This window comes from Hyla sarda, chromosome 1 (assembly GCF_029499605.1).
Source record: "Hyla sarda isolate aHylSar1 chromosome 1, aHylSar1.hap1, whole genome shotgun sequence".
In the NCBI taxonomy this organism is placed as follows: Eukaryota; Metazoa; Chordata; class Amphibia; order Anura; family Hylidae; genus Hyla; species Hyla sarda.
The window spans coordinates 593,385,389-593,529,567 of record NC_079189.1 but is presented as its reverse complement, the minus strand read 5'-3'; the positions used below and the strand labels follow the sequence as shown (position 1 = coordinate 593,529,567).

Below are 144,179 nucleotides of genomic sequence, written 5' to 3'. Positions count from 1 at the left end.
CTAGCCCATCTTCTTGCTGACAATTTCTTTGGCCTCTTTGATTCTTCCCTGTTGGGCAGAGACCCATTCCAGGAAGGCTTGCGGAGAGTTGTTGAACGAGGCTTGGAGCCCAAAAGTTCGGTCTTTAGGCAGCTGTCCATGGCGCCCCATTATCAAGTAGAAAGGGGTGTACCCCGTAGAACAGTGGACTGTGTTATTATAGATCTCCAATAGTTCGGGCAGCAGTCAGGGCCACTCATCTTGACAGAGAGGCGGCTTGCAACATGTGGATAAAGACTTGGTTTATGCGCTCACAGAGCCTGTTCCCCAGGGGGTGATAAGTAGTAGTCCGGAGTTTCTTGCAGGCATGGAATTTACACAGCTCTTGGAAGAGTTGGACCTCGAAGGCCATTCCAAGATCCGTTAGGACAGACTCCGGACACCCAAGGGTTTGCACCCAATTGGAGAAGAACATCTGGGCCGCTGTCTTGGCTGTAAGATCTTTGACGGGGACAACGACAACCCATTTAGAGTAGTGATCCACCATGGTGGGAGCATAAGTGTACCTGGACCGGGTAGGAGACAACTTGATGTGGTCTAGTGCAACCAACTGGTTAGGCCTTTCACTCTGGATGGAATGGAGGGGTGCTCTTGCGTCCTTGCACACGTTCTTGGTGACATTACAGACAGCACATTCACTGCACTATTTCTCACTGTCGCTCCGCATTCCGATCCAATAGAATCTTCGCCTGACAGTAGCTTCGGTCGTGGACTCCAAAGTGTCCCGACTGATCATGGTATGCGTTGAGGACCATCGCCGCGTCTCTTCGGGGAACCAGTATCTGATGAAGTTGATCACCAGAAACCGTATCTAAAGAATTTCGGCACAACAGCCCTTTGTGCACAAACAGTCGCTTCCTCTGTCGCCACAGACGTTTCAGCTCATAATCACACTGTGCCCGGCGTAGACGGGTTGGCACCTTTTTCGCCAGAAGGTAGTCCAACAGATCCCCATGACTCGACTTTCCTTTTGAAGAGTATTCCAGGTGTACAGGTCTTCTTTAATCTTTTCGGACCTGGGTTCACCGTCCATCAGGGCGATCACAACATTCTGGTTCACAAACCGTTATTAAAATGGGGGCATCGCCACGTCCTCCCACACATCTTCGACAGGTGGTTTTTCGCCGTGGGTCATCTGAGACAGTACATCGGCATTGACATTCGACTTGCCGCTTCTGTACTTGATGTTGAAACTGTAATTGGGTTATCTTGAAGCCCAACGCTGTTCGATGGCACCCAACTTGGCAGTGTTCAGGTGGGCCAACGGATTATTATCCGTGTAGACAGTAAATGGAGTGGCAGCCAAGTAGCCTTTGAACTTTTTCGTCACGGCCCATGCCAGGGCAAGAAGTTCTAACTTGAATGAGCTGTAGTTTGCATCGTTCTTCTCTTTTCCTCGCAGATTACAACTGGCATGGGCATCTACTCGCTCTCGCCCTTCCTGCACTTGGGACAGGATAGCTCCCAGACCTTCGAAACTGGCATTGGTATATTACCAGAATGGCTGACTGTAGTCTGGGTACGCCAGGATGGGTGGTTCTGTCAGCAGACATTTAAGAGCTCGGAACGCTGCCCATACAACATGTAGTTTCCCATTGTAGTTCTCCTTTGCCGTACCCCGTAAGAGAGCTGTGAGGGGTTCTGCAATCTGAGGGAAGTAGGGAATGAAGTGGTGGTAGTAGCCAGCAAATCCCAAGAAGCTCCTGACATCTATCACCGTGCGCGGGGTAAGCCAGTTCTTGACAACTTCCACCTTTTCAGGATTGGGCTGGACTCCCTCGGCGCTGACAACATGACCCAGGTAGTGTACCTGAAGTTTGAGCAAGTGACACTTTGACGGCTTGATCTTCAGCCCATGCTTGATCAGGACTTGGAAGACGTCTGACAAATAACTGAGGTGTTCCTGGTAGGATTTGGAATACACAATCACATCGTCCAGGTGCAATAGGACACTTTGAAAATTTAGATGGCCCAGGCACCTTTCCATCAAACGCAGAAACGTAGCAGGGGCATTACATAGCCCAAATGGCATACTTTTAAACTCGAACAGTCCCATGGGTGTCACGAAGGTGGTCTTCTCCTGGTCTTCCACCGCCATGGGCACTTGCCAATATCCGCTGCTTAAGTCCAGGGTGGAGAAGTAAGCAGCAGACCCGAGGGTTGTGAGTGACGCCTTGATCCTTGGCAGAGGATAAGCATCTTTATGTGTGGCATTGTTCAGTTTCTTGTAGTCGACACAGAAGCGGATGGTTCCGTCTTTTTTCTTGACCAGGACAAGTGGCGCCGCCCAGGGACTCTGAATTGCTTGGATGATGTCTTCCTCTTTCATGTTGGCCAGCATCTTCTTGACAGTCTGATACATGCCTGGCGCGACGGAGCGGTGTCTTTCCTTGATAGGTGGGCTGTCGCCTGTGAGGATTCGGTGATGGATCAGAGACGTATGCCCGGAATCTGTGGGGTGTTTGCTAAAAGCTTCATGGTACCTTTTGGCAACATTGATGACTCCCTTGACTGGGTCCCTTGGGGTTGTGTCATCTCCAACTTGGAGTTGTGCCCACCAGGGCTCGGGAGGACTCGTACTGGATCTTTCAGCCACTTGGGCTGCACGCTGTCGGGCCACCATACGTTCTGTTAAGATGTCCTTTGACTCTATAAGATACAATTGGGCAACTGGGGTGCATCAGACAGGTTGACTAACCGGACTGGAACTCTCCCATTGGTAATGGTGACAAGGCTTCTCACAGCTCGAACAAGAGGGTGGTCTTCTAGTTGCAGAGGCTCCAGCAGGGCTTGATAGTCTCTAGTCTTGACTCTGGGACATTCACAACACCAGATGATAGTCTCTGTGTTGAGTTGCAAGTTCACTGACCAGATGTCTTGGACGCGAACTTTGCAGATTTCACCTTGCTTGTTGGCAAATTTCTGCTCCACTTGTAGAACTTTCAGGTGGTTCTGCACAGCCCGCTGGTCTGAAGGGGACATATGGGGAAGAGAGGCATGCAAGGCATCTACTATTTCAACAAAACAGCTTTTCATAATGTTCATCCCTAGTATAAATTCAGAGGACCCCTTATCTGTCACATTAGTTACAATCACTCCCTGCTCGCTAAGTACATGCTCTCCCAACTGAATGGTTGGCTCCCAGTATCCATGTCTGGGGACTGGTTGCCCATTACCTGCAACTACTCTGAAATTAACATCCTCTGGTTCACACAATAAACTAGCATCCCAATGCCGATAGAAAACATTTTTAGGTATAGTAGACACTTGTGACTCTGTGTCTATCAACACCTCCAACAGTACACCTTCTGCAATAATTTTTACATAGGGGCAGTAGGCGACATAAATTGAGAGTCCTGACTGAGGCCATTCGGGGGATTGGACCTGATGACTATTTTCCTGAGGGCCAGACTCAGGGGAAATCCAGGGCCTCAGGGGAAATCCGTTAAAATCCCAACACTGCATATTCCAATGTCCTGGTTTATTACAATAGGTACAAAAGGGTCTTTGAGTCTTTGAGGGTCTATTAGACGGAGGGTTGCGAGGGTTGAAACTGTGGGAAGCAGGAGCAGGGGCAGGTTTTCTGGGTGGGCGGCTCACAGACAGGTGGGGTGGACCGGATGGCAAGCTCCTTCACAGCCTTAGTCAGTTGTTCAATGTCCTTCCTAACACTCTGTAAATCTGAAGCTACAGTGACTGACAAAGCAGGTGACACTGGGGCGGGGGCTGGTGATAGTGGTGGTATAGGTCTGGCTACCACCCCAAATGGCTCTTGGACAGGTGTACGCTTCCTCTAACTCAGTCCCAGACTCAATCACTTGAATAGCCAGTCTCTTGAAAGCAGGAAATGACAAGTTGGGGTTTTGGACCGCTAACATTCGCAGCTGGGCTTTGTACCACTTATTATGAGCCCCATCAATAAATCTGTCCATTAACACCTTGTTGCCCTGCTCGGGAGTTATACCATCTAATTTTTGAACAGTCTCTAGGGCATTCTGTAGGGCTATGGCATATGCTCTCAAGGTCTCACCTGGCTTCTGTCACCCTTTCATACAGCCAGAGATGTACCTCTGATGGAGAATGTGACTCAAATACCTTGTACAGTCCTTCAAAGATCTGCTCTACAGTTGCCTTTTTGGAGGCTCAGGTCCTTGTAGTTGTCCTGTGAGCAATTGCACCTGTTGATTAGGAGGGAAAGAATAAAAGACGAACAAACTCTGGATCTTTTCCTTGAAATCCCTCAGGGTGAACGGGTCTCCATTGTAGGTAGGGAGGACAGGGTTCCCCATGAATACCGGTGCAGACGCTGGAACACCAGGGTTGTTGATATGGACCGCAGGCAGGACTGGCAACTTTCTGGCCGCTGGGGCAGGTGATGATCCCGCTGCTGGAGATGGAGGGGCACTGTCCCCTGGTTGATCTGGAGAGCTGGGTTCTGACATCTTGTTGAATTTTGAGTGCGCTGTCGCTTTAGGAGAAATAAGGTGCTTTCCCCTTTAAGATTATTGCTGAAGTGCTGCAGTGGCTTAGACTCAGCTAGTGGGAGTACTATAATGAATGCTCCCCCTCTATTATGCAGGTACCCAGTAGTAATTTGTCTTGCGACCAGACTTAGGCTGGGTCCACACTACGTTTTGTCCCATACGGGAGAGCATACGGCAGGGGGGAGCTAAAACCTCGCGCTCCCGTATGTGACCGTATGCGCTCCCGTATGCCATTCACTTCAATGAGCCGACCGGAGTGAAACGTTCAGTCTGGTCGGCTCATTTTTGCGCCGTATGCGCTTTTACAACCGGACCTAAAACCGTGGTTGACCCATACTGGGACATCACAACAGCTTTTATTTAAAATTAACATATCAAACCAGCCATAAGGCACACAAATTCTCTGTCAAAATCCATGCGGTACTGCCCCACCGACTACGATGTGCAGATCACCCACCAGACTGACCACATCTTTGCCTTCTCTAAGTGCCCGCTGTGACTTCAGAATCCATACACCAACAACTGTAAATAAAAGAAAACACATAAAACAACAGGGAGGGAGGGCGGGGCTACCTTCGGGACCCATGAGGGGAGACTGCAGACAAAAAGGCGCCAGGGCTGCTATAAGCTCACAGGGGGGGGATTGGACAGGTTCCCCTAATAACCCACCCCCTCCCAGGGAAAAACCAACAGAAAAGGGGGAGTGGTAGGAGAAAAACATGGGAGAGGGGCCTAACTTAAGGGGAACCCTCTCTTCCAGCTCATCAGTCAGGGGACAGGCTAGTTAACCACAGTCTGCCCCTCCAGGTCGCTGGTCACTTGAGCGCCCAGTAGGCACAAGCGCTCACATAACCATGAATATTCAAAGTCAGCTGGCGGGCCCGCCTCCAGCGCGCAATTCAAAAAAGATAGAAGCTGATCTTCAGAGGGACCTGGTGCTGGACTGAAGGTAGGTATTTTAGTCAGAGACCCTGCATCGGTCTCCTGTTCACCCACACTATAACCCGATGTACTGGGTTTAGTGTGGTTCAACAGGATGACCGTTTTCCTTTAACCCCGTACGTAAATGTACGTCCTGGTTTGGCGGTACTTCGCGCACCAGGGCGTACATTTACGTCCTGTGTATGACCGCGAGCATTGGAGCGGTGCTCGCATTATACACGGCAGGTTCTGGCTGCAGTCGGGGACCCGCCTGTAATGGCCGACATCCGCGATTGTGCGGATGTCCGTCATTAACCCCTCAGATGCCGTGATCAATACAGATCACGGCATCTGCGGCAGTGCGGTACTTTAAATGGATGATCGGATCGCCCGCAGTGCTGCGGCGGTGATATGATCATCCAGCATGGCGGCCGGAGGTCCCCTCACCTGGCTCCAGCCATCTCCCGGGGTCTTCTGCTCTGATCTGAGATCGAGCAGACCAGAGCAGAAGATCACAGATAATGCGGAACAGTGCTGTGTCCTATACATAGCACTGAACAGTATTAGCAATCAAAGGATTGCTATAGATAGTCCCCCTTATTAAAAGTGGAAAAATGTAAAAATCCCCTCCCCCAATAAAAATGAAAATTGTCCGTTTTTTCCATTTTACCCCCAAAAAGCGTAATTTTTTAAATAAACATATTTGGTATCCCCGCGTAAATGTCCAATCTATCAAAATATAATGTTAATTATCCCGTACGGCAAACGGTGTAAATATAAAAAAAAACAAATGCTGCTTTTTTGTCACATTTTATTCACCAAAAAATTAATAAAAATTATCTAAAAGTTTTATATATGCAAATGTGGTATCAATAAAAAGTACAGATGACGGCACAAAAAATGAGCCCTCATACCGCCCTATATACGGAAAAATGAAAAAGTTATAGGTGGTCAAAATAGGGCAATATTTAATTACTGATTTTGTACAAAAAGTTTTAGATTTTTTTTAAGCGGTACAAAAATATAAAAGTATCTATCCATGGGTATCATTTTAGTCGTATTGACCCACAGAATAAAGAACACATGTCATTTTTACAGTAAAAAGTACAGTGTGAAAACAAAACCCTCCAAAATGTGCAAAATTGTGGTTTTCATTTAAATTTCCTCCCTAAAAAAACATTTTATTGGGGTTCGCCGTACATTTTATGGTAAAATGAGAGGATTCATTACAAAGTACAATTGGTCCCGCAAAAAACAAGCCCTTATATGGGTCTGTAGATGGAAATATAATAGAGTTATGGATTTTAGAAGACAAGGAGGAAAAAACAAAAACGCAAAAATAATATTGGCCTGGTCCTTAAGGTGAAAATGGGCTTGGTCCGTAAGAGGCTAAGCTAAGGACTATAGTGAAATGATGACCGGGTATGATCCAGACGTCTCTATCACCGTCCCTTCTGAGTTGCGATGTGTTTCAAACAAACAACTTATTCATAGAAAAGCTTTCCCTCCCTGCTAACACAGGGCCAGAGTGGTCTTTCACTATATACCCTGCCATACTGTGGAGATGGGGTTGCCACCTGGCCGGTATTTTGGCCACCCTGCTAGTATTTTATAATAAAAATACCGGCAATGCAATGTCCGGTATTTATCCAAACAATCCTCCAACTCCCGGAATGTTGCACCATATACTATACTAGTGTTTCCCAACCAGAGCGCCTCCAGCTGTTGCAAAACTACAACTCCCAGCATGCTAGCAGGACTAGGTATGTACAATGTATCAGTCTGGAGTCCAGGCTGTTTAGCTCACAGAGCATTGTCTCCACTTCTCAGCTGAGAGCAGGACTAGCTATGTACAATGTATCAGTCTGGAGTCCAGGATGTTTAGCTCACAGAGCATTGTCTAGACTGGATACAATTGTCTCCACTTCTCAGCTGAGAGCAGGACTAGCTATGTGCAATGTATCAGTCTGGAGTCCAGGATGTTTAGCTCACAGAGCATTGTCTAGACTGTATACAATTGTCTCCACTTCTCAGCTGAGAGCAGGACTAGCTATGTACAATGTATCAGTCTGGAGTCCAGGCTGTTTAGCTCACAGAGCATTGTCTAGACTGGATACAATTGTCTCCACTTCTCAGCTGAGAGCAGGACTAGCTATGTACAATGTATCAGTCTGGAGTCCAGGATGTTTAGCTCACAGAGCATTGTCTAGACTGGATACAATTGTCTCCACTTCTCAGCTGAGAGCAGGACAAGATATGTACAATGTATCAGTCTGGAGTCCAGGCTGTTTAGCTCACAGAGCATTGTCTAGACTGGATACAATTGTCTCCACTTCTCAGCTGAGAGCAGGACTAGTTATGTGCAATGTATCAGTCTGGAGTCCAGGATGTTTAGCTCACAGAGCATTGTCTAGACTGGATACAATTGTCTCCACTTCTCAGCTGAGAGCAGGACTAGCTATGTACAATGTATCAGTCTGGAGTCCAGGATGTTTAGCTCACAGAGCATTGTCTAGACTGGATACAATTGTCTCCACTTCTCAGCTGAGAGCAGGACTAGCTATGTACAATGTATCAGTCTGGAGTCCAGGCTGTTTAGCTCACAGAGCATTGTCTAGACTGGATACAATTGTCTCCACTTCTCAGCTGAGAGCAGGACTAGCTATGTACAATGTATCAGTCTGGAGTCCAGGATGTTTAGCTCACAGAGCATTGTCTAGACTGGATGCAATTGTATCACTTCTCAGCTGAGAGCAGGACTAGCTATGTACAATGTATCAGTCTGGAGACCAGGATGTTTAGCTCACAGAGCATTGTCTAGACTGGATACAATTGTATCCACTTCTCAGCTGAGAGCAGGACTAGCTATGTACAATGTATCAGTCTGGGGTCCAGGATGTTTAGCTCACAGAGCATTGTCTAGACTGGATACAATTGTATCACTTCTCAGCTGAGAGCAGGACTAGCTATGTACATTGTATCAGTCTGGAGTCCAGGATGTTTAGCTCACAGAGCATTGTCTAGACTGGATACAATTGTTTCACTTTTCAGCCGAGAGCAGGACTAGCTAAGTACAATGTATCAGTCTGGAGTCCAGGATGTTTAGCTCACAGAGCATTGTCTAGACTGGATACAATTGTTTCACTTTTCAGCCGAGAACAGGACTAGCTATGTACAATGTCTGGATTCCAGGATGTTTAGCTCACAGAGTATTGTCTACACTGGATACTTCTCAAAGCAGGATTGTGTACAGGTTTACCATCATTCCAGCTTTTGCTTACACAAAATGAAGGTGCTGTGCAATAGCTCAGTCATCCTGCTAAACATCACAACAGTATGACAACTCTGCCTGTCAGCAGTTCTTCAGCCCCCAGTTGAATTACTTAAAGGGGCCCAATTACACCACTATGTCCAGTTCCCTATTTACGTGACTTGTGCTGTTTCATAACAGACGATGATGTAATATGGGAAGCACCAGATATTCTCACACAACACGAGTAAATGGAGGATTTAATAGAACCGTTCCAGCAGATTATACACCATGTTATGTAACACCGCAATTAAGTGTGTTTCCTGCGGGGATATGATGTGTTGTTATACCAGATCTGCCACTTCTGAGCACGTGTCACGGCTAGGATGCATTCAGTCTATTACTACGGTACAGTAAAAAAATAAAGGAAAAGACACACATGGTATTATTTGAGCACTGTATGCCCGTAAAGCTCCATTAACTAATAAGGGCAATGCTTCCGTTCTGCGCAGGGCGGAAGACAGGAGGGAAGCCAAATAATGGGGATAATTTTAATACATTTGCTGGAATTTTAATAAATTTGCCACCCCAACACAGCCCCTCTAGTGGTCCCTGCCATTACTGCAGCAATGATGTTACAGGCATCACTTACGTGGTGATGCTTGCATCAGGAGACCGCCTCTTACACCAGTGTTTCCAACCAACTGACTGGGTGTGAAAACCAGCCCTGGAAAAAATTACATACCAGCCCTTTAATGTTGCGTCATTATACCAGCACGTCGTCATTTTCGTGTCCATTAAAGGTAAAATCATGCATTTTAAAGCATATTAGTTTCCCCCACATTAGGTGCAGTATAGTTCCCCCCATATTAGGTGCAGTATAGTTCCCCCCACATTAGGTGCAGTATAGTTCCCCCGCCATTAGGTGCAGTATAGTTCCCCCCACATTAGGTGCAGTATATAGTTACATAGTTACATAGTTAGTATGGTTGAAAAAAGACATACGTCCATCAAGTCCAACCAGGGGATTGAAGGGAAGGATGTAAGGGGATAAGGGAAAGGGATGTAGTTTTATAATTCTGCATAAGCATTAATGTTATTTTGTTCCAGGAATGTATCTAACCCTGCTTTAAAGCTGTTAATTGTTCCAGCTGTGACCAGTTCCTGAGGTAGACCGTTCCATAAATTCACAGTCCTCACGGTAAAGAAGGCGTGCCGCCCCTTTAGACTAAACCTTTTCTTCTCCAGACGGAGGGAGTGCCCCCTCGTCCTTTGGGGGGGTTTAACCTGGAACAGTTTTTCTCCATATTTTTTGTATGGGCCATTTATATACTTATATACGTTTATCATATCCCCCCTTAAACGTCTCTTCTCAAGACTAAACAATTGTAACTCCTTTAATCGCTCCTCATAGCTAAGATATTCCATGCCCCATATTAGTTTAGTCGCGCGTCTCTGCACCCTTTCCAACTCCGCAGTGTCCCTTTTATGAACAGGCGACCAAAACTGAACAGCATATTCCAGGTGAGGCCGTACCAATGCTTTATAAAGGGGGAGTATTATGTCCCTGCCCCTCGAGTCCATGCCTCTTTTTATACATGACAATATCCTGCCGGCTTTGGAAGCAGCAGCCTGACATTGCATGCTATTCTGTAGTCCGTGATCTACAAGTACACCCAGATCCTTCTCTACCAGTGACTCTGCCAGTTTAATCCCCCCTAAGACATACGATGCATGCAGGTTATTAGTACCCAGATGCATAACTTTACATTTATCCACATTGAACCTCATTTGCCAAGTGGATGCCCAGACACTTAGTCTATCCAAGTCATCTTGTAACTTATGCACATCCTCTATAGACTGTACCGTGCTACAAAGCTTGGTGTCATCTGCAAAGATAGAAACAGAGCTGTTAATACCATCCTCTATATCATTGATAAATAAATTAAACAGCAGCGGGCCCAGTACTGAACCTTGGGGTACACCACTAATTACCGGGGACCAATCAGAGTACGAATCATTGACCACCACTCTCTGGGTACAATCCATGAGCCAGTGTTCAATCCAGTTACAAACTAAAATTTCCAAACCCAAAGACCTTAACTTACCTGTCAGACGTCTATGAGGGACAGTATCAAACGCTTTGGCAAAATCCAGAAACACTATATCCACAGCCATTCCTCTGTCAAGGCTTCTACTCACCTCTTCATAAAAGCAAATTAGATTGGTTTGACAACTTCTATCCTTAGTAAACCCATGCTGGCTATCACTTATAATACTATTATCCCCTATGTATTCCTGTATGTAATCCCTTATAAGTCCTTCAAACAATTTACCCACAATGCACGTTAGACTTACCGGTCTATAATTGCCTGGCGAAGACCTAGAGCCCTTCTTGAAGATTGGTACCACATTAGTCTTGCGCCAGTCCCTTGGCACAATACCAGACACCAGAGAATCTCTAAATATCATGAACAAGGGTACAGATATTACTGAACTTACCTCTCTAAGAACTCTTGGGTGTAGTCCATCCTGCCCTGGAGATTTGCTTACATTTACTTTACTTAACTTACCTTGTACCATCTCTACATTAAGCCAGTTCAATACATTATATGATGTGTTACCAGCACTGACCTGACCAATGTCAGCTCCTTCTTCCATAGTATATACAGAACTAAAGAACCCATTCAGTAGCTCCGCCTTCTCTTGATCGCCCGTGACAACCTCCCCATAGTATAGTTCCCCCGCCATTAGGTGCAGTATAGTTCCCCCACATTAGGTGCAGTACAGTTCCCCCACATTAGGTGCAGTATAGTTCCCCCGCCATTAGGTGCAGTATAGTTCCCCCCACATTAGGTGCAGTATAGTTCCCCCCACATTAGGTGCAGTATAGTTCCCCCACATTAGGTGCAGTATAGTTCCCCCACATTAGGTGAAGTATAGTTCCCCCACATTAGGTGCAGTATAGCTCCCCACATTAGGTGCAGTATAGCTCCCCACATTAGGTGCAGGTAAAATCATGCATTTTAAAGCATATTAGTTTCCCCCACATTAGGTGCAGTATAGTTCCCCCCACATTAGGTGCAGTATAGTTCCCCCCACATTAGGTGCAGTATAGTTCCCCCGCCATTAGGTGCAGTATAGTTCCCCCCACATTAGGTGCAGTATAGTTCCCCCGCCATTAGGTGCAGTATAGTTCCCCCACATTAGGTGCAGTACAGTTCCCCCACATTAGGTGCAGTCACTGAGGACAAGCAGTGCTCTGTACACTGAGGACAAGCAGGGCTCTGTACACTGAGGACAAGCAAGGCTCTGTACACTGAGGACAAGCAGGGCTCTGTACACTGAGGACAAGCTGGGCTCTGTACACTGAGGACAAGCAGGGCTCTGTACACTGAGGACAAGCAGGGCTCTGTACACTGAGGACAAGCAGGGCTCTGTACACTGAGGACAAGCAGGGCCCTGTACACTGAGGACAAGCAGGGCCCTGTACACTGAGGACAAGCAGGGCAGTGTACACTGAGGACAAGCAGGGCTCTGTACACTGAGGACAAGCAGGGCTCTGTACACTGAGGACAAGCAGGGCTCTGTACACTGAGGACAAGCAGTGCTCTGTACACTGAGGACAAGCAGTGCTCTGTACACTGAGGACAAGCAGTGCTCTGTACACTGAGGACAAACAGTGCTCTGTACACTGAGGACAAGCAAGGCTCTGTACACTGAGGACAAGCAGGGCTCTGTACACTGAGGACAAGCAAGGCTCTGTACACTGAGGACAAGCAGGGCTCTGTACACTGAGGACAAGCAGGGCTCTGTACACTGAGAACAAGCAGGGCTCTGTACACTGAGGACAAGCAGGGCTCTGTACACTGAGGACAAGCAGGGCTCTGTACACTGAGGACAAGCAGGGCTCTGTACACTGAGGACAAGCAGGGCTCTGTACACTGAGGACAAGCTGGGCTCTGTACACTGAGGACAAGCAGGGCTCTGTACACTGAGGACAAGCAGGGCTCTGTACACTGAGGACAAGCAGGGCTCTGTACACTGAGGACAAGCTGGGCTCTGTACACTGAGGACAAGCAGGGCTCTGTACACTGAGGACAAGCAGGGCTCTGTACACTGAGGACAAGCAGGGCTCTGTATACTGAGGACAAGCAGGGCCCTGTACACTGAGGACAAGCAGGGCCCTGTACACTGAGGACAAGCAGGGCAGTGTACACTGAGGACAAGCAGGGCTGTGTACACTGAGGACAAGCAGTGCTCTGTACACTGAGGACAAGCAGGGCTCTGTACACTGAGGACAAGCAGTGCTCTGTACACTGAGGACAAGCAGTGCTCTGTACACTGAGGACAAGCAGTGCTCTGTACACTGAGGACAAGCAGGGCTCTGTACACTGAGGACAAGCAGGGCTCTGTACACTGTGGACAAGCAGGGCTCTGTACACTGAGGACAAGCAGTGCTCTGTACACTGAGGACAAGCAGTGCTCTGTACACTGAGGACAAGCAGTGCTCTGTACACTGAGGACAAGCAGGGCTCTGTACACTGAGGACAAGCAGGGCTCTGTACACTGAGGACAAGCAAGGCTCTGTACACTGAGGACAAGCAGGGCTCTGTACACTGAGAACAAGCAGGGCTCTGTACACTGAGGACAAGCAGGGCTCTGTACACTGAGGACAAGCAGGGCTCTGTACACTGAGGACAAGCAGGGCTCTGTACACTGAGGACAAGGAAGGCTCTGTACACTGAGGACAAGCGGGGCCGTGTACACTGAAGACAAGCGGGGCCGTGTACACTGAGGACAAGCAGGGCCGTGTACACTGAGGACAAGCAGGGCCGTGTACACTGAGGACAAGCAGGGCCGTGTACACTGAGGACAAGCAGGGCTGTGTACACTGAGGACAAGCAGGGCTCTGTACACTGAGGACAAGCAGGGCTCTGTACACTGAGGACAAGCAGTGCTCTGTACACTGAGGACAAGCAGGGCCGTGTACACTGAGCACAAGCAGGGCTGTGTACACTGAGGACAAGCAGGGCTCTGTACACTGAGGACAAGCAGGGCTCTGTACACTGAGGACAAGCAGTGCTCTGTACACTGAGGACAAGCAGTGCTCTGTACACTGAGGACAAGCAGTGCTCTGTACACTGAGGACAAGCAGGGCTCTGTACACTGAGGACAAGCAGGGCTCTGTACACTGAGGACAAGCAAGGCTCTGTACACTGAGGACAAGCAGGGCTCTGTACACTGAGGACAAGCAGGGCTCTGTACACTGAGGACAAGCAGGGCTCTGTACACTGAGGACAAGCAGGGCTCTGTACACTGAGGACAAGCAGGGCTCTGTACACTGAGGACAAGCAGGGCTCTGTACACTGAGGACAAGCAGGGCTCTGCACACTGAGGACAAGCAGGGCTCTGTACACTGAGGACAAGCAGGGCTCTGTACACTGAGGACAAGCAGGGCTCTGTACACTGAGGACAAACAGGTCCCTGTACACTGAGGATAAGCAGGGCTCTGTACACAGCCCCCCCCCCCCCAATCCTCAAGTAGAAAAACAAAGCCACCACCCCCCCCGCCCGCATCTCCCACCTGCCAGCTAGCTGTTGGAAGACTAAACTCCCAGCATGCCCTTACAGTGAGGACATGCTAAGAGTTGTAGTTCTACCAGCTAGCCAGTGGGAGGTAGATGCGGGCAGATGGCCGAGGAGCGGAGCTTCACAAAAAGTTGTACAAAAAGTCGCAGTTTGCGACTTTTTGTGCACCTTTTTTTAAAATGCTACAGCACGTCTTGTAAGCCAGGTCTGACCTGGCTTAAATTTACGACTTTTTTATAAGGGGGTTTGGACTGGGACCAAAAATACATGCTGGGACCTCCACCAATCACCTCGCTTTAAGTTGCTCTCCAGCTGTTGCAAAGCTACAACTCCCATCATGTCTGGAGCCTCAGGCATTATGGGATGCAGTTTTGTAACAGCTGTAGGCCACAGATTGGAGTACAGTGTCCCCATCATCACTGCAGAACTTACAAATTACAGCAGTGATGGGACAGTCAGGAGAATACACAATGATATCACTGGCCTGAGTGATGTCTTCTCTGTTGTCATTCCTTTTCCTCTGGTCCAGACGCCAGGTCTTCTTCCAGCTCCATCTTCTCTGCAGAGTCTGAGGCCCAAACTTCATTGTCTCCTCACTATGTCAGCAGATCCTCATCCTCTGTATGACGACAATAATCATTATAATACTGCCAGATACTGTGCCCTAAATGAAATACTGCCACACACTGCACCCACTGAATGTAATACTGCCACACACTGTACCCACTGAATGTAATACAGCCACACACTGTACCCACTGAATATAATACAGCCATACACTGAGCCCTGAATAGAATTCTGCCATACACTGAGCCCTGAATATAATACTGCCATACACTGAGCCCTGAATATAATCCTGCCATACACTGAACCCTGAATATAATACTGCCATACACTGAGCCCTGAATATAATACTGCCATACACTGAACCCTGAATATAATACAGCCATACACTGAGCCCTGAATATAATACTGCCATACACTGCACCCCAAATATAATACTGCCACACACTGCACCCACTGAATGTAATACTGGCATACACTGCGCCCTGACTATAATAATGCCATGCACTGTGCCCTGAATACAATACTGCCATACACTGCAGCCTGAATATAATACTGCCTTACACTGCACCCTGAATATAATACTGCCATACACTGAGCCCTGAATATAATACTGCCATACACTGTGCCCTGACTATAATACTGCCATACACTGCGCCCTGAATATAATACTGCCTTACACTGCACCCTGAATATAATACTGCCATACACTGAGCCCTGAATATAATACTGCCATACACTGCGCCCCGAATATAATACTGCCATACACTGAGCCCCGAATATAATACTGCCATACACTGCGCCCCGAATATAGTACTGCCATAAACTGCGCCCTGAATATAATACTGCCATACACTGCGCCCTGAATATAATACAGCCATACACTGCGCACTGAATATAATACTGCCATACACTGCGCACTGAATATAATACTGCCATACACTGTGCCCCAAATATAATACTGCCATACACTGCACCCCGAATATAATACTGCCATACACTGCGCCCTGAATATAATACTGCCATACACTGCGCCCTGATTATAATACTGCCATACACTGCGCCCTGAATATAATACTGCCATACACTGCGCCCTGAATATAATACTGCCATACACTGCGCCCTGAATATAATACTGCCATACACTGCGCCCTGAATATAATATTACCATGCACTGCGCCATGAATATAATACTGCCATACACTGCGCCCTGAATATAATACTGCCATACACTGCGCCCTGAATATAATACTGCCATACACTGCGCCCTGAATATAATACAGCCACACACTGTGCCCTGAATATAATACTGCCATACACTGCGCCCTGAATATAATACTACCATGCACTGCGCCCTGAATATAATACTACCATACACTGCACCCTGAATATAATACTGCAATACACTGCACCCTGAATATAATACTGCCATACACTGCACCCTGAATATAATACTACCATGCACTGCGCCCTAAACATAATACTGCCCTTAGTCTTTGGATTAGCCTTTGGATAGGGGATAAGTTATAGTTTGCATTGAGACCCCCCACGATCTCCTACACGGGGGCCCAGTCATTATGCCAGAAGCCGACGTCTGACCCAACAGGAAGCTGTGGTCGGCACGCTCCCTCCATGTATCTCTATGGAGTATACGGAGTGGTGTGTCGGCCGGCACTTCGTGAGGGGTCGGCATACCTCTTTTCCAGCTGACTGCCAAGGCCCGTACTGGAGATCGCGGGGGTCCCATCGCTTGGACCCCCCCACAATCTATAACTTATCCCATATTCTTTGGATCCCGCATCTATCAATCATGCATATACACCTCCCCCCTTATCCTTGGTTTCCTCAGCCTCACACCTCCCCAAACCCCCCCCCATCCTTGTTATCCTCACCAACACCCCCCAGCCTCCCCCCTTCAATCATAAATATATACCCCTCCCTTCATCCTTGGTCCTAACCCCTCAGCCTCACCCCCATTAATCATAAATATACACCCCCCCCCCTCATCCTTGGTCCTAACCCCCCAGCCTCCCATCAATCATAAATATACACCCTCCCCTCATCCTTGGTCCTAACCTCCCAGCCTCCCCCTCATTAATCATAAATATACACCCCCCCCCCCTCATCCTTGGTCCTAACCCCCAGCCTCCCATCAATCATAAATATACACCCCCCCCCCTCATCCTTGGTCCTAACCCCCCAGCCTCCCCCCCATCAATCATAAATATACACCCCCCCCCTCATCCTTGGTCCTAACCCCCCAGCCTCCCATAAATCATAAATATACACCCTCCCCTCATCCTTGGTCCTAAACCCCCAGCCTCCCCCCCATTAATCATAAATATACACCCCCCCTCATCCTTGGTCCTAACCCCCAGCCTCCCCCCCATCAATCATAAATATACACCCCCCCGCCTCATCCTTGGTCCTAACCCCCCAGCCTCCCCCCAATCAATCATAAATATACACACCCCCTCATCCTTGGTCCTAACCCCCCCAGCCTCCCCCCATCAATCATAAATATACACCCCCCCTCATCCTTGGTCCTAACCCCCCCAGCCTCCCCCATCAATCATAAATATACACCCCCCCCCCTCATCCTTGGTCCTAACCCCCAGCCTCCCCCCATCAATCATAATTATACACCCCCCTCCTCATCCTTGGTCCTAACCCCCCAACCCCCCCCCCATCAATCATAAATATACACCCCCCTCCTCATCCTTGGTCCTAACCCCCCAGCCTCCCCCCATCAATCATAATTATACACCCCTTCCTCCTTGTTCGTCACCCCCAGCCTCCCCCCCCCATCAATAATACATATACAACACCCCCCTCTCCTCAGTCTTACCTTAATCACACGCAGATCCGTCCCGCGCTCGGCAGCAGTTCCGGGCTCCCAGCTTAACGGCGTGAAGACGCAGGGGGGAATGACGTCGCACGTGACGTCGCACGTGACTCCCCTGCGCTCCCAGGGCTGGACAGGGTGGCAGACAGAGCGGGCGGACACAGACCGGAGCAGGCAGCAAATTTTCAGCCCCCCTCACCCCGGACTGCGGACCTGGCCGCCCCTAAGCGGGCGCTTGGTCCGCCTAGTTATAGAGCCGGGCCTGCAGGCGGCCTATGCGGCCGCCTGTGCAGCCCATTGGTCCTATTTTCATGTAGAGGCCTGGAGCCCCTACGTTAATCCAGCCCCAAAGCGGCCCCAGGCCCAACGGCCCACCAGGATAGATCCCGGTAGGCCAGTACGGGCCTGTTTCCAACCAGACTGCTTCCAGCTGAGGCAAAACTACAACTCCCAGCATGCCCGGACAGCCGTTGGCTGTCCGGGCATTTTGGGAGTTGTTTTGCAACAGCTAAAGACATCCTGGTTGGGAAACAATGGTTTAAGAGATAATAAGGGACGGCTCTGCCTATAGGCAAAATAGGCAGCTGCCTAGAGAGCCCTCTTGATGGGGAGCGGGGAGCGCCGCTCTGCCTGCCGCAAGAAAGTTAGACAACCAGCATTCGAACCACTCTCTCAGCCAGCATGGGGCGTGTCAATTTTGGCCAATAGGCGGAGTCAATAGGACGGCAAAATTAGCTTTTGCCTAGGTTGGCAAAAATCCTTGCACCAGTCCTGGAGGTGGTCTCCTGATTCTTGGAACTAAACAAAGCATCACCACATGAATGATATATGTAACATCATCGCTGCAGTACTGGCAGGGACCACTAGAGGGGCGGTGCTGGGGTGACAATCCTTTTAATTTCCCAGACAACACCTTATTATAAATGTGCATTTTAAATAGGAACCTCTTTATAATTTCTCCCAAAAGAATTAAAGGAAAACTCCAGCCAAAATTAACTTATCCCTTGACTTATCGCCACAGAATAGGGGATAAATAGCAGATCACAGGGGGTTGACCACTGGGACCCCTGGGATCTCCTAAACAGGACCCTGGCTCTCTTACTGAGGAGCATGTGTAGTCTACCAGTAAACAGCACACGCCTCATTCATTTCTATAGGAGGCCCAATGAGGCCCATACTCTGGTCTCTACTGAGAGACGGGGTCCTGTTATGAAGATCGCGAAGGGTCCCAGCGGTTGGACCCCTCACGATCAGCTACTTATCCCCTATCCTGTGAACAGAGGAGTGCTATCAGACAGGAGAGAGCATAGAAGAGTCCTCTCAGACAGGAGAGAGCACAGAGGAGTGCTATCAGACAGGAGAGAGCACAGAGGAGTGCTATCAGACAGGAGAGAGCACAGAGGAGTACTATCAGACAGGAGAGAGCATAGAGGAGTCCTATCAGACAGGAGAGAGCACAGAGGAGTGCTATCAGACAGGAGAGAGCACAGAGGAGTGCTATCAGACAGGAGAGACCACAGGGGAGTGCTATCAGACAGGAGAGAGCACAGAGGAGTCCTATCAGACAGGAGAGAGCACAGAGGAGTGCTATCAGACAGGAGAGAGCACAGAAGAGTGCTATCAGACAGGAGAGAGCACAGAGGAGTGCTGTCAGACAGGAGAGAGCACAGAGGAGTACTATCAGACAGGAGAGAGCACAGAGGAGTGCTATCAGACAGGAGAGAGCACAGAAGAGTGCTATCAGACAGGAGAGAGCACAGAGGAGTGCTGTCAGACAGGAGAGAGCACAGAGGAGTGCTATGAGACAGGAAAGAGCACAGAGGAGTACTATCAGACAGGAGAGAGCACAGAGGAGTACTAACAGACAGGAGAGAGCACAGAAGAGTGCTGTCAGACAGGAGAGAGCACAGAGGAGTACTATCAGACAGGAGAGAGCACAGAGGAGTCCTATCAGACAGGAGAGAGCACAGAGGAGTGCTATCAGACAGGAGAGAGCACAGAAGAGTGCCATCAGACAGGAGAAAGCACAGAGGAGTGCTATCAGACCGGAGAGAGCACAGAGGAGTGCTATCAGACCGGAGAGAGCACAGAGGAGTGCTATCAGACAGGAGAGAGCACAGAGGAGGGCTATCAGACAGGAGAGAGCACAGAGGAGTCCTATCAGACAGGAGAGAGCACAGAGGAGTCCTATCAGACAGGAGAGAGCACAGAGGAGTGCTATCAGACAGGAGAGAGCACAGAGGAGTGCTATCAGACCGGAGAGAGCACAGAGGAGTGCTATCAGACAGGAGAGAGCACAGAGGAGTGCTAACAGACAGGAGAGAGCACAGAGGAGTACTATCAGACAGGAGAGAGCACAGAGGAGTGCTAACAGACAGGAGAGAGCACAGAAGAGTGCTATAAGACAGGAGAGAGCACAGAGGAGTACTATCATACAGGAGAGAGCACAGAAGAGTGCTGTCAGACAGGAGAGAGCACAGAGGAGTACTATCAGACAGGAGAGAGCACAGAGGAGTGCTATCAGACAGGAGAGAGCACAGAAGAGTTCTAGCCCATCCTCCCTTACTGTACTTTGTCCATGCCTGTGCTTCAGCTTGGACAAAGCCATGATTTTATACACCATTTTTTCTATAAAAAGGAAATAACATTTTCTCATGAAGTTGTGGGGTCTGGGGTGTTGCGGTGATGTAAGTGCAGGGTCTGGTGGTATCAACCCTTAGATGTCGTGACACCAGGGTGCAGTTTCCTTAGTGTTAATGGTCCTACCACCAACCGTCCCAGAGACGGTAGGGAAAATAACAGAATGTCCACAGCAGACTTTATGAATAAACTGAAGAACTTTACTTAAAGATTTTATGCAACAGTCTTCATACATAACAGTCTCTTAAGAGGTAACCGGAATGCAGGTTCCTCACAGGTTTTGCTGGGACTTTGAAGCAATGAGCTTTGATGCAGGCCACTGTGCTACTAATTATAATATTTTAGCTGATAGTAGTCACACAGGATTTGGTAGATTGAGCTTTGTAACTCACGTTTTAGTGGCTGCAGGTTCTTAGGCTTTGGGCCTAGATGAATTGAGATTTCTGCTGAGATATTTGTGCTTCTCTGATAATCCGGAACTAAGAGAGAGAGAATTTAGTGGCTACAGCCCTTTATATAATAAGGGGCTGGACTAAGCTCATTGGTCAGCAAAGCTGTAAGTCCTGAACCCAGTGAACTCTGGGTACATCACATGATCGGAAGGTCCTTGAACAATAGTACATTACATCTGTACATCATGTGACCTGGGAAAGGTCCTATACATATATTTCCTATACATTAATATTATCTTTATATATATATATTTAACAATATACAGTTTGTATGAGGCGACCAGGGGTAAGCCCTGCAGGAGAGCCCTATGGGAATGAAGGGACTCTGGCTGAGGGGACTTTAGACAGGGACAGGACCAAGTCCTGTACCGGGACACCACAGAAGAATATAAGAAAGGTTAATGTTTTGCCAAGATGTACAACATGTGGAACCACCGATGGTGTAGAGAAATACCTTATCACTTCGTGACACCAGGGCACCATTAGTCTATACACAGTCCAAGGTTGGAGACAGCTTCTCCTGGGTCCGACACAGGGAGTAAAGGAACACTCCGAGGTCAGGTTACGGATAACTGTCATTACTGAGCTGGGTTTAGATGGTATTACACACACAGTATGGTACAGAGTGGAGAAGATGCAGTGTAACCCCTTGGGAGCCCTGTTGCCTTGCTGGGACTTGTGGTGCTTTCACCCAACAAATCGATACTGACTTGAGAGAATTGAAGATTGATCCAGGTAGCTAGGGTTCTGTAAAGGTCCTGTAGCTTTCTCCACCAGGGCATGAACTTCCACCGTGCAGGGGATCCTTGCAAAATGACAGACTAAGGCTAGGCTAGGGCATAAAAACGCCAGAAAAAATGCCAGAAAAACTGCCACAGTTTTCCCCTGCGTTTTTTCTGGAGTTTTTACCTTTGTGTGTAATTTGCCTTTTTTGGCCCCTTTTGCGTTTTTTTTACAAAATAGTTGGGTACCAAAAAAAAAATAAAGGATGCAATAGGGATGTAAAAATTTATTTCAATAAATGTTTATTTTTTATAACAAAATTTTAATACATTTTTTTGTAAAGTGTTTGTTTGTTTAACTTTTTTCTTCTCTTTTTCTTCACATTTTTTATGTAGTACTACTACTCCCAGCATGGAGCACACTGTTCCATGCTGGGAGTAGTAGTACCTGTACTATAGACATATCGCCCCTGGTGTCAGTCAGATACCCGATGCGATCGTCCATAATATACCAGTGATGTGGCTGTATACAGCGCTCACATCTCTGCTCTATTCACATCACTCATTCATATTTTCCGCCCAGAGCTGTGATTGGCTGGATGGTTGCAGCCAATCACAGCTCTGAGGAAAAGATGAATGAATGAGTGGCCGGCCCAGAACATAGTGAAGAGCAGGGATGTGAGTGATGTATACAGCAACTCCATCTCTGCTATAGACAGGACGGTCACAGTGGGTGTCAGTAGTGACACCCGCTGTGATGTGTCCTTTAGCAGGCACTACTACTCCCAACATGGATCACACTCTGCTCCATGCTGGGAGCTGTACTACCTGCATTAGTAGACAGATCGCAGCGAGTGTAACTTCTGACACCCGTTGCGATCTGTCTATTAATGCAGGTACTACAGCTTTCAGCATGGAGCAGAGTGTACTCAATGTTGGGAGTAGTAGTACTTGTAGTTAAGGAAACATCACTGCGGATATCACTCTGACACCCGCTGTGATCCTCTTGTATAATGTATAGATGCAGCGGCCGCTCTTCTATGGTCCCCTGCACTGACGTATATATACACATATTCCTAGAGCTGTGATTGGCTGGAACCATCTGGCCAATCACAGATCTCTGCGGGAAATATGAATATGTGTATATATATACGTCAGTGCAGGGGACCATAGAAGAGCGGCCGCATCTATACATTATACAAGAGGATCGCAACGAACCTTGGCGATCTGTCAAAAAGTACAGGTAACTACTACTCCCATCATGGAACAGTGTATTCCATGCTGGGAGTAATAGTACTACCTAAAAAATGTTTTAAAAAAAGTGAAAAACACACACGCACACACTACATTTTTATTATTGTCGGCTAAATTTTTAGTGCTTTACCCGCCCACATAAATTGATCCCTGTTTAAAAATTAATAAACATTTCATAATAAAAAAGATAAATTTCATTAGATACAATTTTTTCCATCACTACTGTATCTTTAAAAAAAAATTTTTATGGTACCCTACGAAATTTTAATAAAAAAGGTATCTCCATAATTTTTTTGGATCGCTAAAGCCCAAAAAAGAATAAAAACTGCCTGCAAAAACGCAAAATTTTAAACCAACATGGCGTTTTTCTTGGCGTTTTTGCTCTCCCATAGACTTCTATGGGAGAAAAACGCCACGATTTCAGGGCAAAAAATGCCAAACTAGGTTTTGTCGGACGTTTTGAAAATCCAGCCTCTGAGCCCAAAATTGCTGAAAAACGCCAAAAGGATTAAAAAAAACGCCAAACTGAAAAACGCCAAGTGAATCTGGCATTTTGCAGTTTACTATTGACTTGCAGCTAACATCTGGACGCGGCGTTTTTTCACTGAAAAAACGCTGTGCGGGAAAATTGGCGTTTTTTCTGGCATTTTTGCAAAAAAAACATCAGTGGAGTTCCAGCCTAAGATAGATTTGTTCTGGGCCTTCCCTTAGAGCTTCTCCACACACCTCACACCTTTACCACACTTGTGCTCAGCTTGAGCTCACACAGGAACTGGGGTAGCTCCTCCCCAACTACACAATATGGCCAAGAATTTAGGGGTTCCAATTGGCAGGCAGGGTCACATGGGGTCCACTGCTCCTCTCTTAAAGTTACAACAACACATATAAGTAACATATATAGAAATAACATAACATGATAATTATACTGCTAAGACTTAATAGGAATAATAATCAGTCTCTCAGTGGGCCCAACACCTGTGCTGCAGGTCTGCCTGAGGAAGACGAAAGCCACAGGACAGCCTTTGGTGCTGGGACACCACACAACATATAAAAGGTTTTTGTATCTGTCAGCGCCCATTTAAAGGAGAACTGTGTGTGTTGTAATGGGCCTTGGAACCAGGAAGGAGGTCGGGCCTGCACCCTATACATACCACTGCAGCTCAGCCGATCATGGTCGAGGTGGAACATCGCTGTGATTAGCTGATTAGCAGTGTTACGTGTCGGGCACAAAAAGCTAGAAGAGGAACAGGGTCGAAGTACAGGATGGCAATATTGGTGGCATCGGGCGAACAGTGGAGACTGTTGCGACCCAATTAACTCCTAGCAGGCTATAACTACCCCTCCCCCTTTACTACAATAAATAATTCAATAATAACTGACACATCAACAATTTAACTTTTCCGTGGGTGGGGATCGGCCACAGCTTTATTTATAAAATTACTTATATAAATAACAATTTAACTGTAACAAAGACACCGATTGGCTTCTTACCAACCCGAGAGGTGCTGCCACACCGTCCTGTGTGGAGGTCTACCCCGGGTTGACCCCGCTTTCACCGTCTTCTTACCGCCAAGCTGTGACTTACAATAAACAGAGATACAAAAAGGGAGGGAAGGAGGGCAAAACTCCGGGTCCTGGGCAGATTGAGAGGGGGAAGGGAGGCACCACAGCTATAAATACCCAGGGGAGGGCCCCTGAAAACCCGGGAAACTATTACACCCCTGATTGGTGCACTCCTTTCACCCCCACCCATAGGACATACCACTATAGCTACCGACAAGTTTTACAGGCGGGGGAGAGGGCTTAAAAACTTGCCTGTATTATTTCTTAGCCCCTTAACTGCTCACCAGTCAGGGGGCAAGCTAGTTATGCACAGCTTTTTTTATTTTTTTAGTCTTTTATTTATTTATAATAACTCTTGCGTGAACTCATCTCTCTGACTCGCCCATACACCGAAGAGTGCTGCAGCACTCGCACCACCTTGCGGAAGCTGCTCGCAAAACAAAGCACAAATGGGAAATATCAAACTGGGCGAAAATAGAAACACCATATGCAGATCGCCAGCGCCCCACGCGCTGCACTACCCTCTCCGGAAACCCAGCCACCTCCGCCGGCCCTGATACAAAAGAGAGCGAATCCCGAACTCACAACACATAGCCCCCAAAAAAGCCAGCGCAAAACCTCGAATCAGAAAAAAACTACGCAAAAGCGATGACCAAAAATCCGACCTGCAGCCGCCACCAAGCGACCCAAAAACTGATAGGAAAAACCGGTAGCCGACAGCAAGGCCACCCACTCCCAGGCCCAGCCCCTAAGTATACACCACATCCCACCAACCGCAGAGCAGAAAAGAAAAAATCACCCCCCGCCATGCGCCGTGCGGCAACCGCACCCCACTAGATCGCAGCACAGCGGGTTTAAAGCCACCCAACTTTTTTTTTTAAAATTGTTTAGTAGGTGATTCACATGAACAGGGGAAGAATACCCAGCATCACACACTAAGAATGTTATTTGGATGTACTGATAACACAGCCCAAATCTCGAACCTCCTTGGAGAGTTGACACAGCAGTTAACATCCATGATCACATCCTATGAAAATGAAAAAGGAAATTAAAACATCTGAGCCTTTTAAGGTTACTTCAAGGGGCATTCCAGGTATGAAAAAACAAATCCCCTATCCACAGACACATTAGGAACCTCCGGGACACTCCTCTATTGTAGACATCCCAGATCCTCCACACGAACCCCTCGCATCGCCGTACCGTGAGTGCAACCAAGTCGCAGAAGCCACCAAAGCTGGCCAAGAATTACACCACTTCTCCACAATGACCCACAGGCCGGCCACACAAGCAACCCTCCAACTCCACCCGAGGGAGCAGCATCCGGAACTACTACGAGAAAGAGCGGGACAAAGCGTCACCCAATACCGACCCCAGGGAGCGTAGCCCTGAAATAAATCGTAACTCCAAACAGCGAAGCACTAGGTGCAACAAGCCGAGCACAGGAAGAAAGCCGAAAGAGATATGAGCAATGACAACGCCCCTAATGTCAGACCGACAACATGCCCCACGATCACTCAAATCACACCCTAGAAAAGAAGAAAAGCATCACAAAATTAGCGCGCAACCAAGCGCAGGGGCCATGCCAACCCACACAGTATCTTTACAATTCCAGAACATGAGATGCCGAAGCAAGCACCCAAAGTCCCACAACCAACACCAAGGGAAAAGCGTAAACAAAACCCCAAGCATGGCAGAAACCCACCGACTACCAAGACCCAGGGGTAAACCACCCCGCAGCACCACCGGAAAACCAACCACACACCAACAACCGACCAAACCAGCCACATTCGAGAACAGAGCGAGCTCCCTGTGCGCTGCAACTGGGGACTGAAAGCAGGCCTGTCCACTGCACGACACATGAAAAACCCCAACCAACCGAAACGTCAGCCCTTAGCGCACCAGTGCACATATGCGGGGGCACAGATACCACACACCCTCGGTGGCCAGAGACAACCTGCAGGAAAAAACTCAGCCCAGAACCATATTCCAGGCGGAACATTCCGTAAACCAGCAAGGACCGGAACAGGGGGACCTGGCGAGCCCCGAGGAAACCAAAACAGAGAAAACGCAATCACTCCCTGTCCACACGAAAGCTGCAGGCCAACGCGGCATGCGGAAGACAGCAACAAACCACACCCCAACAAGCGTAGAGCACAGGAGAATCGCCCTCCGGAATACCACCACGAACAGAAGAACTCACAAGGAAAGACAAAGGGAGACTCAAGCGAAACCTACCCACCGGCACATTTGCGAAAACACCCAGCACGACATACAGGAGTCCCATGCCCACCAAAGAATAGGGCGCAAAACAGAAGAAAACATCAGACAAATACAGTAGGACAAATGAAGCAGCGGAGAGGGACTACAACTAATGACGGAGAGAAAAACCAAACAAAGGGAGAGAAAACCAAAAGAAAAAACCCCAACTGGATGGCAGCCACCGATTCAGGATTACAAGGAACAAGCCTCGGCAGCTAAGTCCACAAAAACCTGGCCATCCAGAGCGTAAGGCCAAAAGACCACTCACCGCCCATCACGCTCAGCTGCAGAAAATGATGCCCTACCAGAGTACCCTGTCAAGAAGAGACGCACCCAACTCACAACCAGTTGCGCAGTGGCTGCAAGAACCATGGGGAGCACTGGAGAAGCAGGAGGAAAAGGGGGGCAGCAGTGGGATGGGGGGTGGGTGCTTGTGTGGTGGGGGTGAGGAGCTGGGTAAATGAGGGTATGAGGGCTCATTCATTTTGCGCCGTGATCCAAAGTTGTGCACTCGTTGCGATGAGGTTTTTTTTTGTTTTTTTTGCTGTGTATTCATATTTTTTGGTATAAAAAGTGATCAAAATACGCTATTTCGGAATTGATATAATTTGTTATTATTATAATTTTAAAATTTTCTCTTTTTTAATTTTTTTATATATTTTTGTTGTTGTGCGTACGCCATTGACGGAGCGCATCAATGGAAGATATATTTATATAGTACGAACATGTACACACGTGGCGATACCATATCTGTGTTTATGTTTGGTGTAATATACAGTTTTTTATTTAATATACAATTATTATTATTATTATTTTTTTTATTGCTTTTTATGTATGGGGTAAAATGTTTAATATGGAAAGGGTTAATGATGTTTATTAACTTAACTTGAACTTTTTTTTTTTTGCAATGCACTGCAATAGCTCCGATAGGGAGCTATAACACTGCATACACTGATCCTTACACAGATCACTTGCCATGTATTAACATGGCAATGATCTGGGTTATCGGCGATTGATTGCTCAAGCCTGAATTTCAGGCTTGGAGCAATCAATGGACGAGTGGACGCGCAGGAGGCAGGTGAGTGACCCTCCTGCTGCATTCCAGCTGATCGGGACATCACGATTTAATCGCGATGGTCGCGATCAGCCCGACTGAGCAGCCGGGATGCCTGTACTATTACTTTCAGACGCGGCGATCAACTTTGATCGAAGCATCTAAAGTGGTAATGCCGGACATCTGCCCGATCTGCGATGTCCGGCAGCCGCATGGGTCCCGGTTGCTAATAGCAACCGGGACCCACCGGCTACGATGCGCGCTCAGCATTACAGCCAGAGAAACATGCAAATGGACGTTAATAAACGTCCATTTGCGCAAAGGAAGATAAACAGCAGCAGCCACCGAGGGGCCGCCACCTCAGAGAAGGAGGGGACCGCAACAGGGGGGGAAAAGGAGATGGAGCGCGCTCATAAGGAGCACGCCCGCCCGGGGAGAGGCTGGAGGTACAGGCAGGGGAGAGGGCTCGGGCCACGGGCAGGGAAGAGGGTACAAGGAACGGACAGGGGAGAGGGAACAAGGAAACGGGCAGAACAGGGCTCACAGGGACTACAGGGGAAAGGAGGGCGGGACTGTGAGGGGTCCGCCAGCCTCCCGAACCCACCGCGGGCACAACAGGAGGGGAGGCCAGCTCAGCCACAAGCGAGCATGCCAGCCCTCATCCTCCTGCTCCATCCTGGCCATAACTAAGGGGCAGACAGATACCAACCAGCAGCCAAAACTCCAGGTCCTGGGCAGATTGAGAGGGGGAAGGGAGGCACCACAGGTATAAATACCCAGGGGAGGGCCCCTGAAAGAGAAAACGAAGGTATATCAGCTTACCCAGTCGTATCCAAGATGCAAGGAATCGTGGCACAATACACCTGAACCAGCGGGAGCTTTGGATGAATCTCTGAGGCCAAGTCCTCAGGTGGAGTAATCACGGAGAAGGAAAGGAAGTTCCGGCTCCCAAAGCTGGGTAAAATTTCAAGTTTATTTCTTCATATACAAATCCAGTGCACGAGCAACAATAAAAACATAGAAAAAGAGCAACACAAAATGCACCAACGCGTTTCGACTTAGCGTTAAGTCGAAACGCGTTGGTGCGTTTTGTGTTGCTCTTTTTCTATGTTTTTATTGTTGCTCGTGCACTGGATTTTTATATGAAGAAATAAACTTGAAATTTTACCCAGCTTTGGGAGCCGGAACTTCCTTTCCTTCTCCGTGAGGGCCTCTGAAAACCCGGGAAACTATTACACCCCTGATTGGTGCACTCTTTCCCCCCCACCCATGGGACATACCACTATAGCTACCGACAAGTTTTACAGGCAGGGGAGGGGGCTAAAAAACTTGCCTGTATTATTTCTTAACCCCTTAACTGCTCACCAGTCAGGGGGCAAGCTAGTTATTCACAGCTTGCCCCTCCAAGATAAGTTTTCCAGCAGCTCAGGCATAAGGGATAAAAAACTGTGGTCTTCCTTAAGTCGCTTGATGTAGAAGATTGTCAATCATCAGTGAAGTCCGAGAATTCAGCAGTCGGAATAATGGGAAAAAAATAGGAATGATTTATTTTGTCGATGTTCCAGAATTTTTGCTCTCGGCTGTAGTGTCACCAGCAGGCGGTATATAACCTAGACAGGACTCAGCCGCTCTTATCTCTCCTTAGGAATGTACAGTGTAAACAAAAAAAACCTGCTTGGCCCAGATTGCAGTAAACCGGATGATCATGTGCGGTCAATGTGCTGTGGAAATTTCCGATCCTTCCCTGGGCTCGCATTAATCCATGTGGCGGTATCACGTTGTATACTTGTGGACTCTGCTACGTCTTCCTAGTTTGGACCAGATCGGGGCTGTCCGCATGGTGACTGAAGGACATGTTACTTAATAGTATTGTTTATAGGGCAGACAGTATTTGTGTGTGATCACATTGCACAACGTATGCACTTACTGGATTCACGGTTACAGTACGGTGGCATTTTAGAGGTTTGTTATCTGCAGGATCATTTCGGACAAAGGGGCAAAGTCAGCTTAATATGTCGCAATGACTTAGCAATATGGGCTGTGGCCACTACTGTACTATTAATTACAAAAGTAGAGACGTGTAAACATTGCAATAATATAGTGCAAACATTACCCAATACAGCAGTGTTTTCCAACCAGGGTGCCTCCAGCTGTTGCAAACTTACAACTCCCAGCATTCCAGCTTGGAAATACCATTAATTTTAACCACCACACCTTACACACATACAACAACCAATACTCACAATACATATTATATCATAACGAGAGGGAAAACATTTTTTTTCTCACCTTCCCCTACCATGAATTTTTCCTTTTTTTCTTTTCTTTTTTTTCTTTCTTTTCTTCTCCCTTTTTCCTCTCCTCTTCCTCCCTTCCTTTTTCTCTTTTTCCCCTTTTCCCTTTCTTTCTTCTTTCTCTTTCCCCTCCCCTTCCCCTTCCTTCTCTTTTCCCTTTTCCCCTTTAACCAGAGAGGCTAGATCTGACAACCTGGTCTCCTGTAAAGGGAAAATGTCGGCTACAACATGGCCGAGAAAATCAAAGGCTGCGAATCTAGCCATATCAGACTTTATACTGGCACAATTAATAGATGCCAGTGTCAATGGGGTGAGTGCTGCCATCCTGGGTAATTGAGTTAGACGGCCTTACCCATAATTTTTTCTTGCCCTTCTTCTTCACCGCCTCATCCCCTGAAGAAGAAGCATTCTTACTTTCTTTAGATCTCTATTTTGACTCAGACTGATCCATCTGGTTCCCATCTCCAACTTGCCCTGAGTTAGCCCTGCCATCCGAGGAAGATACCTCGACAGGACAGGACCCAGTTCCCCCCGGAGGCTCCAATCCCTCAGGCACCCCATCCTCGCCACCCCCCTCCAATGATGGGGAGGAGATGTATCAAGGACAAGGTACCTGTTCGATAGGTCAATCAGAGGGGGGGGGGCTGGTAAGCTTCCTTTTAGGACCTGGCCTTTAGTACCTGAAATAGAGGACTGAGACTTCCCTTTACAACTTTTTTGCCCTCATCAAGATTTTTCTTGGGCATGTCCGTCACATCCCCATAACGACCAAGCCAGGTCATGATGTCGTAGCAAGAGAGCGACTCGTTACGGGTCAAAACGGTCACTCTCTTGGTTTGGTTTTGCCGGGATATCGCTTTTACAGCGAAAAAGCTGTTGTCGGAAGGCACCCAGGCCATGCCTCTCTATCCAAAAAAACAGGTCAACCGAACCCCTCCCTTCTACCTCAATTGACCTATCACCCTTACGCAGAGCCTCCAGGAGGCGCCGCTGCAAGTGACTCCCAGAACCAGATGGAGACGGGGACCCTCTTGATTCCCCGGCAGCGACGCTGGCATAGCTTCTAGCAGTCACCACCGGGGGGGGGCAGCCAAACCAGCCCCTATTTCCTCAGTACTCTTTACTGATCCAGTGACATCCCTTTGCCCGCCTCCAGCACTCTTCTCTTGCACACCACTAGCATCCCTCTCTTGCACACCGCTAGCACCCCTCTCTCGCACACCTCTAGCACCCCTCTCTTGCACACCGCTGACACCCCTTTCTTGCACACCGCTAGCACCCCTCTCTTGCACACCGCTGACTGATACCTGTTCAGGGACCTGAGGCTCGAGAGCTGGCGGAAGAACCCCGCAACCCGCTTCTTGAATATCTCCCACCACTCTGACTTACTACTACAAAGGTCCAGTAAAGATACCTGACTCTGAAGAAAATCCTCAAAGGACTGTCTTATCTCCGCTTCCTCCAGGAGGGACGAATTCAGCTTCCAATAACCTTTACCCATCCGGGGGGTCTCTGAAACATTCAGGGAAAACAAAATCAAACAGTGGTCGGAGAACTCCACCTCAACCACGGACACTGCAGAAGAGACGGCTTCCTCCTTTAAATAAAACCTGTCTATCCTAGACATGCTGCTACCTCGATGAAAGGTGAAACCCGCGTGGCCTGAGGGGCTCCGGATGTGGGCATCCTCTAGGCGAGCTTCCCTGACTATATTACTAAGGGCCACACAGTCATAAGCCAGCCGATCATTGGAACCTCTCCTATCTTGGTACCTCGTGACATTATTGAAGTCCCCTCCAAAGATCACTTGCCGACTCGTAAAAAGAAAGGGCTTGATCTTCATAAAGAGATCCTTACGGCCCCACTTTGTTTGTGGGGCGTAGATGTTAATGAGCCGGAGCTCTTGTCCCTTCATGAAGACATCTAAGATCAGGCACCTCCCCATTTCTAACTCAATGACCCGTCTGCATCCAACCGGAGCGGTAAAAAGGACCGCTACCCCACTATACGGCTCAGCCACAAGAGACCAGTGGGAGGGCCCGCGCCTCCACTCTCTTCTGGCTTTAACCAGAGAGGCTAGATCTGACAACCTGGTCTCCTGTAAAGGGAAAATGTCGGCTACAACATGGCCGAGAAAATCAAAGGCTGCGAATCTAGCCATATCAGACTTTATACTGGCACAATTAATAGATGCCAGTGTCAATGGGGTGAGTGCCGCCATCCTGGGTAATTGAGTTAGACGGCCTTACCCATAATTTTTTCTTGCCCTTCTTCTTCACCGCCTCATCCCCTGAAGAAGAAGCATTCTTACTTTCTTTAGATCTCTATTTTGACTCAGACTGATCCATCTGGTTCCCATCTCCATCTGGCCCTGAGTTAGCCCTGCCCTCCGAGGAAGATACCTCAACAGGACAGGACCCAGTTCCCCCCGGAGGCTCCAATCCCTCAGGCACCCCATCCTCGCCACCCCCCTCCAATGATGGGGAGGAGATGGTATCAAGGACAAGGTACCTGTTCGATAGGTCAATCAGAGGGGGGGGGGGGCAGGTAAGCTTCCTTTTAGGACCTGGCCTTTAGTACCTGAAATAGAGGACTGAGACTTCCCTTTACAACTTTTTTGCCCTTGTCTTTTTTCGGCCTTTCCCTCCCCTCCTCATCCACACTTTCATAGTGGGAGGAATCAGAAAGCTCAGCCTCTTTGCCTTTCTCTCCCCGAATCCTCCTAATCTCCTCATCCAACACATCATCCCCCAGGGTCTCAGCAACATCTGGGCTAGCGACAGGAGCAGGGCCAGGAGCTACCCCCGCCACCTGAGAACTCTCCAGCTCCCTGCTCCTTCTGCGGTTTTCCTCTCGCCTTAGTTTAGCAGGCCCCTTCTTACTCTTCATTAACCCTGCTGCTCCTTCACCCATGCCCGTACCCTCCCCAGCCGGGGCAACCCTAAAGCTTTCCCCAGCTGGAGCGGCCACAACACGGGAAAAGGCGCTGGGGCAACGGCTGAAAGGGTGTCCTAGGACACCACACAGATGACACCGGATCTGCCTACAGGATGCAGCCAGATGACCAGCCCCACCACACAAAGCGCAAACCTGCACAGTGCAGGCTGCGCTAAAATGGGTAGGACTACCACACCTGTGGCAGACTTTAGGCTGCCCCTTGTAGAAGACTTGGATTCTGTCACATCCGAGGAAGGCTGCCGATGGGATGTGGGCAACTGTGCTCCCTGAACGCCTAAGTTTGACGGAAAACGTCCAGGCCCCAGACCAGATCCCGTGCTCATCAAGATTTTTCTTGGGCATGTCCGTCACATCCCCATAACGACCAAGCCAGGTCATGATGTCGTAGCAAGAGAGCGACTCGTTACGGGTCAAAACGGTCACTCTCTTGGTTTGGTTCTGCCGGGATATCGCTTTTACAGCGAAAAAGCTGTTCTCGGAAGGCACCCAGGCCATGCCTCTCTATCCAAAAAAACAGGTCAACCGAACCCCTCCCTTCTACCTCAATTGACCTATCACCCTTACGCAGAGCCTCCAGGAGGCGCCGCTGCATGTGACCCCCAGAACCAGATGGAGACGGGGACCCTCTTGATTCCTCGGCAGCGACGCTGGCATAGCTTCTAGCAGTCACCACCGGGGGGGCAGCCGAACCAGCCCCTACTTCCTCAGTACTCTTTACTGATCCAGTGACATCCCTTTGCCCGCCTCCAGCACTCTTCTCTTGCACACCACTAGCATCCCTCTCTTGCACACCGCTAGCACCCCTCTAGCACCCCTCTCTTGCACACCGCTGACACCCCTCTCTTGCACACCGCTAGCACCCCTCTCTTGCACACCGCTGACTACCCTCTCTTGCACACCGCTAGCACCCCTCTCTCGCACACCGCTAGCACCCCTCTCTTGCACACCGCTAGCACCACTCTCATGCACACCGCTAGAACCCCTCTCTTGCACACCGCTAGCACCCCTCTCTTGCACTCCTTTAAAGCCCCACTCTTGCACACTGCTAACATTTTCATGCAACATACCATCACCAAAATTTTCACTCTCTTTTACATTCTTCCCTTTCACACTATTATACTGGCTAAACTTTCCTGAGCTGGCCGGGTTATTTGCATATGCCACGGGGGTTTGTGCTGCTGGTCCCGCCCCCGATGACTGCTTTTTCGGTTCTGGCGATGTTACTTCCAGTTCCAGTGATGTCACTTCCGGCAATGCCGATGATGTTCCCAGTGAGAACTGCTTCACACTGGGTGGGAGCTGTCCCTCCACACCCAGTGCCACCTCACCCGACCGCCCGACCGCCCGGGCTTTTCAGCCAATCCAGACGCATGGACACTCCCCCCCCCCTCACAGAGGAGTGCCCTGCTACGCCCAGATTGCTCGGGGGGACAGCCCCCCGAGCAGAAAGCAACATCACCAAGCTCCGGCACTAGGACACGCCTCCCGCCCACCTGGGGTGGTCCTGCAGCACCGGAGTCGCCCACCTTAAGCCTGTCCTGCCCTTCCCTACCAGCAGGACAGGTGGGCTCCTTGGCGTCTACAGCCATCTTAGAAACCATATCCACCAGGTACCCCCCATGCTGGCCCCGCTTTACAGCAAAAGAGGGGTCGGGCAGACTGCGGGGCCCACCAGCCTGAACCACCTTTTCAGATGGCCCAGATTGCTGGAGAGAAGAATAAACAAGTCTGTTGACCTCTCCTTTTTTCCTTTTATTTCTCCTCTTCCTCTTGCCCTTCACCTCAGTATCTGGGCCCAAGTCATTTCCAAATGAGAAGTTCTCAAAATGGGTAGGTGACTCTTGGAGCACAATCGCCTTCAGCAATCCTCCACCAATTAACCCATTGCTGCTGCCGCTGTCGTCACTGCTGTCATCTGACATTACAGGCAGGGCTACCTGAGCAGGATTTATGTATGTACTCTGGGTTGTGTCCTCCTCCATTTCACTCTCCTCTGCGCCACCATCTTGCTTCTCTTTAGCACCTTCCTCAGCACTGTCCTCTCTTTCTTCACCACCATCTTCCTCCACACCATCCTCCTCAGCACTGTCCTCTCTTTCTACACCACCATCTTCCTCCACACCGTCCTCCTCAGCACTGTCCTCTCTTTGTCCTCCACCATCCACCTCCACACCGTCCTCCTCTGCACTGCTTTCGCTGTGACTGAACTCCTCCTCTCTTTCTGGGTTCTGCCTACCTCTGAACCGATTTTCATTGCAGAGTTTTTCCTCTGAAGATACCAGCCCCTTCCATGATCTCCATCCTCACCCTTTCTACCTCCTCAACCTCTTTTTTTCAGGGTGCGCACTTTAGCCGAATACACTGGCCTTAGATTTTTCGAGGCGTAATCAGCCTGGTAACGGGTACATTTTAAGTCCTCTCTTAGCCCACAAAGCATTTTGCCAAGATGCTCATACTCCGCCATTTTTGCTTGGAGTTTGGACCGAAAAGTGGCCAAAGACTCCCTGGGACCCAATACCACCCATTGCTGGGGTTCAGAGGTACCTTGCCTACCCATGTTTCTCCTCAACTCCTCACCTTCATGCAGGCCTTTCCCTGCAGCCTTGCTTGTAGCCTTCCTTGCAGCCTTGTGGCTTCTAGACATGGACAGTGGAGTTGGTTCTGCATTTCTGCGGATCCTGGAGGATCTCCGTACCCCTTCCTGGGAGTTGGTCGTTGCAATGTCTTCTCCACCTCCCGCCGGCCTGGAACGGGAGGTGGGGACGTTGGGGTTCATGCAGGGAAGCCCTTCCCCGAAGGCTGCCACAAACCTGTGGGGAGGGCTGGTGAAAATCCTGCTGCTCTTTGGTTCTCTGGTTCTCCTGGGCTGACAATCACACAATCACACCCTGAACAGGAAGTAGTGCAACAGCTGGAGGCACCCTGGTTGGAAAAAAATGTACTACAGTTTTACATGTTGTTATCATATATCAGTACTCCTCAACCTACAACTGCTACACTATACTTTACAGTACCATACATAAAAACATATTGGATTATACAGTACCATATACATACAAACATGTTGGACTATACAGTACTATATGCATACAAACATATTGGACTATACAGTACCATATACATACAAACATGTTGGACTACACAGTACCATATACATATAAACATGTTAGACTATACAGTAGCATACATACAAACATGTTCTACAGTACTATATACATACATATGTTAGACTATACACTACCATACACATACAAACATGTTAGACTATACAGTACCATATACATACAAACATGCTAGACTATACAGTACTATATACATACAAACATGTTGGACTTTATTGTACCATATACATACAAACATGTTAAACTATATAGTCCCATACATACAAATATATTGGACTATACAGTACCATATACATACAAACATGTTGGACTATACAGTACTATATACATACAAACATATTGGACTATACACTACCATATACATACAAACATGTTGGACTATTCAGTACCATACATACAAACATGTTAGACTATACAGTATCATACACATACAAACATGTTTTTAGACTATACAGTACCATACATACAAACATGTTAGACTATACAATACCATACATACAAACATGTTAGACTATACAGTACCATATACATACAAACATGTTAGACTATACAGTACTATACCATACAAACATATTAGACTATACAGTATCATACACATACAAACATGATAGACTATTTAGTACCATACATACAAACATGTTACACTATACAGCACCATATACATACCAACATGTTACACTATACAGTACCATATACATACAAACATGTTACACTATACAGTTCCATATACAAACATGTTAGACTATTCAGTGCCATATACATACAAACATGTTAGACTATTCAGTACCATACATACAAACATGTTGGACTATACAGTACCGTACACATACAAACATGTTAGACTATACAGTACCATATACATACAAACATGTTATACTGTACAGTACCATAAACATACAAACATGTTACACTATACAGTACCATATACATACAAACATGTTACGCTATACAGTACCATATGCATACAAACATGTTAGACTATATAGTACCATATACATACAAACATGTTACACTATACAGTACCATATACATACAAACATGTTAGACTATATAGTACCATATACATACAAACATGTTACACTATACAGTACCATATGCATACAAACATGTTAGACTATATAGTACCATATACATACAAACATGTTACACTATACAGTACCATATACATACAAACATGTTACACTATACAGTACCATATACATACAAACATGTTAGACTATAAAGTACCAAATACAAACATGTTAGACTATACAGTACCATACATACAAACATGTTACACTATACAGTACCATATACATACAAACATGTTAGACTATACAGTACCATATACATACAAACATGTTAGACTATACAGTACCATATACATACAAACATGTTAGACTATACAGTACCATATACATACAAACATGTTAGACTATACAGTACCATATACATACAAACATGTTAGACTATACAGTGCCATATACATACAAACATGTTAGACTATACAGTGCCATATACATACAAACATGTTGGACTATTTAGTACCATACATACAAACATGTTACACTATACAGCACCATATACAAACATGTTAGACTATACAGTACCATACATACAAACGTGTTACACTATACAGTACCATATACATGCAAACATTTTGCACTATACAGTACCATACATACAGACTGTTGATACCCAATTAGCTCCTAGCAGGCTATAACTACCCCTCCCCCTTACTACAATAAATAATTAAATAATAACTGACACAACAACAATTTAACTTTTCCGTGGGTGGGGATCGGCCACAGCTTTATTTATAAAATTACTTATATAAATAACAATTTAACTGTAACAAAGACACCGATTGGCTTCTTGCCAACCCGAGAGGTGCTGCCACACCGTCCTGTGTGGAGGTCTACCCCGGGTTGACCCCGCTTTCACCGTCTTCTTACCGCCAAGCTGTGACTTACAATAAACAGAGATACAAAAAAGGGAGGGAGGGAGGGCAAAACTCCGAGTCCTGGGCAGATTGAGGTGGGAAGGGAGACACCCCAGCTATAAATACCCAGGGGAGGGCCCCTGAAAGCCCGGGAAACTATTAAACCCCTGATTGGTGCACTCCTTCCCCCCCACCCATGGGACATACCACTATAGTTACCAACAAGTTTTTACAGGCGGGGGAGGGGGCTAAAAAACTTGCCTGTATTATTTCTTAACCCCTTAACTGCTCACCAGTCAGGGGGCAAGCTAGTTATGCACAGCTTGCCCCTCCAGACTGTTGAGACCTAATTAGCTCCTAGCAGGCTATAACTACCCCTCCCCCTACAATAAATATTTCAATAATAACTGACACATCAACAATTTAACTTTTCCGTGGGTGGGGATCGGCCACAGCTTTATTTATAAAATTACTTATATAAATAACAATTTAAAGGGGTATTCCAGGCAAAAACTTTTTTTTATATATATCAACTGGCTCCGGAAAGTTAAACAGATTTGTAAATTACTTCTATTAAAAAATAGAGTATCCCCATAGGAGCTGGACAGCTCCCGGGACGTGAGTCATCAGAAAGCAGTTAGACAGAAAACAGCAACTCAACTTCAGAAGCTAATAACTATTGGAAGTATTAAGATTTTTTTATAGAAAAGTTTTGGCCTGGAATATCCCTTTAACTGTAACAAAGACACCGATTGACTTCTTACCAACCCGAGAGGTGCTGCCACACTGTCCTGTGTGGAGGTCTACCCTGGGTTGACCCCACTTTCACTGTCTTCTTACTGCCACGGAGGAGACCATTTAGCCCTACACTGGGCTCCGACCTCCACCCAAGAGATACTGGATAGCCAACACCTGGGGCCACCTCAGCCCCCCCGACACACCCAACACATTTCCTCTCCAGGAAATCCACCCAACACATTTCCTCTCCAGGAAATCCGCCCAACACATTTCCTCTCCAGGAAATCCGCCCAACACATTTCCTCTCCAGGAAATCCGCCCAACACATTTCCTCTCCAGGAAATCCATCCAACACATTTCCATCTGAGGTACCTGCCGCCAGGATCTATTTTTTTATTTATTTAATAACTCTTGTGTGAACTCCTCTCTCAGACTCGCCCATACACCGAAGAGTGCCGCAGCAGATTGCGGAAAGCTGCTCACAAAACAAAGCACACATGGGATACACAAACTGAGCGAAAATAGCAACACAACATGCAGATCTCCAGCGCCCCACGCACTGCACTACCCTCTCCAGAAACCCAGCCACCTCTGCCGGCCCCGACACAAAAAGAGAGCAAATCCCGAACTCACAACACCCCATCCTATCAAAGAAAAGCAAAAAACGCAAAACAGACAAGAAAGCTGAAATTGAATAATCGGGGGTGGGGATCAAAATTAAAAAAAGGGGGAGGGGGCCCTACCGCCGCCCAGTCATCAATGGGATGACAACCGGAAAAACAGTAATTCGCGGACCCTCATGCAGCACAAGCTGCATGTCCCGGATCGCCTAAGCAGTCTCAGACAGAGGGCCTGCAAACGCACAAAATAGGCAACCAAAAACACATCAGACACCCAAGTCCCATAGAAGGAGACGAGGAGAAAGGAAGTGCCCCATCCACATAGCCCAGAAAAAAGCCAGCGCAAAACCTCAGATCAGAAAAACGACGCAAAAGCGACAACCAACAATCCGACCCACCAAGCAACCCAAAAACTCAAGAAAAAAACGGTCGCCGACAGAAAGGCCACCCACTCGCGGGACCAGCCCCTAGGTATACACCAACATCCCACCAACCGCAGAGCAGAAAAGAAAAATCACCCCCCCACCATGCTCCGTGCGGCAACCGCACCCCACTGGATCGCAGCACAGCGGGAAAGCCGCCCATCTTTTTTTCTTTTTTTTTTTGTGTGTGTGACTAGTAGGTGATTCACACGAACAGGTGAAGAGTACCCAGCGTCACATACTAAGAATGTTATTTGGATGCACGGAGAACACAGCCCAAATCTCGAACCTCCTTGGAGAGGTGACACAGCAGATAACTTCCGTTATCACATCCTAGTAAAACGAAAAAGGAAATCAAACATCAGAGCCTGGTAAGGTTACTTCAAGGGGCATTCCAGGTATGAAAAACAAGTCCCCTATTCACAGACACATTTGGAAGACTCCGGGACCCTCCTCGACTGTAGACATCCCGGCCTCCACACCAACACCAACCACTCGCAAGCGCCTTACCGTGAGTGTGACCAAGTCGCAGGAGCCACCAAAGCGGACCAAGAAATACACCACTCTGCACGATGAACCACGGGCCAGCCACATGAGCAAACCTTCCGACTCCACCCGAGGGAGCAACCTCCGGAACCACTGCCAGAGAAAAACAGGGCAAAGCATCAACACCCAATACCGACCCCAGGGAGCATAGCCCCAAAATAAATTGTAACTCCAAACAGCGAAGAACTAGGTGCAACCAGCCGAGAACAGGAAGAAAGCCGAAAGAGATAATCGCAGTGACATCGCCCCGAATGTCAGACCGACAACACGTCACGATCACTCAAAGCACACCCTAGGAAAGAAGTAAAGTATCACCAAATTAGCGTGCAACCAAGCGCAGGGGCCACACCAACCCACACAGTATCGTTACAATTCTAGAACATGAGCTGCCGAAGCAAGCACCCAAAGTCCCACAACCAACACCAAGGGAAAAGCGCAAACAAAACCCAAGCATGGCAGAAACCCACCGACTACCAAGACCCAGGGGTAAACCACTGGAAACCAAACACCACACCAACAACCAACCAAACCAGCCACATCTGAGAACAGAGCGAGCTCCCCGTGAGCCGCAACGGGGGACTGAAAGCAGGCCTGTCCACTGCAAGACTCATGAAAAACCCCAACCAACCGAAATGTCAGCCCTTAGTGCACCCGGGGCACATATAAAGACAACCTGTAGGAAAAATCTCTGCCCAGAACCATATTCCCCGTGGAACATTCAGTAAACTAGCAAGGACCGGAACCAGTGGCGTATCCAGGGGGGGGGCAACGGGGCAATTGCCCCCCCCCCCGAGATTGCTGCCCCCCCCGCTCCCTAGCATGGTGGAGCCGAAGCTGTAAGCTCCGGCTCCACCATTCACTAACCTTACACACACGCTGTGCGTACACAGCGTGTGAGCTGCGGGGACGAGATCCACTAAAGGCCGGCGCGATGACGTCACATCATCGCGCCGGCGCCTGGAGGACCCGTCCCCGCGGCCTGCATACTGGAAGTAAAGGTATGCTCAGGGATTAGGGATATGCGCCATTGTTAGGAGGGGGGGTCAGAGAAAAGGGAATATTTCATGAGGGTCTGCAGGGCAAAGCATAGGGGGCATTATATGTGAAGAGCTCATGACAGGGGGGCCCCCTGTCCTGTGCCCTTCACATATAATGCCCCCTGTGCTGTTCCCCTCACATATAATGCCCCCTGTGCTGTGCCACACATATATATTATATGTGTGGGGCACAGCACAGGGGGCATTATATGTGTGGGGCACAGCACAGGGGGCATTATATGTGTGGGGCACAGGACAGGGGGGCATTATATCATATAATGCCCCCTGTTCTGTGCCCCACACTTATAATGCCCCCCTGTCCTGTGCCCTTCACATAATGCCCCCTGTGCTGTGCCCCTCACATAATGCCCCCTGTGCTGTGCCACACATATAAATTATATGTGTGGGGCACACAGCACAGGGGGCATTATATGTGTGGGGCACAGCACAGGGGGGCATTATATGATATAATGCCCCCCTGTCCTGTGCCCCTCACATATAATGCCCCCTGTGCTATGCCCCTCACATATAATGCCCCCATCATGCGCCCCTCACATATAATGCCCCCTGTGCTGTGCCCCTCACATATAATGTTCCTGTCATGTGCTCCAAACATATAATGCCCCCTGTGCTGTGCCCCTCACATATAATGCCCCCTGAGGGGACAGGACATGGGGCTTTATATGTGAAGGGCACAGCACAGGGGGCATTATATGTGAGGGGCGCATGATGGGGGCATTATATGTGAGGGGCACAGCACAGGGGGCATTATATGTGCGGGACGCATGATGGGGGCATTATATGTGCGGGACGCATGATGGGGGATTTATATATGAGGGGCACATGATGGAGGCATTATATGTGAGGGGCAAAGAATGGGGGCATTATATGTGAAGGGCACAGGGGGCATTAAATGTGTGGGGCACATGACAGGAGCATTATATGTGAGGGGCACAGCACAGAGGGCATTATTATGTGGGGGGAACAGGACGGGTCATAATTATTATATGTAGGGGTACAAGATGGGGCATTATTACTATATGTGAAGGCACAGATTGTTTTGCCTTTCAGAAGTATAGTGTATATTATGAGGAATTTCTGGGGTGGTACATTTTTTAGGGGCCACAATACATTACGGTATTTTACTCAGAGGGTGCACTGCACAGCAAGTTATATTCAGAGAGTGCAGTGTGTGGTAGTATTAGATTTAGAGGGCACAGTATGTGTTAGTATTATATTCAGTGGGTACAGTGTGTGATAGTATTATATTTAGAGGGTGCAGTGTGTGATAGTATTATATTTAGAGGGTGCAGTGTGTGATAGTATTATATTTAGAGGGTGCAGTGTGTGATAGTATTATATTTAGAGGGTGCAGTGTGTGATAGTATTATATTCAGAGGGTGCAGTGTTTGGTAGTATTAAATTTAGAGGGCACAGTGTGTGGTAGTATTATATTCAGAGGGTGCAGTGTGTGGTAGTATTATATTCAGAGAGTGCAGTGTGTGGTAGTATATTTAGAGGGCACAGTGTGTGATAGTATTATATTGGGAGGGTGCAGTGTGTGATAGTATTATATTCAGAGGGTACAGTGTATGGCGGTATTATATTCAGAGGGTACAGTGTGTTGTATATTCAGGGAGTACAGTGTGTCAGAATTATATTCAGAGGGTGTGTGCCAGTATTATATTCAAAGAATACAGTGTTTGGCAGTATTATAATAATTATTGTTTTCATATAGAGGATCAGAATCCGCTGTCATAGTGAGGAGACATCTGGGCGTCAAGTTCTGCAGAGAGAAGATTTAGCTGGAACAAATCCTGGCGGTATGTACCAGCTGAATTAGATAAGGAAAGACTATAGAGAAGACGTCACCTGTAATCACTGATATCATTGTGTATTCTCCTCACTATAGAGAAGACGTCACCTGTAATCACTGATCTCTATAGTGAGGAGAATACACAATGATATCAGTGATTACAGGTGACGTCTTCTCTATAGTGAGAATACACAATGATATCAGTGATTACAGGTGACGTCTTCTCTGTAGTGAGGAGAATACACAATGATATCAGTGATTACAGGTGACGTCTTCTCTATAGTGAGAATACACAATGATATCAGTGACTACAGGTGACGTCTTCTCTATAGTGAGGAGAATACACAATGATATCAGTGACTACAGGTGACGTCTTCTCTATAGTGAGAATACATAATGATATCAGTGATTACAGGTGACGTCTTCTCTATAGTGAGGAGAATACACAATGATAAGACGTCACCTGTAGTCACTGATATCACTGTGTATTCTCCTCACTATAGAGAAGACGTCACCTGTAGTCACTGATATCATTGTGTATTCTCCTCACTATAGAGAAGAGGTCATCTGTAATCACTGATATCATTGTGTATTCTCCTCACTATAGAGAAGACGTCACCTGTAGTCACTGATATCATTGTGTATTCCCCTCACTATAGAGAAGACGTCACCTGTAGTCACTGATATCATTGTGTATTCTCCTCACTATAGAGAAGACGTCACCTGTAGTCACTGATATCATTGTGTATTCTCCTCACTATAGAGAAGACATCACCTGTAATCACTGATATCACTGTGTATTCTCCTCACTATAGAGAAGACGTCACCTGTAGTCACTGATATCATTGTGTATTCTCCTCACTATAGAGAAGAGGTCATCTGTAATCACTGATATCATTGTGTATTCTCCTCACTATGTCCCATCAGAGCTGGAGTTACTTGTAAGTTCTGCAGTTATGATGGGTGAAACAACAACTCCCAGCATAACCTTACCACTGCTTAGGTCATACTGGGAGCTGTAGTTTTAAATGGTAAAAATTTCTTTAGCACTTTCCCATTCTGTGGCAATTGGTATATTTGATTATTATTCTGACATATGAGCATGGCCAAAAAGTCTTAAACAAGGTTAGGGCTGTATGATACATTTAATAATATTGTAAGTTTTGTAATCTTTTTTTCTGTCCGCGAACACAAAATACTCTAATAGTGCCCCTCCCGAGACTTGACTCTGGATCCGCCCCTGACCGGAACCAGGGCACCTAGCGAGCCCCGAGGAAACCAAAACAGAGAAAACACAATCACTCCCTGACCACAGGAAAGCAGCAGACCAACGCCAACGCAGCATGCGGAAGCCATGCTAATCTTTACTGTATCGTTCCAATTTTAACATATATGCTGCCAAAGCGAGCACAAAATATGGAACACTTCACAAAGTTGCATGTCAGCCTTGCAGCAACAAACCACACCCCAACAAGCGTAGAGCACAGGAGAATCCCCCTCCGGAATACCACCACGAAAAGAACTCAAGGCAAGACAAACGGATACTCAAGCGAAACCTACCCACCGTAGACTCAAGCGAAACCTACCCACCGCCACATCAGCTAAAGCACCCAGAACGACATACAGAAGTCCCATGCCTACCAGAGATTGGGGAAAAAACAGGAAAAAACATCAGACAAATACACTAGGACAAATAGAGCAGCGGAGAGAGACTACAACTAAGATGGAGAGAAAAACCAAACAAAGGGGAAGAAAACCAAAACAAACAAAACTGTAACTGGGTGGCAGCCACTGATCCAGGATAAGGAAAAAGCCTCGGGAGCTAAGTCCGCCAAACCCCGGCTACCCAGAGTTTAAGGCCAAAAGACCACTTACTCAAGCGCGCACCGGGCAAGATGAAACCCTACCAAAGCACCCCGTCAAGAAGAGATGTACCCAACTCACAACCAGAGACCAATACAGACATACATCCATATCCGAGACCCAAACTCAACAAACACACAGGAACAAAAGGAACACTACACAGAACGCAGCCATAAGCACACAAACCGGGGAAGGGGCCAAGCCCCGCATCAGAACACTCACCAATTCCAGAAGATGGAGAAGCACAACAGCTGGAGGGACCACTTCACCACTGCCGCAGGCATGGGACAAGGCACGCTGGAGACCGCCGGGTCGAAGGCACTCGGCCGCCGCCCGGAACGGCGCTGGAAACCATGCCGGGAAACCAGCAGTAGAGGAATCCGAGGCACTGTATGAGGCAGAGGAGGAGGAGGGAGAACCCCTGCGGGAAGAACCGAAACACCTACTCCCTGCAGGTGAGCAGAAGGTCCAAACAACATCGCCTGTACCACCTCCCAGGGCCAGAGCGAGAGCGGCGACGAATAAGTCCATGCTCCCATCCGGCCCCAGAGGGGGAAGAGCAACACGAAATCAGGGGAGCACTCCCTACCCCTCCACGGGGGGCACTGGAGAGGCAGGAGGAAGAAGGACAGCAGCGGCAGCAGGTGGGGGGGTTGGGAACTTGGGGCGGAGAGGTGATGGGGAGGCGGGGGGGCGCAGTGGCTGCAAGAACATGGGGAGCACTGGAAAAGCATGAGGAAAAAGGGGTGCAACAGCAGCCACGGCAGCAGGGGGAGATAAGGGGGTGCTAGTGTGGTGGGGGTGAGGAGCTGGGTAAATGAGTGGGGACGGTATGAGGGCTCATACAGTTTGCGCCGTGATCTGAAGTTGTCCGTGGTACCAGTGACATTTTTCAGATGTTGAGATCACTGTTTATACATATTTACAGTACAAAAAGCGATCAAAAATACACTATTTTGGACTGTGAAATTTATTTATTCAATTATTAATATTTTTATCTATTTATGTATTGTATTTATTTAATTTTTATTTTTTTTTACTCATTTATATATTATCATTTATTATTATTTTTTTTATTTTTATTATTTGCGCATACGTCATAAACGGAGCGCTTCAAATGATGATATATTTTTATACTTCGGACATGTACGCACGTGGCGATACCACATATGTGTATGTTTGTTTTAATATACAGTATTTAATCTATGTGTATATACATATATATACATACATACATATATATATATATATACATAAACATATATACACATATATACACACACACATTTTTTTTTTTTATGTATGGGGAAAAGGGGGGGGGTGATCCAAACATTTATTATTGAAAGGGTTAAATTAACTTAACTGTTGAAATCCTTTTAACTTTTTTTTTTTTTTTTTTGCATTTTCATAGCTCCCACAGGGGGCTATGACACTGCACTCACTGATCCTGACACTGATCACTTGCCATGTATTAACATGGCAACGATCAGTGCTATCAGCGATCGATTGCTCAAGCCTGAATTTCAGGCTTGGAGCAATCAATCAACGAGCGGACGTGCAGGAGGCAGGTGAGTGACCCTGCTGCTGCGTCCCAGCTGATCGGGACATTGCGATTTTATCGCGATGGTCCCGATCTGCCCTACTGAGCAGCCGGGATGCTAGTAATTTCACTTTCACACGTGGTGATCAACCTTGTCTAAAGAGGTAATGCCGAACATCTGCCCGATCGGCGATGTCCGGCATTAGCATGGGTCCTGGTTGCTAATAGCAACCGACACCCAACGGCTATGATGCGCGCTCGCCTTGTGAGCACGCATTACAGCTGGGGACGCGCAAATGGACGTTAATAAACGCCCATTTGCGCAAAGGGGGTTAAACCAGAAGTAGCCACCCAGGGGCCGCCACCTCCAGAGACGGAGGGGACAACAGGTGGGGGGAAAGGAGACGGAGGGGACTGCACAGGGAGGGGACAAGAAGGAATGCAGAGCATGCTCATAAGGAGCACGCCCGGGGAGAGGGATCAAGGTACAGGCATGGGAGAGGGCTCGGGGCAGAGAAAAGGGAAAAAGAAACGGGCGGGACAGGGCGCACAGGGACTACAAGGAAAAGGAGAGCGGGACTGAGGAGAGGTCCGCCAGCCTACCGAACCCAACACCGGCGCAACAGGAGAGGAGGCCAGCTCAACCACAAGCGAGCATGCCAGCCCTCACCCTCCTGCTCCATCCGGGCCATAAGGGGGCAGACACTTACCAACCGGCAGCAAAACTGCGGGTCCTGGGCAGATTGAGGGGGGAAGGGAGGCACCACAGCTATAAATACCCAGGGGAGGGCCCTTGACAGCCCGGGAAACTATTAAACCCCTGATTGGTGCACTCCTTCCCCCCACCCATGGGACATACCACTATAGCCACTGACAAGTTTTACAGGCGGGGGAGGGGGCTAAAAACCTTGAGTGTATATTTCTTAACCCCATAACTGCTCACCAGTCAGGGGGCAAGCTAGTTATGCACAGCTTGCCCCTCCAAACATGTTAGACTATACAGTACCACAGGGGCGGACACAGACAGCAGAGGGCCCCTGTGCAAAGAATGTACCTGTCCCCCCACCAGCACTGTGCCCCCTTCATGTACCTAGACCCCACCCGAGTGCCTCCACTTACCCCGCGCGTGTAGTGTCGCCACTTGCCTTGTCCACCACAGGTGGGTGGAACGGCTCCTGAGGTGGGCTCCGGGTGGCCCCTGTCCCTCTCAGTGTGTGGCCCAGGCCCGGTGAGTACTCCCCCGGGTCAGCCTGACCCGTATCTAGCTGGGAGGCAGAGGGCAGTGCTCCCCTTTACACTCGCACCCCTGGACTTAGCACGACACCATTTAGCACCCCCTGGTTCCTTGGCTCCTTAGTGATAGAAGTGACTTACAGGCAGGGCCAGATTGGGACCAAAAATAGCCCCAGGCATTTTAAAATAAACAGCCCATTTTTATGGTGGGGGTCTGACTCATGGGACCCCCACCAATCACCTTGGTTCAAGTGGCTCCCCAGATGTTGGAAAGCTGCAACTCCCATGTCTGAAGTGACTACAGCTGATGGGACAGTCAGGAGACTACACAATGATATCAGTGACTACAGCTCTGATGGGACAGTTAGGAAAATACACAATGATATCACTGACCTGAGTGACGTCTTCTCTGTTGCCTTTACTTTTCTTCATCTGGTCCAGACACCAGGATTTCTTCCATCTTCTCTGCAGAGTCTGACACCTGGACATCATTGGTTCCTTAATTTGTCAGTGGATCCTCATCCTCTGTATGATGACAATAATCATTATAACCTTGACAAATACTGTACCCCCTGAATATAATACTGCCAACCACTGTACACCCTGAATACTGCCAACCACTGTACCCCTGAATATAATACTGCCAACCACTGTACCCCCTGAATACTGCCAACCACTGTACCCCTGAATATAATACTGCCAACCACTGTACCCCCGAATATAATACTGCCAAATACTGTACCCCTGAATATAATACTGCCAACCACTGTACCGGTGAATATAATACTCCAACCACTGTACCCCCTGAATACTGCCAACCACTTTACCCCTGAATATAATACTGCCAACCACTGTACCCCTGAATATAATACTGCCAAATACTGTACCCCTGAACATAATACTGCCAACCACTGAATGAATATAATACTGCCAACCAATGTACCCCTGAATATAATACTTCCAAATACTGTACCCCTGAAGATAATACTGCCAACCACTGTACTCCATGAATATAATACTGCCACACGCTGTACCCCTGAATATAATACTGCCAACCACTGTACTCCATGAATATAATACTGCCAACCACTGTACCCCTGAATATACATTCCCCTGAGTGTATGTACCCCTGAGTGTACCCATACACCCCATGCACTCCATCCTCAGTCTCCTCATCACCCCATGCACTCCATCCTCAGTCTCCTTATCACCCCATACACCCCATGCACTACATCCTCAGTCTCCTCATCACCCCATACACCCCATGCACTCCATCCTCAGTCTCCTCATCACCCCATGTACTCCATCCTCAGTCTCCGAATCCCCCCATGCACTCCATCCTCAGTCTCCTCATCACCCCATACACCCCATGCACTCCATCCTCAGTCTCCGAATCCCCCCATGCACTCCATCCTCAGTCTCCTCATCACCCCATACACCCCATGCACTCCATCCTCAGTCTCCTCATCACCCCATGTACTCCATCCTCAGTCTCCGAATCACCCCATGCACTCCATCCTCATTCTCCTCATCACCCCATGCACTCCATCCTCAGTCTCCGAATCCCCCCATGCACTCCATCCTCAGTCTCCTCATCACCCCATGTACTCCATCCTCAGTCTCCTCATCACCCCATGCACTCCATCCTCATTCTCCTCATCACCCCATGCACTCCATCCTCAGTCTCCTCATCACCCCATGCACTCCATCCTCAGTCTCCTTATCACCCCATACACCCCATGCACTACATCCTCAGTCTCCTCATCACCCCATACACCCCATGCACTCCATCCTCAGTCTCCTCATCACCCCATGTACTCCATCCTCAGTCTCCTCATCACCCCATGCACTCCATCCTCAGTCTCCGAATCCCCCCATGCACTCCATCCTCAGTCTCCTCATCACCCCATACACCCCATGCACTCCATCCTCAGTCTCCGAATCCCCCCATGCACTCCATCATCAGTCTCCTCATCACCCCATACACCCCATGCACTCCATCCTCAGTCTCCTCATCAGTTCCCCCACATTAGGTGCAATATAGTTCCCCCACATTAGGTGCAATATAGTTCCCCCACATTAGGTGCAATACAGTTCCCCCACATTAGGTGCAGTATAGTTCCCCCACATTAGGTGCAGTACAGTTCCCCCACATTAGGTGCAGTACAGTTCCCCCACATTAGGTGCAGTATAGTTATAACTGTAGGGAGGAGGACAAGTCTAGAATTTACCATGAGGCTTACGGGACTTATTCTACCCCTGATCTTATAGTTGCCAAGGGGTTCAATGGGCGGAGCCAAAGGGTTGTAAAAAACAGGTTTTTCCTAGAGTGTCAAAAATCCATGCACCAGCCCTGACTAGACCTCCCACTTGTGTGTATGTTGCTGGTGTTTATAGGGCGGCATTTCATGTGGATTTGAAAAAAAATAGTAAGTTGAATGGTAAAACTCATGTTTTTCTTTACTTTTCAAACAGAAGAATGCTTTTACTATAAGATGGGGGCACAGAGGGGGGAATATTCCAAATTGATTTTTTTTTTGCACCAGATTGGTTGAAAAAGTGATGCGGCACCCAGCAAGCTTGGAGCAGTGTGCACGTTGTAGTTTTGGGTCTGCAGCTGACCCAAAACTAGGACTCCCAGCATGTTGCACCATAATCTAAATTGTACTCCTATATAGATGTGTGGAGTTGTAGTTTTGGTTATCATAGATTGTATCAGGGCATGCTGGGAATTGTAGTTGGTAACTGCACCTCCCAGCATTGCATTCCTTCAAGGAATGCAATGCTGGGATTTTCAGTTACCAACTACAATTCCCAGCATGCCCTGATACAATATATGGTGACCAAAACTACAACTCCCATTATGTTGCACTGGGGGTGCTGTGTGTGTGTGTGAGTGTGGGGGGGGGGGGGTGCTGTGTGTGTGTGTGGAGGGGGTGCTGTGTGTGAGTGTGGGGGGGGGGGTGCTGTGTGTGAGTGTGGGGGGGGTGCTGTGTGTGAGTGTGGAGGGGGTGCTGTGTGTGAGTGTGGGGGGGGGGTGCTGTGTGTGTGTGTGTGGAGGGGGTGCTGTGTGTGAGTGTGGGGGGGGGGTGCTGTGTGTGTGTGTGGAGGGGGTGCTGTGTGTGAGTGTGGAGGGGGTGCTGTGTGTGTGTGTGTGTGGAGGGGGTGCTGTGTGTGTGTGGAGGGGGTGCTGTGTGTGAGTGTGGAGGGGGTGCTGTGTGTGTGTGTGTGTGGAGGGGGTGCTGTGTGTGTGTGTGTGTGGAGGGGGTGCTGTGTGTGAGTGTGGGGGGGGGGTGCTGTGTGTGTGTGTGTGGAGGGGGTGCTGTGTGTGTGTGTGTGTGGAGGGGGTGCTGTGTGTGAGTGTGGGGGGGGGGGTGCTGTGTGTGTGTGTGTGGAGGGGGTGCTGTGTGTGAGTGTGGGGGGGGTGCTGTGTGTGTGTGTGTGGAGGGGGTGCTGTGTGTGAGTGTGGAGGGGGTGCTGTGTGTGTGTGTGTGTGGAGGGGGTGCTTTGTGTGAGTGTGGAGGGGGTGCTGTGTGTGTGTGTGGAGGGGATGCTGTGTGTGAGTGTGGGGGGGGGTGCTGTGTGTGTGTGTGTGGAGGGGATGCTGTGTGTGAGTGTGTGTGGGGGGGGGGTGCTGTGTGTGAGTGTGGGGGGTGCTGTGTGTGAGTGTGGGGGGGTGCTGTGTGTGAGTGTGGAGGGGGTGCTGTGTGTGTGTGTGTGTGGAGGGGATGCTGTGTGTGAGTGTGTGGAGGGGGTGCTGTGTGTGTGTGTGGAGGGGATGCTGTGTGTGAGTGTGGGGGGGGGGGGGTGCTGTGTGTGTGTGTGTGTGGAGGGGATGCTGTGTGTGAGTGTGTGGGGGGGGGTGCTGTGTGTGAGTGTGGGGGGGTGCTGTGTGTGAGTGTGGAGGGGGTGCTGTGTGTGTGTGTGTGGAGGGGATGCTGTGTGTGAGTGTGTGGGGGGGGGTGCTGTGTGTGAGTGTGGGGGGGTGCTGTGTGTGAGTGTGGGGGGGTGCTGTGTGTGTGAGTGTGGGGGGGTGCTGTGTGTGTGTGTGTTTGAGGGGTGCTGTGTGTTTGAGGGGTGCTATGGGTGCTGTGTGGGGGATTGGGCACATAATACATACATAATATAAAATACATACATAATGCATTAAAAAAAAATTTATTTCAGCTACCAGGTCGGTGCTGTAGTAGTTTTTAGTATATTTGCTGGTAGAAGAGCACGGACTGCAGAGAACAGGCCGTGTCCCGTGTATCAGAACAAAGGAAAAAAGAAAGTTGCCTCTTTCCAGGTGCTTGTAGTATTAAAACATCAAACCTTTAATATATATGCATTAAAAATAGAAAAAGGTGACATCAATCATAAAAGAGAAGCGAAACTCCAACACGTTTTGAGCAAAATGTCGCTCTTAATCATGGCTATATGTAGCCCAAAACGCACTGGAGTTTCACTTTTCTTTTATGATGTCACCTTTTTCTATTTATAATATATACAGATTAAAGGTTTGATGGTTTAATACTACATGCGCCGTTATCCTTGGAAGAGATGGATGAAACTTTCTTTTTTCTTTTGTTCTGATTCATAATACATATATACATACGTCATACATACATACACACATCATACATGCATAACCTACACACACACATATATATATATATTATATATATACACACACACATACATACATAATGCATAAATACATATTATATGCATACAAACATCATACATATATAATACATACACACATCATACATGCATAACCTACACACACACATATATATATATATATATATATATACACACACACATACATACATCATACATATATAATACATACACACATCATACATGCATAACCTACACACACACATATATATATATATACACACATACATACATAATGCATAAATACATACTATATGCATACAAACATCATACATATATAATACACACACACACACACACACACACCTATATATATATATATATATACACACATACATACATATATAATACATGCATGCATCATACATACATACGCACACCATACATAATACATACACAAATCCATAATATATACATATACACATCATATATAAATACATCATACATACATAACATACAGTACATACATACCATATGTATATGGTATGTATGTACTGTATGTATGATGTGTGTATGTATGATGTATTTATGTATGATGTGTATGTGTGTATATATTATGGATTTGTGTATGTATTATGTATGGTGTGCATATGTATTATGTATGTATTATATATGTATGATGTGTGCATGTGTATATTATGTATGTATGTATTATACATGTATGATGTTTGTATTTATGCATTATGTGTGTGTGTATATATATATAAATATATATTATACATACATAATGCATAAATACAAACATCATACATATATACATACATACATAATATACACATGCACACATCATACATATATAATACATACATAATACATACATAATACACACTATACACACATATTACACACACCATACATATTACACACATCATACATACATATTACACACATCATACATACATATTACACACATCATACATACATATTACACACACCATACATACATATTACACACATCATACATACTTACACATAATACACACCATACATACATATTACACACATCGTACATACATAATACACATCATACATACATATTACACACACCATACATACATATTACACACATCATACATACATATTACACACCATACATACATATTGCACATATCATACATACATATTACACACACCATACATACATATTACACACATCATACATACATAATACACACCATACATACATATTACACACATCATACATACATATTACACACACCATACATACATATTACACACATCATACATACATAATACACATCATGCATACATATTACACACACCATACATACATATTACACACATCATACATACATAATACACACCATACATACATATTACACACACCATACATACATATTACACACATCATACATACATATTACACACACCGTACATACATACATATTACACACACCATACATACATATTACACACACCATACATACATATTACACACATCATACATACATAATACACACCATACATACATATTACACACATCATACATACATAATACACATCATACATACATATTACACACACCATACATACATATTACACACATCATACATACATAATACACACCATGCATACATATTACACACATCATACATACATATTACACACCATACATACATATTACACACATCATACATACATAATACACACCATACATACATATTACACACATCATACATACATAATACACATCATACATACATATTACACACACCATACATACATATTACACACATCATACATACATAATACACACCATACATACATATTACACACATCATACATACATATTACACACACCATACATACATATACACACACCATGCATACATAATACACACACCATACATACATATTACACACACCATACATACATAATACACACCATACATACATATTACACACAAACATACATACATATTACACACACCATACATACATATACACACACCATACATACATAATACACACACCATACATACATAATACACACACCATACATACAAATACACACACCATACATACATAATACACACATACATACATATTACACACACCATACATACATACATAATACACACACCATACATACATATTACACACACCATACATACATATTACACACACCATACATACATAATACACACATACATACATAATACACACATACATACATACATATTACACACATACATACATACATACATAATACACACATCATACATACATATTACACACACCATACATACATACATAATACACACACCATACATACATAATACACACACCATACATACATATACACACATCATACATACATATACACACACCATACATACATACATATTACACACACCATACATACATATTACACACACCATACATACATATTACACACATCATACATACATAATACACACCATACATACATATTACACACATCATACATACATAATACACATCATACATACATATTACACACACCATACATACATATTACACACATCATACATACATAATACACACCATGCATACATATTACACACATCATACATACATATTACACACCATACATACATATTACACACATCATACATACATAATACACACCATACATACATATTACACACATCATACATACATAATACACATCATACATACATATTACACACACCATACATACATATTACACACATCATACATACATAATACACACCATACATACATATACACACATCATACATACATATTACACACACCATACATACATATTACACACACCATGCAAACATAATACACACACCATACATACATATTACACACACCATACATACATAATACACACCATACATACATATTACACACAACATACATACATAATACACACACCATACATACATATACACACACCATACATACATAATACACACACCATACATACATAATACACACACCATACATACATAATACACACACCATACATACATATTACACACACCATACAAACATAATACACACACCATACATACATACATACATAATACACACACCATACATACATATACACACACCATACATACATATTACACACACCATACATACATAATACACACATACATACATAATACACACATACAACATACATATACACACATACATACATACATATTACACACATCATACATACATATACACACCATACATACATACATAACACACACCATACATACATATTACACACACCATACATACATATTACACACACCATACATACATACATATTACACACACCATACATACATACATAATACACACACCATACATACATATTACACACATACATACATACATACATACATAATACACACATCATACATACATAATACACACACCATACATACATATTACACACACACCATACATACATAATACACACCATACATACATAATACACACACCATACATACATAATACACACACCATACATACATATTACACACACCATACATACATAATACACACCATACATACATATTACACACATACATACATACATATTACACACACCATACATACATATTACACACACCATACATACATAATACACACACCATACATACATAATACACACACCATACATACATATTACACACACCATACATACATATTACACACATACATACATATTACACACACCATACATACATACATACATAATACACACACCATACATACATATTACACACACCATACATACATATTACACACACCATACATACATAATACACACATACATACATAATACACACATACATACATACATATTACACACATACATACATACATATTACACACATCATACATACATATTACACACACCATACATACATACATAATACACACACCATACATACATATACACACACCATACATACATATTACACACATCATACATACATATTACACACACCATACATACATACATATTACACACACCATACATACATATTACACACACCATACATACATATTACACACATCATACATACATAATACACACCATACATACATATTACACACATCATACATACATAATACACATCATACATACATATTACACACACCATACATACATATTACACACATCATACATACATAATACACACCATGCATACATATTACACACATCATACATACATATTACACACCATACATACATATTACACACATCATACATACATAATACACACCATACATACATATTACACACATCATACATACATAATACACATCATACATACATATTACACACACCATACATACATATTACACACATCATACATACATAATACACACCATACATACATATTACACACATCATACATACATATTACACACACCATACATACATATTACACACACCATGCATACATAATACACACACCATACATACATATTACACACACCATACATACATAATACACACCATACATACATATTACACACATACATACATACATATTACACACACCATACATACATATTACACACACCATACATACATAATACACACACCATACATACATAATACACACACCATACATACATATTACACACACCATACATACATATTACACACACCATACATACATACATACATAATACACACACCATACATACATATTACACACACCATACATACATATTACACACACCATACATACATAATACACACATACATACATAATACACACATACATACATACATATTACACACACCATACATACATAATACACACATACATACATAATACACACATACATACATACATAATACACACACCATACATACATATTACACACACCATACATACATATTACACACACCATACATACATATTACACACATACATACATACATACATATTACACACACCATACATACATACATAATACACACACCATACATACATATTACACACATACATACATACATACATACATAATACACACATCATACATACATAATACACACACCATACATACATATTACACACACACCATACATACATAATACACACCATACATACATAATACACACACCATACATACATAATACACACACCATACATACATATTACACACACCATACATACATAATACACACCATACATACATATTACACACATACATACATACATATTACACACACCATACATACATATTACACACACCATACATACATAATACACACACCATACATACATAATACACACACCATACATACATATTACACACACCATACATACATATTACACACATACATACATATTACACACACCATACATACATACATACATAATACACACACCATACATACATATTACACACACCATACATACATATTACACACACCATACATACATAATACACACATACATACATAATACACACATACATACATACATACATATTACACACATACATACATACATATTACACACATCATACATACATATTACACACACCATACATACATACATAATACACACACCATACATACATATTACACACACCATACATACATATTACACACACCATACATACATATTACACACATACATACATACATACATATTACACACACCATACATACATACATAATACACACACCATACATACATATTACACACATACATACATACATACATAATACACACATCATACATACATAATACACACACCATACATACATAATACACACCATACATACATAATACACACATCATACATACATAATACACACACCATACATACATATTACACACACCATACATACATATTACACACACCATACATACATAATACACACACCATACATACATATTACACACATCATACATCCCACCCCCCTCCCGTCCTCTGTCTGTGCACTTTTCTTACCTGCGGCAGCCATGTTGGGGTCAGAGGCCGGGCACGTCCACTCCCATCTGCTGCACACTTTGCACCATCGCCCACTTCTTCCTCATGCCGAGGAATGGACACTCGGTGCCAGGAGTTGCGGCCAGGAGCATCTCAGGAGGTGGAAGGAGACGTGCGCAGCTGCGGGGCAGCCCCTGCGTCTGCAGTTAGCGCAGCAGTGTGCGCGGCCGGGGAAGGGGGAGGAGCGGCCCGGAGGAAGGGGAAAAGAGTGGCCCAGAAGAAGGGGGGATAGAGCGGCCGGAGGACAGGGGATAGAGCGGCCGGAGGACGGGGGATAGAGCGGCCCAGAGGAAGGGGATAGAGCGGCCGGAGGACAGGGGATAGAGCGGCCGGAGGACGGGGGATAGAGCGGCCCGGAGGAAGGGGATAGAGCGGCCCGGAGGAAGGGGATAGAGCGGCCGGAGGACGGGGGATAGAGCGGCCTGAGGACGGGGGATAGAGCGGCCGGAGGACGGGGGATAGAGCGGCCGGAGGACGGGGGATAGAGCGGCCGGAGGACGGGGGATAGAGCGGCCCGGAGGAAGGGGATAGAGCCGCAAATTCCGCAAATAAAAAAAAAAATGCATTTTTAAACATCGGGTGTGCCCTGAAAGTCTTTCAGGGCACACCGGATGTTTAAAAATGCTTTTTTTTTTTTTAAATTTGCGGCTCCGGCCGCTCTATCCCTGCTGCCTGTTGCCATACATGATGGGGATGTAGTCCTGAACTGTGAGCATACATTATGTAGGCTCACAGCTCAGGACTACATCCCCATCATGTATGATTGTGACTGTCGGGGATGTCCGGTGGGGCTGGGGTTTAGTAGGGAGAAAAAAGAAAAAAAAAGTCCTGCAGCAGCGGGCCGCGGTGATTAGGGTGTGCCTGTGCACACCCGGCACACCCCGTGCGCACGCCTATGACCACCAACCTCTTCAACACCCCTCCTGTCCTCTTCATCATCATTACAATCCCCCCCCCCCCACCGCCCTGCACCCGATCGTCGTTCTCCTCACCTCATCTGCTCAGCGATGCGGCTGTGTGAGGCGGGAGGGTTTGCTGCTCCTGTCACTTCTGCCGGGGTCAGAGGCCATGACGCGTGACGTCAGGGGCTTGGAACAGACATGCGTGCCTGCGCGGGTTTAAAGGTAAATTACTGCTGTCAGTGGCAGGTCCGGGACCTGTTGCTGCAGCATATAGTATGAAGTACTGGCAGGGGCCCAGACTGTGAGGCCCAGGCTGTGACCTGGGCCACTAGGTGGGCCCCCTAACACGCTGGGCCCCTGTGCAGCCGAACCGGCTGAACAGGTGATATGTCCGCCCCTGCAGTACCATACATACAAACATGTTACACTATACAGTATCATACACATACAAACATGTTTTTTGACTATACAGTACCATAGACATACAAATATGTTAAACTATACAGTACCATATACATACATACGTGTCGTGTCCCGGTACAGAACATGGTTCTGTACAGTCCCCTCAGGTAGAGTCCCTCAAGTCCAAAGGGCTCTCCAGCAGTGTCCCCCCAGGTCATTATTATGATTCCTATTGTATATTACTCATGTACATTTATTATAGGTATTGTACAGTGAATATAAGCTATGTGCAAAGGTTATTAGGAGGTTTGAACTGTATAGGACCTTCCTAAGGTCATGTGACATGGTCATGTGATATGTGATCACCTGATACCCAGAGTTCCACAGGCACATGACTTAAGGGAGATTCTAGCTGCCTGTCCCTGACCATACAACCCACTCAACCAATAATGACAGACACGTCTGTATGGTGCAATTAAAACATTGTGCCATAAATATAACTTGTATAAACATCATACAATAACAACCATATATAACATATAACTCTTTGGAACCCAAAATGTTAACAGGAGAAGACCCAGGGGCTCCACTTTGTTTCACCAACATGAATCTCTGGGGCCTCCTACTCTTACTCCCGGTCGACCAACACCTGGCCCGGGAGCACCACCTTCAGAGCCCCGTATCACTCCCTGGGCCCCCATGGCCACAGGAACCATACCGCCGGGGCGTATATCCTCCACGCCCCACTTTACTCCCAATCCACAGTACCTGATGCCTCTGGATACTTCTCCTGCCCCATCCACAACGAGGGCGAGTGACTCCTTACTCGGCCAAGTTCCACCACACCCTTAAGGCACATTCCACCGCCTCACGGATATCCAATATCCACAGATCCATCCCAAAATCGTTGAGGTGCACCAAGTCCGATGCCATGAAATCTGGATCCCCGAATTCCAACTCCAAGTGGCGAACAACAAGACTGTTGAGACCCAATTAGCTCCTAGCAGGCTATAACTACCCCTCCCCCTTATTACAATAATTAATTAAATAATAACTGACACAACAACAATTTAACTTTTCCGTGGGTGGGGATCGGCCACAGCTTTATTTATAAAATTACTTATATAAATAACAATTTAACTGTAACAAAGACACCGATTGGCTTCTTGCCAACCCGAGAGGTGCTGCCACACTGTCCTGTGTGGAGGTCTACCCCGGGTTGACCCCGCTTTCACCGTCTTCTTACCGCCAAGCTGTGACTTACAATAAACAGACATACAAAAAAGGGAGGGAGGGTGGGCAAAACTCCGGGTCCTGGGCAGATTGAGGGGGGGAAGGGAGGCACCACAGATATAAATACCCAGGGGAGGGCTCCTGAAAGCCCGGGAAACTATTAAGCCCCTGATTGGTGCACTCCTTCCCCCCCACCCATGGGACATACCACTATATTTACCCACAAGTTTTACAGGCGGGGGAGGGGGCTAAAAAACCTTGCCTGTACATTTCTTAACCCCTTAACTGCTCACCAGTCAGGGGGCAAGCTAGTTATGCACAGCTTGCCCCTCCAGACTGTTGAGACCCAATTAGCTCCTAGCAGGCTATAACTACCCCTCCCCCTTATTACAATAATTAATTAAATAATAACTGACACAACAACAATTTAACTTTTCCGTGGGTGGGGATCGGCCACAGCTTTATTTATAAAATTACTTATATAAATAACAATTTAACTGTAACAAAGACACCGATTGGCTTCTTGCCAACCCGAGAGGTGCTGCCACACTGTCCTGTGTGGAGGTCTACCCCGGGTTGACCCCGCTTTCACCGTCTTCTTACCGCCACGGAGGAGACCAGTTAGCCCTACACTGGGCTCCGACCCCCACCCAAGAGACACTGGATAGCCAACACCTGGGGCCAACTCAGCCCCCCGAACACACCCAAAACATTTCCTCTCCAGGAAATCCGCCCAACACATTTCCTCTCCAGGAAATCCGAGGTACCTGCCGCCAGGACCTATGTTTTTGCATTTCCTTTTTTTTTATTTTTTTTTATTTATTTATTTATTTTTTTTATGAATTTTTTTTTATTTTTTTGCACTAACTCTTGTGTGAACTCATCTCTCTCAGACTCGCCCATACACCGAAGAGAGCCGCAGCACTCGCACCTTGTTGCGAAAAGCCGCTCGCAAAACAAAAACACATATGGGAAACATCAAACTGGGCCAAAATAGCAACGCAAGATCGCCCGCGCTACCCTCTCCGGAAACCAAGCCCTCTCCGCCGACACCGATACAAAAGTGAGCGAATCCCAAACTCACAACACCCCATCCTACAAAGAGAAGCCAAAACCAAAAACAGACAATCGAGGGCGGGGAGCAAAAAAGAAAAAAAAGGGGGGGGGGGAGGCCCCCGCCGCAGTCCAGTCAACAATAGGACGACAACCGGAAAAAACAGTAATTCGTGGACCCTCATGCAGCACAAGCTGTGTCCCAGATCGCCTAAGCAGTCTCGGACCAACGGACCTGAAAACGCACAAAATAGGCACCCAAAAAACACATCAGACACCCAAGTGCCATGGAAGGAGACGAGGAGAAAGAAAGTGCCCCATCCACCTAGCCCCGAAAAAAGCCAGCGCAAAACCTCAGATCAGAAAAAAAAAAAAATTAATAAATAAATAAATAAATTTAAAAAAAAAAACAACAACGCAAAAGCGACAACCAAAAATCCGACCCACAGCTGCCACCAAGCGACCCAAAAAACTGATAGGAAAAAACGATCGCCGACAGCAAGGTCACCCGCTCCCGGGCCCAGCCCCTAGGTATACACCAACATCCCACCAACCGCAGAGCAGAAAAGAAAAATCACCCCCCGCCATGCGGCAACCTCACCCCACTGGATCGCAGGACAGCGGGAAAGCCAAGCAATTTTTTTTTTTTTTTTTTTTTTTTTTTGCATTGAGTAGTAGGTGATTCTCACGAACAGGTGAAGATACCCAGCGTCACATACTAAGAATGTTAATTGGATATATGCAGAATACAGCCCAAATCTCCAACCTCCTTGGATAGGAGACACAGCAGTTAACTTATTTTATCACAGCCTATCAAAACGAAAAATAGGAAATCAAACAGCAGAACCTTGTAGGTACAAAAACAAATCACCAATCCACAGACACATTTGGAACCTCCGGGACCCTCCTCGACTGTAGACATCCCGGCCTCCACACCAACCCCAACCACTCGCAAGCGCCTCACCGTGAGTGCGACCAAGTTGCAGGAGCCACCAAAGTGGACCAAGAAATACACCACTCTCCACGATGACCCACAGGCCGAAAGTTTAACCACAACACTGTATCACTCAGTCCTACCCCGGGACCCGAACCCGAGGTGGTCTCCCATTCCACAGCCACAGGAGCAAACCTTCCGGCTCCACCCGAGGGAGCAACCTCCGGAACCACTGACAGAGAACGGGACAAAGCGTCAACACCCAATACCGACTCCAGGGAGTACAGCCGCAAAATAAACCTTAACTCCAAACAGCGAAGCACTAGGTGCAACAAGCCGAGCGCAGGAAGAAAGCTGAAAGAAAGAAATAATAGCAGTGACAACGCCCCAAATGTCAGACCGACAAAACGCCCCCGATCACTCAAATCACACCCTAAAAAGAAAAACATCACCATATTAAAGCGCATCCAAGCGCAGGGGCCACGCCAACCCACACAGTATCTTTACAATTCGAGAACATGAGCTGTCGAAGCAAGCACCCAAAGTCCCACAACCAACACCAAAGGAAAAAGCGCAAACAAAAGCCCAAGCATGGCAGAAACCCCAAAACACCACACCAGCAACCAACCAAACCAGCCACACCTGGGAACAGAGCGAGCTCCCCATGAGCTGCAACGGGGGACTGAAAGCAGGCCCGACCACTGCATTACACCTGAAAAACCCCAACCAACCGTAACGTCAGCCCTTAGCGCACCAGGGGCACATATGCGGGGGCACAGATACCACACACCCTCGGCGGCCAGAGACAACCTGCAAAACTCCGCCCAGAAACACATTCCACGTGGAACATTCAGTAAACCAGCAAGGACCGGAATCGGGGCACCTAGCGAGCCCTGAGGAAACCAAAACAGAGAAAACGCAATCACTCCCTGACCACAGGAAAGCAGCAAACCAACGCCAACACGGCATGCGGAACCCATGCTAATCTCCTCAGCATCGTGCCAATTCTAACATATGTGCTGCCGAAGCGAGCACAAAATATGGACGCTTCACAAATTTGTGCGTCAGCCTTGCAGCAACAAACCACACCCCAACAAGTGTAGAGCACAGGAGAATCACCCTCCGGAATACCACCACGAACAGAAGAACCCACACAGGCAAGACAAACGGAGACACTAGCGAAACCTACCCACCGCCACATCAGCCAAAGCACCCAGCACGACATACAGGAGTCCCATGCCTACATGAGATTGGACAAAACAGGAAAAAACATAAGACAGATACACTAGGACAAATGGAGCAGCGGAGAGAGACTACAACTTAAGATGGAGAGATAAACCAAACAAAGGGGGAGAAAAACCCAAAGAAACAAAACCGTGACTGGCACCGATTCAGGAAAAGGAACAAGCCTCGGGAGCTAAGTCAGCAAAACCCCGGCCACCCAGAGCGTAAGGCCAAAAGACCACACACCCAAGCGCGCACTGCAAAAATGATACCCTACCAAAGCACCCCGTCAAGAAGAGACGTACCCAAATCACAACCAGAGACCAACATAGACATAACACCCATATCCGAGACCCAAACCCAACAAACACACGGGACAAAAGGACGAACACTACACAGAACATAGCCATAAGCACACAAACCAGGGAAGGGGCCAAGCCCCGCAGCAGAACACTCACCAATACCAGAAAATGGAGAACCACAACAGCTGGAGGAACCACTTCACCACCGCCGCAGGCGTGGGACAAGGCACGCCGGAGACCGCTGGATCACTGGCACTCGGCCGCTGCCGGAAACCACGCCGTGAAACCAGCAGTAGAGGACTCTGAGGGAGAACCCCTGCGGGAAAAACCGAAACACCTACTCCCTGCAAGTGAGAAGAAGGCCCAAAAAACACTGCCTGTGCCGCCTCCCAGGGCTAGAGCGAGAGCGGCGACAAATACGTCTATGCTCCCATCCGGCCCCAGAGGGGGAAGAGCAACACAAAATCAGGGGAGCACTCCCTACCCCTCCACGGGGGGCAGTGGAGAGGCAGGAGGAAGGAGGACAGCAGCAGCAGCGGCAGCGGGGGGGGGGGGGGGCGGGGGGTTGGGAACTCTGGGACTGAAATTTATTCATTCAAGTAATATTACTTATTTATGTATTTTATTCATTGATTAAATTATATTAACTTTAATTTTTATTTTATTTTATTATTATTATTATTATTATTATTTTTTTAATACGCGTGCGCCATAGATGGAGCGCCTCAAAGGACGATATATTTTTTATACTACGGACATGTACGCACGCGGCGATACCACACATGTGTATGTTTGTTGTGATATACAGTATTTTATGTGTTATTATTAATTTATTTTATAAAAAAAAAAAAAAAAAATGATAACAACAATAATAATTTTTATTTTTATTAATTATTATTTATTATTATTGTTATATATATATTTTTTTTATTATTATTATAATTATTATAATTATAATTATTATTATAATTTTTTTTTTTTTTATTAAATAATTTATTATTATTTTATTTTATTTTTTTTATGGGGAAAAGGGGGGGGGGTGATCAAACGTGAAATATTGCAAGGGTTAAACAATCTTTATTAACTAAACTATTCAAATCCTTCAACTTTAGTTTTACACTTTTCTTTTTTTTTTTTGCAATGCTATAGCTCCCCTAGGAGCTATAACACTGCACACGCTGAACCTGACACCGATCACTTGCCATGTATTAACATGGCAATGATCGGTGTTATCAAGGATTGATTGCTCAAGCCTGAATTTCAGGCTTGGAGCAATCAATCGAGGAGCGGACGCGCAGGAGGCAGGTGAGTGACCCTCCTGCTGCGTCCCAGCTGATCGGGACATCGCGATTTTATCGCGATGGTCCCGATCAGCCCGCTGAGCAGCCGGGATGCGTTAATTACATTTTCAGACGCGGCGATCAAATCTGAACGCCGCGTCTAAAGAGGTAATGCCGGACATCTGCCAGGTCGGCGATGTCCGGCATTAGCAGGGGTCCTGGTTGCTAACAGCAACCGGGATCCGCCGGCTACAATGCGCGCTCACATTGTGAGAGCGCATTATAGCTGGGGACGCGCAAATGGACGTTACTAAACGTCCATTTGCGCAAAAGGGGGGGTTAACGCAGCAGCCACCGAGGGGCCGCCACCTCCAGAGCGGAGGGGACAAGGGGGGGGGGGGGTGGTGGTGAAGGAGACCGCAATGGGGGGGGGGGGGGTGAGTGGGCGCATACAGGGGGGAAAAAAGAGACGGACGGGGCAAGTGGAAATCAGAGCCTGGTCCAGGAGCACGCACGGAGGAGGAATCAAAGCACAGGCAGGGGAGAGGGCAAAAGGACGGGACAAGGCTCGCAGGGATAACAGTGGGAAGGGAGGGCAGGACTAATAAGAGGTCCGCCAGCCTCCCGAGCCCGCCATGGACGCAACAGGAGGGGAGGCCAGCTCAGCCACAAGGGAGCATGCCGTCCCTAGCCCTCCTGCTCCATCCAGGCCATAAATAAGGGGCAGTAACATACCCACCAGCAGCCAAAACTCCGGGTCCTGGGCAGATTGAGGGGGGGAAGGGAGGCACCACAGATATAAATACCCAGGGGAGGGCTCCTGAAAGCCCGGGAAACTATTAAGCCCCTGATTGGTGCACTCCTTCCCCCCCACCCATGGGACATACCACTATATTTACCCACAAGTTTTACAGGCGGGGGAGGGGGCTAAAAAACCTTGCCTGTACATTTCTTAACCCCTTAACTGCTCACCAGTCAGGGGGCAAGCTAGTTATGCACAGCTTGCCCCTCCAGCCCTCCATTTCTGGCCATGAACCACCCCACCGCCTTATTCACTTTCACCCGAGCACGATTCAGACCTGCCACCAACCTGGCCCCCCTCCACTGTCTCCTGGCCACCATGTCTGACCAAATGATGATCAAGCCTGGGAAAGCCGACCAGAGCCTCAACATGTCCAGTTTGATGTCCCTCATCAAGTCTCTGGACGTGCAATATCCGAGGTCGTTCCCCCCCAAGTGCAAGACCACGACATCCGGAGCCCTGTCCATCCTAGTATAATAATGGATACAGGGCAGCAATTCAGACCACCGCATGCCCCCTTGCCCCAGCCACCGAACTTACACCTCCGATCTGGGAAAACCCAATTAACGACCATCAGGTCGCACCGCAGCCCTCGCCCCCCCCTGCGACATATGAGTGGCCGATAATCCACACTAGGCATTTCCGGGAACCTAAAAGAAAGAAAAGAACATGTCAGCCACAGAACTTAACCAAAACAAAACAGCCTTACATAAATCTTAAAGCGATCAGACTCCCACCGCCCAATCAACAGTGCAAAGGTACTGCTCTATCCCCGTATCCTTGCTTCTGTGCTGCAGACCGGCAGGGTGGCGTTCCACGTGCAAACAGTAGAAAACGGAAGATATCCAGCACCAGGAAGGCAGGTAAAACCGTGTTTATTGAGGTACAAAAATAACAAACAGCATATAGAGGAGCGTAGAGCATACGCGTTTCAGGCTAAAGAGCCCTTAGTCATGGCAAGTCATGCCATGACTAAGGGCTCTTTAGCCTGAAACGCGTAGGCTCTACGCTCCTCTATATGCTGTTTGTTATTTTTGTACCTCAATAAACACGGTTTTACCTGCCTTCCTGGTGCTGGATATCTTCCGTTTTCTCCCACCGCCCAATCCTCTTAATCACACCCGGATCCAAACCCCACCGAGAAGACTCCGTCGCTGCGCCTATCGGAAAAGAATGTGAACTGTAATCCTCCGCCCTAAAGCCAGCCTCCTGCAAAAAAACGCCGTAAACTGAAAGCGGGATAAAAAACTTCCATCCCCATGAACCAACAGAGAGCCCAAACCGGCTGGGCGTACGTCCAAAAACTGCCAATAGCAAGCCACTGGGCACATGCCCGATCCCCGTTAACGCCACAAGCCGTATAACCACGCCCCTACCAAACTGATCCGTCTTGGAGCGGCATAATAAACATTCCAATACGCCCGCCACGACCCGAATGTCAGGAAAAAGTAAACCCCCAGCCCTAGACCTACTGGGAGGCACTAATTCTGAAATGCGAAAGGCCTCAAAAAACGCCAAGGCAAAAGCCAGGCGGAACAGTCGAACCTCATAGGGGGAAGAGCAGATTCCTTCTAGCAAAAACCCCAACCGCAACAAAAGAGGGAAAGACACAGGCTTCCTCCGGACCACCCCTTTCCGAAACCCCCGTACCGTTTGCCAGACCAAGAAGAACTTGGTGACATCCGGCAACCCTCTAGCTTTAAACCAAAAAGCGAGGGCGGACAATCTGCGCCCCAACCCGGAAGGGGAAACCCCTTCACAAAAAGCCCTACCCATGTAGAAAAGCAAAGCCACCTCCCACTCAGAAACCCCCGTCCCAATATTTAGCCTCGCCACCGACGACTCCCAATCATGACACCACCTACTGTACGCCGCCCAAGTAGCCCCACCCACAGACCAGCTGACCAGGCCTAAGGCCACCGCTATACCAGACTCCATAGCCAGTCGGGACATGGGACTGCCTCCTCTGCTGCTTCCAGTGCCAGCTCTCGAAATCATTCCCACTAAAAACGAGAGAGAGCGTCAGCGATGTCATTAAATGCCCCCGGCACATGCAAAGCCACAAAATGAGAATTCAGCTCCAAACCTCGCAGCACCAGCCTGCGTAGCAGACTAACCAACAGCGGAGAATTCACCGTCTGCCCATTAATGGCCTGAACCACCCCTATATTATCCATTACCATATTGAAAACACACCCTCCTATTACTCAACAGCCCACCCCACACCACCGTAGCCACTACGATAGGAAATAGCTCTAGCAGTGCCAGGTTCTCAGTGAGCCCCGCTGCCCACCAAGCCATGGGCCACTCACCCACGCACCACTGCCCACCCAGATAGGCCCCAAACCCACAGCTACCTGCAGCATCCGTAAACAGATTCAAATCCTGGCTAGTCACCGGCCGGCCCATGATCAGGGAACGGCCATTGTACCTATCCAAAAATTCACTTTAAATGGTTAAATCCGCTTTCACCACAGCCGACAACCTAACGAAGTTGGCCATGGCTGCGGCCAAACGGCGACAGAACACTCGCCCCATAGGCATAATGCGTCAGGCAAAGTTTAACCTCCCTAACAAGACCTGAACGTCTCTCAAACGCAACTTGCTAACCTGCCGCCCATGGCCAACCGCCGCCCGCAACTACACTGTTTATTATAAATAATAAAATTTATGTAAATGTTACTTTTGATAAGTTAATGTACTTATCATTCTTTTACAATATTGCCATCTAGTGGTCTAAGCATTATAACACCTCCTCTTAGACTGGCATGTGGACCTCCACCGATCAGAGTGGGCTTGGATCACAGGTATAGGAGCAGGAGCCAATTTGTCATTAACATTTGTGTACAAACCCCTTAAAATGTTGTCTGCTTCCTGTCAGTGGATGAATACTCTCTAGTGAAAACTATTGTAGACAATTGTATCCAGTCTAGACAATGCTCTCTGAGCTAAACATCCTGGACTCCAGACTGATTCATTGTACATAGCTAGTCCTGCTCTCAGCTGAGAAGTGGAGACAATTGTATCCAGTCTAGACAATGCTCTGTGAGCTAAACATCCTGGACACCAGACTGATACATTGTACATAGCTAGTCCTGCTCTCAGCTGAGAAGTGGAGACAATTGCATCCAGTCTAGACAATGCTCTGTGAGCTAAACATCCTGGACTCCAGACTGATACATTGCACATAGCTAGTCCTGCTCTCAGCTGAGAAGTGGAGACAATTGTATCCAGTCTAGACAATGCTCTGTGAGCTAAACATCCTGGACTCTAGACTGATACATTGTACATAGCTAGTCCTACTCTCAGCTGAGAAGTGTAGACAATTGTATCCAGTCTAGACAATGCTCTGTGAGCTAAACATCCTGGACTCCAGACTGATACATTGCACATAGCTAGTCCTGCTCTCAGCTGAGAAGTGGAGACAATTGTATCCAGTCTAGACAATGCTCTGTGAGCTAAACATCCTGGACTCCAGACTGATACATTGTACATAGCTAGTCCTGCTCTCAGCTGAGAAGTGAAGACAATTGTATCCAGTCTAGACAATGCTCTGTGAGCTAAACATCCTGGACTCCAGACTGATACATTGTACATAGCTAGTCCTGCTCTCAGCTGAGATGTGGAGACAATTGTATCCAGTCTAGACAATACTCTGTAAGCTAAACAGCCTGGACTCCAGACTGATATATTGTACATAGCTAGTCCTGCTCTCAGCTGAGAAGTGGAGACAATTGTATCCAGTCTACACAATGCTCTGTGAGCTAAACAGCCTGGACTCCAGACTGATACATTGTACATAGCTAGTCCTGCTCTCAGCTGAGAAGTGGAGACAATTGTATCCAGTCTAGACAATACTCTGTAAGCTAAACAGCCTGGACTCCAGACTGATATATTGTACATAGCTAGTCCTGCTCTCAGGAGAGTAGTATATATAATTGTATCCAGTGTAGACAATGCTCTGTGAGCTAAACATCCTGGACTCCAGACTGATACATTGTACATAGCTAGTCCTGCTCTCAGAGAAGTGGGGACAATTGTATCTAATCTAGACAATGCTCTGTGAGCTAAACAGCCTGGACTCCAAACTCATAGGGGCACATTTATCAATGTTTGCTTATGTATTCCTTTTTTTAGTACTTTTTTCTTTACTTTTGTTTTTGCTTATGTGTGACTTATTTATCAACTGGTTTCAGCCTGTTGCTAAATTTCTTTCACGTAAGCAATTTTTTTCTTTTTTACTTTGATTGCAGCTTTTTCTGCTCCATGTTTGAGCTGGAGTAAATTTAGTCAATTTTTAACCTTTTTTTTTGCGCAGTTGCGACTGTCGCAGTTAATGAATACCCGTAGTCCATTTTAAAATTATTACTACATAATTAAGTTTTGGAAAACTTGCTTTTCTCGCTTTCCAGTCAAAATGTCGCACGCAAAAATCGCGTAGTCGCAGGTGCGACATTTGTGTGACATTTTTAGTTAAAAAAAAATTTAACTAAATCGCTTGATAAATGTCTGTCATAGAGAGTATCAGTGTATGACATCTATGCAGCTGCTCTTGTGGACATCACGAAGGATCAGCTGGAACAGAAAATGTGACGAAACACTACAATCCGGATACAACTTTTTCCAGATTTCATTTTTTCTTGTTTATCCCTAAACCTTCCAGCAGGTGGCGCTTTAGCATCATTCATAATTCTGCACACACAGTCAAAAGAGAGCCGCAAATGAAATGTTGCCTAATTTTTCTATAATTATAGACTTTATAGTATAAAAAAATGTAAGTGTGCAGCAATAATAATACAAACTCACTAATCTGATAGATTTGCCTTTCATGAATCTAGGAAAGCTGGGTAGTCACCAATGTGGACACTATAATGGTGGCTTATTGGGCATCATCCCACTTTCCCGGACTTTTGAACAGTAAAAAAAACCCTTGTTGTGCTTGATGTGTCTGCTGTTCTTATATCACTGGGCATAATGGTTGTGTTTGTCTATCAGGACCCTGGGAAAGGTGAGTGACCATGTAATACATGGATGCTTAAATACATTTAATACATGGATACATACATTTAAAATAGGGGTTAGTAAAAATATTGTCATTCACCTGGTGGTCTAGAGGGGTTATGCAGTTATCTCTCTGGTGGTCCAGCATGACAAAGTTAATAGGGATTTTCCTTGGCGTTCTTAGTTATAATTAGTTAATGACTAATGTCCCTGGTGGCCTTGTGGTTAAGGGAGAACACCAGCCAAAATAAACAAATAAACTTATCCCCTAACCACAGGATAGGGGATAAGTTGTTAGTCACAGAAGGGGAGGGGGGGGGGGGGTTTACATCCCTGTGACTTTGACATCCCCCAGTTATTCAAAAAATAGCAATTTTTTAAATAGAAGTTAGTGATAGTATTCCTATTATACTACTGTTGGTTATTATCTTTGGTGGTCCAATGTGATGAAGGGGTTAATACTGATTACCATTGCTGGTGATCATCTAGGGTGGTAATAGTTTAATATCTAATGTCCCTGGTGTCCTGGTGGTTAATAGAGAACGTGACTCCCCCAGGATTCTCCAACTTTTTAAATACCTAATTTAACATATTTTTAAATAGAGGTTAGTGATAGTATTTTTATTATACTCCTGGTGGTCTAGGTGGTTAAAAGGTTAATAACTTAGTTGGTAAAATGTAATGAAGAGGTTAATATACATTTATCTTGATGGTGATTATCAAGGATGGTCATAAGATGATAATTATTGTCCCTGGTGGCCCAGTGGTTAATAGAGACTGTGACATTCCCCAGTTATACAGAATATCCCATTTCAAGTAAATTACATGATGCAAGTTAATAATAGTATTCCTATAATATACCTTGTGGCATAGAGGGGTTAATTGATTGGTTATTATCTTTGGTGGTCCAACGTAAGAAGGTCTTAAAGGGGTACTCCGGTGAAAACCTTTTTTCTTTTAAATCAACTGGCTCTGGAAAGTTAAACAGATTTTTACATTACTTCTATTAAAAAATCTTAATCCTTCCTGTACTTATTAGCTGCTGAATACTACAGAGGAAATTCTTTTCTTTTTAAAAAACTCTGATGACACCACGAGCACAGTTCTCTCTGCTGACGTTATTATAATAATAATAAGACTTTATTTATTTATTGTTGTCCTTAGTAGGATTTGAACCCAAGGCCACAGCACTGCAAGGCAGCAGTGCTAACCACTAATACACCATGCTGCCCTTAGCATATATCTGCTATGCATGGTTGCTAAAATGGACAGAGATGTCAGCAGAGAGCACTGTGCTCGTGATGTCATCAGTGTTCCAAAAATAAAGGAATTTCCTCTGTAGCATTCAGCAGCTAATAAGTACTGGAAGGATTAAGACTTTTTAATAGAAGTAATTTACAAATACTTTCTGGCACCAGTTGATTTAAAAGAAGAAAGGTGTTCATTGGAGTACCCCTTTAATACCTAATTATCATTGATGGTGATCATCAAGGGTGGTAATAGCTTGGTGTCTTAAGTCCCTTGTGGCCCAGTGGTTAATAGAAAATGAGACATTACCCAGGATTTGCAAAGTTTATAAATACTTGTCCCATTTTTACATAGAGGTTCGTAATAGTATTTTCATCATACTCTTTGTGGTCTAGGGGGCTAAGAGGAAATATTTTAGGTGGTACAATGTAATAAAGGGTTAATGTTCTTGGTGGCGGTTATCTAGGATGGCAATAGGTTGATAATTGGTAATTTAATGTTCCTGGTGACCCAGTGGTTAATAGAAACTGTGACATCCCCTAGCAATAAAGAATTTGCCAATTTTTGACAAAAATTACATTACACATTTTTACCTAGGTGTTAGTGTTAATATTCCTGTCTTACTCCTGTTGGTCTAGGGGGGTTAAGTGGTTAATATCTTTGCTGGCCCAAAGATGATGATGATTTAAAAAAAAACAAAAAACATTTTCCTTGGTTATTATCTAGGGTTACAGTAAGTAGATTTCTAATATCCCTGGTGGTCTAGTGGCTAATAGAGACTGGTCCACGGTGATTATCCTTGGCAGTCTAGTGATAATGAGTTAATGTATAATATCAATGTCTTCTCAGAGGTTAAAAGAGACTATAATATGCCACAGTTATGCCAATTTTGTCAAGTTTAAACCCTAGTGGTCAAGTGGTTAAAGGGGTATTCCAGGAAAAAACTTTTTTTTTCTATATCAACTGGCTCCAGAAAGTTAAACAGATTTGCAAATTACTTCTATAAAAAAAAAAAAAATCTTAATTCTTCCTATAATTATCTGCTGCTGAAGTTGAGTTGTTCTTTTCTGTCTGGCAACAGTGCTCTCTGCTGACATCTCTGTTTGTCTCTGGAACTGCACAGAGTAGAAGAGGTTTGCTATGGGGATTTGCTTCTACTCCTGACAGTTCCCGAGACAGGTGTCATCAGAGAGCACTTAGAAAAGAACAACTCAACTTCAGCGGCAAATAAATACTGAAAGGATTACGATTTCTTAATAGAAGTAATGTCACGATGCCGGCTGGCAGGTAGTGGACCCTCTGTGCCAGAGAGGGATTGGCGTGGACCGTGCTAGTGGACCGGTTCTAAGCCACTACTGGTTTTCACCAGAGCCCGCCGCAAAGCGGGATGGTCTTGCTGCGGCGGTAGTGACCAGGTCGTATCCACTAGCAACGGCTCACCTCTCTGGCTGCTGAAGATAGGCGCGGTACAAGGGAGTAGGCAGAAGCAAGGTCGGACGTAGCAGAAGGTCGGGGCAGGCAGCAAGGATCGTAGTCAGGGGCAACGGCAGAAGGTCTGGAAACACTGGCAAGGGACACACAAGGAACGCTTTCACTGGCACTAAGGCAACAAGATCCGGCAAGGGAGTGCAAGGGAAGTGAGGTAATATAGGGAGTGCACAGGTGATAACTCTAATTGGAACCACTGCGCCAATCAGCGGCGCAGTGGCCCTTTAAATCGCAGAGACCCGGCGCGCGCGCGCCCTAGGGAGCGGGGCCGCGCGCGCCGGGACAGAACAGACGGGGAGCGAGTCAGGTAGGAGAGCCGGGGTGCGCATCGCGAGCGGGCGCTACCCGCATCGCGAATCGCATCCCGGCTAGCAGCAGGATCGCAGCGCCCCGGGTCAGAGGACGTGACCGGGGCGCTGCAGCGGAGGAGGTGAAGCGAGCGCTCCGGGGAGGAGCGGGGACCCGGAGCGCTCGGCGTAACAGTACCCCCCCCCTTGGGTCTCCCCCTCTTCTTGGAGCCTGAGAACCTGAGGAGCAGACTTTTGTCAAGGATGTTGTCCTCAGGTTCCCAGGATCTCTCTTCAGGACCACAACCCTCCCAGTCTACTAAAAAAAAATTTTTTCCTCTGACCTTTTTGGCAGCCAAAATCTCCTTGACCGAGAAGACGTCCGAGGAGCCGGAAACAGGAGTGGGAGGAACAGATTTGGGAGAAAAACGGTTGAGGATGAGTGGTTTGAGAAGAGAGACGTGAAAGGCATTAGGGATACGAAGAGAAGGAGGAAGAAGAAGTTTATAAGAGACAGGATTAATTTGACACAGAATTTTGAAAGGACCAAGATAGCGTGGTCCCAACTTGTAGCTAGGGACACGGAAGCGGACATATTTAGCGGAGAGCCATACCTTGTCTCCAGGGGAAAAAACGGGGGGAGCTCTTCTTTTCTTATCCGCGAACCTCTTCATGCGTGAAGAAGCCTGTAAGAGAGAATTTTGGGTCTCTCTCCATATAATGGAAAGGTCACGAGAAATTTCATCCACAGCGGGCAGACCAGAGGGCAAGGGGGTAGGGAGGGGGGGAAGAGGGTGACGGCCGTACACCACGAAAAATGGGGATTTGGAGGAAGATTCAGAGACCCTGAAGTTATACGAGAATTCGGCCCATGGAAGGAGATCTGCCCAGTCATCCTGGCGGGAGGAAACAAAATGTCGCAAATAATCACCCAGGATCTGGTTAATTCTTTCTACTTGTCCATTGGACTGGGGATGATATGCAGAGGAAAAATTTAATTTAATCTTGAGTTGTTTACAGAGAGCTCTCCAGAATTTAGACACGAATTGGACCCCTCTATCCGAGACAATCTGCGTAGGCAACCCGTGAAGACGAAAAATGTGTACAAAAAATTGTTTAGCCAACTGAGGCGCAGAAGGAAGACCAGGAAGAGGAATGAAATGTGCCATTTTGGAGAATCGATCAACGACCACCCAAATAACGGTGTTGCCACGGGAAGGGGGTAAATCAGTAATAAAATCCATACCAATCAGAGACCAAGGCTGTTCGGGGACAGGCAGAGGATGAAGAAAACCAGCGGGCTTCTGGCGAGGAGTCTTATCCCGGGCACAGATAGTGCAGGCTCGCACAAAGTCCCCAACATCCGTCTCCAGAGTTGGCCACCAATAGAAGCGGGAGATGAGTTGCACAGATTTCTTGATGCCCGCATGACCTGCGAGATGGGAGGAGTGACCCCATTTGAGGATTCCGAGGCGTTGGCGTGGAGAAACAAAGGTCTTTCCTGGAGGAGTCTGTCTGATGGAGGCAGGAGAAGTGGAGATCAGGCAGTCAGGTGGAATGATGTGTTGCGGAGGGAGATCAACTTCTGAGGCATCCGAGGAACGAGAGAGAGCATCGGCTCTAATGTTCTTATCGGCAGGACGAAAGTGAATCTCAAAATTAAATCGGGCAAAGAACAGAGACCACCGGGCCTGGCGAGGATTCAGCCGTTGGGCCGACTGGAGGTAGGAGAGGTTCTTGTGGTCGGTGTAGATAATAACAGGAAATCTTGATCCCTCCAGCAGATGCCTCCATTCCTCAAGTGCTAATTTAATGGCTAGAAGTTCTCGATCCCCGATGGAGTAGTTCCTCTCCGCTGGAGAGAAGGTCCTAGAGAAAAAACCACAAGTGACAGCATGCCCGGAAGGATTTTTTTGTAGAAGAACAGCTCCAGCTCCTACTGAGGAGGCATCAACCTCCAATAGGAAGGGTTTGGAAGGGTCAGGTCTGGAGAGCACGGGAGCCGAAGAAAAGGCAGACTTGAGTTGTTTAAAGGAGTCTTCTGCTTGAGGAGGCCAGGACTTGGGATCAGCATTTTTCTTGGTTAAAGCCACGATAGGAGCCACAATGGTAGAAAAATGTGGAATAAATTGCCTGTAATAATTGGCGAACCCCAAAAAGCGTTGGATAGCACGGAGTCCGGAGGGGCGTGGCCAATTTAAGACGGCAGAGAGTTTGTCTGGATCCATCTGTAGTCCCTGGCCAGAGACCAAATATCCTAGAAAAGGAAGAGATTGGCATTCAAACAGACATTTCTCAATTTTGGCATAGAGTTGGTTGTCACGAAGTCTCTGAAGAACCATACGGACATGCCGGCGGTGTTCCTCTAGATTGGCAGAAAAAATTAGGATATCGTCCAGATATACCACAACACAGGAGTATAATAGATCACGAAAAATTTCATTGACAAAGTCTTGGAAGACGGCAGGGGCATTGCACAGTCCAAAGGGCATGACCAGATACTCAAAGTGTCCATCTCTGGTGTTAAATGCCGTTTTCCACTCGTCCCCCTCTCTGATGCGGATGAGGTTATAGGCGCCTCTTAAGTCCAATTTAGTGAAGATGTGGGCACCTTGGAGGCGATCAAAGAGTTCAGAGATGAGGGGTAAGGGGTAGCGGTTCTTAACCGTGATTTTATTAAGACCGCGGTAGTCAATGCAAGGACGTAGGGAGCCATCTTTTTTGGAGACAAAGAAAAATCCGGCTCCGGCAGGAGAGGAGGATTTACGGATAAAGCCCCTTTTTAGATTCTCCTGGACGTATTCGGACATGGCAAGAGTCTCTGGGGCAGAGAGAGGATAAATTCTGCCCCGGGGTGGAGTAGTACCCGGGAGGAGGTCGATAGGGCAATCATAAGGCCTGTGAGGAGGTAGAGTCTCAGCTTGTTTTTTGCAGAAAACATCCGCGAAGTCCATATAGGCCTTGGGGAGACCGGTTACTGGAGGAACCACAGAGTTACGGCAAGGGTTACTGGGAACCGGTTTTAGACAGTTCTTGGAACAAGAGGACCCCCAACTCTTGATCTCCCCAGTGGACCAATCCAGGGTTGGGGAATGAAGTTGAAGCCAGGGAAGTCCAAGGAGAATCTCCGAGGTGCAATTGGGGAGGACCAAAAGTTCAATCCTCTCATGATGAGATCCGATGCTCATAAGAAGGGGCTCCGTGCGGAAACGTATGGTACAGTCCAATCTTTCATTATTTACACAATTGATGTAGAGGGGTCTGGCGAGACTGGTCACTGGGATGTTGAACCTGTTGACGAGAGAGGCCAAAATAAAATTTCCTGCAGAACCAGAGTCCAAGAAGGCCACTGTAGAGAAGGAGAAGGCAGAAGCAGACATCCGCACAGGCACAGTAAGACGTGGAGAAGCGGAGTAGACATCAAGGACTGTCTCACCTTTGTGCGGAGTCAGCGTACGTCTTTCCAGGCGGGGAGGACGGATAGGACAATCCCTCAGGAAGTGTTCGGTACTAGCACAGTACAGGCAGAGGTTCTCCATACGGCGTCGTGTCCTCTCTTGAGGTGTCAGGCGAGACCGGTCGACCTGCATAGCCTCCACGGCGGGAGGCACAGGAACAGATTGCAGGGGACCAGAGGAGAGAGGAGCCGAGGAGACGAAACGCCTCGTGCGAACAGAGTCCATATCTTGGCGGAGTTCCTGACGCCTTTCAGAAAAACGCATGTCAATGCGAGTGGCTAGGTGAATAAGTTCATGTAGATTAGCAGGAATTTCTCGTGCGGCCAGAACATCTTTAATGTTGCTGGATAGGCCTTTTTTGAAGGTCGCGCAGAGGGCCTCATTATTCCAGGACAATTCTGAAGCAAGTGTACGGAATTGTACGGCATACTCGCCAACGGAAGAATTACCCTGGACCAGGTTCAACAGGGCAGTCTCAGCAGAAGAGGCTCGGGCAGGTTCCTCAAAGACACTTCGGATTTCCGAGAAGAAGGAGTGTACTGAGGCAGTGACGGGGTCATTGCGGTCCCAGAGCGGTGTGGCCCATGACAGGGCTTTTCCGGACAGAAGACTGACTACGAAAGCCACCTTAGACCTTTCAGTGGGAAACAGGTCCGACATCATCTCCAGATGCAGGGAACATTGGGAAAGGAAGCCACGGCAAAACTTAGAGTCCCCATCAAACTTATCCGGCAAGGATAAGCGTATCCCAGGAGCGGCCACTCGCTGCGGAGGAGGTGCAGGAGCTGGCGGAGGAGATGACAGCTGAAGCTGTGGTAGCAACTGTTGTAGCATAACGGTCAGTTGAGACAGCTGTTGGCCTTGTTGCGCAATCTGTTGTGACTGCTGGGCGACCACCGTGGTGAGGTCAGCGACAACTGGCAGAGGAACTTCAGCGGGATCCATGGCCGGATCTACTGTCACGATGCCGGCTGGCAGGTAGTGGACCCTCTGTGCCAGAGAGGGATTGGCGTGGACCGTGCTAGTGGACCGGTTCTAAGCCACTACTGGTTTTCACCAGAGCCCGCCGCAAAGCGGGATGGTCTTGCTGCGGCGGTAGTGACCAGGTCGTATCCACTAGCAACGGCTCACCTCTCTGGCTGCTGAAGATAGGCGCGGTACAAGGGAGTAGGCAGAAGCAAGGTCGGACGTAGCAGAAGGTCGGGGCAGGCAGCAAGGATCGTAGTCAGGGGCAACGGCAGAAGGTCTGGAAACACTGGCAAGGGACACACAAGGAACGCTTTCACTGGCACTAAGGCAACAAGATCCGGCAAGGGAGTGCAAGGGAAGTGAGGTAATATAGGGAGTGCACAGGTGATAACTCTAATTGGAACCACTGCGCCAATCAGCGGCGCAGTGGCCCTTTAAATCGCAGAGACCCGGCGCGCGCGCGCCCTAGGGAGCGGGGCCGCGCGCGCCGGGACAGAACAGACGGGGAGCGAGTCAGGTAGGAGAGCCGGGGTGCGCATCGCGAGCGGGCGCTACCCGCATCGCGAATCGCATCCCGGCTAGCAGCAGGATCGCAGCGCCCCGGGTCAGAGGACGTGACCGGGGCGCTGCAGCGGAGGAGGTGAAGCGAGCGCTCCGGGGAGGAGCGGGGACCCGGAGCGCTCGGCGTAACAAGTAATTTGCAAATCTGTTTAACTTTCTGGAGCCAGTTGATATATATATATATATAAGTTTTTTTTCCTATATATATATAAGTTTTTTTTCCTGAGACGGTAACAATCCCCAATTATACAGAATTTGACAATATGTTACTTAAAGGGGTACTCCACTGGAAAACATTTTTTTTTATATCAACTGGTGCCAGAAAGTTAAAAAGATTTGTATATGACTTCTATTGAAAAATCTTAATCCTTCCAGTACTTATCAGCTGCTATTATGATCCACAGGAAGTTCTTTTCTTTTTGAATTTCCTTTCTGTCTGGCCCCAGTGCTTTCTGCTGACACCTCTGTCCGTTTTAGGAAGTGTCCCGAGCAGGATATGTTTTCTATGGGGATTTGCTCCTACTCTGGACAGTTCCTAAAATGGACAGAGGTGTCAGCAGAGAGCACTGTGGTCAGGCAGAAAGGAAATTCAAAAAGAAAAAAACTTCCTGTGGATCATAACAGCAGCTGATAAGTACTGGAAGGATTAACATTTTTTAATAGAAGTAATTTACAAATCTGTTTAACTTTCTGGCATCATTTGATTTAAAAAACATTTTTTTTTTCCAGTGGAGTACCCCTTTAAATACAACATTTATTTTACAGCATTTCCTGCACGTATTTTACTGTTTAGTGGTGGTAGTAGTAGTAGTATCATACTTCTTGTGGTCTAGAGGGGCAAAGCAGTTAATATCTTTGCTTGTCTAAAGGGATTACAGCAGTGTTTCCCAACCAGAGTGCCTCCAGCTGTTGCAAAACTACAACTCCCAGCATGCTCGGACAGCCAAAGGCTATCCGAGCATGCTGGGAGTTGTAGTTTTGCAGCAGCTGGAGGAACCCTGGTTGGGAAAACACTGCACATTGGATTACAGGTTAATATAAATTTTTCCTTGTTATAATAGGTTGTATGTTATGTTGTGATCCCTTTTGTAATTGGTTCAATATCTAATATGCCTGGTGGCCTAGTGGTTAACGCCTAGTATTACGTTGTATAATATAATGACAGTAGACGGTATACGAGACAGATGTAATGAACAAAGAGAGAAAGGTGGCGGGCAGGGTGTGCCAGTGCTCAGTGTCAGCCTAGTCCTTGTCATTTGCGGTGTCATTGTGCGTGTCCTCCAGGTGACCTTCACAGGTCCCATATCCATGTCTCTCTGTGAATGCAGGAAACCCCATGAGGATGGACCCTCCCCGATCCACCCCAGAGGCTGAAGAATTGGGGCTAGCTTGGATTACATCTCTGCTGCTGTCATTTCATGAGAAGTGCAATACCATCGACAGCCACTAGTCTGGTGAAGACATTTTTTGAGTGCAGACATTTTTGCAATTTTCTTTTCTATGATTCCTGAACATAAGAATAAATGTGGACAGTAAATACCGACATACAAGAAGCACCACCAAACCACATCCCATAGCATCATGGCTTCTGAGGACTGATGTGACGAATACAAACAGAAACTAATAGACCCAATAGACTTTAATAGGGTACTTAACGATCTGTCAGTGTTCCTGTACTTTTGATGAAAAAAATAAAATAAAAATACAAAATAGTACAGTAGACTGTGGACCCCAGACTGATACATTGCGCATAGATCGTCCTGCTCTCAGCTGAGGAGACAATTGTATCCAGTCTAGACAATGCTCTGTGAGCTAAACAGCCTGGGCCCTAGACTGATACATTGTACATAACTAGTTCTGCTCTCAGCTGAGAAGGAGACAATTGTATCCAGTCTAGACAATGCTCTGTGAGCTAAACAGCCTGGACTCCAGACTGATACATTGTACATAGCTAGTCCTGCTCTCAGCTGAGAAGTGGAGACAATTGTATCCAGTCTAGACAATGCTCTGTGAGCTAAACATCCTGGACTCCAGACTGATAAATTGTACATAGCTAGTCCTGCTCTCAGCTGAGAAGTAGAGACAATTGTATCCAGTCTAGACAATGCTCTGTGAGCTAAACATCCTGTACTCTAGACTGATACATTGTACATAGCTAGTCCCGCCCTCAGCTGAGAAGTGGAGACAATTGTATCCAGTCTAGACAATGCTCTGTGAGCTAAACATCCTGGACTCCAGACTGATACATTGTACATAGCTAGTCCTGCTCTCAGCTGAGAAGTGGAGACAATTGTATCCAGTCTAGACAATGCTCTGTGAGCTAAACATCCTGGTCTCCAGACTGATACATTGTACATAGCTAGTCCTGCTCTCAGCTGAGAAGTGGAGACAATTGTATCCAGTCTAGACAATGCTCTGTGAGCTAAACATCCTGGACTCCAGACTGATAAATTGTACATAGCTAGTCCTGCTCTCAGCTGAGAAGTAGAGACAATTGTATCCAGTCTAGTCAATGCTCTGTGAGCTAAACATCCTGTACTCTAGACTGATACATTGTACATAGCTAGTCCCGCCCTCAGCTGAGAAGTGGAGACAATTGTTTCCAGTCTAGACAATGCTCTGTGAGCTAAACATCCTGGACTCCAGACTGATACATTGTACATAGCTAGTCCTGCTCTCAGCTGAGAAGTGGAGACAATTGTATCCAGTCTAGACAATGCTCTGTGAGCTAAACATCCTGGACTCCAGACTGATACATTGTACATAGCTAGTCCTGCTCTCAGCTGAGAAGTGGAGACAATTGTATCCAGTCTAGACAATGCTCTGTGAGCTAAACATCCTGGACTCCAGACTGATAAATTGTACATAGCTAGTCCTGCTCTCAGCTGAGAAGTAGAGACAATTGTATCCAGTGTAGACAATGCTCTGTGAGCTAAACATCCTGTACTCTAGACTGATACATTGTACATAGCTAGTCCTGCTCTCAGCTGAGAAGTGGAGACAATTGTATCCAGTCTAGACAATGCTCTGTGAGCTTAACAGCCTGGACTCCAGACTGATACATTGTACATAGCTAGTCCAGCTCTCAGCTGAGAAGTGGAGACAATTGTATCCAGTCTAGACAATGCTCTGTGAGCTAAACAGCCTGGACTCCAGACTGATACATTGTACATAGCTAGTCCTGCTCTCAGCTGAGAAGTGGAGACAATTGTATCCAGTCTAGACAATGCTCTGTGAGCTAAACAGCCTGGACTCCAGACTGATACATTGTACATAGCTAGTCCTGCTCTCAGCTGAGAAGTGGAGACAATTGTATCCAGTCTACACAATGCTCTGTGAGCTAAACATCCTGGACTCCAGACTGATACATTGTACATAGCTAGTCCTGCTCTCAGCTGAGATGTGGAGACAATTGTATCCAGTCTAGACAATGCTCTGTGAGCTAAACATCCTGGACTCCAGACTGATACATTGTACATAGCTAGTCCTGCTCTCAGCTGAGAAGTGGAGACAATTGTATCCAGTCTAGACAATGCTCTGTGAGCTAAACAGCCTGGACTCCAGACTGATACATTGTACATAGCTAGTCCTGCTCTCAGCTGAGAAGTGGAGAGAATCTTTGATTTGTAGTATCTTATAAAAATCTGAGTGGTTCTGGAGCTTTGACTGTGTTTGGAGGTGGCCTATATGGTGAACACAACCGTATACTTATATATATATCCTGCTCAGAGAATATTATGATGCTCGCAGTGACAACAGAGTTACTGAGGCTCCTTGTTTCCACAATGTAAATACAGGAAGAGAAGTCAGATGTGATGAGGAGACTAAGAAAACATACAGAAAGGATTATTTTAGCACTGGGAACGTACGGCGCACAACGATGGCCTCTTCGCTCATGCCTGCAGGGTTCCAGCATCTCTTAGGTCTGATTCTCCGGCAGATAGACAGCTGTTCAAATACAACGTGGGGTCAGAAACGTGTTTTCTTTAGGTGGTGTTTATAGATTGGGGACATTCTTCATGGAGAAAACCTGATGCAACTAAAGACGTTCAATCCGACATACAGGGAAACATATTTCAAGGGGAATTTATCATTGGATGATATGATGTTCCTATCATAGCATTAGGGCAGTGTTTCCCAACAAGTGTGCCTCCAACTGTTGCAAAACTACAACTCCCAGCATGCCCGGACAGCCTTCGGCTGTCCGGACATGCTGGGAGTTGTAGTTTTGCAAGAGCTGGAGGCACACTTGTTGGGAAACACAGCGTTTGGGGCTTGATACTGAATGGATTCTCTTGTGTCATATGACTCTGTGATAATAGCTTCCAAAGGCTGTTCGGGCATGCTGGGAGTTGTAGTTTTGCAACAGCTGGAGGCACACTTGTTGGGAAACACTGCGTTAGGGGCTTGATACTGAATGGATTCTCTTATGTCAGCTTCTATAGGGTGAGAACTGTAGGCACCTGTTGTTAAAGGGGTACTCCAGAGGAAAGCATTATTTTTTTAAATTAACTGGTGCCACAAAGTTAAACAGATTTGTAAATTGCTTCCATTTAAAAATCTTAATCCTTCCAGTACTTATCAGCTGCTGTATACTACAGAGGAAGTTACTTTATTTTAGAATTTTCTTTCTGTCTGACCACAGTGCTCATGACTAAGATCTGACTAAGATGAAGACATTGGGACGAGGTCAGAAGACGCAAGATAAAGAAGAAGTTGGAAGTTAGAGACAAAACATTTGAAGAAATATAGACTGTGCAGAAGGACAGATACATCCGGAATTTTCTGGTAGAATAGGGAGATGGCAACATAAGTGACCTATGGCTAAGAAAGAAATGAATGCTTAATATGCTAATATTTACCGATGCAATACTCACATAACCAATCGAAATGTAACATGATGATTTTGACGTGATTACTAACCTCCCCTTTTTGTCAAATGTAAAAACCAATGTACTTCCATATAATAAACAGAACTCCTTGGGACAGCCAGTGTGTTGAGAAGGAGATATACCGTATTTATCGGGGTATACCACGCACCGGCCTATAACACGCACCCTCATTTTACCAAGGATATTTGGGTAAAAAAAGTTTTTTACCCAAATATCCATGGTAAAATGAGGGTGCGTGTGTATACCCCGATACACCCCCAGGAAAGGCAGGGGGAGAGAGGCCGTCGCTGCCCGCTTCTCTCCCCCTGCCTTTCCTGGGGTCTAGAGCCCTGCTGCCGGCCCTTCTCTCCCCCTGGCTATCGGCGCCGCTGCCCGTTCTCGCCCCCTGACTATCGGTGCCGGCGCCCCATTGCCACCGCCGATAGCCAGGGGGAGAGAAGCGGTGCCGACAGCCAGGGTACTGACGTCATGCGCCGCGCCGTGCAGCGCATAGCAACGACGCAGGGGACGCACGCCGGAGGCCTGCAGCAGCGCGGACCCGACTCAGGTAATTATGCCACCGGGGATGGGGGGAGGCAACGGGGCAGCGGCGCCGGCAATAGGTGCCGCTGCCCCTTCTCTCCCCCTGGCTATCGGCGCCGGTACCGATAGTCAGGGGGTCAGAACAAGCAGCGGCGCCGATAGCCAGGGGGTGAGAAGGGCCGGCAGCAGGGCTCTAGACCCCAGGGAAGGCAGGGAGAGAGAAGCGGGCAGCGACGGCCTCTCTCCCCCTGCCTTTCCTGGGGCGGTATCGGCGTATAACACGCACATAGACTTTAGGCTAAAATTTTTAGCCTAAAAAGTGCGTGTTATACGCCGATAAATACGGTATATACCAACATTTTATCTGGTGTTTATTTCTTGTATGGACACTCAGCAGTATACAGCTGCAGTCACTCACAGCTTAAGGGTACGTTCACACGAGCGGATTTACAGCAGATTTTACGCTGCGGATCCACTGGTGAAGGCCCGCTCTATGCTGTCTTTACATGTGCCTGCTCGTAGCGATGTGTGAGTCGCAGTATACTGCGGGAGCTCTCTGCCTAGCACATCGCTGCAGTGTGTCTGCTCGTCGCGGCGTATTGCTGCTACGAGCAGGCACATGTAAAGACAGCATAGAGCGGGCCTTCATCAGCGGATCCGCAGCGTAAAATACGCTGTAAATCTGCTCGTGTGAATGTACCCTAAGGCCTAACCAGAAGCCAACCTTAACACTACTACTCTGGACAGTTCCTGACATGGACAAAGGTGTCAGCAGAGAGCACTGAGGTCAGACTGAAAAGAATTCCAGAAAGAAATGCAACTTCCTGTGGAACATACAACAGCTGATAAGTACTGGAAGGATCAAGATCTTTAAATAGAAGTAATCTACAAATCTGTTTAACTTTGTGGCACCAGTTGATATAAAAGAAAAAAAAAATTCCACCGTAGTACCCCTTTAATATAGAAGATGGTGTCGGCAGCAGTGGGAATAGTGGTGCATGTGATGGAGCAAGTCCAGAATAATGCCATAAATGATCCCAACACTCACCAGCTGTTGCAAGTGACTCTCAAGTTTGTTCCATGATAAAGACGGATAGAAGGTTACACTATGTGTTTTGTCATAGGCACGCCTTAGCTGTGATGCTCCCTAGACTATGGCTGTGGGAAAAGTACCTAGTCCAGCCTCCTGGAAAGGGATGGACTGGAGATAGTTCACCTGAACTGTTACTTCTAGGTGAAATCCTGCTATATAGAACCTGCTATATCAGGCCCGTCGCTAAAGGACAGGCAAACCAAGCAATTGCTTGGGGCCCGAGCTGGCCCGGGGCCCCAAGCAGAGCCGGTGCTTGTTGTGCTTCCTATAAGGCTGCAGCCACCTGAGTGCTCTATAGAGAGCCTCAGGCGACTGAAGCACTCCTGGTCACCTCCCGATTTCCTCCCCTTCCCTGTAGCGTGGTTGAGCTCCTCTTCCTCCTGCCTGTCAGTCCGGCCTGGTACCGCGCGGTACAGGAACAGGAGTGCTCACTTCCTTTCAGTCCGGACTGAGTGACAGCCAAGAGGCAGAGGAGCTCGGCCACGCTACAGAGTCCAGGGAAGGAGCCGGAGGAGGTAACTGAGAACATAGGTAGGGTAGGGAGTGGAAAAAAACATAGAAGTGGGGGAGTAAGATGGACACAGGGAGGGGGAGGGGGAGGGGGGTGTAAGAAGGACAGGGGGAAGGGGGAGAGGGGAGTAAGGAGGACATGTAAGGGGGGCCTCCTTGTCTATTTTGCTTGGGGCCCCCAAATACCTTCAAACGGCCCTGTGCTATATTCGCTGTAGTCCACGCTGTGAGGATAAAGTGCATCAAGTATTCAGCTCCAAGAAGGAGTTTCACCTTCAGAGAAGAATAAGGCTGAACAAGGGCCCCTCTGCACTACACTAATCTCTTCAGTGACCTAGAGTCAAAGTTAGTGCTGGATTTATATCACATCATGAAAAGTTTAAGATTATTATTTATTATCTGAATCTTGTGTAACATCTTCATCTGCATTAGTCACTATATTTACATGTTCTTAAAGGGGTACTCCACTGCCCCAGCGTTAGAAAATTTTGTTCCGAATGCTGGGAGCGGGCTGTGGGGGTTGTGACGTCATGGCTCGGCATCACAACCCCCGCAGCCCGCACCCAGCGTTCGGAACAAAATGTTCCGAACACTGGGGCAGTGGAGTACCCCTTTAAAGCACCTCAGAGACTTTTCATTCAGTAAATCTGTTGCAAAAGCAACCTCTTTAAAGAGACAGTGACCGAACATTCATTAATTTTCACCAAAAGCTATAATGTTCCACACTGTGCTAAAGTGACCGCCACGCCCCCTCCCATAGATTTGCATTGAGGGGCCCCCAATGTCCGCACTCAGCGTTTGGAACAAAGTGTTCCGAACGCTGCGGCAGTGGAGTACCCCTTTAAGGCCAAAACCAAGTGATTAGCATGTACTTGACTAGTAAGTAATGTATCAGCCCCACCCCATCTCCATCAATAGGCATTGTGGAGTGAGTACTCCCAGCACCCCCAGGTTAACTCTTTTATGGCCCTTTGTATACTTTCCTATTTTTATTTCTTATGTTTCTCAATTACCGAAACAGAAAAATCATAAAGGGGCATTCATGCCATTATTTCGGTGTGAACCGTCTTTTCGCCACCATTTGTGGTTCCACACACAATGCCATGACTTTCTCTATCCGCGTCTTTATAGATATGAAGAACTCACCAAATGGGACAAAACCAGGCGAGAAAGAATAAGCATAAAAATGTATAGAGGAAGAAAATAAATGAAGACGTAATAAAAGAACATTAATGGTCCACTGACATGGGAATGAGAACTAATGGGTGGGGGGGCTATATAAAGATGTCAGTCTGAAGACAATTGGTCTGGGGATCACCCAGCAGGAAGCACCATTGCTGAGCCCAGCAATTGTATGGACACATCCCACTGGAGGATTGTATGAGACAATGGTGATAGAAGGAGACCGGCAGACATATGTGTGGAGCGCTGGGGAGTTGTAGATATGGCGCTAATAGCAATCTAAGGCTGCTTTCACATTATGAAAAGTACCCGTTATATAATAGCAGGCGATCGCGGGGTTAAATGGCCATTAGAAAATCCCTAACGGACGTTAAAAAATCCCATTACAGTCTATCGAGGAAGGAAGAATGTCCAGCGCACACACGTGTAAAACCGAGCTGCTTTACTGCATAGTTGCCATAGGATACATCGGACACTCAGGTAACGTGACGGGTTTCGGCCCTGCGGGCCGAAACGCGTCACGTTACCTGAGTGTCCGATGTATCCTATGGCAACTATGCAGTAAAGCAGCTCGGTTTTACACGTGTGTGCGCTGGACATTCTTCCTTCCTTGCATATGTTTGGACCAAGTCCTGGTCCTGTCCGTGCGCAGAAGCCTGGGGTGGAGCTGGTTCTATTTGCTTGTACTCATTGTAGTCTATCGGATTTTTCTAATAGCTGTTCTAACCCGTTATTAATAACAGACGTTATTTTGTGATGGGCGATTGAACGGAAGAAATTTCTCCCGTTACTATCTTCCGTCACAAAATAACGTCCGTTATTAATAACGGGCGATAATGGGTTAAAACGGCCATAGACTATATTGGGATTATCTAACGTCCGTTAGGGATTTTCTAATGGCCGTTTAACCCTGCGATCGCCCGCTATTTTATAACGGGTACTTTTCAAAGTGCGAAAGCAGCCTAACAGGCTTTACATTTTTTGGTTAAAGGGGTACTCTGGGGGGGAAAACACATTTTTTTAAAATGAACTAGTGCCAAAAAAGTTGTACATATTTGTAAATTACTTCTGTATAAAAATCTTATTCCTTCCAGTACTTATCAGCTGCTGTATGCTCCATAGGAAGTTGTGTAGTTCTTTCCAGTCTGAGACAGTGCTCTCTGCTGCCACCTTTGTCCATGTCAGGAACTGTGCAGATCAGGAACAAATCCCCATAGCAAACCTCTTCTGCTCCGCACAGTTCCTGCTCTAGACAATTCCATACTGGGAGTTTTAGTTTTAAAACAGCTGGAGGCACCCTGGTTGGGAAACACTCAGGGTCTCTTCACACGGCGGAATTTCTGCCAGCCTTGTGTAGAGAGATAGCGCTGTCTGCTCTTCCACTACCGACCTTGCATGCACACCTGTGCTATCGGACCCGCCGGTCCCGCCCCGGCTTTACCAGAACAATCCAAAGAAGAAAATGTCCAGCGCTGGAAGTGCAGGTAAAACTTGCTTTATTTGTTAGCTTGGCAAGGAGTCACAATACAGAACAGGAACGTCTGACACGTTTCACACCAGCAGGTGCTTAATCATAGACTGCCGATGCAAAATGCGTCAGACGTTCCTGTTCTGTATTGTGGCTCCTTGCCAAGCTAAGGCTACTTTCACACTATGGTTCATAAATCCGTTATAAATCATCCAAGTTATCCAGTTATATTCAATTCTATACTGATTTAACGAACGTTACATAACGGATGAATAAAACGATTACAACGAATGAATAGATTTCTAACGTCCGTTAATTAAACGGATAAATGTTTGTCCGTTATTATCCGTTAATACCTTATTATTATTAACGTCCGTTATATTCACCTTTGTTTGACCTCTCCCTACCTGCACACCTTGCAACAGCTGAAGCTCCTCCTCCTACGTGAAGGGGAGGGTATAAAAGGATGCCACAATGATCCTGCCGCAGTCTGCATTTCAGCATTGAGAGGGAGAGTATCGGTTGCTTTGCTTGCTATCAGACTATTCGGGGGGGGGGGGGGGGTGAGCACTACTCAACTTTGCCATGTGACTTCAGGAGTGGGAAGTCTCTACTGAGCATGCTCAGTAGTACTAACGGACGTTAAATTAACGGACAATAACAGGTGTATTTTGTAACGTCCGTTACGCCATAGGCTTCAATGTTAATAATTAACGGACGTTCAATGATCCGTTAATTATAAACGGGAAAAAAAAATACTGCATGTCCGTTCTATACTTCGGACGTTAGTTTAACGGAACAAAAAAAGGTACAAACGGAAGATTAAAAAATCCCATAGACTTTAATGGGATTTATTAACGGAAGTTTAAGGATCCGTTATAAAAGACTTTATAACGGAATTTCATAACGGATCTTTAAACGGAAGAACTTTATAGTGTGAAAGCAGCCTAACAAATAAATAAAGTTTTACCTGCACTTCCAGCGCCGGACATTTTCTTCTTTGAATTTCTGCCAGCGGCAAGTGGAAATTACAAAGTGTTAACGGGAGTGCGGAATCCCATAGAAGTGTATTGGGATTTCATTTGAGGCGAAATTCCGCTGGTGGAATTTCTACCGTGTGAATAGACCCTTATAATTTCATAACTACGAATTAACATTGCTAATTTTTATGTTAAACATTTAGTATCTTTTGGCTAAAGTTATAAAGTTATGACATAAACGACCATAAGTTTATATATAATGCAACATTTTTACAACACATACATTATAAATAACATTGTCTTTTTATGGACGAATACATATTCATTGTTGAAATGTTCCTTTTGTCTAATTCTTTGAAAAATCCCAATAAAAATCAAGTAAATGTTGAAACACAGGCGAAATCTTATGAGGAGAATCAATATAAAGTCACTACAGTCGCTACAACCGGGGAAGAAATACACAAAAACGCCAGCTCCTTCCCTAAGACACTGGCACGACAAGACATTAAACAGTCAGGGGGCGAGGAAAGGGTTAAAATGTGCCCATTAATTACTGCCCGCTCTCACCAGAATGCTAAATGCTCCATTGTTGGCGTGAACCGAGCGCCTGGGTGACAGGAATATAAATAATGTTTTCGCTCGTCGGCGATCCTCAAAAATAACATCAAAAAGGCGCAGACACCGAAGTAAGAAATCCCGTCATCCATCACGTCTCACATACATACAACGCTATGGGACACGCTGCAGTCTGTGTGCCGTCACCTACTGACAGGGGGGCATAGAAATAACGAAAACATCTACAGCTTCCTAATAGGGGGAGATTTATCCAAACCTGTCCAGAGGAAAAGTTGCTGAGTTGCCCATAGCAACCAATCAGATCACTACTTTCATTTTTGAAAACTCCTCTGAAAAATGAAAGAAAAGTTGCTGAGTTGCCCATAGCAACCAATCAGATTGCTTCTTTCACTTTTGAAAAGTCCTCTGAAAAATGAAAAAAAAAAGTTGCTGAGTTGCCCATAGCAACCAATCAGATCGCTTCTTTCACTTTTGAAAAGTCCTCTGAAAAATGAAAGAAAAGTTGCTGAGTTGCCCATAGCAACCAATCAGATCGCTTCTTTCACTTTTGAAAAGGCCTGTGAAAAATGAAAGAAGCGATCTGATTGGTTGCTATGGGCAACTCAGCAACTTTTCCTCTGGACAAGTTTGGATAAATCTCCCCCAATTTAGGTATGATAAACAAAACAGGCAAAAAAAAAACAGCTTACCTGACTTGTACCACATTTTTCTTTAGAGACTTTTGCATCTTACTGGAAGAGGCGTGGCTTGCTGAAAGTGGGTGTGTCTTCTGAGAAATATAGCATGGCCTAAATGAAAGGCAGCGCAACAAAATTGCGCCAAATTTTAACACATTTTTTTTTTTTTAACGGTAGGGTCACACGTGCCGTATTTTGCTGCGTATTTTCCTTCCAGTGAAGTCAATGGTTAGCAAAATCAGCTGCAGAAAATATGCGGCGAAATACAGACATGTGTGACCCTGCCCTAACGGTAACTCAAGTAGCATATGGTGTAAACTGTGATAAGTGTGGAGCATTTCTAGACTGTCCGGACTAAGAATTAGGCTCCTTTCACACTATACATTCATCCGTTTTAAAGATCCGTTATATGTTCCGTTATGAAAACCCTAAATATCGGCTATTAAACGACCATTACAAAATCCCATTATAGTCTATGGGATTTTTACATTATCCGTTTTAACCCGTCATAGCCCATTATTAAACCCTTAAGGACTCAGGGTTTTTCCGTTTTTGCACTTTCGTTTTTTCCTCCTTACCTTTTAAAAATCATAACCCTTTCAATTTTCCACCTAAAAATCCATATTATGGCTTCTTTTTTGCATCGCCAACTCCACTTTGCAGTGACATTTGTCATTTTACCCAAAAATGCACGGCGAAACGAAAAAAAAAAAATCATTGTGCGACAAAATCGAGAAAAAAAAATGCCATTTTGTAACTTTTGGGGGCTTCCGTTTCTACTCAGTGCATATTTCGGTAAAAATTACACCTTATCATTATTCTGTAGGTCCATGCGGTTAAAATGATCCCCTACTTATATAGGTTTGATTTTGTCGTACTTCTGGAAAAAATCATAACTACATGCAGGAAAATTTATACGTTTAAAAGTGTCCTCTTCTGACCCCTAAAACTTTTTTATTTTTCCACGTACAGGGCGGTATGATGACTCATTTTTTGCGCCGTGATTTGAAGTTTTTATCGGTATGATTTTTGTTTTGATCTGACTTTTTGATCACTTTTATGAATTTTTTAATGGTATAAAAAGTGACCAAAATACGCTTTTTTGGACTTTGGAATTTTTTTGCGCGTACGCCATTGACCGTGCGGTTTAATTAATGATATATTTTTATAGTTCGGACATTTACGCACGCGGCGATACCACATATGTTTATTTATTTATTTTTTTTACAATGTTTTTTTACATATGTTTATTTTTTTATGGGAAAAGGGGGGTGATTCAAACTTTTATTAGGGAAGGGGTTAAATGACCTTTATTAACACTTTTTTTAACATTTTTTTTTGCAGTGTTATAGGTCCCATAGGGACCTATAACACTGCACTCACTGATCTTTTACACAGATCACAGGCGTGTATTAACACGCCTGTGATCAGTGTTATCGGCGCTTGACTGCTCCTGCCTGGATCTCAGGCACGGAGCAGTCATTCGTCGATCGGACACAGAGGAGGCAGGTAAGGGCCCTCACGGTGTCCGGTCAGCTGTTCGGGACGCCGCGATTTCACCGCGGCGGTCCCGAACAGCCCGACTGAACAGCCGGGTCACTTTCACTTTCACTTTCACTTTAGAAGCGGCGGTCAGCTTTGACCGCCGCTTCTAAAGGGTTAATACCGCACATCGCCGCAATTGGCGATGTGTGGTATTAGCCGCGCCGGGACCGACGCGATATGATGCGGCTTCATATCGCGGGAGCCGGCGCAGGACGTAAATATACGTCCTGCGTCGTTAAGGGGTTAATAACGGACATTATTTTGTGATGGGAGAAAGTAACAGGAGAAATAATGCATGCGTTATTTCTTCCATACATTCTCCCGTCACAAAATAACGTCCGTTATTAATAACGGGCTATGACGGGTTAAAACGAATAATGTAAAAATCCCATAGACTATGATGGGATTTTGCAACGGCCAATTTTCTGGGTTTTCATAACGGATGTTTAAAACAGATGAATGTATAGTGTGAAAGGGGCCTTAGATAACTTTTATTTTTATTTTTTTATCTCTAAACATAAATGAGACCACTCTTGTTTACATTCAGAGGCAATAACCATGTACATAGCTAGTCCTGCTCTCATCTGAGAAGTGGAGACAATTGTATCCAGTCTAGACAATGCTCTGTGAGCTAAACAGCCTGGACTCCAGACTGATACATTGTACATAGCTAGTCCTGCTCTCAGCTGAGAAGTGGAGACAATTGTATCCAGTCTAGACAATGCTCTGTGAGCTAAACAGCCTGGACTCCAGACTGATACATTGTACATAGCTAGTCCTGCTCTCATCTGAGAAGTGGAGACAATTGTATCCAGTCTAGACAATGCTCTGTGAGCTAAACAGCCTGGACTCCAGACTGATACATTGTACATAGCTAGTCCTGCTCTCAGCTGAGAAGTGGAGACAATTGTATCCAGTCTAGACAATGCTCTGTGAGCTAAACAGCCTGGACTCCAGACTGATACATTGTACATAGCTAGTCCTGCTCTCAGCTGAGAAGTGGAGACAATTGTATCCAGTCTAGACAATGCTCTGTGAGCTAAACAGCCTGGACTCCAGACTGATACATTGTACATAGCTAGTCCTGCTCTCATCTGAGAAGTGGAGACAATTGTATCCAGTCTAGACAATGCTCTGTGAGCTAAACATCCTGGACTCCAGACTGATACATTGTACATAGCTAGTCCTGCTCTCAGCTGAGAAGTGGAGACAATTGTATCCAGTCTAGACAATGCTCTGTGAGCTAAACATCCTGGACTCCAGACTGATACATTGTACATAGCTAGTCCTGCTCTCAGCTGAGAAGTGGAGACAATTGTATCCAGTTTAGACAATGCTCTGTGAGCTAAACAGCCTGGACTCCAGACTGATACATTGTACATTGCTGGTTCTGCTCTCATCTGAGAAGTGGAGACAATTGTATCCAGTCTAGACAATGCTCTGTGAGCTAAACATCCTGGACTCCAGACTGATACACTGTACATAGCTAGTCCTGCTCTCATCTGAGAAGTGGAGACAATTGTATCCAGTCTAGACAATGCTCTGTGAGCTAAACATTCTGAGCTCCAGACTGATACATTGTACATAACTAGTCCTGCTCTCAGCTGAGAAGTGGAGACAATTGTATCCAGTCTAGACAATGCTCTGTGAGCTAAACATCCTGGACTCCAGACTGATACATTGTACATAGCTAATCCTGCTCTCAGCTGAGAAGTGGAGACAATTGTATCCAGTCTAGACAATGCTCTGTGAGCTAAACATCCTGGACTCCAGACTGATACATTGTACATAGCTAATCCTGCTCTCAGCTGAGAAGTGGAGACAATTGTATCCAGTCTAGACAATGCTCTGTGAGCTAAACATCCTGGACTCCAGACTGATACATTGTACATAGCTAGTCCTGCTCTCAGCAGAGAAGTGGAGACAATTGTATCCAGTCTAGACAATGCTCTGTGAGCTAAACATCCTGGACTCCAGACTGATACATTGTACATAGCTAGTCCTGCTCTCAGGAGAGGAGTATATACAATTGTATCCAGTCTAGACAATGCTCTGTGAGCTAAACATACTGGACTCCAGACAGATACATAGTACATAGCTAGTCCTGCTCTCAGGAGAGGAGTATATACAATTGTATCCAGTCTAGACAATGCTCTGTGAGCTAAACATCCTGGACTCCAGACAGATACATAGTACATAGCTAGTCCTGCTCTCAGGAGAGGAGTATATACAATTGTATCCAGTCTAGACAATGCTCTGTGAGCTAAACATCCTGGACTCCAGACTGATACATTGTACATAACTAGTCCTGCTCTCAGCTGAAAAGTGGAGACAATTGTATCCAGTCTAGACAATGCTCTGTGAGCTAAACATCCTGGACTCCAGACTGATACACTGTACATAGCTAGTCCTGCTCTCATCTGAGAAGTGGAGACAATTGTATCCAGTCTAGACAATGCTCTGTGAGCTAAACATCCTGGACTCCAGACTGATACACTGTACATAACTAGTCCTGCTCTCATCTGAGAAGTGGAGACAATTGTATCCAGTCTAGACAATGCTCTGTGAGCTAAACATCCTGGACTCCAGACTGATACATTGTACATAGCTAGTCCTGCTCTCAGGAGAGGAGTATATACAATTGTATCCAGTCTAGACAATGCTCTGTGAGCTAAACATACTAGACTCCAGACAGATACATAGTACATAGCTAGTCCTGCTCTCAGGAGAGGAGTATATACAATTGTATCCAGTCTAGACAATGCTCTGTGAGCTAAACACCCTGGACTCCAGACTGATACATTGTACATAGCTAGTCCTGCTCTCAGGAGAGGAGTATATACAATTGTATCCAGTCTAGACAATGCTCTGTGAGCTAAACATCCTGGACTCCAGACTGATACATTGCACATAGCTAGTCCTGCTCTCAGGAGAGGAGTAAATACAATTGTATCCAGTCTAGACAATGCTCTGTGAGCTAAACATACTGGACTCCAGACAGATACATAGTACATAGCTAGTCCTGCTCTCAGGAGAGGAGTATATACAATTGTATCCAGTCTAGACAATGCTCTGTGAGCTAAACATCCTGGACTCCAGACTGATACATTGTACATAGCTAGTCCTGCTCTCAGGAGAGGAGTATATACAATTGTATCCAGTCTAGACAATGCTCTGTGAGCTAAACATCCTGGACTCCAGACTGATACACTGTACATAGCTAGTCCTGCTCTCATCTGAGAAGTGGAGACAATTGTATCCAGTCTAGACAATGCTCTGTGAGCTAAACATCCTGGACTGCAGACTGATACATTGTACATAGCTAGTCCTGCTCTCATCTGAGAAGTGGAGACAATTGTATCCAGTCTAGACAATGCTCTGTGAGCTAAACATCCTGAGCTCCAGACTGATACATTGTACATAACTAGTCCTGCTCTCAGCTGAGAAGTGGAGACAATTGTATCCAGTCTAGACAATGCTCTGTGAGCTAAACATCCTGGACTCCAGACTGATACATTGTACATAGCTAATCCTGCTCTCAGCTGAGAAGTGGAGACAATTGTATCCAGTCTAGACAATGCTCTGTGAGCTAAACATCCTGGACTCCAGACTGATACATTGTACATAGCTAGTCCTGCTCTCAGCAGAGAAGTGGAGACAATTGTATCCAGTCTAGACAATGCTCTGTGAGCTAAACATCCTGGACTCCAGACTGATACATTGTACATAGCTAGTCCTGCTCTCAGGAGAGGAGTATATACAATTGTATCCAGTCTAGACAATGCTCTGTGAGCTAAACATACTGGACTCCAGACAGATACATAGTACATAGCTAGTCCTGCTCTCAGGAGAGGAGTATATACAATTGTATCCAGTCTAGACAATGCTCTGTGAGCTAAACATCCTGGACTCCAGACTGAAACATTGTACATAGCTAGTCCTGCTCTCAGGAGAGGAGTATATACAATTGTATCCAGTCTAGACAATGCTCTGTGAGCTAAACATCCTGGACTCCAGACTGATACATTGTACATAGCTAGTCCTGCTCTCAGGAGAGGAGTATATACAATTGTATCCAGTCTAGACAATGCTCTGTGAGCTAAACATACTGGACTCCAGACTGATACATTGTACATAGCTAGTCCTGCTCTCAGGAGAGGAGTATATACAATTGTATCCAGTCTAGACAATGCTCTGTGAGCTAAACATCCTGGACTCCAGACTGATACATTGTACATAGGTAGTCCTGCTCTCAGGAGAGGAGTATATACAATTGTATCTAGTCTAGACAATGCTCTGTGAACTGAATCTTTACCCTGCAGAAAGGAACCCCAAACACTGACAAAAATTAGATATGCCATCTATAGTACTAGCATCTTTTTATGTGGCACAAGAACATAACAAAAAGGAGCCCTCTTAGGTATCTGGGCCTGTGTGGGCCACCACCTGTGTGCCCACTATAGCTCCGCCTCTGTGTGAATGGTAATATAATTTCTTCTGATTACCCTTTTCATCAATCGCTCTATTAGTATCTCTTGCACTTTTTGGATTAGCCTGCAGGTGTCACTGTTTCCATTACTCCCTATGGAGATTTGTGTGTGTCTGCTGGCTGTAGCCATTGAGAAGATAGCATGTGTCCTCACCCGAGGCAATGAGACAAAATGCAACCACCAAGTGCAAAGTAAAGCTGATATTTGTAGCAATTCCTTCCTATATTGTAATTGGAATTGGCAGTCTTTTGTGAATGGATCGCCCATTGAGGCTGTTATCATGCACATCAATCAGACACGGTGGCCATAGCCTGCTGAAAGCACTTGCAAAGTAATGGTGAAAAATCTGAATATATTAGGAAACTACTTACAGTGCAATTCCCTAATTTAAAGCGTCCAACAAAAAAAAAAAACATTTTTTTTTAAATATATCACTCAGTACCTAATCCTGATTTATTTGTGTCTAGCACCTTTATTTCTTTTTTTATTATCCTTTTAATTTAGCTCCCTAGTCTGAATTCCTCTCAAAGGGAGGGGGTGTGGCCTCACTGTGCAGGTCTCCGCCCCCTCCTTCACTATGCTGTCTGCTCACATCTCCCCTAGCATTAGCAAGACTACAACTCCCAGCTTGTCCTCACTGACAGTAGCGGGACACAAGATGACAGTGGGAGGAGCCCTGCGCTCACAGCTGTCAATCAAGGAAGTGTGTCCATGACATAGGTGATGACTCATGGACACAGCAGGACTAGTATGTGTCCAAGCAGGCAGGGGGGGCAGTTGTTTGACTGACTTTTTCAGTATGAAATACTGAAAATTTTCTAATGAAAGCAATTGCAAAACCTATTGGTTATACATGCTTTACAACATTTCAAAAGTTTTTGTATCTGACAGTGCCCTTTTAATAAGGCATACTTACAAGTCTCCCAAAGGAAGAGGAGATAGCCCAGCACAATAATCTAAATCACGCCTTGGATGGTTGGCATGTCGCACATACACTTGACATGCAATATAACTCCTTTTCCCGTTTAGGGTGAATATAAAACATAGCAGATTTGTTATATAAATGTCTGCAACTGTTTCATTAATATGAAGGGAGTCTGCAGAAATCCTGGCATGTGCCACTAAAACACCCCTTCATAGCACAGACACCATCTTGACACGTTTCGAGCGCATGCGCTCGAAACGCGTCAAGATAGTGTCTGTGATATGAAGTGGATGAATATTTTATCCAAAGAAGCTCAATAAAGCCGCATATTCCTTTGATTTGCTGGATCATCTTTCTTGTTCTTCTATAGTATCTAAATACACACATAATCCTATGATAACACTATACAGTGGTCCCTCAACATATGATATTAATTGGTTCCAGGCGAACCATCATATGTTGAAACCATCATATGTCGAGTACATATGTCTATGTAAAAATGGTAATTAGTTCTGGGGCCTTGGAACCATTGTATGTTGAATACATATCTCTATGGGAAACTGCTAATTGGTTCTGGGATGACCATTGTATGTGGAGTGTATGGGGAGTGTTTAACAAACCAGGGTGCCTCCAGCTGTCACACAACTACAACTCTCAGCATGCATGTACAGCCATTGACTGTCTGGGCATGCTGGGAGTTATAGTTTTGCAACAGCTGGAGGCACACTGATAGGGAAACATTGATGTATGGGGTGTATAGTGTGTATATGTATTGTATGTGATGTGTGACATCGCATACAGTACTGTACAGTTCTTTAAATACCTTCAGGGGGGACAGAATGTCCTCCATTACGATCCTGCCGACTACAGCTCTATAGGAAAGGAAGGGGAGGGCAGCCAGCAGCTCATTGGATACCTGCAGCAAGATGCTGCAGGCTATTGGCTATGGCTGCACTGGGGGGGGCTTACACGGAGCTCACAGTGGAAGCCTGTATGAGTTAGCAGGACAGCATGTGAGTAACAGGAGGCAGAACGGAGCACACGGGGCACATTATACAACTATCTGTCAGTTGCTGAAGTTGTCAGCACTGTCAGATAGCTGTTTGTACGATGGAACCGACACACAGCAGCATCATATGTCGAGGCTGCCTTCAACATACGATGGGCTCTGAGAGGCCATCGTATGTTGAAATGATCATATGTCGGGGACATCGTAAGTCGGGGGGTCACTGTATCAGTAAGTAATATATCTTGGGGCGATAAGTCTTATTTAAGTACAGTGATCCCTCAAGTTACAATATTAATCATTCCAGGAGGACCATTGTATGTTGGGACCATTGTATGTTGGGACCATAACTCTATGGAAACCTAGTAATTGGTTCTGAAGCCCCCAAAATGTCATCCAAAAATTGAAAAAAAGGAGGATTAAACAAAAATAAGTAGATAACTAATACAGATAAAGCAAATCTTTACATATAGAAGTAAGAAAGATCTGCTGGGAGCTGTAAATCAGTCTATGTAGAGGACAGGAGCTTCTTCAGGGTGTCGTCGGGGTGTGATGTGAGGTGTAAGGGGCAGATGGTGTTGCCCAGGGGTAGATGGTATTAATCTCTTCGTGTTTGTGACGCCAGGCCATCCATTTTTAGGAGTTGCACAGGATCGGTGTCCAATAGTGAAGAAAAAGAAATAGCTTTTGTAAACTTTTGTAAATTTCAAAAATTCTCCTTTTGAGGAGTTGCAACAGGATTGGTGTCCCAAAATGGTAGTGAAGAAATGTTACATAGTTACATAGTTAGTACGGTTGAAAAAAGACATACTTCCATCAAGTTTTTAATCATTCTTCCATCAAGTTCAACCAGGGAATTGAAGGGTAGGGGTGTGGCACGATATTGGGGAAGGGATGGGATTTTATATTTCTTCATAAGCATTAATGTTATTTTGTTCCAGGAATGTATCTAATCCTGTTTTAAAGCTGTTAATTGTTCCTGCTGTGACCAGTTCCTGAGGTAGACTGTTCCATAAGTTCACAGTTCTTATGGTAAAGAAGGCGTGTCGCCCCTTTAGACTAAACCTTTTCTTCTCCAGACGGAGGGAGTGCCCCCTCGTCCTTTGGGGGCTTTGACCTGAAAGAGTTTTTTTCCATATTTTTTGTATGGGCCATTTATATACTTATATACATTTATCATATCCCCCTTAAACGTCTCTTCTCAAGACTAAACAATTGTAACTCCTTTAATCGCTCCTCATAGCTAAGATGTTCCATGCCCCATATTAGTTTAGTCGCGCGTCTCTGCACCCTTTCCAACTCCGCAGTGTCCCTTTTATGGACAGGTGCCCAAAACTGAACAGCATATTCCAGGTGAGGCCGTACCAATGCTTTATAAAGGGGGAGTATTATGTCCCTGTCCCTTGAGTCCATGCCTCTTTTGATACATGACAATATTCTGCCGGCTTTGGAAGCAGCAGCCTGACATTGCATGCTATTCTGTAGTCTGTGATCTACAAGTACACCCAGATCCTTCTCTACCAGTGACTCTGCCAGTTTATTCCCCCCTAAGACATACGATGCATGCAGGTTATTAGTACCCAGATGCATAACTTTACATTTATCCGCATTGAACCTCATTTGCCAAGTGGATGCCCAGACACTTAGTCTATCCAAGTCATCTTGTAACCTATACACATCTTCTATAGACTGTACCGTGCTACAAAGCTTGGTGTCATCTGCAAAGATAGAAACAGAGCTGTTAATGCCATCCTCTATATCATTGCTATATAAATTAAACAACAGCGGGCCCAGTACTGAACCTTGGGGTACACCACTAATAACTGGGGACCAATCAGAGTGTTTAAAAAAATATGAAAAATTCACCACTTTTGGGGACTGCAACAAAAAAGTAGTGAAGAAGGATTAGCTTTTGTAAACAAACATTGAAAGTTGAAAAAGTTATCCCTTTTTGAGGTCATAGGTTGTCCAAATAGTCTCCATTTTTTGGGAGTTGTAACAGGTTTTGTAGCTGGCAAAGGAAGAAGAAAAGGCTTTTTCCAAGTGTTTTAAAAATTCTCTCTTTTGAAAGTTGCAACAGGATTTGTGGCCCAAAAAAGTGAAGAAATAGCTTTTGTATGAAAAGATGAAAAAATTATCCCTTTTTTTGGGATCAGGTGTTGTTTACTTGGTAGTGCAGTTTTGATAGTTGTAGCCAGCGGACAGCAGGAGTGGTGGACTGGTGGTATTGTAGTAGCCATCAGACAGCAGTAAGGAGTGGAGTAGTGATAGTTGTTGGTAGGCCTTGGAATGCCGCTCCATATGTTTAAAAGGGTAACCCACCATAAGGTGATTTTAGTACGCACCTGCCAGACAGTAATGTATATGCTTAGCAAGGATCTGTGCTTGTCTTGAAGCTAAATGGCTATGTTCTAAGTCAACCATAACATTGCTGCTTTCTTTTTGTGAACTGGCTATTTCCTTTTGGAGTTCCCTCCCTCAAACAACATGTTCCATAATTCTTTGTTTGTAAGTGTGCGTTCACTTTTCTCTCTCCCACACATCAGCCACCCCACCCATTGAATCACACCTGTGCTTCCTTCAATGCAATAGATCAGTGTTTTCTAACTAGGGTGCCCCCAGCTGTTGCAAACCTACAATTCACTGCAGAATGATCTCCCTCCCATTGAGCGGGAGCTCCACCCATTGCAGCAAAGACAGTCTCCCTCTAATCACCTGACTACTGATGTAATGTCTCGGGCCCCACTGCAACCTGGGAAAACCTGAGAAGACAGTCATTTTGTATGCTGTTTGCCTCTGGTACATTTGACAGATGTTCTGACCCTACCTCAGCTCTGCTCTTTTTTGCTGACAGTGCCGCCACTACCCTTCTACTTTGAATATGTGACCTCCTCGTCAACTAGTTTCCACGTCCTGTCCTCCTCATCATCCCCACCACTCCACTCAGTAGGAACTTCTGATGTCTGATCATGGGTTCCTTGCTTCCCCTCAATACATCCAGCATGATACCTTACAATATTGTGGTAGCCCAGTGCGGGAGTTGTTATGCCGTACCCTTTCTGACCTGTCAGACAGCCTCCCTTAAGTGTCCCCTGGGCCCCCTCTACACCTGTCCCCTTATATATTGTTTGCCATGTGTTATACTGTATAATGCATATAGAAAGTGTCATTACTTTAAGAGAGGTTAACATGTGATCATCAGTTGTCATGTGAGTTGTCATGTGATTGTTACCCAAGAGGTATCAGTGACCATGTGACCTTAGGGTGACCTATGGGACCCCTCAGAGTCTCCCCCATATAAGCCCTGGGTGGAGCCTCTGCTCTGTCTCTTCCTGCTTATGCTGAGTTGCAGCAAGGTCATGTCCAAGAGTGTGTCCTGCAGCCTCAAGTCTACAAGTAAGCTACAATTGGGGAATAGTCAGTCCCATTCAAGTCAGTCAAGTCCAAGTCATCTGTCTTTAGTCAGCGTGGTGTGCATTAATATTGTACCGGTCCACTGCAAGTTCCAGCAAGCCCTAAGGTCTCTGAAATTACTGGTCACCTCTGTGGGCCTGGCTAAGGTGTATAGACTTTTAAACCTGTCTGAACTCAGTAAAGCTACCGTTGTCCGTAACTTGGCGTCAGAGTCATTATTGCCCCCCGTACCTAGCCCAGGATCCAGTGGTATACCTTCGGGTGGTATTGAGGATAAACCACGCCCTGGCATCACAAATACAAGGGGTTAATGCCATCTGCCGCTAGGGTAATTCCATCTGCCCTGCATCATCACACCCCATTCCACAATATCATCACCACGCCTACCACCACTGGTCTTACTAGCGCTATGCTCAGCCACTGCTTCCACCTCCACCACCTCTGAAACGCGCTCCAAAGGGTGACTGCCCTCACACAGCACCTTCTCATGGCTATTCTTCTGCTTAGCACTAGTAGGGGGAAGCAAAGACAGAGATGATCATCTAGAACGGCCACTTGCACTGCTCTACATAACTGTAGACAATGAGGAATTCACTAACACCTGGCTTAATGTCAGATTATTGCAACGGGGGAGAAGGCACAGAGCACTAGCTTATTCTTGGTCATCTAAGGAGGAGGAAATTAGTCCACAATGGCCGGATTATCTTCCAAACCAGCGCAAACCCTGGACAACTTGCTAATGCTGCTACTACTACCACCAGGAACCAGGCTGCTGCTACCTGTACTGGGTATGGGCCAATGGGTGGTGCCCACAGTGCTGCTACTACTACCAACATGCTTACTGGCAGAGGACATGGTAGGGGTTCTCTTTCTACTATCCTGTCCTCGCCCAACCATTGCATTTCTATATTTATTATTATTATTATTATTATTAATAATAATAATGAAAAAGATTTTGATGTGATTTTTTTGTTTTTGGGAAACTTTGTCACCGAGTCTAGTGGCTGAAAAACTGCCAGACAAATGTTCCTCTCACAGCAAGAAATAGAAGTTGGTAGACCTAGAAAATACAGGTGAAGTAAAGCACCAAAGGGCCAAACAAAGTTTACTCTCGCAGCAAAAAAAATGCCCTAGGTTTTTTTGTGATCCTCCTGACCCTGACAAATTTCTTCTTTTAACCCTAAACTGAGAGAGAAGGCAAATATCATTTACACAACCGATTTCTGTTGTATTGCATGGGTACACTAGTGCAATGGGGCTGGTCTTTGAAGTGGACACACACTGACTGAACTATAAATTGGGACTTCACGTATAGTCTACCACATAATTTAGATGCTAGAATGCTTTGTTTTGTGCACTAGTAAAAGTGTACAAATTGCCTGGCTGGCCTCTATAGTTCACACACACTGCTGGGATCTGTAGTGTATTATGAGATGTTCTGTGCTCGGCTTGTCTCCTCAAGATGGCCGCTGCAACTCTGTTTATAGGGTTTTATGAGTCCTTTTAGACCCACCCTTCTGCTGTCTCCTAATTGGCCGGAGAGCTGTATCCAAGCAACGATTGACTAACCTGCAGTCATGTGATAGCTGCAAAGTATTTTGGGCTGCTCTGACATCCTCTCAGTTTTCCTACTTTCTAATGCCAGGTGTACCTCATGGGTTCTCTTAGGGTAGGGTCACACGGACGGATCCGCAGCGTAAAATACGCTGCGGATCCACCGACGATGGACCCTACAGTGTGCTCCCAGCTGTGCCTGAGCAGGCACAACTGGGGGCACACTGTAGGGTCCATCGTCTGCGGATCCACAGCATAAAATGTGCTGCGGATGCATCTGTGTGACCCTACCCTTATAGTAGCGCCATTGTCATGTTCACACAAAGGGAACCTGGCAAAGTTCTAATTTTTGCTGAACAAGATTTTAGACAAAGTTCTGAGTGAAAATGGGTTCTACGGGTTTGATTTGCTCTTCTCTAATGTTAAGTGTAAATACAATAGAGTGATCCCTCAACATACTGTAACTGGTAACTCGTTCCAAATGTACCATTGTTACTTGAATCCATCGTATGTTGAGGGATCCGTGCAATAATAATATAGAAAGTTATACTCAAGTGTCCCCACCGCTCATTGCTCGACCGTCACCGATGCCCTGGATCGTCGCTCTCCATCGCCGTCATCACGTTGCTGCACACGCCGCTCCTATTGGATGACAGGACGGCATGCACGGCGACGTGATGACGATGAAGGAGAGCGACGGCCATGCAGCAGAGCATGAAGAGGACGGTCCGGGACATCGGGGACAGGCGAGTGACACTCACCGGAGCACATGGGGTACCTTAAATGGCTATCCGGCGGCAGCTGAAGCAGTCTGTGCTGCTGGATCGCCATTTATGCCATGGTCCCGACATACAAAAGCATTGTATGTTGATGCTGCCTTCAACATGCGATGGCCTCTGAGAGGCCATCGTATGTTGAAATGATCGTATGTCGGGGCCATCGTAGATCGGGGGATTACTGTATGGTATATTAGACATGTTTAACTCACGATACCCAGGCAGGATTACACTGACAGGAGACAATGTACAGCCTTGCTAGAACCTACATACCTCAGCAGCTTGTAGACAGGTACCGGGGCACTGCACATCAGCTGTAGCATATAATCAGTGGTGCCCTCCTATGTAGAGATGCAACCAGATTTTCTATCACATATCCTCCTGCCTTTACTTACAGGTGAGTAATAGTTGGTTTATTATAGTATTGTGGTAGCCACGTGGGTGCTAGGAAATACCTTATCAATTTGTGGCGCCAGGGCACTGTTAACCTATACAGTGGTCCCTCAACATACGATGGTAATTCGTTCCAAACGAGCCATCGTTTGTCGAATCCATCGTATGTTGAGGGATTCGTGCAATGTAAAGTATAGGAAGCTGTACTCACCTGTCCCCGCCGCTCCCGATGGTGACCCCGGGCCTCTGCTGGGCTCTCCTGGTCTTCTCCGGTCCTCCGCTGTCTTCTCCGGTCCTCTGCTGTCTTCCGCAAGGGCTTACTGGGCCTGTGTAGCGACATCATTACGCCGCTGCGTACGCCATTCCTATTGGATGACGTGCGCAGCAGCGTATTGACGTCATCGGAGAGGGCCGAAAAGACACCGGAAGACCAGTGCTGGACCCGGAGGGCACCCCGGAGCATCGTGGAGGGGTAAGTAATACCGCACCACACGGGGAACATTAAGCTGCTATCCGGCACCAGCTTAAGCATTTTGCGCTGCCGGATAGCACTTAATGCGATGGCCCCGACATAAAAAAGCATCGTATGTCGATGCTGACATCGACATGCGATGGCCTCTGAGAGGCCATCGTATGTCGATTTGATCATATGTCGGGGCCATCGTAGGTCGGGGGGTCACTGTACATGGTCCGAGGCTGGAGACAGCTTCTCCTGGGCTAGACACGGGGAGTAAAGAAACACACTGATGTTGGGTTACAGATAACCGTCTTTACTGAGCAGGGTACAGATGGTATTACACGCCAACAGTGTGGTGCAGAGTGGAGAGCATGCAGTGTAACTCCTTGGGAGCCCTGTTGCCCTGCTGGGACTTTTGGTGCTTTTCACCTAATAGATTTATATTGACTTGATTTGAAACTGAAGATTTTCCAGGTAGCTAGGGTTCTGTCAAGGTCCTGTAGCTTTCTCCACCAGGGCATGAACTTCCACCGTGCAGGGGATCCTTGCAGAATGAATGGATAAGATACAGTGGGGATCAAAAGTTTGGGCATCACAGGTAAAAATTTGTATTAATGTGCATAAAGAAGCCAAGGAAAGATGGAAAAATCTCCAAAAGGCATCAAATTACAGATTAGACATTCTTATAATATGTCAACAAAAGTTAGATTTTATTTCCATCATTTACACTTTCAAAATAACAGAAAACAAAAAAATGGCGTCTGCAAAAGTTTGGGCACCCTGCAGAATTTATAGCATGCACTGCCCCCTTTGCAAAGCTGAGACCTGCCAGTGTCAGGGATTGTTCTCAATCATCATCTGGGAAGACCAGGTGATGTCAATCTCAAAGATTTTAAATGCCCAGACTCATCTGACCTTGCCCCAACAATCAGCACCATGTGTTCTTCTAAGCAGTTGTCTAGAAATCTGAAAGTGAAAATAGTTGACGCTCACAAAGCTGGAGAAGGCTATAAGAAGATAGCAAAACGTTTTCAGATCTCAATAATCTCTGTTCGGAATGTAATTAAGAAATGGCAGTCATCAGGAAGTTAAAGCAAGATCTGGAAGACCAAGAAAAATATCAGACAGAATAGCTTGCAGGATTGTGAGAAAAACTATTCAAAACCCACGTTTGACTGCACAATCCCTCCAGAAAGATCTGGCAAACACTGGAGTTGGTACACTATTCCACTATAAAGAGATACGTGTACAAATATGGTCTTCATGGAAGAGTCATCAGAAGAAAACCTCTTCTACCACCTCACCACAAAAATCAGCATTTGAATTTTGCAAAGGAACATATAGACAAGCCTGATGCATTTTAGAAACAAGTTCTGTGGACCGATGAGGTTAAAATTGAACTTTTTGGCCGGAATGAGCATAGGTACGTTTGGAGAAGAAGGGAAACAGAATTTAATGAAAAGAACCTCTGTCCAACTGTTAAGCATGGGGGTTGGTCAATCATGCTTTGGGGTTGTATTACAGCCAGTGGCACAGTGAACATCTCACGAGTAGAAGGAAAAATGAATTCAATAAAATTTCAGCAAATTTTGGTTGCTAACTTGATGCCATCTGTGAAAAAGCTGAAGTTAAAGAGAGGATGGCTTCTACAAATGGATAATGATCCTAAACACACCTCGAAATCCACGGGGGATTACATCAAGGCCTTCACAATCATGGCCTTCACAATCTCCTGACCTCAACATAATTGAAAATCTATAAATAGACAGTGTAAATGATGGAAATAAAATCTAACTTTTGATGACATATTATAAGAATGTCTAATCTCTAATTTGATGCCTTTTGGAGACTTTTCCATCTTTCATTGGCTTCTTTTTGCACATTAATCATTTTTTTTTACCTGGAGTGCCCAAACTTTTGATCCCCACTGTAGATTTGTTCTGGGCCTTCCCTCAGAGTTTCTCCACACATCTCCCACCTTTTACCCCACTTGTGCTCAGCAGAAACTAGACTTAGATTGGGGCAACTCCTCCCCCCCACTAAACTATATAGCTAGCAGTTAGGGGTTCCTATTGGCAGGCATGGTCACATGGGCCTGCACTGCTCCACTCTTAAAGGTATACCACAGATAATATAAATAACAGATAACATATAATACAATAGTTATGAAAATATATTAGGCATCTGATAAAGTGCTCGAACATAGTAGAAAGAATAACCAGTCCTTGAGTGGGTCCAACACCTGTGCTGCAGGTCTGCCCGAGAAAGTCCGAAGCCAAAGGACAGCCTTTGGTGCTGGGACACCACAGTATAACAAATATCCTTCAGGTAATTTTATTTGTTATACTCTCGGACAACCCCTTTATTTAAATGGCACTCAAGAAATATCCCATGTAAAGAGGCAATGGATGGGGCTGAACCGTATCTCCTCATTAGAAAACCATACAGACTTCCTCATTCGGCAGAATCCTGTCACATTATCTGGGCTTTACAAGAGCATCATGTTCTTTTTTGTGGGCCTCGAAGGCTCTCCTGTTGTTTTATCTGTCTCGTACTATTTCATATCTACTGAAGCAGTGTAATTTGTTCAACTGTGCCCATTCAGCAGCCCGCCACTCATGGCATTCACTATTCATCCCGTTTTTATTTCATCCGGAACTGGCATAAAATGGCCATTAGTTACGTATGTATGAAAGGTTCATTATAGGAAGTCCGTCCATACTGACTTCCTCCATGGTGACATGTCTGTATTTATAGGAATGCACGTGAAGAGAGGACGGCTTGATTCATACAGCTGGCGGGCCAATTCTACTATCTGAACCCCCCTGGGGCTTTGTGTACATCAGACTGACATCCTTCTGAAAAAGCAAAGCTTAGCCATGGTGAGAACTCTTCGTATTCATAGCTGTTTGCTCTGTTTTCTTCCTATGTCAGCCACTTGGACCTGGAAGAAGCTACCATACAAAACCATTTAAATAACTAATTCAGTTACATAGTCCCCTATGCGTCATGATAAAGTCTCCCCTTAAAGGGGGTACTCCAGTGGAAAACTATTTTTAAATCAACTGGTGCCAGAAAGTTAAACAGATTTGTACATTACTTCTATATAAAAAATAAAAAAAATGAATCCTTCCAGTACTTATCAGCTGCTGTATACTCCACAGGATGTTGTGTAGTTCTTTCCAGTCTGACCACAGTGCTCTCTGCTGACACCTCTGTCCATGTCAGAGCAGGAACAAATCTGGTGTCAGAAAGTTAAACAGATTTGTAAATTACTTATATTTAAATATCTTAATCCTTCCAGTACTTATCAGCTGCTGTATACTCCATAGGAAGTTGTATTTCTTTCTGGAGTTCTTTTCAGTCTGACCACAGTGCTCTCTGCTGATACCTCTGTCCATATCAGGAACTGTCCAGAGCAGGATAGGTTTGCCATAGGGATTTTCTTGTACTCTGGACAGTTCCTGACATGGACAGAGGTGTCAGCAGAGAGCACTGTGGCCAGACTGGAAAGAACTACAGATAAGTACTGGAAGGATTAAGATTTTTATATAGAAGTAATTTACAAATCTGTTTAATGTTTTGGCACCAGTTGTTAAGTTATGCGCTCCAGCCACACATGCTGGCCGTGAGCGCATGGTCCTGTTACCTGCTGCAGCCGGCAGGGCTGGGACTCGCATCGCGGGACACGTCCGCATGCGAGCCCAAGTCCGTCACTCAGCTGGTGCTTCTCCTGCCCCAGCCTCTGCCTCTCTGCTCTGGCGTGCGTGTCCCCGTCCCCTAGGGCGCACGCGCGCCAGAGCTTTAAGATTTAAAGGGCCAGTGCACTCATAAGTGTAATTCACCTGTGTCTCGTTGATAAATTCCTCCACCCTCCTCACTTCCCTGCCGGATCTTTGTTGCCTTGTGCCTGAGAGAAAGTATTCCTGAGAGTTGCCTTACCATGTATCTGATCCTTTGCTCTGTGACTTGACCTTGCTCCTCTGCAGCATGCCTACTGAACTCCTGCTTCGCTTTGACTACGCTACTGTGCCGCCTGCCTTGACCTTCTGCTATCCTGACTATGAGCTGCCTTATCCCTCCTGTGCCTCGCATCTCCTCAGCTGCCTGTGTGGTCGAGCTGTGCCAGGGGTAGCGACCTAGGTGCCGCCTGCCGCAGCAAGTCCATCCCGCTTTGCGGCGGGCTCTGGTGAAAACCAGCGGCACCTTAGACTCCGCTCCCTGGTACGCTCCAAGTCATCTGCCACACAGGTCCAGCGGATCCACTGGAGTTCCTGTCTTCTGAAACCTGAGTGTTAGACCAGTTGATTTAAAAACATTTGTTTTCCACCTATTTACCTAGTAAATAGAGCTATAATGCAGTTCAAAATAATCCACACAATCCATGATCACATGTGTATAGAGCTCGATGGGAAAATGATAAGGGTTATGCTGGGTGGAGTAGTCCTTAATACTGTATATGTTACAGTGCAGGGTGGTGTTAATAACCTAATGTTCTCTTGTGACCCACAATTTTTTGTCAATGAAGCCGTCCCAGTAAGTGCAGGAATGAGACCTCTGGGCACAGCTTGTAAACTTTACTTAAATATCTAGTTCAATCCCAATATAACACAGTATATCTTAGAATGTTACAGCTTTTCAGCCAGAAAAATGGGTATTTGGTCCCTGTCCCTTGCAAACATTAGGTGCTTCTTAGCAAGTGTACATGTAATGTTTAATGGAGAAGTATAATGTTCTGTGGTTCTAAAGTTCCCAGTCCAAAGTTCCTGAAAGTAGTGTTAAGGATCTTCACAGTTTTGTTCACTGTTGTGCAAGGTGCAAAATATAGACTCCACTTTTTTTTTCCCTCTGTGGTGGCTTCTGTGACATGACACTGCAAAAGGAATATCCATGGTCTTCTTCTTTACATTCAGCACCAACTAAGGACTAGGGAGTTGGCTAGGAGTAGCATGTGACCAAAGCACCGTTCAACTGTGTACAGCATATGCAAGAAAAGAAAGCCCCTGTGCCTGACAGCATAGGAGAGGAGGGGGCCCATGACAAGAGCCGAAATGGGAAGCTGTAGTAGGTAGAGGGCAAAAAGGGGTTAACACAGGGGGTGGTGACTGCAGGAAGGGCAGTTGGAGAAGGAGGAGAATTGCCTGACCGCCCTATGTTGTGGCATTGTTGTGTTTTATTGTTTGTGTCTTTACTTACTGCTAGTCCAATGGAAGGGACCCAGCACAGGATGATCACCAGTGTAGTGCACGTACTCCACCCACTTGCCAAGCGTGGGGTTAGATACAGAGCGTCACTTCAAAGGAAACAGCGCCAATAACCAGGTCCGGTTAAAGTGCAGGCTTTTTATGGTATTAGAGCAAAAAACAATGCGACGTTTCGGCTAACAAGCCTTTCTCAAGCATAGTACAACTGCGCAGCCGCAGTGCTATTGTTTACAAACGGAGCATAGCACGTAAGTGACACACAGTTTATGGACATCTGACAAATCTTATGAAAGATCTGCAAGTCAGAGAAGCAATGTGGAGTCCTCTGCATGCCGCACTCACGAAGGTTTTTATGTTTCACATTGTATTTATTACATATTAGATTGTATTATACTGCTTGACGGTTCTTAAAGCACATGGTTCATGGCTCAACCTATGAAATTCTGAGGGTGGTCTGAACTGATAATAGTATTGAGAAAGGCTTGTTGGCCGAAACGTCGCATTGTTTTTTGCTCTGATGCAATAAAAAGCCTGCACTATAACCGGACCTGGTGATTGGCGCTGTATCCTTGAAGTGGCGCTCTTTACTTACTGTTAGTCACAGTGGCAGGAGCTAGAGGGGGATTTGGAGGTACTGAAGAGAAGGGGTCCAAGCAGTAGAGACTGTAGGGTGCAGCTGGGGATGGTACACAGCCGGTTGGGGGTAAATCCCTGCGAGTAAGGCCCCAAAGGGAAGGTAGGCTCTGAATGGATGCCTGTGGGTCAGTTGAGGGATGACCAAGGGCAAAGTAGGAGACCTGAAGAAGCACTTTGTAAGGTATAACTGGTTTTTGATAAGATGTTTTTTATATGGTATTTTTGTTGTTATTATTGTTATTTAATCAAAGTTGGTCCGATGTGGCCCTTACACTACAAGGAGAGCTAGTGGTTCTTTCAGGGGTAATGGAGTTGGAGTAACTGGTTAGGTACCACAGCGGAGCTATGCCATCCCCTAGTCATGTTAAACCATCTTATTTTTTTGGGCTTTGCAGCCATGGCAGTGTGCGCTGGTGCATCGATTTCATCTTGTTTGGAGGTGCTGATCAGTTTAGTTTTTTTACAGCTCTGTAGGATCTCTTAGGCTAGGTTTCCATACAGGGTTTTTTTTCCTGACATTTATTTTATTTTTTTAAACTACCACTGCAGGTTTTGAGCCAAAGTCAGAAGTGGATTCAGCAGGAATGGTATAAGGGGTACTCCAGTGGAAAACATTTTTTTTAAATCAACTGGTGCCGGAAAGTTATACAGATTTGTAAATTACTTCTATGTAAAAACCTTAATCCTTCCAGTACTTAGCAGCTGCTGTATGCTCCACAGGAAGTTGTGTAGTTCTTTTCTGTCTGACCACAGCGCTCTGTCTGGAACTGTCCAGAGCAGAAGAGGTTTGCTATGGGGATTTGCTCCTTCTCTGGACAGTTCCTGAGATGGACAGAGGTGTCAGCAGAGAGCAAAGTGGTCAGACAGAAAAGAAATTCAAAAAGAAAAGAACTTCCTGCGGAGCATACAGCAGCTGATAAGTACTGGAAGGATTAAGATTTATTAATAGAAGTAATTTACAAATCTGTTTAACTTTCTGCAGCCAGTTGATTTAAAAAAAAAAAAAAAATTTCCACTGGAGTAAACCCTTTAAAGCCCAAATCCACAAAACCCTACAGAATGCCCACTTTGGGCCATAGTTGCTTCAGTCAGTTTTGGAATTTAAAAAAACACCAGGGTTAGGACTTGTGCGTTATAGAATCAGCTAAGTAGAATTTGTAAGAACCTGACCAAGGATGATGTATTTCCCAGAATATTTTAGATATATTCTCCACCATCATACTAGAAGTACAGTTGTGTCTCACGCTGCCATCGCTGTATGAAAACAGTTGTTTGTTAGGACTGAATAGATGTTTTTGTATGTATGAAGGGTATGAATATTCATCTGGGGTCTGACATATTTTCTCTTGTCTCCATGTCTGACATGTCTTCTGAAGATGTCTGAAAGCCCCCGTGGAAGTTCTCAGCAGCCAACAGTAAATTTGGAGTCTGTCTTTCTCGCTCCATCTTTAACAAGTGGGGCAAAGGGAGAAGTTGGATTAAAGAATAATATTGAAAGCCAAACTGGGCACTTCCTGTCTTTTAGATCTTCTAACATGTAAATTGAGCAGCACAAAGGGGATTAACGGTCAGAATTGTGTGAGTGAACTGCAGGACTTTATCTAGAGCCAGGGGTCCCATGTGCCCGGAATATCAATGCCGCGTTCTTCAGTGGGAGCCGCTCTGATCTGCATACTAACACTGTACCACTATTCTTCTCGAGGTTGCACCAACTAAAAACCTGGGAACTGTCTCATTTATCTCGGATTGTCCTATAAATTGTTTGTACAGATGCTGGATCGCTTGGGAATATGGTCTCTATTCGCTTTCAGAAGGCTTATATTTCTTCGTCAATCAGTTATAGCTCCACATTAAGGAAGAATTCCTTAAAGGGGCTGTCTACAATTTAGGAAAAACGGTCAGAGTAAGGGTCTATTCAGACGGCAGAATTTCCGCTTGCAGAATTTTGCCTCAAATTAAAGCCCATAGACTTCTATGGGATTCCGCACTCCCATTCACACTTCAGAAGTGTGAATGGGAGTGCAGAATCCCATAGAAGTCTATTGGCTTTAATTTGAGGCAGAATTCCGCAAGCAGAAATTCTGCCGTGTGAATAGACCCTTAGGCTAGGTTTTCAGACAGATTTTTTGGAATATTGCCCTTGCAGTTTTCAAGCCAAAGTCAGTAGTGTAGTGTATTCAAAAGCAATGGGAAATATAAAGGACTTATACTTCTTCTTTCTGCTGGATCCACTTCTGACTTTGGCTTAAAAACTGCAGTGGCAGTTTTCCAAAAAATGCCAAAAAAAAAAGCCTTTGTGGACACCTAGTCTAAAGCCAGCCATATACTGTATATGAGCATTTTAGCAATGATTTTGTCACTAGATGGTAATTGATTGCTTATACACACAGTTTAGTGTAACACTCACGTTTCTGAAGACAGTAACCCCAGTGGATGTGAATCCACTGGACCTGTGTGGCAGATGACTCAGACCGTACCAGGGAGCAGAGTCTAAGGTGCCGCTGGTTTTCACCAGAGCCTGCCGCAAAGCGGGATGGACTTGCTGCCGCAGGCGGCACTCAGGTCGCTGCCCCCAACACGGCTCGACCACACAGGCTGCTGAAGGGATGCGAGTCACAGGAGGGATAAGGCAACTCGTAGTCTGGATAGCAGAAGGTCAGGGCAGGTGGCACAGTAGCGTAGTCAAAGCGAAGCAGGAGTTCAGTAGGCAGGCGGCAGAGGAGAAAGGTCAAGACACAGGAGCAAGAGATCTGACACACGGCAAGGCGATACAGAGGAACGCTTTCTCAAAGGCATAAGGCAACAAAGATCCGGCAGGGAACTGAGGAGGGTGGAGGAATTTATAAATGAGCCACAGGTGGATTACATTAATGAGCGTACTGGCCCTTAAAATCTTAAAGCTCAGGAACGCGCGCGCCCTAGGGGACGGGGACACGCGCGCCAGAGTAGAGAGGCAGATGCAGGAGAAACACGGACTGGGGCTTGCATGCGGGCACATCCTGCAATGTGAGTCCCAGCCCCGTCGGCAGCAGAAGGTAAGGGGACTATGCGCTCACGACCAGCATGTGTGGCCGGAGCGCATAACGTAACATTTAGCAATGCATTTTACCCTATGCTGTGCGGTCACAGATATGTGGTGTGAACGGGTGGAATGTGGATGGAATGCACAGTTTATGACGCCAGGGCAACGTTAACTTCCACGTTCCGAGGTTGAAATAGCTCTCCTGGGCCAAGCACAGTGACAGTAATGGCCACGATGCCAGGTTATGGAAAGTTATCTTAACTGAGGCAGGAATGTTGTTAAATCCTTCACAGTACAGATTTGTGCAGTGGAAGGTGGCTGTTGCCTTCCTGGAACTTCTAGTTGCTGAAACTGCAGACTTGTGATCATTGAGAGCACACGCTGAATTAGAGACTTTATTGTGACTGACTGACTAAAGATTATTTTTCCTCGGTAGCATTGTGCTTACCACCAGGCTTGAACTTCGCCTGAGCCAATGGGTTTTCCCTGAGATTGGCGTGGCTGCAAGTTTTAGTTATCTTCTCCTTAGGCCTCCTCAGACTTCTCCACACTGTTCCTCAGTTCTCCAACTCCTAACTCGACTTTCCTCTATTCTGAACAGTGCCTCTACCCTTACACTATATAAGGCTAAGGTGTAGGGGCTCCCATTGGGGCGGCAGGGTCATCTGGTTCACTCTGCTATACTTCCTTAAGGAGATAGCAGCATAGTTGATTATAATATAGCAGAAAAATACATTACATTACAACAGAACAAGAACATCTTAGAGTAGTCTGACCAGAACAGTGACACCAGGGGCGCCTGAGGCAACATTTAGCCAAAAGGACAACATCCTGTACTGGGACACCACATTTCTGTGTGTTTTATTTTTCTGCTATATTATTGAGTCATTGTTTGTATAATTCATGTACCTTAACATTATTGTGTAGATAATCCCTACTTTACATTATATCAGAGGGTCATTTCTTCAGCGTTGCCACATGAAAAGATAGAAGGAAATTACTTACAAAAATGTGAGCGGTGGACCCACTTATGGGAGATACTGTATATAATGTGAGGGGTGGAGTCACTTATGGGAGATACTGTATATATAATGTGAGGGGTGGACTCACTTAACGGAGATACTGTATATAATGTGAGGGGTGGACCCACTTATGGGAGATACTGTATATATAATGTGAGGGGTGGACTCACTTATGGGATATACTGTATATATAATGTGAGGGGTGGAGTCACTTATGGGATATACTGTATATATAATGTGAGGGGTGGACTCACTTATGGGAGATACTGTATATATAATGTGAGGGGTGGACTCACTTATGGGAGATACTGTATATATAATGTGAGGGGTGGAGTCACTTATGGGAGATACTGTATATATAATGTGAGGGGTGGACTCACTTATGGGAGATACTGTATATATAATGTGAGGGGTGGAGTCACTTATGGGAGATGCTGTATATATAATGTGAGGGGTGGAGTCACTTATGGGAGATACTGTATATATAATGTGAGGGGTGGACTCACTTATGGGAGATACTGTATATATAATGTGAGGGGTGGAATCACTTATGGGATATACTGTATATATAATGTGAGGAGTGGACTCACTTATGGGAGATACTGTATATAATGTGAGGGGTGGACTCACTTATGGGAGATACTGTATATAATGTGAGGGGTGGACTCACTTATGGGAGATACTGTATATAATGTGAGGGGTGGAGTCACTTATGGGATATACTGTATATAATGTGAGGGGTGGACTCACTTATGGGAGATACTGTATATAATGTGAGGGGTGGACTCACCTATGGGAGATACTGTATATAATGTGAGGGGTGGACTCACTTATGGGAGATACTGTATATAATGTGAGGGGTGGACTCACCTATGGGAGATACTGTATATAATGTGAGGGGTGGACTCACTTATGGGAGATACTGTATATAGAATGTGAGGGGAGGACTCACTTATGGGAGATACTGTATATATAATGTGAGGGGTGGAGTCACTTATGGGAGATACTGTATATATAATGTGAGGGGTGGACTCACTTATGGGAGATACTGTATATATAATGTGATGGGTGGACTCACTTATAGGAGATACTGTATATATAATGTGAGGGGTGGACTCACTTATGGGAGATACTGTATATAATGTGAGGGGTGGACTCACTTATGGGAGATACTGTATATATAATGTGAGGGGTGGACTCACTTATGGGATATACTGTATATAATGTGAGGGATGGACTCACTTATGGGAGATACTGTATATATAATGTGAGGGGTGGAGTCACTTATGGGAGATACTGTATATATAATGTGAGGGGTGGACTCACTTATAGGAGATACTGTATATATAATGTGAGGGGTGGACTCACTTATGAGATATACTGTATATATAATGTTAGGGGTGGACTCACTTATGGGAGATACTGTATATATAATGTGAGGGGTGGACTCACTTATAGGAGATACTGTATATAATGTGAGGGGTGGAGTCACTTATGGGAGATACTGTATATATAATGTGAGGGGTGGACTCACTTATGGGATATACTGTATATATAATGTGAGGGGTGGACTCACTTATGGGATATACTGTATATAATGTGAGGGGTGGACTCACTTATGGGAGATACTGTATATATAATGTGAGAAGTGGACTCACTTATGGGATATACTGTATATAATGTGAGGGGTGGACTCACTTATGGGATATACTGTGTATATAATGTGAGGGGTGGACTCACTTATGGGATATACTGTGTATATAATGTGAGGGGTGGACTCACTTATGGGATATACTGTGTATATAATGTGAGGGGTGGACTCACTTAATGGAGATACTGTATCTAATGTGAGGGGTGGACTCACTTATGGGAGATACTGTATAAAATGTGAGGGGTGGAGTCACTTATGGGAGATACTGTATAAAATGTGAGGGGTGGAGTCACTTATGGGATATACTGTATATATAATGTGAGGGGTGGAATCACTTATGGGAGATACTGTATATATAATGTGAGGGGTGGACTCACTTATGGGATATACTGTATTTAATGTGAGGGGTGGACTCACTTATGGGAGATACTGTATATAATGTGAGGGGTGGACTCACTTATGGGAGATACTGTATATAATGTGAGGGGTGGACTCACTTATGGGATATACTGTGTATATAATGTGAGGGGTGGAGTCACTTATGGGAGATATTGTATATAATGTGAGGGGTGGAGTCACTTATGGGATATACTGTATATAATGTGAGGGGTGGACTCACTTATGGGATATACTGTGTATATAATGTGAGGGGTGGACTCACTTATGGGAGATACTGTATCTAATGTGAGGGGTGGACTCACTTATGGGATATACTGTATATATAATGTGAGGGGTGGACTCACTTATGGGAGATACTGTATATAATGTGAGGGGTGGAGTCACTTATGGGAGATACTGTATATATAATGTGAGGGGTGGAATCACTTATGGGAGATACTGTATATATAATGTGAGGGGTGGACTCACTTATGGGATATACTGTGTATATAATGTGAGGGGTGGACTCACTTATGGGATATACTGTGTATATAATGTGAGGGGTGGACTCACTTATGGGAGATACTGTATCTAATGTGAGGGGTGGACTCACTTATGGGAGATACTGTATATAATGGAGGGGCAAGCTGTGCATAACTAGCTTGCCCCCTGACTGGTGAGCAGTTAAGGGGTTAAGAAATATACAGGCAAGGTTTTTAGCCCCCTCCCCCGTCTGTAAAAACTTGTTTGTAACTATAGTGGTATGTCCCATGGGTGGGGGGGAAGGAGTGCACCAATCAGGGGTTTAATAGTTTCCCGGGCTTTCAGGGGCCCTCCCCTGGGTATTTATAGCTGTGGTGCCTCCCTTCCCCCCTCAATCTGCCCAGGACTCGGAGTTTTGTCCTCCCTCCCTCCCTTTTTGTATCTCTGTTTATTGTAAGTCACAGCTTGGCGGTAAGAAGACGGTGAAAGCGGGGTCAACCCGGGGTAGACCTCCACACAGGACAGTGTGGCAGCACCTCTCGGGTTGGCAAGAAGCCAATCGGTGTCTTTGTTACAGTTAAATTGTTATTTATATAAGTAATTTTATAAATAAAGCTGTGGCCGATCCCCACCCATAAAAAAGTTGAATTGTTGTTGTGTCAGTTATTATTTAATTAATTATTGTAATAAGGGGGAGGGGTAGTTATAGCCTGCTAGGAGCTAATTGGGTCTCAACAGTCTGTGAGGGGTGGACTCACTTATGGGAGATACTGTATATAATGTGAGGGGAGGACTCACTTATGGGAGATACTGTATATATAATGTGACGGGTGGAGTCACTTATGGGATATACTGTATATATAATGTGAGGGGTGGAGTCACTTATGGGAGATACTGTATATAATGTGAGGGGTGGACTCACTTATGGGAGATACTGTATATAATGTGAGGGGTGGACTCACTTATGGGAGATACTGTATATATAATGTGAGGGGTGGAGTCACTTATGGGATATACTGTATATAATGTGAGGGGGTGGAATCACTTATGGGATATACTGTATATATAATGTGAGGGGTGGAGTCACTTATGGGAGATACTGTATATATAATGTGAGGGGTGGAGTCACTTATGGGATATACTGTATATAATGTGAGGGGGTGGAATCACTTATGGGATATACTGTATATATAATGTGAGGGGTGGAGTCACTTATGGGAGATACTGTATATATAATGTGAGGGGTGGACTCACTTATGGGAGATACTGTATATATAATGTGAGGGGTGGACTCACTTATGGGTGATACTGTATATAATGTGAGGGGTGGATTCACTTATGGGAGATACTGTATATATAATGTGAGGGGTGGACTCACTTATGGGAGATACTGTATATATAATGTGAGGGGTGCACTCACTTATGGGAGATACTGTATATAATGTGAGGGGTGGACTCACTTATGGGATATACTGTATATATAATGTGAGGGGTGGACACACTTATGGGATATACTGTATATAATGTGAGGGGTGGACTCACTTATGGGAGATACTGTATATAATGTGAGGGGTGGACTCACTTATGGGAGATACTGTATGTAATGTGAGGGGTGGACTCACTTATGGGAGATACTGTATATATAATGTGAGGGGTGGAGTCACTTATGGGATATACTGTATATATAATGTGAGGGGTGGACTCACTTATCGGAGATACTGTATATATAATGTGAGGGGTGGACTCACTTATAGGAGATACTATATATATAATGTGAGTGTTACGCCGAGCGCTCGGGTCCCCGCTCCTCCCCGGAGCGCTCACAGCGTTCTCCTGTTCGCAGCGCCCCGGTCAGACCCGCTGACCGGGAGCGCTGCAATAATGTCCCTAGCCGGGATGCGATTCGCGATGCGGGACGCGCTCGCTCGCGGTGCGCATCCCGACCCGCTTACCAGGCTCGTTCCCCGTCTGTGCTGTCCCGGCGCGCGCGGCCCCGCTCCCTAGGGCGCGCGCGCGCTGGCTCTCTGCGATTTAAAGGGACAGTGCGCCACTGATTGGCGCATGGTTTTTAATTAGTGTGTTCACCTGTGCACTTCCCTATATTACCTCACTTCTCCTTCGCTTCCTTGCCGGATCTTGTTGCCATTGTGCCAGTGAAAGCGTTCCTTGTGTATCCCAAGCCAGTGTTCCAGACCTCTTGCCATTGCCCCTGACTACGATCCTTGCTGCCTGCCCTGACCTTCTGCTACGTCCGACCTTGCTCTTGCCTAATCCCTTGTACCGCGCCTATCTCAGCAGTCAGAGAGGTTGACCCGTTGCCGGTGGATACGACCTGGTTGCTACCGCCGCTGCAAGACCATCCCGCTTTGCGGCGGGCTCTGGTGAAAACCAGTAGCAACTTAGAACCGGTCTGCCGGCACGGTCCACGCCAATCCCTCTCTGACACAGAGGATCCACCTCCAGCCTGCCGAATCCTGACAGTAGATCCGGCCATGGATCCCGCTGAGGTCCCGCTGCCAGTTGTCGCTGACCTTACCACGGTGGTCGCCCAGCAGTCACAACAGATAGCGCAACAAGGCCATCAGCTGTCTCAACTGACTGTTATGCTACAGCAGCTTCTACCACAGCTTCAGCAACCATCTCCTCCACCAGCTCCTGCACCTCCTCCACAGCGAGTGGCCGCATCCAGCCTCCGTTTATCGTTGCCGGACATGTTTGATGAGGACTCTAGTCTTTGCCGTGGTTTTCTCTCGCAATGTTCCCTGCATTTGGAGATGATGTTGGACCAATTTCCAACCGAACGGTCAAAGGTGGCTTTCGTGGTTAGTCTCCTGTCTGGGAAGGCCCTGTCATGGGCCACACCGCTCTGGGACCACAATGATCCTGTCACTGCCTCCGTACACTCTTTCTTCGCGGAGATTCGAAGTGTCTTCGAGGAACCAGCCCGAGCCTCTTCTGCCGAGACTGCCCTGCTGAACCTGGTCCAGGGTAATTCTTCAGTAGGCGAGTAGGCCATCCAATTTCGTACTCCCGCCTCCAAATTATCTTGGAATAACGAGGCCCTCTGTGCGACCTTCAAAAAAGGCCTATCCAGTAACATCAAAGATGTGCTGGCCGCACGAGAAATCCCTGCCAACCTGCATGAACTTATTCATTTGGCCACCCGCATTGACATGCGTTTTTCCGAAAGACGCCAGGAGCTCCGCCAGGATATGGACTTTGTTCGCACTAGGCGGTTTCTCTCCCCGGCTCCTCTCTTCTCTGGTCCGCTGCAACCTGTTCCTGTGCCTTCAACCGTGGAGGCTATGCAAGTAGACCGGTCTCGTCTGACACCACAAGAGAGGACACGCCGCCGCAATGAAAACCTATGCCTGTACTGTGCCAGTACCGAACACTTCTAGAAGGATTGTCCTATCCGTCCTCCACATCAGGAAAGACGCACTCCGATTCCACACAATGGTGAGACAGCTCTAGGTGTGAACTCTGCTTCTCCACGTCTTACTGTGCCTGTGCGGATTTCTTCTTCTAACTCCTCCTTCTCAGCTGTGGCCTTCTTGGATTCTGGATCTGCAGGAAATTTTAGTTTGGCCTCTTTCGTTAACAGGTTCAACATCCCAGTGACCAGTCTCGCCAGACCTCTCTACATCGCCTCAGTTAATGGTGAAAGATTGGACTGTACTGTGCGTTACCGCACAGAACCCCTGTTAATGTGCATTGGATCCCATCACGAAAAGATTGAATTTCTGGTACTTTCTAACTGCACTTCTGAAATTCTTCTCGGACTGCCTTGGCTTCAACGCCATTCCCCTACCCTTGACTGGACCACCGGGGAAATCAAGAACTGGGGTATTTTTTGCTACAAAAAATGCCTTATGTCTCCTCCCAGTCCTGCCAGTCAAAAGCCTATGGCTCCTCCGATACCAGGTCTCCCCAAGGCCTATCTGGACTATGCCGATGTTTTTTGCAAAAAACAAGCAGAGACTTTGCCTCCTCACAGGCCTTATGACTGTCCTATTGATCTCCTTCCTGGTACTACTCCACCCCGGGGCAGAATCTATCCCCTGTCAGCTCCTGAAACACAAGCCATGACGGAGTACATTCAAGAAAATTTAAAAAGGGGATTTATCCGCAAGTCTTCCTCCCCTGCCGGAGCAGGGTTCTTCTTTGTCTCCAAAAAAGACGGTTCCTTACGACCATGCATTGATTACCGCGGTCTTAATAAAATCACTATAAAAAAACGCTATCCCCTGCTTCTTATCTCGGAACTCTTTGACCGCCTACGTGGCGCCAACATCTTTACCAAATTGGATTTAAGAGGTGCTTATAATCTCATCCGCATCAGGGAAGGGGACGAGTGGAAGACCGCATTTAACACCAGAGACGGACACTTTGAATATCTGGTTATGCCCTTTGGGCTTTGCAACGTCCCTGCTGTCTTCCAGGACTTTGTAAATGAAATTTTTCGTGATTTATTATATACCTGTGTTGTGGTCTACTTGGACGACATTTTGATTTTCTCTTCTAACCTCGAAGAACACCGCCGTCATGTCCGTCTGGTTCTTCAGAGACTCCGGGACAATCAGTTATATGCCAAGATGGAGAAATGTCTCTTTGAATGCCAATATCTTCCCTTCCTAGGATATTTAGTCTCTGGCCAGGGACTTCAAATGGACCTGGACAAACTGTCGGCAGTGTTGGATTGGCCACACCCCATCCGGACTCCGAGCTATCCAACGTTTTTTGGGGTTTGCCAATTACTACAGACAATTTATTCCACATTTTTCCACCATTGTGGCCCCAATTGTGGCCCTAACCAAGAAAAACGCCAACCCTAACTCCTGGCCTCCTCAAGCGGACGAGGTGTTCAACCGTCTCAAAACTGCCTTTTCTTCTGCTCCCATACTCTCCAGACCTGATCCATCTAAACCCTTCTCACTGGAAGTAGACGCCTCCTTGGTGGGAGCCGGAGCTGTACTCCTACAAAAAAACTCTTCTGGTCATAACGTTACTTGTGGTTTCTTTTCTAGGACCTTCTCTCCGGCGGAGAAAAATTACTCCATTGGTGATCGAGAACTACTGGCCATAAAACTAGCCCTCGAGGAATGGAGGCACCTGCTGGAGGGGTCCAAATACCCAATTATTATATACACTGATCACAAGAATCTCTCTTATCTTCAGTCTGCCCAACGGCTGAACCCACGCCAGGCTAGGTGGTCGTTGTTTTTTGCCCGTTTTAACTTTGAGATTCATTTTCGCCCTGCTCACAAGAACATCAGGGCTGACGCCCTCTCTCGTTCCCCGGATGCCTCTGAAATGGGAGCCTCCCTGCAACACATTATTCCTCCTGAGTATCTGATCTCCGCTTCCCCAGCTTCCATCAGACAAACTTCTCCTGTAAAGACCTTCGTCCCTCTACGCCAGCGCCTCAGGATCCTCAGGTGGGGACACTCCTCACACGTCGCCGGCCATGCTGGAGTCAAAAAGTCCATCCAGCTCATCTCTCGTTTTTATTGGTGGCCTACCCTGGAAGCAGATGTTGCTGATTTTGTTCGGGCTTGTCCAGTCTGTGCCCGGGACAAAACTCCTCGTCAGAAGCCTGCCGGCCTCCTTCATCCTCTGCCTGTTCCTGAGCTACCATGGTCTCAGATTGCTATGGACTTTATAACAGACCTGCCTTTATCCCATGGCAACACAGTCATTTGGGTGGTCGTTGATCGTTTCTCCAAGATGGCACATTTTATTCCACTTCCAGGTCTTCCTTCTGTGCCACAGTTGGCGAAACAATTTTTTATGCACATTTTTCGCCTTCACGGGCTTCCCACGCATATCGTCTCGATAGAGGCATTCAATTTGTGTTGAAATTCTGGAGGGCCCTCTGTAATCAGCTTAAAATCAAATTAAACTTCTCGTCTTCCTATCATTCCCAATCCAATGGGCAAGTGGAGAGAGTTAACCAGGTTCTTGGTGACTATTTGCGACATTTTGTTTCTTCCCGCCAGGATGATTGGGCCGATCTTCTACCATGGGCTGAATTCTCGTACAATTTCAAAGTCTCTGAGTCCTCCGCTAAATCCCCGTTCTTTGTGGTGTACGGCCGTCACCCTCTTCCCCCCTCCCCACTCCCACGCCTTCTGGTTTGCCCGCTGTTGATGAGGTTACTCGGGACTTCTCCACCATCTGGAAAGAGACTCAAAAATCCCTCATACAGGCCTCATCCCGGATGAAGAAGCATGCCGACAAAAAAAGAAGAACTCCTCCTGTCTTTGCTCCTGGAGACAAAGTGTGGCTCTCCGCCAAGTATATCCGCTTCCGTGTCCCCAGTTATAAACTGGGACCACGTTATCTTGGACCCTTTAAAATCAAGTGCCAAATCAATCCTGTCTCCTACAAACTCCTTCTTCCCCCTTCTCTCCGTATTCCCAATGCTTTTCATGTCTCTCTCCTTAAACCGCTTATCCTTAACCGCTTTTCTCCCAAGGTTGTTGCTCCTACTCCTGTCTCCGGGTCCCCAGATGTCTTCTCGGTTAAAGAAATTCTCGCATCTAAGACGGTCAGAGGTAAAAAAAAAAAATTCTTGTAGATTGGGAGAATTGCGGTCCTGAGGAGAGGTCATGGGAACCCGAGGATAACATTCTCGACAAGGACCTTATTCACAAATTTTCAGGTTCAAAAAAGAGGGGAAGACCCAAGGGGGGGGGGGGGGTACTGTTACGCCGAGCGCTTCGGGTCCCCGCTCCTCCCCGGAGCGCTCGCAGCGTTCTCCTGTTCGCAGCGCCCCGGTCAGACCCGCTGACCGGGAGCGCTGCAATAATGTCCCTAGCCGGGATGCGATTCGCGATGCGGGACGCGCTCGCTCGCGGTGCGCATCCCGACCCGCTTACCAGACTCGTTCCCAGTCTGTGCTGTCCCGGCGCGCGCGGCCCCGCTCCCTAGGGCGCTCGCGCGCCGGCTCTCTGCAATTTAAAGGGACAGTGCGCCACTGATTGGCGCATGGTTTTTAATTAGTGTGTTCACCTGTGCACTTCCCTATATTACCTCACTTCCTCTTCACTTACTTGCCGGATCTTGTTGCCATTGTGCCAGTGAAAGCGTTCCTTGTGTATCCCAAGCCAGTGTTCCAGACCTCTTGCCATTGCCCCTGACTACGATCCTTGCTGCCTGCCCTGACCTTCTGCTACGTCCGACCTTGCTCTTTCCTAATCCCTTGTACCGCGCCTATCTCAGCAGTCAGAGAGGTTGAGCCGTTGCCGGTGGATACGACCTGGTTGCTACCGCCGCTGCAAGACCATCCCGCTTTGCGGCGGGCTCTGGTGAAAACCAGTAGCAACTTAGAACCGGTCCGCCGGCACGGTCCACGCCAATCCCTCTCTGACACAGAGGATCCACCTCCAGCCTGCCGAATCCTGACAGTGAGGGGTGGACTCACTTATGGGAGATACTGTATATAATGTGAGTAATGGACTCACTTATGGGAGATACTGTATATATAATGTGAGGGGTGGACTCACTTATGTGAGATACTGTATATAATGTGAGGGGTGGACTCACTTATGGGAGATACTGTATATATAATGTGAGGGGTGGACTCACTTATGGGAGGTACTGTATATATAATGTGAGGGGTGGACTCACTTATGGGAGATACTGTATATAATGTGAGGGGTGGACTCAATTATGGGAGATACTGTATATAATGTGAGGGATGGACTCACTTATGGGAGATACTGTATATATAATGTCAGGGGTGGAATCACTTATGGGAGATACTGTATACTGTATATATAATGTGGGGGTTGGACTCACTTATGGGAGATACTGTATATAATGTGAGGGGTGGACTCACTTATGGGAGATACTGTATATAATGTGAGGGGTGGACTCACTTATGGGAGATGCTGTATATAATGTGAGGGGTGGACCCACTTATGGGATATACTGTATATATAATGTGAGGGGTGGACTCACTTATGGTAGATACTGTATATATAATTGGAGGAGTGGACTCACTTATGGGATATACTGTATATATAATGTGAGGGGTGGACTCACTTATGGGAGATATTGAATATATAATGTGAGGGGTGGCGTCACTTATGGGAGATGCTGTATATATAATGTGAGGGTGGAGTCACTTATGGGAGATACTGTATATATAATGTGAGGGGTGGACTCACTTATGGTGGATACTGTATATATAATTGGAGGAGTGGACTCACTTATGGGAGATACTGTATATATAATGTGAGGGGTGGACTCACTTATTGGAGATACTGTACATAATGTGAGGGGTGGACTCACTTATGGGAGATACTGTATATAATGTGAGGGGTGGAGTCACTTATGGGAGATACTGTATATATAATGTGAGGGGTGGACTCACTTATGGTGAATACTGTATATATAATGTGAGGGGTGGACTCACTTATGGGATATACTGTATATAATGTGAGGGGTGGAGTCACTTATGGGAGATACTGTATATATAATGTGAGGGGTGGACTCACTTATGGTGAATACTGTATATATAATGTGAGGGGTGGACTTACTTATGGGATATACTGTATATATAATGTGAGGAGTGGACTTACTTATGGGAGACATTGAATATATAATGTGAGGGGTGGACTCACTTATGGGAGATACTGTATATATAATGTGAAGGGTGGACTCACTTATGGGAGATATTGAATATATAATGTGAGGGGTGGAGTCACTTATGAGAGATACTGTACTGTATATAATGTGATACAATGTCATAATCTTATATTATCATACTCTTTACTGTGACATCACTGTGTATTATCCCTGTACTGTGACATGATTGTGTATTATCTCTGTACTGTGACATCATTGTGTATTATCCCTGTACTTTGACATCACTGTGTATTATCTCTTTAATATAACATCACTGTGTATTATCCCTGTACTGTGACCTCACTGTGTATTATCCCTGTACTGTGACCTCACTGTGTATTATCCCTCTACTGTGACATCACTGTGTGTATTATCCCTGTGCTGTGACATCACTGTGTGTATTATCCCTGTACTGTGACATCACTGTGTGTATTATCCCTGTACTGTGACATCACTGTGTTTATTATCCCTGTATTGTGACATCACTGTGTATTATCCCTATAATGTGACACCACTGTGTGTATTTTTCCTGTACTGTGACATCACTGTGTGTATTATCTCTGTACTGTGACATCACTATGTGTATTATCTCTGTACTGTGACATCACTATGTGTATTATCCCTGTACTGTGACATCACTGTGTATTATCCCTGTACTGTGACATCACTGTGTGTACTATCCCTGTACTGTGACATCACTGTATATTATCCCAGTACTGTGACATCACTGTGTGTATTATCCCTGTACTGTGACATCACTGTGTATATTATCCCTGTACTGTGACATCACTGTGAATATTATCTCTGTACTGTGACATCATTGTGTGTATTATCCCTGTACTGTGACATCACTGTGTGTATTATTCCTGTACTATGACATCACTGTGTGTATTTTTCCTGTACTGTAACATCACTGTGTGTGTTTTTCCTGTACTGTGACATCACTATGTGTATTATCCCTGTACTGTGACATCACTTTGTGTTTTATCCCTGTACTATGACATCACTGTGTGTATTATCCTTGCACTGTGACATCACTGTGTGTATTATCCCTGTACTGTGACATCACTGTGTATATTATCTCTGTACTGTGACATCACTGTGTGTATTTTTCCTGTACTGTGACATCACTGTGTGTATTATCCCTGTACTGTGACATCACTGTGTATATTATCTCTGTACTGTGACATCACTGTGTGTATCATCCCTGTACTGTGACATCACTGTGTATTATTCCTGTACTATTATATCACTGTGTGTATTATCCCTGTACTGTGACATCACTGTGTGTATTATCTCTGTTCTGTGACATCACTGTGTGTATTATCCCTGTACTGTGACATCAATTTGTGTTTTATCCCTGTACTATGACATCACTGTGTGTATTATCCTTGTACTGTGACATCACTGTGTGTATTATCTCTGTACTGTGACATCACTGTGTGTATTATCCCTGTACTGTGACATCACTGTGTGTATTATCCCAATAATGTGACATCACTGTGTGTATTATCCCTGTACTGTGACATCACTGTGTGTATTATCCCTGTACTGTGACATCACTGTGTGTATTATCTCTGTACTGTGACATCACTATGTGTATTATCCCTGTACTGTGACATCACTATGTGTATTATCCCTGTACAGTACTGTGACATCACTGTGTATTATCCCTGTACTGTGACATCACTGTGTGTGCTATCCCTGTACTGTGACATCACTGTATATTATCCCAGTACTGTGAAATCACTGTGTGTATTATCCCTGTACTGTGACATCACTGTGTATATTATCCCTGTACTGTGACATCACTGTGTATATTATCTCTGTACTGTGACATCACTGTGTATATTATCTCTTTACTGTGACATCATTGTGTGTATTATCCCTGTACTGTGACATCACTGTGTATGCTATCTCTGTACTGTGACATCATTGTGTGTATTATCTCTGTACTGTGACATCACTGTGTGTATTATCCCTGTACTGTGACATCACTGTGTGTATTATCCCTGTACTGTGACATCACTGTGTGTATTATCCCTGTACTGTGACATCACTGTGTATATTATCTCTGTAGTGTGACATCACTGTGTGTATTTTTCCTGTACTGTGAAATCACTGTGTGTATTATCCTTGTACTGTGACATCACTGTGTATATTATCTCTGTACTGTGACATCACTGTGTGTATTATCCCTGCACTGTGATATCATTGTGTATTATTCCTGTACTATGACATCACTGTGTGTATTTTTCCTGTACTGTGACATCACTGCGTGTATTATCCCTGTACTGTGACATCACTGTGTATATTATCTCTGTACTGTGACATCACTGTGTGTATTATCCCTGTACTGTGACATCACTGTGTATTATTCCTGTACTATGACATCACTGTGTGTATTTTTCCTGTACTGTGACATCACTGTGTATATTATCTCTGTACTGTGACATCACTGTGTGTATTATTCCTGTACTGTGACATCACTGTGTGTATTATACCTGTACTGTGACATCACTGTGTGTATTGTTCCTGTACTGTGACATCACTGCGTGTATTTTTCCTGTACTGTGACATCACTCTAGGTTTTGGACATGTTTTGGTCCTAGCACACATTCACACACACGTCTTCTATCTGGCAGCTTTTCCCAATCTTTCGCCGTGATTCCTTTCAAGTATCATTTGTGTATGGTCACTATAGCAACAGTGTTCAATAGGCGGCATTAATCAAACACTATCATCTCATAGCATGAAAAGAGACAATGATGTCAGGCAGCAAAAGCCTGCAATAAACACCACATTCTTTACCCACATACCCATTCTGCAGCACCAAGATCAATGGGGGAAACATCGCTTGTGCCTTTAGCTTTGATAACACGGGAAAGTAAAAATGCTTGAGTGGCACATAAAGGGTACAAGGCCGAGGGGACGGGACATGGATCGGTGAATGAGGGTTTCCCACAGAAAAATATCAGATAAATAAAACACTAAGAGGATGGGAGCCGGGTGGAGGAGGGGAACGTTTGGCTGTTTTCGAAATCTCATCAGAAGATCCAAGTCCATGAGTCTTCCTATGTGATGGAATTTTTTGATTGAATTATTTGTTAACCCCTTAAAGGGGTACTCCGCCCCTAGACATGTTATCCCCTATCCAAAGGATAAGGGATAACATGTCTGATCATAAAATTTCTATGCAGAATTTTGCTGAAGAATTCCGCCAGAGTTTACTGCATATCCATTCAGACAGTGGAATTCCCACAGCCGGTGGCCCTATACAGCCATCTTGAACCATCAGACCCCTGCGATCACATTGTGGGGGGGGAGGGTGGTATGATGAGTCTTACAAAGCCACCGAATACTTCTGATGTGGTGATCAGTACATCTGAGGGGTTAATGGCAGGCAGAAGCTTGATTGCTGATGTTAGCTATTATCGGTGTGTCTCCTGCTGCTGATAGCTGCCAGGACCCACGGTTTATGAAGCGAGCTCTGCTCCTGCGCTCGCTTCATAGTCCTGATGAGACTCAGGATGTACATGTATATCCTGGTGCGCCAAGTACCGGAGAGCCAGAGTGTACAGGTACGTCCTGCATCCTTTAGGGGTTAAGTATATCTGATTCCGGGGTAGATGGATTATTTTTAACCCTTATAGGGGTGCCCCTAGACATGTTATCCCCTATCCAAAGAATAGGGGATAAGATGTCTGATCTCGGGGGTCCCTCCCCCTGCTCCCCCTGCTGCACCCGGCATTCGTTTAGAGCGTCAGGTGCAGGGCTGGGGGCTTGTGACATCACGGCTGCACCCCGCTCATGAAGTCACGACCACGCCCTCTCAATGCAAGTCTATGGGAGGGGGCGTGACGACTGTCACGCCCCCTCCCATAGACTTGCATTGAGGGGGCAGGGCCGTGACGTCATGAGCAGGCCATGACCGTGGTGTCACGAGCCTCCGCCCCGCATCGCTAGTCATCCGGCACAGAGTTCACTCCATGCACTGGATGTCTTGGGTGCCACAGCCGAGATCAAAGGGGTCCACAGCGGCGGGACCCCCACGATAAGACATCTTATCCCCTATCCTTTGGATAGGGGATAAGATGTCTAGGGACGGAGTAAGGGGTTTGTGGTAGAGGGTGTGATGCAAAGGGCAGATGGAATTTCCCTAGGTGCAGATGGCCTTAACCCCTTGAATTCCTGATGCCAGGGCGTGGTTTATCCTCGATACCACCCAAAGGTATACCACTGGATCCTGGGCTAGGCATGGGGGCAATAATGACGGATAATGGTAACATTACTGAGGTTAGACAGTTGGTAAAGTCTATACATTTCACCCAGGGCCCATGGAGGTGACCAGTGACTCAGAGACCTTAAGGGCTTGCTGGGACTTGTAGTAGATGGGGTCAATTTAATGTAGGCCACGTTGACTTGACAAATGATGACTGTGACTGACTTGACTGATGACTGACAATACTGAGACTGTGGTTACTTGTAGCTTCTTGTGGCTGCAGACTGGACTTGAGGCTCCGATGACTCTGGACTCTCTCGGACTCGACTTGACCTCAGCAAAGACTTGTAAGGAAAGAGAGAGAAGCTCCACCCAGGGCTTATATGGGGGAGACTAGCAGGGAGCCCATAGGTCACCCCTGGGATCACCTGGTCACTGGTGCCTCCTGGGTAACAATCACATGACAAATCACATGGTGAACAGTCTTAAAGTGACAACGCTTTCTGAACACATTACATGGTATAATACATTAGAAACATATTTACATGGGGGGGGGGGGGGGGGAAGATGCAAGAGGGCCCAGGGGACACGGTAGGGAGGCTGCCTGACAGGGCAGCAGGAGTACGGTGTAACACCTCCCGTACTGGGCCACCACAGTTTTTTTTTCCTGCTCTCCTCCTAGAAGTCCTAACTCTACACGGCCATATGAGGGCTTCATCATTCCACCCCCAGTGTGATCGCAGGGGTCTGATGACTCAAGCACATATTGAAAATGATTGGTATGGCAATTGTAGGTAGCAAATAAACAACATAGAGCACTCAAGCATATCCTAAGAGGTTTATAAACAGGTCATGGGGGTATCCCTAAGCTTTGGTCCTATGTTTTGGACAATGAAAGATCACATGCACATTTTACTGCCCTGTAGCTCATCATCAATGGGAAATATACAATATGTTACGTTACAAAACACAATGCTTCCAGTCCAGCCCCGCTACAATATTATTGTATTTCAATATAAATGGATACTCTGTAGATATTTATTATACAGTACATTGTGCTTGTTACATCTAGAGATGAGCGAACTTACAGTAAATTCGATTCGTCACGAACTTCTCGGCTCGGCAGTTGATGACTTTTCATGCATAAATTAGTTCAGCATTCAGGTGCTCCGGTGGCTGGAAAAGGTGGATACATTCCTAGGAAAGAGTCTCCTAGGACTGTATCCACCTTTTCCAGCCCAACGGAGCACCGAAAGCTGAACTAATTTATGCAGGAAAAAGCCATCAACTGCCGAGCCGAGAAGTTCGTGACGAATCGAATTTACTGTAAGTTCGCTCATCTCTAGTTACATCCTGCCACTGGGGTGGCCCAGTACAGGAGTTGTACCCCTGTACCCTTGCTTTCCTGTCAGGCAGCCTCCCTACAGTGTCCCCTGGGCCCCCCTGCATCTGTTCCCCTTGCATATTCATCTGTATATATGTTATCCAGTGTATTATACCTGTAATTTGTTATAGCTTTAAGAACAAGTGACATGTGATTAACCATTTGTGAGGTACCACTGACCATGTGACCTAAGGGTGACCTATGGGACCCCACCAGAGTCTCCCCCATATAAGCCCTGGGAGGAGTCTCTTCAGTCTCTTGGCTCTTAGAGTCTTTGCTGAGTTGCAGTAAGGTCAAGCCTAGGTGTGTGTCTGGAGTCCAGAGGAGGCCTAAAGTCAGTCCAGCAGCCACAGATTCTCAAGTCCATTGCCCCACAGGTCCAGTCAAAGCCTGGTAAGCTACAGAAGGGGTAAAGTCAGTCATAGTCTGTCATAGTCAAGTCAGTCAAGTCATCTTGTCTCAAGTCAGTGTGGTGGACCACCGGTGTATGGCGGGACCATGGGTGTAGCGGTGTAGGTGGTGGAATCAGATGGTATTATCCCCGGGGACAAGATGTTGTTAACCTCTAGTGTTCGTGACGCCAGAATGGTTTTTGGTACCGGAACCACACAAACAGTATCTCCTCCATTCCAATGGCTAGTAGTGAAAGGAGAGTCCACAACCAGTTATGGTTTAATGGAGGCTTTACTGAGTTCAAGACAGATGGAATTATCTTCACTGATAATAGGCCAGATTCCCAGAGAGGTGGCCAGGAACTCAGAAGACCTCGCAGCTTGCTGGGACCAATAATAGTTGTAATAGACTTGACTTGAGATTGGACTTGACTATAAGCTGGACTTGACTACTTGTAGTGACAATAGACATAGACTTTAGACTTACTGGAATGACTGTAGCTTTGCGGCCTTCCAGGTAGCTGGTCACTAGCACTGAGATCTCTGGTGGTTGCTGGTCTCAGTAAAGACTAATCTCAAAGAGAGTGAATGGTAATGGCCGCCCCTTTATATAGTGGGGGGCTGGACTAAGGGCCATTGGTCAAGCTGCAGGACATAGGTTAAGCTGGTACTCTCTGGGAGAACATGTGACAACAAATCATGTGACTGCATAACATAACATGTGACAGACTTACGGGTCCTTGAGATCTCTCACAGGTCCTCTGCTCTATCTATACATTAGGATCCTGTCTATACATTAAAGCAGTATACACAACATTCTGGAAAAATCAGGGGGAGACCATGCAGGGGAGCCCCCAGGTCACTATCTCAACCTGACAGGACCTAAGGGTAGTACAGGACCATGTCCTGGGACATTACATCAGCGTGGTCTGCGTTCAAATCGCCTAAGTCCACTATAAGTCCCAGCAATCCCTAAGGTCTCTGAAGTCACTGGTCACCTCCTTGGGCCTAGCCAAGCTGTATAGACTGCTACATCTGTCTGACTCAATAAAGCTACCGTTGTTCCGCAACTTGGCGTCGGAGTCATTATTGCCCCCGTGCCTAGCCCAGGATCCAGTGTTATTCCTTCGGGTGGTATAGAGGATAAACCACGCCCTGGCATCACGAACACAAGGGATTAATGCCATCTGCTCCTAGGGTAATACCATCTGCCCTGCATCACATCCTCTACCACGCCACCATACGCCGTGTTCTGTTCACACAGATTTCGTAGATACGGTTTATGTTGATAGATCTTGGCTGGGATTATTGTGCCCTGCAGCCCGTGATCACATTACTTTGTATACGTGACATGTACTGTAAGAGGATATCATTGGTGCTCGATCACCTACGTTCATGAGAACATACAGTCAAATCAGGTAGAAAGACATTGCATTACTGAAGTCTGTACAATCTGGGTGACGTCATCTACAGTAACAGTAATGGGGACTTTGTATAATGTGCGGTATCTTATTTACCTCTTGTTTTTGGGACTTTCTGGTTCAGTGTTATTTTCTTAGAGTCATTACATCAAGATGTCATCTGTTTTCTTCTTCTCTGCGGGAGCTCAACCTTCTTCTTTTCTTCGTGCCAAGTACGTTCATTTTTGTTTTAACAGCTGAAGAACAGGTGACCGGCCGGCCATGGGTGGGGAACCTTAGGATTCCTGAAGAGGAAATGCAATATCTTAAGGATTCTTATGCCACAATTTGCACAGAAATATCTGCAAAAACATGGCATAACTCACATGCAAGGGTTAATGGGGGAGATTTATCAAAACCTGTGCAGAGGAAGAGTGCTGCAGTTGCCCTAAGCAACCAATCAGATCGCTTCTTTCATTTTTCACAGGCCTCTTTAAAAATGAAAGTAGTGAGCTTATTGGTTGCTATGGGCAACTGGGCAACTTTTCCTCTGGACAGGTTTTGATAAATCTTCCCCAATTTGTAGTACATTAAAAGGGTACTCTGCCCCTAGACATCTTATCCCCTATCGAAAGGATAGGGGATAAGATGTCAGATCACGGGGGTCCCGCCGGGATCTCGGCTGCAGGACCCACCTGTTGCGGCTTCCGGCAGTGCTGGAGGCTCTCATCCTAACGCCTCCCGACCACGGTGACGTGAGATCGTGACGTTATGACTCGGCCCCCGCGTCAAGCCCCGCCCCCTCAATGCAAGTCTATGAGAGGAGGAGTTATGGCTGTCACGCCCTCTCCCATAGACTTGCATTGAGGGGCGGGGCGAGACGTCACGCGGGGGCGGAGTCGTGACATCACGATCTCACGTCATCGTGGTTGGGAGCCAAAGCCTCCAGCGTTTCTGGAAGCCGCAACAGGTGGGTCCTGCAGCAGAGATCTCGGGGGGTCCCCAGCGGATCTGCCATCTTATTCCCCATCCTTTTGGATAGGGGATAAGATGTCTAGGGGCGGAGTACCCCTTTAACCCTTTTTATACTTTGCAGTTTCAGCCAAAATGGAAAAAAAAATACACAAAATCATACATAACGAATATAGAATAAAGACATTTTTGAACAATTTAGGGTCCATCCGCGACTCAAGGCTTTTACCCATTGTGGGACATAATACACACATACTCGCAGGCTGCATCGGGGGTTTACTATAAAGAAACTGACTGACCAGGGATCTTTCCTGTTGAGTTGAGATGTCTTGTTTCTTTATAAAAAATTTTCTTTGCTTTTTAATATATAGTGAAAATGTAAATGTAAAAATGTAACATTTTCAAGAAAATCTTTAAAAGTTTTATGTTTAACATAAAAACTTGGTTTTAACGCTCAGTTATTTTTTGATGAGTCATTTTCTTTAGAGAGATCGGAATGTCCCGAAACTGATGTGAAGCCTCCAGGGAGAGAACATCTGTAATCTTTACCATCTCCATCAGAAAAATAGTATTGAGGCTGAAATCCAAGAAAATGTGTGGAACATCAAGAACCCTCTAAGGGTGGGTTCACACTACGTTTTGTCCCATACGGGAGCGCATACGGCAGGAGGGAGCTAAAACCTCGCGCTCCCGTATGTGACCGTATGCGCTCCCGTATGTCATTCACTTCAATGAGCCGACCGGAGTGAAACGTTTGGTCCGGTCGGCTCATTTTTGAGCCGTATGCGCTTTTACAACCGGACCTAAAACCGTGGTTGACCACGGTTTTAGGTCCGGTTGTAAAAGCGCATACGGCGCAAAAATGAGCCGACCGGACCGAACGTTTCACTCCGGTCGGCTCATTGAAGTGAATGACATACGGGAGCGCATACGGTCACATACGGGAGCGCGAGGTTTTAGCTCCCTCCTGCCGTATGCGCTCCCGTATGGGACAAAACGTAGTGTGAACCCAGCCTAAGGCTGGGTTCACACTATGTTTTTCAACTACAGTTCCTGCATACGTTTTCTATCAAAACCGTATGGGAAAAAAACGAATGGAACAGTATGGGAAAAAGTAAACCGTATGCGTTTTTAAACAGTATACTGTTTTCAAAAGTGCATACAGTTCCGTCAGTTTTTATAGAAAAAAAAACCCATGCGTTTTTGAAAATTTTGTCCATTTTTAATGGGAGGGGTCTTGGGTGGGGAATTTAGGATTCAAATGCGCATGTGCAAAGTAAAAACGTATATGTTTTTCCCATATGGAACCGTATACATGTGCGTTTCCCATTCATGTCCATGTTAAAAAAAAAACGTAAGCGGTTGCAGTACGGTTTTTAAACCGGAGTCAAAACCGTGGTTGACCACGATTTTGTCTCCGGTTTAAAAACCGTACTGCAACCGCATACGTTTTTTTTAACATGGACGTCAATGGGAAACGCACATGTATACGGTTCCATACGGGAAAAACGTATAAGTTTTTACTTTGCACATGCGCATTTGAATCCTAAAGTCCCCACCCAAGACCCCTCCCATTAAAAATGTACAACATTTTCAAAAACGTATGGGTTTTTTTCTATAAAAACTGACGGAACTGTATGCACTTTTAAAAACAGTATACTGTTTAAAAACGCATACGGTTTACTTTTTCCCATACTGTTCCATCCGTTTTTTTCCCATACGGTTTTTGATAGAGAACGTGTGCGGGAACCGTAGTAGAAAAACGTAGTGTGAACCCAGCCTAACTTGAGATTCTTCTTCAGCCTAAGAAAATCCCATCAGGTATCCATTTTTGGTACTGCAAAATGTGGGGTACTGTGTTTATGCAAATATTTTTTTTTTTAAAGAGTACCGGTACCTGTCATCCAACCATATTTTCTAAACTAACTCAGATTATATTCCCTAACTACTCCTAACACCCCTCCTGCCCTTAAAAAAAATGTATGAGCTTTCAAAAGCTGCGTATCATACCTTTCCCCTTGCTCATATTGTGTGAGCTCCCGGCAGGAGAAAGTAGGCGTTCCCCAGCAGGTGTGACGTCACTGAAGCCTGCAAGAGCACTACCTGAGTAGGGATGAGCGGCATTGGCCATATTCGAATTCACAATATTTCGGAAAAATATGGACGAATATTCGTCCCATATTCACGAATTTCACGTATTCTTTAAATTCGTTGTGTATTTGCATATTCATTGCATATTCGCGTAATCGCGAATGCACGTTTTTGTTGCATATTCGCGTATTTGCACATGAAACTGCTGTGGGGAATGTTATATAGTGAAGGGGTGGGAAACTTTACTATTGGTTGCTAGGGATGTTGAATACCTCTGACAAGTGTATTTGCATCATTCTCATTGGCCCACAAGCTAAAAGAAGGAATATGCGCATATGCGAAATATTCGCGCTCCCCAATCTCACACAGTAACTAGTATTGGATCATTCTTTAGAACACAAGCTGGAAGCAGGGAGGGATAATGATCACTGTGATGTGTTCTGTGACAAAAAAAAAAACTAATATTCATAATTTCGAATATACAGCGAATGTATTTGAAATATTTGTGAATTCGCAAATTTGCCATATTCTCGATAAAAATAAAAAATGCTAATATTAGCGCCCAACACTATTCCTGAGTTTGAATGAATGAATGAATGAATGAAAGAACAGTCGACACTGCGGCTGGATCCCGGTGCACGTGGAAAGGAATATCGCAAATGAAGGAAGTCCCGGCACACGGTAACCGTGTGCCGGGACTTCCTTCATCTGCGATATTCCTGAGTTTGGTCACCTGCCAGCCCGGTAGGAGACCAAACTAACTGACTTCCAGGGAACAGAACAGAGCCATCTAGTGGCCGTTTTTTCAATCACATTTAAAACATATAAAGGTTGAGAATTTTAACAGCAAGTAAATAGCAAAGTGTCTTATAATTACATAAGGAACAATATATTAAAAGTTTAGTTTGGTGACCGGTACTCTTGGTGGACCATTACTAAGATATGTATGTTATTGCAAACAATCTACAGTCATCATTGATCCCTTACTGCTGGGCCTCTATAATCTCATATCGCTTATGGTCTAAATGTTATCTCTTTAATCAGGATGGCTGATCAGCCTGTCACATGACCTCCCATTTACTTCTCTACAACAGCGAATGTGATTGGTCGAGGTCTTCAACGACGCACCAAACATTTGACTCTGTCAGACACGAGAACTTTTTAGACTTGTTCATGCCAAAGTACAATTGAAGGCTCAATGTAAGACTAAAAAAAGGAAGAAACCTTTAACCTGAACTCTACAATGACAATATAGTGTAATACAATGGTGATGATAACTCAAAAATGGTAAAAGATGCCCTTTGTGTGCCCATAGGTGAAGTAGTTTGAGCTTCAGAGCTGGACTTTCTTCTGTAACAAGAGACTATAAAAAGATGTCTTTGAACACCCGGTCACCTACTACCGGCCATGCTAATTTGCAAAATTAATTATATATGCGTGACATCACAGGATACACATATGCGGGGAAATTTTGTCCTATTCTGACCTCTATAAAAAAAAATTCTCCTTATACGGGCCTGTATAAGGGCTCATTTTTTTGTGCCCTGATCTGTAGTTTTTAACACTCCAATTTGTCGATCTTTTTTTTTTTTTTTTAATTCAGGAGTTGCAGTTAGTTACTACCTACAACTCCCAGCATGCCCTGATACAGCCTGGGGCTCAGAAGTTGCCCCAAATGAAAACTACAACTCCCAGCATGTTTGACTATATAGTAGCATATAGTATAGGTCAGTGTTTCCCAACCATTGATGCCTCCAGCTCTTGTAAAACTACAACTCCCATCATGCCCGGACAGCCGTTGGCTGTCCGGGCATGCTGAGAATTGTAGTTTTGCAAAAGCTGGAGTTGATTTGGTTGGGAAAATCTGGAATAGGTTATGGTGCAACATTCCGGGAGTTGGAGGATTGGTTGGATAAATACCGACACGGTGGCCAAAATACCTGTTAGGATTCGGCAGGCTGGAGGTGGATCCTCTGTGTCAGCGAGGGATTGGCGTGGACCGTACCGGTGGACCGGTTCTAAGTTGCTACTGGTATTCACCAGAGCCCGGCACAAAGCGGGATGGTCTAGCTGCGGCGGTAGCAACCAGGTCGTATCCACCGGTAACGGCTCAACCTCACTGACTGCTGAGAGTGGCGTGGGACAGGAGGACTAGACAGAGGCGAGGTCAGACATAGCAGAATGTCAAGGCAGGCGGCAAGGTTCGTTGTCAAGGGTAATGGCAGAAGGTCTGGTAACACTGGTAAGGCAATCACAGGAAACACTTTCACTAGGCACAAGGCAACAAGATCCGGCAATGCAGGGAAGGGGAAGTGAGGTAATATAGGCCTGGAGCAGGTGAGCTAATTACACTGATTGGGCCAGGCACCAATTAGCGGTGCACTGGCCCTCTAAATCTTAGAGAGCTGGCGCGCGCGCGCCAGGACGTGACAGCCGGGGACCGGGACAGGTGAGTAGATTGGGATGCGATCCGCGAGCGGGCACGTCCCGCTATGCGAATCGCATCCCCGCCGGCAGTGTCAGTGCAGCGCTCCCGGTCAGCGGGTCTGACCGGGGCGCTGCAGAGAGGAGAACGGCGCGAGCGCTCCGGGGAGGAGCAGGGACCCGGAGCGCTCGGCGTAACAATACCGGCTGTGCTGGTAAAATACCGGCCAGTTGGCAACCCCAACATCACTACACAGTCTCTGCCTTCTACTTCTTCTGTACCATTTGAGGTAGAAATTTCTCACACACACGCATGTCATAGAAAAGAGGACAACGTGAGAAGTGTTTAACCCCCAAGTGGCACTACTGCTTGAATGTGGTTGTAAAGACACATCACATGTTTTGTGATGTGAAAATCTTAAGTAACAAAGGAATAAATAAAAAAAAGCTCTAAATAACGTAACTAAGTAAGCGTCCCACATAATGGCTTCCATTCATCTCCTTCACTATTCACACAGGCTTGTTATACGCCATAATTGAGCTGAACTTTACCACTTGCCAATCAAGGACTAAGAGAATCCAATGGATACCAAAGACTAAGGCTAATACTTGAAGACTAAGGGAACACCCTTCGTATCATACGTCACTACATTGTTACTCATGGTGGATGCATGGGATATGTATTAGCAGGTAGTAGCTGTGATACTATAAAGTACAGATATATAAAGATATGACTAGAATAGTATAAGGCTTGTATGAGAATAGCAGATGATGGAGCCCGAGGCGTCATTCTCACACAGGGTTGGTATCCAAAAGGTCAAAAGCTGAGGTTAATCATAGGACACAGGGAGAAGCGACCCGTAAGGTCACCGTCCTGTAGAGAGTCCCACAAAACAGAACTATCTATATAGGGGATCGCTATGTAGTGGCCTTAGCCTATAAAAACGTTGAATCTATATAGTCTATGGAAATATTCCAGACGGATGCTGTTTTATAGCTGTCCAGTGGTTCTCCGGGGACAATCTGAGAGCTGGTCTTCTTTTATATGAAATGCGCAGTGTGTAGTGAATGGTTGGAGATCTCGGGACTGTGGGAGAGGTTATTACGAGGTAGACACCCGACTGTGGAGCTGAACGTGCGCTGCGCTCTGGGCTCTTATCTGAATGACTCAGGGAACGACTAAACCGTTGAATCATTTTCTTTTTGCTATAGTTATACCTCCTAAGGAAGGACAGTTTTGAAGTAAAACAAGGGTCATTATTGTGTGTGTAAGGAAATTTAAACAAAAATCATAATCTTGTAAATTTGAGGGGTTTCGTTTTCACGCTGTACACTGTACGGTAAAAATGACATGTTTTCTTTATTCTCTGGGTCAATACGATTAAAATGATACCCTTGGTTACATACATTCTGCAGTTTGTTTTAGTACCCCGCTTGCGCATATGTGACTTTTTGATCGCTTTTTATTAAAAGTTTTTGCAGTTTGATGTGACAAAAAAGCTGAAATTTTTGACTTTTTTTTTTACGTTTACACCGTTTTCCATAGGGGATCATTAACATATACCAAATATGTTTATTATTTATCGTTTTTTTACGCTTTTGTGTATTAGTAGGGAAAAGGGGGGATTTAAAACTTTATTGTCGGAGAGGCTTTTTCACATTTTTTTCACTTATTTTTAAACTTTGTTACATTTATTTTACACTTTTTTAGTCCCCATAGGGGACTATTTATAACAATCATTAGATTGCTATTACTGTTCAGTGCTATGCATAGGGCATAGCACTGATCAGTATAATCGGCGATCTTCTGCTCTGGTCTGCTGGAAGGCATATCAGTGCGGAAGACCCCGGGGATGGACGGAGGCAGCTGAGAGGACCTCCGTCTGCCATCTTGACTGATCTGATCCCTGCGGGCGAGCAGATCAGCCATTTTAAGTGGCGCACTGCCGCAGATGCCATGATCTGTATTGATCACGGCATTGATCGCTGATGTCTGCCATTACCGGCGGGTCAGCAGCCGCCGGGACCCACTGCGAATGAAGCCAGCGCAGCTCCTGCGCTCACGTCACAGCTGCGCCGTAAATGTATGGCGCTGTGTGGGAAGTGATCCTATGCAGTGCTGTACATTTACGGTGCACTTCCTTAAGGGGTTAAGGTAGTCTGTCACCTGTCTTCTTCTTCGAATATGTTTTGGAAAATGTTATAACCCATGGCTTCCTTTCCATTTATCCACAAACCATAAGGCCCCTTTCACATTATAAAATCACTTCTGTTACCAACGCCCGTAAGGATATTGGCAGTTATACGGCCAGTACTAAATCACTAACGGCCGTTAGAAAATCCCATTATAGTCTATGGTTTTTTTCTAATAGCCGTTTTAACCCGTTATCGCCCTTTATTAATAACGGCCATTATTTTGTGATGGGCGAATGAATGGGAGAAATAGTGCATGAACTAATTCTCCCGTTACTATCGCCCATCACAAAATAACGGCCGTTATTAATAACGGGCGATAAGAAAAATCCCATAGATTATAATGGGATTTTCTAACGGCCATTAGTGATTTAGGACTGGCCGTATATCCTTACGGGCGTTGGTAACAAAAGTGATTTTATAGTGTGAAAGGGGCCTAAGGCGTAGCAACTACTACAATGTATTATTTTCCAATTGTGCATCTACTTTGTATTTACAGTGAAATCTCTCCAAAAGACCACTTCTTTGAGAAGACCACCCCCTTATTCACACAATTTTGTGTGACGTAATTTCAGTCCATTGTACATTTTGCATAGTGGCCATTTTCTTTGAGAAAACCATATCCATACAAGATCACTTTGTAATGTAATTTTGGGTGGTCTTCTCAAAGGAGATTCACTGTGGTAAGACCCCTTGTATTGTAGTTAAATATATCCTGGCAGTCCAAAGGTCAGTATTACAAAAGTCTTCTTCAGGGTCCCTTAAACAGTTCATGTTTTAATACAAGAACAGAAGTTTCTTTCTTCCTGACCTCCCATATAGACCAAGCTGTTGCAGTCTTTTCCTGACATTTGACCCAAGCACATTGACATGGACCACAATGATACATTTCTCTGTAGATATTTTGATCTTCTACCATAGACCTTGTTTTATCTTTGTTTGATCAATACATGGGTTACGTGACCTGTCACTAAGGCCGTCTAGACCCGCCTGTCAAAAATAAAAACAGACAAAAAAAAAAAAACGGACTAAAACAGATGCAAACGGATGTTATCCATTGGATCCATTATTGTTCAGTTAATAAACAAGAATTTTTTTTGTTCTGAGCATGCTCAGAAGTAAAAACGGATCAAAAAATTGATTGAAAAAAACAGATGCAAATGGATGACATTAACCCCTTAAGGACCCATGACGTACGCGTACGTCATGAGTCCGCTCACGATCTTTAACGCGGGGCCACGGCGTGGCACCGCGTCATAGCAGGTTGGGCCCGGCCTCTAACAACGGCCGGGACCCGTGGCTAATAGCGTGCGGCATTGATCGCGGTGCTGCGCGCTATTAACCCTATAGACGCGGCGTTCAAAGTTGAATGCCGCGTCTAAAGTGAAAGTGAAACCATGCCAAATCGCGGCATCCCGAACAGCTTACAGGACAGCAGGAGGGTCCCTACCTGCCTCCTCGCTGTCCGATCGCCGAATGACTGCTCAGTGCCTGAGTTTTCTTATGAGAAACCATTGATCAATGTGAAAGATCAGTGTGTGCAGTGTTATAGGTTCCTATGGGATAACAATGATCAGTGTGTGCAGTGTTATAGGTCCCTATGGGAGCTATAACACTGCAAAAAAATGTGAGAAAAAAAAGTGAATAAAGATCATTTAACCCCTCCCCTATTAAAAGTTTGAATCACCCCCCTTTTCCCATAAAAAAAAAAAAAAAAAAACTGTGTAAATAAAAATAAAAATGTGGTATTGCCGCATGCGGAAATGTCCGAATTATAAAAATATATCATTAATTAAATCATTAATTAAACAATGGCGTACACGCAAAAAGATTCCAAAGTCCAAAATAGTGCATCAATAAGTCCTATCAATGCAAAAATGGAACCGCTAAAAACTTCAGATCACGGCGCAAAAAATGAGCCCTCATACCGGCCCGTACACGGAAAAATAAAAAAGTTATAGGGGTCAGAAGATGACAATTTTAAACGTATTAATTTTCCTGCATGTAGTTATGATTTTTTCCAGAAGTACGACAATATCAAACCTATATA

General features: G+C 45.8%; 2 long non-coding RNA genes across 2 annotated transcripts; one reads left to right on the top strand and one right to left on the bottom strand.

Moving 5' to 3' along the window:
• Positions 1-91,353: 91,353 nt before the first annotated feature.
• On the top strand, positions 91,354-113,455 carry LOC130295578 (uncharacterized). Its single transcript, XR_008848919.1, has 3 exons — positions 91,354-91,435; positions 108,779-108,903; positions 113,238-113,455. It is a non-coding gene; the product is annotated as an uncharacterized LOC130295578 (long non-coding RNA).
• LOC130295584 (uncharacterized) lies at positions 108,848-135,262 on the bottom strand. Its single transcript, XR_008848921.1, has 3 exons — positions 135,145-135,262; positions 134,567-134,754; positions 108,848-108,975 (listed from the first exon to the last, which is right to left on the bottom strand). It is a non-coding gene; the product is annotated as an uncharacterized LOC130295584 (long non-coding RNA).
• Between the last annotated feature and the right edge of the window lie 8,917 nt (positions 135,263-144,179).